This window comes from Lactuca virosa, chromosome 7, assembly GCF_052849685.1.
Source record: "Lactuca virosa cultivar CGN04683 chromosome 7, Lactuca_virosa_CGN04683_v6, whole genome shotgun sequence".
Lineage (NCBI taxonomy): Eukaryota > Viridiplantae > Streptophyta > Magnoliopsida > Asterales > Asteraceae > Lactuca > Lactuca virosa.
In genome coordinates this window covers 290,258,004-290,402,182 of record NC_136432.1, presented here as the reverse complement: position 1 = coordinate 290,402,182, position 144,179 = coordinate 290,258,004, and the positions used below count along the sequence as shown (strand labels likewise).

At 38.5% G+C, this 144,179-nt stretch overlaps 2 protein-coding genes and 1 long non-coding RNA gene across 6 annotated transcripts; all 3 read right to left on the bottom strand.

Annotated features, from left to right (window-relative positions):
- Positions 1 to 12,650: 12,650 nt before the first annotated feature.
- LOC145125110 (uncharacterized) lies at positions 12,651 to 17,264 on the bottom strand. Of its 4 annotated transcripts, none has more exons than XR_013715813.1 (8): positions 16,857 to 17,264; positions 16,720 to 16,756; positions 16,573 to 16,644; positions 15,888 to 16,096; positions 15,400 to 15,488; positions 14,704 to 14,754; positions 13,978 to 14,329; positions 12,651 to 13,545 (listed from the first exon to the last, which is right to left on the bottom strand). It is a non-coding gene; the product is annotated as an uncharacterized LOC145125110 (long non-coding RNA). The 4 variants fall into 4 exon arrangements; XR_013715814.1 differs by having other exon boundaries at positions 16,894 to 17,264; XR_013715812.1 differs by having other exon boundaries at positions 16,720 to 17,264.
- A 1,707-nt stretch (positions 17,265 to 18,971) lies between these two features.
- On the bottom strand, positions 18,972 to 20,408 carry LOC145123253 (uncharacterized). Its single transcript, XM_079058474.1, has 4 exons — positions 20,109 to 20,408; positions 19,648 to 19,776; positions 19,398 to 19,582; positions 18,972 to 19,321 (listed from the first exon to the last, which is right to left on the bottom strand). Exons 1-4 carry the CDS (start codon positions 20,325 to 20,327, stop codon positions 18,985 to 18,987), a joined length of 870 nt encoding a protein of 289 aa, XP_078914600.1. The 5' UTR covers positions 20,328 to 20,408; the 3' UTR covers positions 18,972 to 18,984.
- A 24,331-nt stretch (positions 20,409 to 44,739) lies between these two features.
- Positions 44,740 to 95,683, bottom strand: LOC145127823 (putative MO25-like protein At5g47540). The gene is made up of 11 exons (XM_079062945.1): positions 95,539 to 95,683; positions 52,480 to 52,637; positions 52,264 to 52,382; positions 51,893 to 51,967; positions 46,387 to 46,480; positions 46,123 to 46,182; positions 45,971 to 46,039; positions 45,785 to 45,883; positions 45,646 to 45,690; positions 44,901 to 45,000; positions 44,740 to 44,804 (listed from the first exon to the last, which is right to left on the bottom strand). Exons 1-11 carry the CDS (start codon positions 95,681 to 95,683, stop codon positions 44,740 to 44,742), a joined length of 1,029 nt encoding a protein of 342 aa, XP_078919071.1.
- Between the last annotated feature and the right edge of the window lie 48,496 nt (positions 95,684 to 144,179).

Genomic DNA, 144,179 nt, shown 5'->3' with positions numbered 1-144,179 from the left:
GTTTTGCGTCTGGGCCAGCTACGCCCAGCGTACCTAGGCGAGTCCGCGTCCAAAATAAGCGCATGAGTACGTGCATCGTACTCTTCAGTACGCGCAGCGTACTCAATTGCCATACGTTTTCCTTTAGGGGCTAAATTTGACAACTTGATAAAGAAAAAGGGTTTAAGAGATGCACCTGAATTTCAGACTGTTACAATTCTCCCCCACTAGAACCAGACTTCGCCCTCAAAGTCTCATGCTGCGAACAACTCCGGATGCTGCTCCCGCATCTCCAACTCCGGCTCCCAAGTCAGCTCGGACCCTCTCTGATGCTGCCACTACACCTGAACTAATGACACTTCCTTATTCCTCAGAACCTTGATCTTCTGATCCACTATTGCGATTGGTCTCTCAACATAATTCAGGCTCGCATCCACCTAAATATCCTCCAACGGTACAACTGCCGTCTCGTCGGCAATACACTTCCTCAACTGAGATACGTGGAAGGTATCATGTATCTGGCTCAACTCCGCAGGTAGCTCCAAACGGTATGCTACCCTGCCCACCCTAGCGGTCACCCTGAAAGGACCAATCTACCGGGGTCCTAGCTTGCCCCTCTTCCGGAATCGAATCACTCCTTTCCAAGGAGATACCTTCAGGAGTACGAAGTCTCCCACCTGGAACTCGAGCTCGGACCGCCGCCTATCCGCATAACTCTTCTGGCGACTCTGAGCTGTTAACAACCTTTGTCTGACCTGCTGTATCTGCTCTGTCGTCTGAAGCACTATCTCAGTGCTGCCCATCACTCGCTGCCCTACCTCTCCTCAGCAGATGGGAGTCTGACACCTCCTCCCATACAACAACTCGAAGGGAGGCATACCAATACTCGAATGGTGGCTGTTGTTATAGGAAAACTCATCCAACGGCAAATACGTGTCCCAACTTCCTCCGAAGTCCAACACACATGCTCGAAGCATGTCCTCGAGCGTCTGAATCGTCCGCTCACTCTGTCTGTCCGTCTGTGGGTGGTAAGCGGTACTGAAATGCAGCCTCGTGCCCAACTCCTCATGGAACTTCTTCCAGAACCTGGAAGTGAAACGTACATCTCGATCTGACACAATCGAGATCGGTACTCCATGCCGCGATACCACCTCCCTCACATACAACTCTGCCAGTCTCTCTGCAGAAGAGCTCTCACTGATGGCAAGGAAGTGAGCGCTCTTCATCAGCCGGTCGACGATCACCCAAATTGCATCGACACCCATCGCGGTCCTTGGCAATTTGGTGATAAAGTCCATAGAAATCTGTTCCCACTTCCACTGGGGAACCTCAACTGGCTGCAACTTGCCATGCGGACGCTGGTGCTCGGCCTTGACCCTGCGACAGGTCAAGCACCTATCAACGAATCACGCAACATCCCTCTTCATACAGGGCCACCAATAGTCTCTCTTCAGGTCCAAATACATCTTAGTGGCCCCGGGATGGATCGAGAACCTCGACCTGTGCGCCTCCTCCATCAGAATTGTACGTGCCCCGCCCGCAAACGGCACCCAAATCCGACCCTGAAAGGTCATAAGCCCTCGGCTATCAGTAACGAACTCAGATACCTGCCCGATCACCCGCTCTCTCTTGCGGTTCTCCGGTCTCACGGCCTCTGCCTGGGCCTCCCGAATGGTGTCCAACACCGGAGTCATCATTGTCAACCTCATACAAACGTCTCGTATCGGGGCACTCTCCGCCCTACGGCTCAGGGCATCGGCTACAACGTTAGCCTTGCCCGGGTGGTACAGGATCTCACAATCATAATCCTTTACCACATCCAACCATCTCCTCTGGCGCATATTCAGGTTGCGCTGATGCATCAAATACTTCAAGCTCTTGTAGTCCGTGTATATGGTACACCGAACCCCATACAAATAGTGACGCCAGATCTTGAGGGCGAACACCACTTACCCTAACTCCAGATCGTGGGTGGGATACCTCGTCTCATGAGGCTTCAGCTGCCTCGATGCGTATGCTATCACATGCCCTCTCTGCATCAGCACCGCACCCAACCCCAATATCGATGCGTCACAATACACCATAAAATCCTCCATCCCCTCCGAAAGGGCTAACACCGGGGCTTCGCATAATCTCTGGCGAAGTGTCTCGAATGAGGCCTGCTGCTCAGGACCCCAACTAAAAGCCACGCCCTTCCGGGTCAACCTGGTGAGAGGAACGGCAATCTTGGAGAAATCCTTGATAAATCTCCGATAATAGCCAGCCAACCCCAGAAAACTCCTGATCTCGGTGGGGGATCTCGGCACCTCCCATCTCATCACAGCCTCAATCTTGGCCGGATCGACCAATATCCCATTCTGGTTGACGAGATGCCCCAAGAATTGGACCTCTCGTAACCAGAAATCGCACTTGGAGAATTTGGCGTAAAGCCACTCCGATCTCAAAACTCCGAGAATTTCTCTCAAATGCTCCTCATGCTGCTCTCTGGATCTCGAATACACCAATATATCATCGATGAACACGATCACCGAACGATCCAACATCGGCCTGCACACCCTGTTCATGAGATCCATGAACGCCGCCGGTGCATTGGTGAGCCCAAAAGGCATCACCACGAACTCGTAATGCCCATAACGAGTCCTGAACGCCGTCTTCTGGATATCCTCATCCCGCACTCTCATCTGATGATATCCAGACCTTAAATCAATCTTGGAGAACCAAGATGCTCCCTGCAACTGATCGAACAGATCATCGATCCTCGGTAAGGGGTAACGGTTCTTGACCGTCAACTTGTTCAACTCCCGGTAATCAATGCACATCCGGTATGAACCATCCTTTTTCTTGACAAAAAGGATCGGCGCTCCCCACGGCGAGCTACTCGGTCGAATAAACCCCTTCCCCAGCAGCTCCTGAAGCTGAGAGGATAACTCCTGCATCTCTGGCGGCACAAGGCGATAAGGTGCCTTGGCAATAGGCGCCGCTCCCGGAACTAAATCGATACGAAACTCCACTTGCCTCTCGGGAGGCACACCCGGAAACTCCTCGGGGAAAACGTTTGGGAACTCTCGCACTATCGGTACATCATCAACCAAACTCGGCCTCTCCGCGGCCACTCGTGTGTCCGTCACATAGGCCACAAACCCACTACAGCCCTGATGTAGACTCTGCCTCGCTCTAACAGCCGAACAGAACGTTGACCCAGAACGGGTACCCTCGCCATACACCGTAAGAACTCCCCCACTAGGGTCTTGTATGGTCACCAGCTGTCGCTCGCAGTCAATAACCGCTCCAAATCTGCTCAACCAGTCCATGCCCACAATGACACATACATCCCCCATCGCAATCAGGACCAGATCAATCGGGAACTCAACACCGAATATCTCGAGTACACATCCTCGAATCACATCAGTGGCATACACCACTCGCTCGTCAGCTATGGAAACTCGTAGAGGTCGACTCAACGCCTCCCGACGGATATTGATGTGCTGACTAAAGGCTAACGACACAAAAGATCGACTTGCACCCGAGTCAAATAACAAGAACTCACAAGAAAAGTACCTACGCATATCATAATATAAGCACAATATCTCAAACTCAAAATAAATAGATGAAAGAATACATACCAGCCACAACATCAGGCGATGCGCGGACCTCCTCCGCTGTCAACTAGAAGGCTCTCCTGCGAGCCTTTGGTGCCTCGGCCTTCACTAGCCGGGTCTCGGTAGCTCTAGCAGCAGGTGTAGATCCCTGCGTTGATCCCTGCAGCAGCTGTGGGCACTCGGCCTTCCAATGGTCGGTCTAGTTGCAATGAAAGCAAACCGTAAATCCCTTGGGGCAATCCCTCGCAAAATTCCCCTCCTTCCCACACTTGTAACATACCCCAGCTTTGCACACCCCCTCATGGGTCTTGCCGCACTTCCCACAAGTGCGACCCTTCAGACCCCCAAATCTCGAATCAGCGGGCTTTGCCCGCTTGGCTGCCGGCTGAGCCTGCGCCGGTCGCCAGTCCCTCCTCTGAGACTCGGCCTCCTCCCTGACCTGAGTCTCCAACTCAATCTCCCTCTTCCGGGCATTTGCATGGAGCTCAGAAAATGTCCGGTATGACGAGTTCGCCACGAACTCACGAATATCCCTCCTCAGTATGCTCAAGTACCAGCTCATACGTGCCTGCTCAGTAGACACGTGCTCAGGGCAAAACAACGCCCTCTCATGAAACATCCTCGTAATCAATGTCACAGACTCAGTTCCCTGCTTGAGGGACAAGAACTCCTGGGCTAGACGTTGTAATGCCCGTGTTTCTAGGCTAGGCATTAATATCGACATTATAGTCTAGGTTAACCTTTGTAACTCATTTTGAAGAAATTAAAAGGAATTATGTGAATATTATGTGAATTATGTGTTTTATGCTTAATTATTAGGGCTTAATTAATTAAAAATAAAAATGAGCGTCAAAATTAAATTTTAGATAAAGCCGATATCTATTAAGAAACTTGTAGTGGGCGTGACAAGGATTACGGATATATAAAGAATGCCGAAATCCGAGTTATAACGAAGAAGTTATGACCTGTCGAAGTTTCGCGACAAACCGGCACGGGGCCGAATGTCGTAAAAAGTGAGTTTTCGATAAACTACTTCTTGGCCTTAGTGATCTAAACGAAACTCGTAGTGTTCGTTAATCGGAGAGTAGGTATAAAAAGAACGCCCAAATCTGACTTCGTATGAGGAAGTTATGATTTTTCGAAGTTTCAGCTTAGCAATAGACAGCTAAAAACTCGAATTTTAGATCGAGTGATTTTTAGCCGACACGACCTAAACGAGAATCGAAGGTCTCGTCATTAGTAGCACAACGGTAAAAAGTCTGACGAAAACGGACGTCGGATGAAGAAGTTACGAATTTTTAACGGATTTCCTGTCCCGGTCTGTTAAAAATAATAATTTAAAAAAATTAACGTCAAAATTAGCCGACGAAGTCTAAACGAAAGTTGTAGAGCGTAATTTTACCTACGCGTGCATATAAAGAACGTCAAAAACGGAGCTCGTATGCGAAAGTTATTGATTTTAGAAGTTTTTGCACAAAAATCAAGAAAATTCGCATAGTCACGTTTTTGCCACGTCACCCTCGCTGAGATCGTGCCACGTGTCCGAAATTGGTGAGTCATGCGAGCCACGTGTCCGAGCTGCTGAGTCATCGGATCTCGTGAGCTGATCCGAAGGGGTCCACTAGGAGTCCGACGCGTGTCCTATTCCTCGTGTCCGAGTCTCGCAGAAGGAGGCCACGTCCGAAGTCTCGGACTAGACCTCGGTCCAATCAGCGGCCCCCACCGAGACTTCGCACATGCGAGCCATGTGCTGCGCACCCTCGCCCTGCTGCCGCGTGTCCTCGCCTGATGACTCGCCCTCCTGAACCGACCTTCGGACCCCCTATAAATAGAAGGGTCATGCGAGCCTTCTCGGATACATTTAGAAAATCACCATTTTTCATCCCTTTCTTCATATTTTCTTCATCTTAACATCCCCCAAAGCCCCGGTATCGATTATAACCCCCGGAATACGCCACGAAGAGCCCGAGAAGCCCGAAAAATTTATCTTTTCGGTTTCGAAGGCCGACCCTCGTAGAGCCCTATTTCTGAATAAAACTCCCGGTTTTATTAGAAACGATCGTTTTAGGAAACGAATTGCTGCCCGATTTTCATCAAAACATGTGAGTGTATAGTCACTTTCAGTTTACACATAGATATGAAGTATTTACCTTATAATACGTGCTATGTGTAAATATATTAATTGTTTATTTGAGGTGACTGTTGAATTGATGTTTTATACAAGTTTTAAACTGTATAAGTATTTTTATCTACAAATATGTTGGGTAGAACATGGGTAGATAGTTGGTGTGTGATAAAATAAAGTGATGAGAGGCCTCGATGTGATTTGTGATTCAGTCATCTAGCGGAGTTTGGATGACGACCACGGACTTTCTAGACAGTCCAGTGGGAAACGCTAGCACGCCCGCAACCTGTAGGTGTTAATGAACTTGGGTGTTTATTCATTGTATTCAATCCCCATCATGGTTGCCTTTAGGACATGTATGGCTGAGGAAATGTTTAACAAGGATAAAGACCTAAATTCGCCTTATTCGGTATATAGATTGTAATGGCAAGAACTCGTAGTGGAGCTGCAAATGCAAACGGAAACAGGGATCAACAGCCTCAACCTCAAGTAGTTGAGCAAGTACCTGTTGTAGGAGCTGCACCTGAGCCAATGACGATGGCTGGGGTACAAGCAATGCAAAATGGAGGAGACGAGGCGGTTACTACAACAGAATAGGGAAGAAACTACGATACCTGTTGAACAGCCCGTATTGAATGAAGGGCAATCAGTAGGAGGGAACTATAGTGGGACTCTTGGTCAAGCCAACCCACCGATAGTTAGACAAAACAACCAGGATGGAGGAGTTGATGGACGCGGATGCAAATACAAAGATTTCATGGCATCTAAACCGCCGTGTCTATCTGGGAGTCCGACACCGGTGGAAGTCATGAATTGGATCTCCGAAATGGAGACGATGTTTGAAAGCTGTGAGTGCAGCAACAAACAGAAGACCGCACTTGCAATTCCTCTGTTGAAATCTGGTGTGTTGAGCTGGTGGAAGTTACTAGCTTATTTGATGCCCAAGGGAGAAGCTAGTAAGATGTCTTGGGAAGACTTTGTGCTACAACTGAAACTGCAATACTGCTCTGAGCAGGATCTTCTGGAAATTAATAATGAATTCCAGAATTTAAAGAAGGGAAAGATGAGCGTTACTGAATACGCTGCTAGTTTTACCGAAAAGCTGAAGCTTGTTCCTTACCTAGTTCCAACTGAACTCTCTAAGGTTAACAAGTTTGCCTTCGGATTACCAGCGGACTTTGGTCTGATGGTTAAGCAAGCAACCACTTTGAAAGCCGCCATCTGGGGCTGCTAAGAATGTTGAGGTTCAGATCAAAGAGAAGGGTCTGGAGAGGGCAGAAGTTGGTGAAAAGAGAAAATTTGAAGGAACTTCAGGTTCCAACAAGAAAAACAAATTTTCTAAGTCTAAGAAGTTTGGAGGAGGTGGAGGTGAAGTGAAATGGTGTGAGAAGTGCAAGAAGAAGCACTCTGGGAAATGTAGTGAGGAGGTGACTTGCTACAAATGTGGAAAGACTGGGCATTATGCCAACGTGTGTCCATCCGACAAAAGGGTATGTTTTGAGTGCCATGAAGAAGGGCATGTTTTTAAAGACTGTCCAAAGAGGAAGGATGCAGCAAAGCCCAATCTACCACCAAAGCCGAAGGCGAGAGCCTTTCAGATGACCCTTGAAGCTGCAAAAGAAGAAGTCGATGTCGCTTCAGGTACCTTTCTCGTAAACGAATTGCCTGCCCAAATTTTGTTTGATTCTGGAGCCAATTACTCCTTTATATCGCATGAATTTGGTAGAAAACTAGCTTTGCCTGTAGATAGACTAGTTAATGCCTTATTAGTCGAGATTGCTAGTGGCAAGTTTGTACCTGTTAGCCATCGTATGAAAAACATCATCATTGACTTGGATAGGAATAAGTTCCACGAGGAATTATTGCCTATCGAGTTAAATGGTTTCGACATAGTTTTAGGAATGGATTGGCTTAGCGCCAATGACACCAAAATATTGTGTAGAAAGAAGATAGTAAAAGTAAACCCGCCAGGGAGAGAGTCGTTTATGGTGTATGGAGACAAACGCAGAGTAAACTCTGGAATCATTTCCCTAATGAAAGCCAGAAAGTGTTTGGCCAAGGGGTGTACATCATATTTAGCGTTCGTGATCGATGCTAAGAAGGAAAAGAAGGAGGTGCAGGATATTCCGGTGGTGTGTGATCATCCGAAAGTCTTTCTCGAAGATCTTCTCGGATTGCCCCCTGATCGACAAGTTGAGTTTCGTATCGACTTGTTACCAGGAATGACGCCGATAGCAAAAGCACCGTATCGATTAGCGCCAACCGAAATGAAAGAACTTATGACACAACTTCAGGAGTTATTGGACAAAGGTTTCATTCGACCTAGTTCATCACCCTTGGGAGCCCCTGTGTTGTTTGTAAAGAAGAAAGACGGGAGCATGAGAATGTGCATCGATTACAGAGAGCTGAATAAAGCGACGATAAAGAACAAGTACCCGTTACCAAGGATCGATGACATGTTCAACCAGTTGCAAGGTTCGAGCTATTTTTCGAAGATCGATCTTAGGTCGGGATACCATCAACTAAAGGTGAGGGAGCAGGATATCGAGAAGACTGCATTCAGAACAAGATATGGACACTATGAATTTTTGGTTATGTCGTTCGGATTAACCAATGCCCCAGCAGCTTTCATGGATTTGATGAACAGGGTTTGTAAACCATACCTTGATAAATCCGTGATAGTATTCATAAACGATATCTTGATCTATTCAAAAAGCAAGCAGGAGCACGAAAAGCATCTGCGTGAGGTGCTAGAAGTCCTGAAGAAGGAGAAGCTGCATGCAAAGTTCTCCAAATGTGAATTTTGGATTCAAGAAGTCCAATTTTTAGGTCATGTGGTTAACCAAGAAGGAATAATGGTTGACCCGGCAAAGATCGAAGCTGAGATGAAGTGGGAACAACCAAAAAGTCCCATGGAGATTCGAAGCTTTTTAGGATTAGCCGGATATTATCGCCGATTTATTCAAGGCTTTTCTTCGATCGCTACTCCATTAACAGCTTTGACCCACAAAGGAGCTACTTATGCTTGGAATGAGAAGCATAAGGAAGCCATTGAGAAGTTGAAGAAGAGATTGTGTGAAGCACCGATTCTTTCGTTACCTGAAGGAGTTGATGACTTCGCAGTCTATAGTGATGCCTCTGGAGTTGGGTTAGGATGTCTTCTGACCCAAAGGGATAAAGTGATAGCGTATGCATCGAGGCAGTTAAAAGAGCATGAAAAGAACTACCCAACTCATGATCTGGAGTTGGCAGCGGTAGTATTTGCCTTAAAGATATGGATGCATTATCTTTATGGTACTAAGTGTAAACTTTTCACTGATCATAAGAGTCTTCAATATCTCTTTAATCAGAAGGAATTGAACGTGAGGTAGCGGCGCTGGCTGGAATTACTCAAGGACTACGACTGTGAGATACTTTACCACCCTGGTAAAGCAAATGTTGTTGCTGATGCTCTCAGTCGGAAGGTAAATCTTGAAAAGAGAAGGCCAAGAGCGTTGAGAATTGAAGTCGTCTCGACAATTGTGGAAAGTATAAAGAAAGCTCAGGAGGAAGCTTTAGAAAAGAATGACCGAAAGAAGGAACGTTTGGGAAAAACGTTAGTGTTTCATACAAACGGTCAGGGATTGAAGGTATTCAAAGATAGGATTTGGGTACCTAAGACGGGAGGAGTAAGAGGTCTTCTGATGGAAGAAGCTCACAAAACGATGTACTCGATTCATCCCGGCAGTACGAAAATGTATAGGGACCTAAAACCCTATTACTGGTGGCCGACGATGAAGCTCGATGTTGCTAAGTATGTGACCGAGTGTGTAACTTGTGCTAGGGTTAAGGCACAACATCAGAACCCGTATGGGAGTTTAGAACCTTTACCTGTACCCATGGGTAAATGGGAAGATATCACTATGGATTTTGTGACTAAACTGCCCAGAACAAGGAACGGTCACGACATGATTTGGGTGGTCGTTGATCGCTTCACTAAGAGTGCGCATTTCATAGCCGCTAACGAGAAATGGTCTATGGATAAACTTGCGAATTCTTACGTGAAGGAAATTGTGAGGCTACACGGTGTTCCGTTAACGATTGTATCCGATCGTGACAGCCGTTTTACCTCAAGGTTTTGGAGAAGTCTACAAGCGGAATTGGGTACCAAGCTGTGTTTGGGTACAACTTACCATCCGCAAACTAATGGTCAAAGCGAACGAACGATTCAAACATTGGAGGATATGCTGAGAGCATGTACCCTAGAATTCCAAGGTAATTGGGATGAACACTTACCTCTAGTAGAATTTTCATAAATAATAGTTTCCACTCAAGCATCAAGATGGCACCTTATCACGCTTTGTATAGGGAAAAGTGTCGAACGCTATCTTGCTGGCTGGAAGCTGGGGAAAAGCAGTTTATGGGACCTGAGATAGTCCATCAAACTGCTGAAAAGTTAAAAGTGATAAGGGAAAGGATGTTAGCTGTTCAAGACCGACAAAAGAGTTATGCTGACAAGAAAAGACAACCGATATCCTTCGAAGTTGGAGATTCGGTTTTACTTAAAGTCTCGCCGTGGAAGGGACTTATAAGATTTGGTAAGAGGGGAAAGTTAAATCCAAGGTTTATTGGACCATTTAAAGTTCTTCAGAGGATCGGGAATCAAGCTTACAAGCTAGAATTACCGGAAGAACTGGAGGGTATTCATAACACATTTCATGTGTGCTATTTGAGAAAGTTCACGGGAGATGTGCCCGACATAATTCCGATTTCTGAGTTAAGGTTGGATGAAAACAAGAGGTTGATCGAAGAACCTGAGGCAATCGTTGACCGTAAGACTAAGAAGTTGCGACGCAAGATGGTCGATTTAGTGCTTGTGCGTTGGAAACATACGAATGGGCCAAATCTCACTTGGGAAATGGAGAGTGACATGATGAGTCGCTACCCGCATTTGTTTGCTGATGTGTGATTCTGGAGACGGAATCATCCTAAGGGGGAGAGAATTGTAATGCCCGTGTTTCTAGGCTAGGCATTAATATCGACATTATAGTCTAGGTTAACCTTTGTAACTCATTTTGAAGAAATGAAAAGGAATTATGTGAATATTATGTGAATTATGTGTTTTATGCTTAATTATTAGGGCTTAATTAATTAAGAATAAAAATGAGCGTCAAAATTAAATTTTAGATAAAGCCGATATCTATTCAGAAACTTGTAGTGAGCGTGACAAGGATTACGGATATATAAAGAATGCCGAAATCCGAGTTATAACGAAGAAGTTATGACCTGTCGAAGTTTCGCGACAAACCGGCACGGGGCCGAATGTCGTAAAAAGTGAGTTTTCGATAAACTACTTTTTGGCCTTAGTGATCTAAACGAAACTCGTAGTGTTCGTTAAAACGAGAGTAGGTATAAAAAGAACGCCCAAATCTGACTTCCTATGAGGAAGTTATAATTTTTCGAAGTTTCAGCTTAGCAGTAGACAGCTAAAAACTCGAATTTTAGATCGAGTTTTTTTAGCCGACACGACCTAAACGAGAATCGAAGGTCTCATCATTAGTAGCACAACGGTAAAAAGTCTGACGAAAACGGACGTCGGATGAAGAAGTTATGAATTTTTAACGGATTTCCTGTCCCGGTCTGTTAAAAATAATAATTTAAAAAAATTAAAGTCAAAATTAGCCGACGAAGTCTAAACAAAAGTTGTAGAGCGTAATTTTACCTACGCGTGCATATAAAGAACGTCAAAAACGGAGCTCGTATGCGAAAGTTATGAATTTTAGAAGTTTTTGCACAAAAATCGAGAAAATTCGCATAGTCACGTTTTTGCCACGTCACCCTCGCTGAGATCGTGCCACATGTCCAAAATTGGTGAGTCCTGCGAGCCACGTATCCGAGCTGCTGAGTCATCCGATCTCGTGAGCTGATCCGAAGGGGTCCACTAGGAGTCCGACGCGTGTCCTATTCCTCGTGTCCGAGTCTCGCAGAAGGAGGCCTCGTCCGAAGTCTCGGACTAGACCTCGGTCCAATCAGCGGCTGCCACCGAGACTTCGCACATGCGAGCCATGTGCTGCGTACCCTCGCGCTGCTGCCGCGTGTCCTCGCCTGATGACTCCCCCTTCTGAACCGACCTTCGGACCCCCTATAAATAGAAGGGTCATGCGAGCCTTCTCGGATACATTTAGAAAATCACCATTTTTCACCCTTTCTTCATATTTTCTTCATCTTAACATCCCCCAAAGCCCCGGTATCGATTATAACCCCCGGAATACGCCACGAAGAGCCCGAGAAGCCCGGAAATTTTATCTTTTCGGTTTCGAAGCCCGACCCTCGCAGAGCTCTGTTTCTGAATAAAACTCCCGGTTTTATTAGAAACGATCGTTTTAGGAAACGAATTGCTGCCCGATTTTCATCAAAAGATGTGAGTGTATAGTCACTTTCATTTTACACATAGATATGAAGTATTTACCTTATAATACGTGCTATGTGTAAATATATTAATTGTTTATTTGAGGTGACTGTTGAATTGATGTTTTATACAAGTTTTAAACTATATAAGTATTTTTATCTACAAATATGTTGGGTAGAACGTGGGTAGATAGTTGGTGTGTGATAAAATAAAGTGATGAGAGGCCTCGATGTGATTTGTGATTCAGTCATCTAGCGGAGTTTGGATGACGACCACAGACTTTCTAGACAGTCCAGTGGGAAACGCTAGCAGGCCCGCAACCTGTAGGTGTTAATGAACTTGGGTGTTTATTCGCTGTACTCCATCCCCCTCATGGTTGCCTTTAGGACCTGTATGGCTGAGGAAACCCCTTAGCAATAGTGTCCATCCCGATGATATTCTTTAGACTAGGTCCCTTGTGAAAAGTGTTTAGGGACGTAAAGTGAGGATAACGGGAACGGGTAATCAGGGTTATTGTTGATTGGTGAACTTAATAAGTTTATTATTATTGTGGGTTGAAAACCCTATATGCTCACCAGGCTGCCAAGCCTGACCCACTCAGCTTTTTATGTTACAAGTAGTAGACCCCGAGCATAGTCGGAGGACGATGAGAGATTTTTGGGATTATAGGCCAGTAGTTGTAAATAACTGTTGAAAGGCTTATAATGTCTTGTTTATGCTTTTGATCTGTATCGGAACATGACATCCCGAGGTTTTGATAGGAAATGAAATTATATATTTCTTTAAGAAAGGTTTTGACAAACTTTTATCATATTTTGTATTGGGGACCAATTCCGCAACATCTTTTAAAAAGATTTCTCTGATTTTATTTTAAAAAGCATAAATTAAATCGGTCTTTTCTGGCCGAGAAATTAGGGGATGTCACAGACGTTCCCTCTCCACAGGGGGAACATACTCGTCTCGAAACATCACGGTGAACCTCTCCCAGGTCACCGCAGTAAGCTCTGCAGTAGTGAAGTCCGCCGTCACAAACTTCCACCAGTCCTTCGCCCCCAAGCGAAGCTGGTTCAGTGCAAACCGAACCCTCAGATGCTCCGGACACGAGCAGTGTAGAAGCATCCCTCGATATCAGAAATCCATCTCATCGCAGCAATCAGATCCTGCGTCCCATCAAACTCCGGTGGCTTCATGTTGCTGAACTCCCGGTACAGCAACGAGTCACCCCCTGAGGTCTAGCAGCAGCCACAACCGCAGTAGCTGCAACAGCCGCAGCCTCAGTAACCGCTGCGTATCTCTCGTCAAACGTCTCAATCAATGTGGTCTTGATAGACCCAAACATCTCCGGTATCTCTGCGCGGATAGCCGCAACCACCTCATCGTGGATCATCTGACGAAGCTCCTCGTCACTCACGCCGCTCGTCTCTGGTCTGTGGCGTGTCCCAACCATGATGTCTCTGAAATACAACATAAAAACATCAGAGACTCGCTCGAGTATACCCGCACTCGATAACTCAACCCTACTTGTTCCTTAGTACTCTAAGGATTCTTACTTGGACTGTGCACTGATCCGGTGTTTTCAGTAGTACGGGCCCTATACTACCTTCCACACCGCATCAGCATTCATTCCAAGTCCTCCTCCTAGGATCCTAGATCACAAGTACTCTATATCTCGCTAAGCATAGGCTACCCTCCAGCAGACCTCTCGTAAGCTCCTCGCTGCTACCTACTCACTCTCAAGCATCTCATAGCAGCAGTAATCTCCTAGGATAAGGCATCACAAATCAGGCCACTCTAGTCCTAATATGAATACCTAGCCTACTCTAGCATGAATAACATATCGTATCATATCTCATAACACATAATGTAAGGGTATTTTGGGAAATCACCGTTCGGGCGTTAGATGATCGTACACACTGCTCTGATCTGCTCGTTTCAAAACCTTTTACTCTTTTAGAAAAAAATGTTTTATTGTGAAAAATTTCTCAAATCCTCAGTTTGAGTTCAGATACGCCCGAAGGTGCATCCGAATCCCTCAAACCAAGGCTCTGATACCAACTTGTAACAACGTAAATTTTCAAAACAATTTTTTTCATTTCAAATATAATAAAAATTCATATGTAATATCAAAAGCCATGTATCAACATCATCTCGATAAACAACTCCCAAGATCTCAATGTAAATAAAACTCCATATGTGTGTACGGTCATGTCGGCGCCTTCCCGCGATCCTCACTGGTACCTGAAACACATAACACACAACACACAACACGGTAAGCATAAATGCTTAGTGAGTTCCCCAAAATACCACATACAACACATACGCCACTCGAGGCTACAGTACGACCCTCCGGTCGATGTGTCTCAACGGGACCCTCCAGTCCCGTAGCTCGTTGGACCCTCTGGTCCGGTCATAGCTCATTGGACCCTTCGGTCCGGTCTGTATCGTTGGACCCTCCGGTCCGGTCTATATCGTTGGACCATTCGGTCCGGTCTATACAACACATAGCATACATATATCACAATGCACATAATCTCATACATACACATAGCACACCAGACCCTCCGGTCTACACATAGATACCACTCTAGGTAATGTATAGTGAGAAGACTCACCTCGGGTAACTCGGATAACCTCGCACGCGAATATACTGATCTAGCCCCCGCCTAATCACATAAACAATATCCTCAATAAATAATGGCTCTCAAAGGCTAGATTAAATCCCATTCTACAATCCTACAGAAGGGTAAAAGACCATTTTACCCCTCCTTGACCCAAAAGTCCAAATGTTGACTAAAACCCTAAAAGTCACCGAAAGTCAATTGGGGGCAGTACGCGGCGCGTACCAGCTCTTGTACGCAGGGCGTACTCCGGCGATCCAAAATCGGGGTCTCAAACCCTTACGCTGCGCGTACTGAGATTTACGCCCAGCATAAGTCTCAGTTTCATGCTCTTATGGATTTTTGGTCTTAAACGGTTAAGACATAAACTCAAACTCCAGATCTGACTTTTCTAAGGTCACTTAATCCATAAAGTTGAAACCTTTAAGCCTTTGCATGGCTGTAAAGGTCACTAATCACTCTAACACCTTTCCTCTTTCCTCATAAAAGCCTTTATCTCATGCATGACTTAATATTCACGTCCAAGATTGGATTTTTATGAACCTACAACTCATATTACTCTGAAATATGGCAGATCTAAGCTTATGGAGACCATTTGCTCATAAAGTCTCCACCTTGGGACCAAAAACCCTACAAATTGGTCCATGAAGCACAAATCAAAAATAACAAGGAAAACTTTGAGCTTTATACCTCCAAGTGAAGCTCCTCCCTCTGTAAAACTCAGATCCAAGCTTGTACTCCAACTTCTAGCCTCCACAAGAACCTCCTCTTCTTCTTCACTAACACACAAAGGCACTTTCAGCTCAAGAACACACACACTAGCTTTAGAACGATAATATTGCTCTCCTAGGGTTTCTCTCTGAGGGATGGTGGCTGGGGACAAGACCATATCATTCCTTTTATAGCCCTTAAGCCACAATTAGGGTTTTGCATCTGGGCCAGCAACGCCCAGCGTAACCCTGGGTACGCCCAATGTACCTAGGCGAGTCCGCGTCCAAAATAAGCGCATGAGTACGCGCAGCGTACTCTTCAATACGCCAAGCGTACTCAATTGCCATACTTTTTCCTTTAGGGGCTAAATTTGACAACTTGATAAAGAAGAAGGGTTTAAGAGATGCACTTGAATTTCAGACTGTTACAAGAAATAGTTGTTCTAGATTCAGGATTGATAGGTATACCTCAACAGCCCCATTGTAAGTTTTAGAATCCCAACATGAATGATAACAATATTGAAAGTTATGTATATAACTTAGTAAGATGTACTCCATAGAACTCCATCGAAGATGAAAACAGATTCCCATCTGAAAATAGCAAAATTCTCTTGCTGACTGTTTTGGACAGTAATGCCCTTCACCTCTATATTTGAGCTCTCATCAATGGTTAACGCCTGTATCAAAATGTTTCCACTTTAAAACTTCATTCATAAGATATAACATTATTGAAACAATGAATAACATTGACCAGTAGTTTCTTTTTATGCAAACCTCAATTTTTAGTAATATGTATTTACAATTGAAAACAGATAACATAAAATAAGTTTTTTTTTCTTGGAAGATATAACGATACAATGTGAAAATATGTAATTATAAAGTTATAAATTAACTAAATAAATTACATATTAGAGCTTATTGTTAGCCAATTATCACTTCATGAGATCATATCGTTGATTCATTTTATGAAAACTTCAATGGACTAATAATTACCAGTTCCAGTGTGTTGATATATATCATGAGACCTAATTTCACATAATTATCACTTTATATGCATGAGCATCTTAATTTTAGTATAAAGTAACCATTATAGACCATAAAAAAATTAAAAACGATATAACTAATACATTGTATATAGAAATTAGAAGCATACCTAAATGTTGGAACCTGAAATGAAGTGGCAATGGATTGTAGGTTAAATTGTTGTTGTACGGTACGATTCAGCCTAATAAGAAAATGACCTAAAGTATAAGCAATAGGATGAAAAAATCCAAAAAGAAAAAAATTAAGAGCGACGTACCAGGGGTTTCTTATGCACAATAACAGAGCTTCAGATTCTTAAAATCGAACCCAAACAGAAATAGAAACAATCAATAAGAACCCTAATTAATCATTTAGAGGTTACAATATCCTAGTTAATCATATGTAAATTACAACCTAAAAATCCAAGATGATGGCAACAGAGAAGGCGTACTGTTGAAATGCACGTGAGTCCATATCTGCAAGGCAAACTAATCGGCCGAAAGGAAACCAAATTTCAATCAAAGATGAAGTCGATCGCGTTTGTATTGGTGATGTTCAGTGGAAAAAAATGATTGGCGGTGGAATGTGCAGTTCGTCGGCCTCGTCTCCGCTGGTGGGACGTCGAGCCCGAATTGTTGATGATCGGTTGGGTACGGAGGAGAGTCGATCTGGGTGACCGGTGATGGAAGGTAGATCGATTGGGCGGATAAAACTGAGAAAAAAAAAGTCGATGCGACTGAAATTGGAGTAAATGAGCAGTACAGTGGAGGAATTAGAAAATCTAGAGGAGAGACGGTCGGTGGATAATCCACCGTTCTGTTTTTGATTGGAGAGTAATGGCGGGGACAGACAGGTGTAATAACATGTGTCCACAAAAGAATAGATACAACGGCATAAATTGCCCAAAATGAAAATGCGCAGCAAAAAGTCCAGAAATGACAAACCATCATAAACAAAGGACCATTTCTGACCAAACAGCATGAAGTTTAGTGTTGCTTAGGACATTTTAATATATATATATATATATATATATATATATATATATATATATATATATATATATATATATATATATATATTAATTTGTAGTATAATAAAAATAAACTAATTACAAAGTTTGTACACAAAAAAACCATCTAACACAATAGGGTATGAGTAATTCGGAACACAGTCGCATATGGCTAATACTAATAGCTTCAAGTCGATCAAATAAAAAAATACTTTTCATTAACCGGTCCGGTCCGGTTTTACCCGAAAACCGATATTTTAAAAACAATAAAACCTGGAACCGGCCCAGTTATAGATAGATATGGTTTAGCCCAGGTCCAGTTCCGGGTTTTTCGGTCCGGTCCGGTTTTGCAGGTCATATGCTCATCCCTAGGATGGGAAGTTCTCTAGCTTGATGTAAAAAGTGCTTTTCCGCACGAAGAACTCAAAGATGAAGTCTATCAAACAACCATAAATATTTTTTAGGAAGATAAAGTTTATAGGCTAAGAAAGACGTTGTATGGTCTCAATCAAACAACAAGCACATAGTACAACAAGATGGAGGCCTACGTTAGAAGATAAAGTTTTGAAAGATATTCCAACATTCACCAATTTTGATAGTTAGCCTTTATGGGGTGATTTAATCTTCATTGGAAATGATAGAAGCACGTCTGCATAGAGTTCAAAAGGTCAATGATATCGAAATTTGATATGTTTGACTTGGGAAAAATAAGACATTTCCTTGGTATAGAATTCATTCAAAGTGCAGCTGGAATCTTTATCTGTCCAAGGAGATATGCTCAAGAAGTTCTAGAAAAATTTGGCATGGGTAACAACAATCCAATAAAAATCCGAATGTTCCAAGGACGAAATTATCAAAAGATGAAGATGGCGATGTTGATGTCACTATGTTCAAGCAAGTTGTAGGGAGTCTTATGTGCCTCACTGCAACACGACCGGATTTCGGATTTTTTTTTTTTTTTAGTTAGTTTCATAAGCATGTACATGTCAAGTCCAAGGATGCCACATTGGGTTTGAGCAAAAAGAATCTTGAGATACCTAAAGGGGGCTATTGAGTTGGATATATTGTACAAGAAGGGAGAAGGTAACACATGTCTTGAACTCTTGATGCTTATACTAGTCAACAATTATGTCGGGGACCTAGATGATTGTAAAAGTACTTCTGGTTTTGCATTTATGAGTTCTGGATTTGTTTCATGGTTTTCTAAAACGCAACCAGTAGTGTGCTTATAGACCACCAAAACCGAATACATTGCAATAGTTTGTGTTTGTCAATATATCTGGAGCAACTTGGAGTTGAAGAGAATGATTAAACTGTGGTGCATTGTGACGATTTAACTGTCTAAAAATCCTATTTTTCATGGAAGAAGTAAGCACGTTGGAGTAAGGTTTCACTTTCTTAGAGATTTGGTAAATTATGGAGAAACAAAAACAAAGCCACTGAAGTTGGAGGAATTTGAGAAACTTAGTGAAATGCTTGGAATGGTTGAAGCTACTAAAGTCTAAGCTAAAACAACATCGGAATTACAAGTGTTTAGCATTGATTATAAAATTGTGCAAGATATGCGAGTGCTTCAGAGTTATTATTACATACTTTCAAAAGGGAGGAAACCTCTCCTTTGGAAACAGTCCCCCAATCTTGACATACCTCCAGAAACTGTAAAAGCTTGGAATAAAAGGAGTCATAATTCATCAAAACAAAAGGAACAGGAAGTGCTGAACCTATCCTCTCTAACTGGATGAGTGCAAGAATCTCAAAAGCCTCATCCAGAGTGCCAATCCCTCCTGGTAGTACAATCACACCCGTCTTCTCCACTTTACTACTTCTAACCACTGCATCCACCAACCCATGCTTTCTTGCAGAAAAAAACCTGCATCCAGATTCAGATTCAGATTCAGTCAGTAAATAATCTAATAATTCTAACCACATCATCATCATCTATCTACCTGCATGTAAGGTAAGCATGAGAAGGAAGATATGGATGAAAATTCGTTGCTGTCCATTCCCCTGCTTCTTTAGCAATCTTGAATCCACCAACCGGCTTTCCTGCTTCAAGAGCACCCCGAGTTGCAGCATCCATCAGCCCTGGTCCAGCCCCTGACCATGAAGTACATCCCAACAGCTTTGCAACCTTTAACAAAATCAAAACTTTCATGTCTTTACAAACACAATACAAAAATATAAATATGGACTTGCCTCTCTTGCCAATTCCTGTGTTTGGATATAATGTTCATGTCCTGGCCCCATCCTTGCAGAACCCAAGTACACCACGCCTCTTCCAAGTCTTCGTATTAGCTCATAGCACATTTCAATCTCATTCTTCACCTTCATTCATTCATACACAACACATTAATTGTGTCTTCAAATTACCAATTTCAACGATTCATTAATGAATCAGACCCAAAATATGAACTCGAATGTAATTTACGGATGTTATAAAATTTATGCAACAAATAACCAATTTAATTTGATGCAACACAAAACAATCCGACTCCAAGCAACACCAGAAACAGCTCAAACGAAAACAAATTCATTATCCCCTAAGATTCAAGTCCTAACAAAAACCCATACGGAGATAATGACACATACCAACCAAAGAAACCATCAATGATCAAACGGAAGCGGTCTATGATATGGTGATACAAAATGGAGAGTACCTCAAAGGGGCTACTTCTTTCATCAAATTGAACTGCTTCGATCTGGGAAGACGAAGCCCTGAGTGCTTTATTGGGGTTTGAAAGCTCAAGTGTAATCGGACTCTGATGTGTGTCTTTAGCACTCGAACAAAGAATCTTGAAAACCCTTTGACGATGGGAGTGGAAGTTCCATGGCAAATTATGAAGACCTACACAAGTAGCAGCAGATGAAAATCCCATTTTTCAAAGAAATGCACAATAACTCGACGACCTTGCTTCGACCACTAATGCGACTACTCAAATCGGGAATAACGCCATCAAGATTTTGTCCTTGATCAGATAATATATTTTTTACGCTTGTTGACGAGTTTTATTTTTATTTTTATTTTTATTTTTTTTTTTTAAAGGGAGATGAAGGAAAATATTCATTATTCTGTGTCTCTGAGTTCGAAGGAAATGAAAAGAAAGGAAAGGAAAATTTTTAGTTTTTGTGTTCCTGAGTCAGGAGGAAAAAGAAAATAAAATTAAAATTTTTCTTCCTCTCACTTTCTTTCCAAATCCGCCCAATTTGGGAGGAAAATTTGGAAGGAAATATGACTCCAAAATCCTTCCCCTCCCCTCACTTTCCTTTCAATAATAAAACTCGAGAATACGATTTTTCTTCGACACCCCTTACTTTCTCTCCGTATCCTCTTATTTCTCTCCTTAAGTAGAACTCGGGAACAAGGCAGGATCGGGCTCGGGGTTGAGATTAGCACGGGCTTTGGCGGACATTTATTTTATCATATACACATCTTAATTCAATTTTAAAATATTTTTATTGGTTGAAATTGCATTGTTTTCGGAAAGAGATGATTATAAGTAGTTAATTATAGGTTGATTTTTTATAAAGGGGCAAATGGAATGTTAAAGGGTGTCTTATTAGCAGCACTCCACTGTAAAACATTAAAATTTCAATTTTCAACAATTTTTACAAAACAGTTGCTCAATCAGCACTTTTTCTGTGATCATTAATATTTTATTACATGATCAAAAGCTTTAAACCCCACAATAAATCTGGAGAAAATTATTTTAGGAACTTGACACATTTATCTCCGAAGAGCTAAATTTTCATGAACAAAAACGTTATAGAAGTTTCTATACAAATTATTGAACTTTTAGCTGCATTTGGAACTCATGCATTTGCTAGTGCTACATTTCATAACTTGTTGGGGTTGAATACCCCCATTTAGCTCCGAAATAATTTTGAGCCAAATTGTTTTATGTAAGTTAATGTTTTCAAAGGATGTTCTGTAAAAACCCTACGTGCTAGAACACATTCTTTATTTTTCTACAAAAATAAGGATCTAATGGCCAAAAATTCAAAATAAATACTTACAGATGAGATAAAAATATGAAAAATGTAACATCCCAAGTTCAGAAGCAAGAGTTCAGGGGTGTAAAGTGTAAATGGAAAAGTAGACTTGGCGAGTTGGAGCTTTAACTCGTCGAGTCGGAACGTGTGTTGGGCACGTGATACGTGACCTGACTCGCCGAGTCGGCGGCTGGACTCAACGAGTCAGTGCTGGGAAGAGAAAACCCTAAATCTTAGGGTTTGCACCCTATTTAAAGGACCTTATGTCCTCCCCTCAGGCTCCTTGTTACCCTTGAGAGTTAGTAAACCCTAAAATCGTGTGAGCTTCCATTATTGAAGAGATTTGAGCCTTGGAGGAGGAATATAGAGAAGGAAGCTTGTAGATCAAGAGGCTAGCATCAAGGAATTCGTGTAGATCCAGAATCTAATTCATCTTGGGCACATTCTGGAGGTAACAAGTCGTTGCTTTGAGCTCTTTCCTTCTAGATCTATTCTTAGATGATGATTTGGGGCTATTTAGCATGTTTGAGATCCATCTCGGGTTTTGGGACTAGATATGGGGTTGCAACTTCAGATCCAGACTTATCTTGGTCCATGGAGGCATAAAGTATCAGCCTTTGTGCATGTATAAGAGCATTCTTGTCTTGAACCTTCTTTCTAACTTGTGTTGAGCCTATATTGCCTTGCATGCATGTAAAGTTGGAAACTTTACGTGTGGAACTAGCCCTAGGAGTCCAGATCTATGAGTTGGAAGCACTGAGATGGTCTGAAATCGTCTGAATAGGGATGACTTAAGTAGACTCGGCGAGTCTGTTCTTGGACTCGACGAGTTGGGTCGCAAACCCTAACCCAGCTGGTTATGATGCAAATTAGTGAGTTGAGTGGTGACTCAGTGAGTTGGACAGGCTAGGACTCAGATTGAAGGACTCGACGAGTCATGGGATGACTCGGCGAGTCCAGTCGCGAATTGTGGGGTTCTGAGTTCATGAACTCGGCGAGTCACTAGGATGACTCGGCGAGTAGGGTCAACCAGGAAGGTTGACTTTGACCAGGACTGTGACTTTGACCAAGAGTTAACCAGTTTGACTTCAAAGGGGTATTTTGGTAATTTGGGCTCTGATGGTTATGGTTTCAATGAAGTTTTAGGCGGTGGTGTTTGTGGCGGTGATCGGGAGTTTTGATCTCATCTCTTCAGTTCGGCATTTGCAATGTGAGTTATCCTCACTATACTCAAGGGTCTAAGGCACCAAGGTCGGCCCTTTGATTTGTATTTGAGATAGTAACGTTTGTGACATGATAGATCAGTATCCTGTAGATTGGATGTGGTTATGCTTAGTAACCTATAGTTAGGTCTAACTGTCTGTATGCTGGTAGGAGATTACTTGTTATATGTGCACTTGGTTGATTGGTAGTGGAGGGTATTCCATCCCGATGATGATAGGGCCCTAGTAGTTGTCTCTATAAACTGTTATATGGTTATCCGATAGGTGCACATGTTTGTTAGTATGTGGGCATTCCAACCCGTTGTTTGTTGGCCAGGAGTATTCCATCCCGGTAGGATGATTAGACTCATAGTAGGTGGGCATTCCAACCCGCTGGTTGAGGGCATGGGGTATTCCATCCTGATGGATGATTGGACCCATAGTAGTTATTGTTTGTGTACGAGTGTGGGCATTCCAACCCGATGGTTGTGGGCCGAGAGTATTCCATCCCGATGATGATTGGACTCGTAGTATATTGGCATTCCAACCCGATAGTTGAGGGCCAGGGGTATTCCAACCCGATGGTTGACTGGACCCATAGTATGCTGTTCATTGCTGAATGTGTATGGTTGTATGTGTATGGATATTTGGGGGTAACTCACTAAGCTTTCGGGCTTACAGTTTTCAGTTATTGTTTCAGGTACATCAGGAGATCGTGGCGAGGCAAAGGCGTGATCGTACCGCTCCTCATTTTTATGATGTTGTTTCTGGGATACTCTGATAATATAATATTTGGGAACCTTTTTGTAATAACTAATGGAACATGGATTGTTTATGAAAAGTTTAAATTGGTTGGAAATTTTTGGATGTTACAAGTTGGTATCAGAGCCTTGGTTTGAGTGAATTGGAGGAACATTCGTGTGAATCCAATCTCAAATCAAGGGAAGTTTTCAAAATAATTTTTAAAAAGGGTTTTCAAAATAAGTAAAAGAGGATGCAGGGTGTACGATCAGCCGGAGCCAGAAAGTAGACCCCAAAATACCATACAGTTATTTGATTTTGTGATATGATAGAACAGCATGCTAGTACTAGGCTAGGGATCTTCAGGAATTGCATGATAGAATTGCCTGATTACATGATGCCTGCTAGCCTAGGGTTCTCTTTATATGGAATTGACATCATTACTGTAGTTATTTAGTGTATGCATCACGGTTATACATAACTAAGATCTTATAGTCTGAGAATGTTTGATTTGGCCTTATGTTCTGTTCTTGTCTGATTGGGAGCTTAGGGTAGGATTGGATATTCGAAAGTCTATAGGGTCCAGCGTTATGTATGACTAGCATACACTAGTGCTGCAGGGTTGGTGGAAGTTTCATGGATGGGTGGGTTGTGGGACCGATAGGTCGGTTATGAGATATTTAGCACTCCTCTAGGAGTGAGGATTGAGCGCTCGCTATGTCTGTGTATGTTGTTAGGGTGTTGTGATGATACTTGAGACAAATATGGGTAGGTGTGGAAGGTAGTATGGGCCCGTACTACTAAAAGCACAGGACCCATACGCGAATCAAGGAAGTCACAACCCCTAGGGTTTTGGTTGGGAGTTAGTTTTCGGGCTGTTATGAGGAATGTCTAATGTCCTTTTTGGATGTAATTCAGTATGGTGGTTACGAGACGCTTCGGGGCGGGATCCGGTTCGGGATCAGGATCAGGAGAGGGTGGTCAGGATGGATCAACACCACCCGAGGTCATTGGTCAGATGAGGACGGATGAGTTGGATGCCAGGATTCGTGAGATCCTGCATGATGAGGTTGCTGCTACGTTCCGGGCTCAGTTACCGGAAATGTTTGGGTCGATCAAGACCGCCATGGTTGAGTACTTTGATGAGCGCTATGCAGCTCTTGCAGAGACGGCTGTCGCGGCAGCTACAACGGCTATAGCAGCGGCAGGGGGAGGAGCCGGTAGGGGCTTTCAGTATCGGGACTTCGATAATACGAAGCCCCCTACTTTCGACGGGGTTCAGGATCCGATGGTTGCTATGAGATGGTTGTCGGATGTGGAGGGATGTTTCTTCACGTGTTCATGCCCTACTGATCAGAGGGTGAGGTGTGCTCTGAACCTGTTGAGGCTCGGGGCAAAGGATTGGTGGAGATTGACTACGGGATCATACTCCGACACGCAGCGGGCTGCGGTTACTTGGGACTAGTTCCGGGACATGTTCAGTACTCGTTATGTCCCGCGGGTTGAGCGGGAGAGGTTGGCTCAGGAGTTTTTGGAGCTGAAGCAGGATTTAGAGTCGGTGACGGAGATCACCAGGATGTTCACGGAGAGGGCGATGTTTTGCCCTGAGTTTGCTTCGGAGCAGGCTCAGATGACCCGGTATCTGAGTATGCTCAAGAGGGATATCAGGCAGCTCGTGTCTACGCAGAGATGTGATACCTTGTTGGAGCTGCAGGAGGCCGCCAGGCGGCACAAGTTAGAGATCGAGCTCCAGTTGAGGGAGCAGAGGCAGGCCCTGGTGCAGTCTCAGCCTGCGCCGAAACGGTCAAGGGCCACTGATTATCGACAGGGAAGTCAGGGGAGTCGCACTTGTGGGAAGTGCGGCAAGGTGCATGATGGAGGTTGTCGGTCTTCTTCTGGGTACCACAAGTGTGGCAAGGAGGGTCACATAGCCAAGGACTGCAGACAGCAGACTCCAGCTGCCGGAGTCCGACTTTGTTATCATTGCAATCAGGTGGGCCATATGAAGGCCCAGTGTCCTCTTTTGGCTGCCAGGCCAGTGTAGGCCCCAGCACCAGCCACTTTGAGACTTACTGACGGGGGTCAGGGCAGAGCAGAGCCTCCGAAGGCTCAAGGACGTGCTTATCAGCTTATGGCCGAGGAGACCGGGACAGCACCAGAGGTGACGGCCGGTATGTCTTTTCTCTTATCTTTTGTTCATATTTGTATTATGAGTTTCCGTTTCTTTCTGCGTAAGTTATTAGGGCATAGGAGATGCCAGGGAGGATTTATTGTTAGGGGATCATAGATGGTAGGCTCCTTTGGTGTGTTCAAGAGGAAGAGATAGGATAGAGAATCGTTAGACCAGATCGAGCAGTCGGGATTCAGGGATTCAGAAATGATCAGTAGGAACTCGGATACTTTGAAGTTCGTTGCGTGGGTTAGGGACAATCGAGTCGCGTACCAGTTTCGCCGCCAGTAATCAATAGTTAGTGTTTTAAGTGGGGGAGAATTGGAAATTCTCGGATGGGACATTCGCTTTGGAAGATGCTGCCTGATGCAGTTTGGATGACAGTTACGAGGATGGTGCATGAGGCGTCCCAGTTATGCTGAATACTTTGTATGAACGGTAGATCTATGTGCAGGTATGAAGTATACTGCTATGCTAATAGCAATCAGTGGGTCTGTCTTCAAGTGAGGGATATGTTGAGGAAGTGTGATGAGGACTTTGTATAGGTTATCAGTTGTGTGTTCAGGTGCTGAGTATATGTGTTATGGAATGGCATCGTGATCTACAAATGGATAGTGTAGAGAGAAGCTTCGATGTTGTGTCAATGACTGATACTGCAAGGTCAGGGGGTTAAGCCTCCTTGGAGTTGAAGGAGGTGAGTATCTCTAGAATGGAGTTTTGGACAGACTCGGAAGCAATCCAGACCTATGCTAAGGACCATGTGAGGGTATTCCAGTCATGGGCTGTGGGCTTAGAGATTGTGTGATTATGTCTGTTGTAGGAGTGCGTTCGGATTGGACGTATTGTTGAGATTTGGGTGAGCTGTGCTCGGTTGTGTCGAATCAGAGAAGTTTGAAGGAAATGCAAGGATAGATCCTTGGATACCAAGTATGGTTGTAGACATGGGTTATGTATGTAGTGGTATTACAATCTAGGGTATTCCATCCTGAGGATGACCGGACCCTATGATTGATTGGACCTGATGTGTTTGGTATTCCAACCCGGGGGTTGATTGGGCCAAACATGTGTAAGGATACGAGGGTATACCATCCTAGGGATGACTGGACCCGTCATAGACGTACCTGGTATTCCAGCCCGAGGCTGATTGGGCCAGGTATGAGTTTTTATGTGATTAAGCTGGTTGTTCATGAGAGTTGTTCGGAAGCTGAAGGATGCGTCATCCTGTCAGCAAGGAAAGGGATTAGATTCAGGAGGAGAACTGGATGAGTTTCCAATATTGCAAGTTAACCGAGTTGTCGTTAGTTTTGACAGGAGAAAGATAGCTTAGTGCTATGGCAAAGCCCAGTGGATTATAGTAGTATTCATCTCTCGCAATTCACACAAGTATGTGCGTGTCGGGAAGGTGACAACATCATCGGGTGGAACTTAGATCGAGGTGTGCGGGTATTAAGGAGAAGCGGCCGGTGGACGGTTTGGAGTGATAGGCAGAAATCCTGCACAGGAAGGAGTTGCCGTAGAAAAGACGCGGTAGTAGTGCCTGAAGAGAATTGGGCTGGTTTGGGAGATCGGAGGCTGCAATGTAAGAGTGTTATCCAAAATCGTGTGCTGCAGCAGGCTTCGAGGGCGAAGCCTAATTTAAGTGGGGGAGAATTGTAACATCCCAAGTTCAGAAGGAAGAGTTCATGAGTGTAAAGTGTAAATGGAAAAGTAGACTCGGTGAGTTGGAGCTTTAACTCGTCGATTCGGAACGTGTGTTGGGCACGTGATACGTGACCTGACTCGCCGAGTCGGCGGCTGGACTCGACGAGTCAGTGCTGGGAAGAGAAAACCCTAAATCTTAGGGTTTGCACCCTATTTAAAGGACCTTATGTCCTCCCCTCAGGCTCCTTGTTACCCTTGAGAGTCAGTAAACCCTAAAATCGTGTGAGCTTCCATTATTGAAGAGATTTGAGCCTTGGAGGAGGAATATAGAGAAGGAAGCTTGTAGATCAAGAGGCTAGCATCAAGGAATTCGTGTAGATCCAGAATCTAATTCATCTTGGGCACATTCTGGAGGTAACAAGTCGTTGCTTTGAGCTCTTTCCTTCTAGATCTATTCTTGGATGATGATTTGGGGCTATTTTGCATGTTTGAGATCCATCTCGGGTTTTGGGACTAGATCTGGGGTTGCAACTTCAAATCCAGACTTATCTTGGTCCATGGAGGCATAAAGTATCAGCCTTTGTGCATGTATAAGAGCATTCTTGTCTTGAACCTTCTTTCTAGCTTGTGTTGAGCCTATATTGCCTTACATGCACGTAAAGTTGGAAACTTTACGTGTGGAACTAGCCCTAGGAGTCCAGATCTATGAGTTGGAAGCAGTGAGATGGTCTGAAATCGTCTGAATAGGGATGACTTAAGTAGACTCGGCGAGTCTGTTCTTAGACTCGACGAGTTGGGTCGCAAACCCTAACCCAGCTGGTTATGATACAAATCAGTGAGTTGAGTGGTGACTCAGTGAGTTGGACAGACTAGGACTCGGATTAAAGGACTCGACGAGTCATGGGGTGACTCGGCGAGTCCACGCGAATTGTGGGGTTCTGAGTTCATGAACTCGGCGAGTCACTAGGATAACTCGGCGAGTAGGGTCAACCAGGAAGGTTGACTTTGACCAGGACTGTGACTTTGACCAAGAGTTGACCAGTTTGACTTCAAAGGGGTATTTTGGTAATTTGGGCTCTGATGGTTATGGTTTCAATGAAGTTTAGGCGGTGGTGTTCGTGGCGGTGATCGGGAGTTTTGATCTCATCTCTTCAGTTCGGCATTTGCAAGGTGAGTTATCCTCACTATACTCAAGGGTCTAAGGCACCAAGGCCGGCCCTTTGATTTGTATTTGAGATAGTAACGTTTGTGACATGATAGATCAGTATCTTGTAGATTGGATGTGGTTATGCTTAGTAACCTATAGTTAGGTCTAACTGTCTGTATGCTGGTAGGAGATTACTTGTTATATGTGCACTTGGTTGATTGGTAATGGAGGGTATTCCATCCCGAGGATGATAGGGCCCTAGTAGTTGTCTCTATAAACTGTTATATGGTTATCCGATAGGTGCACATGTTTGTTAGTATGTGGGCATTCCAACCCGATAGTTGTGGGCCAGGTGTATTCCATCGCAGTAGGATGATTGGACTCATAGTAGGTGGGCATTCCAACCCGATGGTTGTGGGCCAGGAGTATTCCATCCAGGTAGGATGATTGGACTCATAGTAGGTGGGCATTCCAACCCGATGGTTAAGGGCCTGGGGTATTCCATCCTGATGGATGATTGGACCCATAATAGTTATTGTTTGTGTAGGAGTGTGGGCATTCCAACCCGATGGTTGTGGGCCGAGAGTATTCCATCCCGAGGATGATTGGACTCGTAGTATATTGGCATTCCAACCCGATGGTTGAGGGTCAGGGGTATTCCAACCCGATGGTTGACTGGACCCATAATATGTTGTTCATTGCTGAATGTCTATGGTTGTATGTCTATGGGTATTTGGGGGTAACTCACTAAGCTTTCGGGCTTACAGTTTTCAGTTATATTTTCAGGTACATCAGGAGATCGTGGCAAGGCAAAGGCGTGATCGTACCGCTCCTCATTTTTATGATGTTGTTTTTGGGATACTCTGATAATATAATATTTGGGAACCTTTTTGTAATAACTAATGGAACATGGATTGTTTATGAAAAGTTTAAATTGGTTGGAAATTTTTGGATGTTACAAAAAATTAGAGAACTGATGTATGTACGAAATAAAGATGCTACCTAAATTTTCATACAATTTGTTATGGTTTGGTATTTTATTCAAAATTTTCATTGAATTAGAGCATGAATTTTCAAAACCAGGTCTTAGTACTCAAATGCACATACCAATATTTTTTCTAGCTTTGGGAACATTATTAGAACTTGTAAAAATTAAGTTGGGAATTTTTACAACTGTTTACTAATTATTTCTAATTTTTCATATTATTTAGGCTTAAATTACAAATAAATATCAAATGACCTTCAAAAATTACTATAAAAATTATAAACAACCATGCCCTCTGTTAGAACCTGAAAATATATTTTTGTAATTTTTGGAGTTCATATTCATCCCTTTGTGGATTTTTGAACACAAGACATCGCGAATCCAATATTTACCGATAATGAACCGAGCGAACTTTATGCACTTTGTAACATCACTAGTTGGATAAGTAGTTACTAGATTATGGCTAGTGATCAATGACTTACTAGCAACTTATTATTCCGTAGGAGGCTAGTAGGGATTGAACCCGACAACCTCAAACCGCGACACATGAACCGCAAACTTTCCCTTGTGAGTATTCACATCCCCCTTTTTACTGTTTTCATGTTTTGGAGTGGAAAGCATGTTATTATCTTATGAACTATCAGTACTGTTTTATGAACTTGTTGAACTTTGTTTTATGAACTTGCTGAGCCTTGCTTTATGAACTTATTGAACTTGGAACAATACTCTTTATGAACTTTGTGTTATGAACTTGTGCTATGAAATTTATGCTATAAACTTTTGATATGAACTCTATGTTATGAACTTTGTATGTTAAGTCCCCGAGAACCGAACTACAACCTATTAACTCGTATTCGAGTCGATGGTCTTATGGATAACGCTATTTGGGGTAGACAACCCCCACTCACCCAGAACCGTGAGTGCATATTTCTTGGAACTGACATCTTGTGAACCATGGACATGATGGAATTGGGCAAGAACGGTCGTTAGGCTTGGTTGTGAACGAAGTGCTTTGGCATTTGATGACGTGCCCCTCAAAGCGAGCCAGAAGCAAGCGAACCCCCGACGAGACGCTCACAGCGAGAAGCCGGCCCAGCGACTCGGCTGCCTCAGCGGTCGAGGACTCCTGCGAGGCGACCGCATAGGAAGTCCGCCCTCGCTAAATATTGTCCTTTAGCTACAGTCCAAGGATAACGACTCCAGGCGACAAAGAGCGCAGTCAGAGCATTATCGCCTGGACAAATCGTTGGGCCGGACACAAACGTGGAGCATGGCCCCCCAATAAGAATGGCGGATCATGTCGGAACCGCAGTCCTTGTCCCTCGTACGGACCGAGGAAGCTCCTCAGTATAAAAGGACATTCCCTTTGCCTTGGGAGGTAAGCTATTCAACCCCAACTATACACCTCCATACTCATAAATTTACCTCGCTAACTTGACCGTTGGAGCGTCTTTCCGGGACCTCCTCCCGGAGAGCGGCTGACGTCTTTTCTTTCTTTGTGGCCTTTCAGGTTCCATTCCGGCAACCATCTCTCAGCAGCCATGGTGGTTCGGAACCAGGTCGCATCATTTCGCGCCATCCGTTTGTGTGACAATAAATGCACAAACCCTTTCTTTTTCTCCTTTTCTCGTAATCACACATGGCGAAGAAGACGACGGGTGAGCCATCGGAACCACCACATAGTCTGATACACCCATAGGGTCGTGGGAAGCAACCAACACCCCGGCAGCGCCGCCTTCCGGTGGTCCGCCACCAACCCCTGAAGTAATACCGTCATCCGGTGACCCTCCATTGTCCTTCAAAGCGGAACCGACTTCCGGCGGCTCGCCACCACATCTTGTGGCAACTCCGTCGCCAGATTCACTCCCAACTTCTGTCACCATGGCTACGCAATCCGTCCTACCTCAGAACCAAACAACACCCACCATGACACACATCACCATCCCACCATTACCAAACAGCAGCGCACCCAGACGGTACGTCATACCCACTTCGCCACCCTTTTTCTCCAATACCGTCGGTCCTCATAACACCCAACTGACAACCGTAACACCCCTTACGAGTAACATACATGCGAACAGTACTATGATTGGAGCGGGTGTTGCATCGCAACCGCAGAACCACCAATTGCTGATGGCGAGCACTATACCAACGTTGCCACTCACGTTTTACCACCAAACACCCATGGCCCAGCAGCAAACACCCGTGGCCCAACCACAAATACCCATGCCATACACCTCCCCCACTCCGTTTCAGCCGCTTAACCACTACGGCCCAACAACACCAGATCTCACCGCTTACAACAACATGCTAGTACAACCACTCTTGGCGATGTAACAGCCAGGGTACCATTTCAACCAGCAAATCCCGACCCAAGACTGCTTATCGCGAAGTGTCACATCACCATTTGTCAAAGAACTTCTGGAATAAGAGATCCCCAACACCGCCAAACTACCCCACCTTAAGACGTACAATGGAACTACCAATCCAGATAGCCACATCGACACATATTAGTGGACCACGACGTCCCTCAAGCTAGATGAGTGGTTCTGGTGTACATACTTCCCCACTACCTTGGATGGCAACGTAGGAACATGGTTCAAGACGCTGCGCCCGGGTAGCATCAGCAACTTCAGTCAGCTGAAGTATCTATTCCTAACAAACTTCATGCAGCTTCGAAAGTATAAAGGTGATTGCCACTCCATCATTGGGTGCAAACAAAGGGAAGGGGAGACAGTCAAGGACTACTTTGCCAGGTTCACCAAAGCAACGTTAGACGTCCCAGGGCATGACGAAGGCCTAATCGCAGGAGCGTTCACCTGGGGACTGTTACCAGGTTCATTGTCCCAAAAACTCATGGGAAAACAACCCAAAACGAGGGTCGAGCAAAAAGAGCGGGCATAACGTTTCCTACTCCAAGAGGAAGGTGAAGCATCGAAGCAGTCATACCTCAACGCCATGACAACTTCCGCCGGGAGGCGAAGTAACCATCCTACAACCTACCCCCACCCTCGGGGGAACAACAGGTTCATGGGATGGGACAGGCGACCGCCAGGGCGTTTCAGGCCCTTCACTAGGGACGACAGACGAGGAAGACGGACAGAAGTATACACGGTTGACGAGAAGCCAACAGCGAAAGGCACCAAAGCACGGTACTGCGAGTATCACAAGAGCAGGACGCACAATACAATCAACTGTGCGGTTCTAAAAAGGGAAATCGAAGACAAACAACTAAAAGGCAACGTGATAGAAATCTCTAAAATCTTACGGGCTAAGTTCGACGCAGACAACCCGAAAGACGCCGCCGAGAAGACAGAGCGCAGATTGGAAATCCTGACGATCCACCATAAAAGGGGGAGAGTGGACCGTGTGGAAGACACACGAGGTATTACAGAGGCAATGCAGGGGCTGACATTCTCTATGCGCGACCCAAGCCCAGTCGGGTGGAATGGAAAAAACCCCTTCGTCATTCAAGGGTCCATCCGGGATGTGGTCGTCCACCTAATATACGTCGACACCGGAAGCTCAGCGGAAATCATCTACGATCACTGTTTTCGGTTGTTACCAAACACGTGGAAGGAAGGACTGAGACCAACCACGGGCCAACTCACAGAATTCACTGGACACAATCTATGGCCCCTAGGTACGATTCATTTACCATTCATGCTAGTTAGCCAAGACAAAACCAGGCGACGGATCGCTCTAATAGACTTCGTAGTCATACGACACCCATCAGAGCACAACATCATACTGGGTCGAACGGCCCTACTAAGATTCGGAGCAGTCCCATCAACAATCCACGGGATAGTCAAATTCAGCACAAGCCAAGGACCAGGAACGATTCTGGCCACACTCCCAAAGGAACTCAAATGTTACGAGATCATGCAACCAAAGGAAATCTCGACTGAAGCCAAAAGACCAAGACCAGACTCGTCGGACGGGGGAGAAGTAATCAACAGAGGATACCTACACCAGTGAGTGATTATGGGAAACACCCTTCCCAAAAAAACAAGAGGGGCGCTGGTCCAACTTTTACAGAAGTACAAACACGTATTCGCATGGACACCTACATATATGGTGGGGGTCGACCAAGGAATCATAGAACACAAGTTGATGATAAAACAAGGGACCAAGGAGATAAAGCCAAAGAAGCGGGTTCAGGGAGGGGATCGAAACAAAGCAATCAACGCAGAGGTGGAAAAGTTAACCAACGCCAGAATCCTCAGAGAAGCGATTTTCCCTACATGGATCGCTAACCCGATAATGGTAAAAAAGCATGATGGTAGTTGGTGTATGTGTATCGATTATTCGGACCTAAACAAGGCGTGCCCTAAAGACTGTTACCCGGTACCAGAAATAGATCAAAAGGTAGAATCTTTACAAGGATTTCAGTGGAAGTGCTTCATAGGCGCATGCAAGGGATACCACAAGATCCTGATGAGTACAAATGATGAAGAGAAAACAACCTTCTATACGGATCACGGTACCATCTGTTACACAAAAATGCCGTTTGGGCTGAAGAATGCAGGGGCAACTTACCAACGGCTCGTCAAATCCTTGTTCGCCAATCAAATCGGTCGAAATATTGAGGTCTATGTCGACGACATGGTTATAAAAAGCCCAAACGAGAGCAAACTGCTACAAGACGTAGAGGAAACACTACAAACCCTGGAGGGGGCTAAGATGAAATTAAACCCCGCCAAGTGCACTTTCGGGGTCGAAGAAGGCCAATTTCTGGGATATTATGCGACGAAAGAAGGAATTCAGCCGAGTCCAACCAAAATAAGTGAGCTCGAGGAAACACCTTCGCCTTGTACGCTGAGGGACGCGCAAGGCTTGAATGGAAATTGACAGCGCTCAGTCGATTCATCTCCAAGTCAGTTGAAAAAGCCATGCCGCTATTCCATACACTTAAAGGATGCATAGAAAAAAAACAATTTCCGATGGACGACAGAGGCTGAGTCGGTGTTGTAAAAGATAAAAAAATTACTCCACACGCTCCCCACTCTGGCCAGCCCAATACCCGACGAGGTGTTGCAAGTGTACTTGTCCACATCGAGAGACGCCATCTCATCGGTACTAGTAGCTGAAAGACAAGGGCGCCAGCTACCGATCTACTTTGTAAGCCGGGCCCTGCAGGGACCCGAAATGAATTACCCGACCATCGAGAAACTGGTGCTTGCCCTAGTCTACGTAGCACGAAGGCTCCGTCGGTACTTCTAGGCCCACCAAATAGAAGTATTGACCAATTGCCCGATCAAGCAAGTGCTCCTAAAGCCGGAAACATCGGGGCGACTCGCAAAATGGGCCATAGAGCTAGGAGAGCACGACATCAACTACCATCCCTGGGTAAGCATCAAGGGGCAAGCCCTAGTGAACTTCTTACTTGAAATCCCAGCGGAGCTCCAGCAAGAAGTAGCTGATGCAGACAAGAGGGGATGCTCAGCAGACAAAACCAACCAGCAGTGGACCCTCTATACAGACGGAGCCTCCAGCAAAGAAGGATCAGGTGCAGGGCTAATTTTAACCAGCCTTACGGGAGAGGAAGTCACATACGCCCTGAGTTTTGACTTCTGTACTTCTAACAACGAAGCAGAGTACGAAGCCTTGCTAGCCGACCTCAGATTGGCGGTAAAAATGGGGGCGGAAAGAGTCACGACTTTGACTGATTCGTATTTAGCAGCCAACCAAGTATCTGGGGAATTCGAAGCGAAAGACAGACGAATGGAAAAGTATGTCAAAGCAGTACAACGAATCATGAGTTCTCTAAAAAGTTTCACGATAAAACAAATCTCGAGGGGAAACAACAGGCGAGCAGACGCCCTCAGCAAGTTGGCGTCAACTTGTTTCGGGCATCTCTTGAAGGAGGTGCTGGTGGAAATACTAAAAGAAAGGAGCATTGACGAACGGCAGGTTGATTCTCTATCAGTGGCGCAACCCAGCTGGATGATGCCCATCATGGACTATCTCTAGCACGGTATACTCCTCGACGATCATGGAGAAGCTCGGAAAACAAGGGTGCGAGCCCCCCAGTATGCAGTTCTAAAGGGAACGTTGTATAGGAAAGGCCATACAGCCCCGTGGCTCAAATGCATAGATGGCACAGCAGGGAAGCTGGCTCTGAAGGAAGCGCACGCAGTGTCAGCCGGAGCCCACGAAGGAGCACGAGCGCTCACAGGCAAAGTGTTGCGCATGGGCCTTTACTGGCCAGAAATACATCAGGATGCGGTCGAGCTAACACGAACCTGTGTGGAATGCCAAACTTTCTCACCAGCGCAAGGAGTACCACCATCCAAGTTAACAAGCATAGTTAGCCCATGGCCCTTCTATCAATGGGGAATTGACATTGTCGGCTCCTTCCCAGAGACGCCAGGGAAGGTAAAATTTCTATTCATGGCGGTCGACTAATTTACAAAATGGATAGAAGCAGAACCGTTGGCATGCATCACCTGGAGATAGATAATCAAGTTCGTCTGGAAAAACATCATAACAAGATTCGGACGCCCAAGATCCTGGTCAGTGACAATGGCTTACAGTTTGCGGAGAACCCCTTCAAGGACTAGTGCAGAGAAAAAGGAATAGAACAGAGATTCACATCCGTTGCTCACCCCCAAGCCAATGGACAAACAGAGGTGTCTAACAGAACATTGGTGCAAGGGATCAAGAAATGACTAGGAAAAGAAAAAGGCAACTGGGTAGACGAGCTACCAGAAGTCCTCTGGTCATATCGAACTACACCACAGACTAGCACAAAAGAGACGCCATTCTGTTTAGCCTACGGAGCCGAAGCAATGCTACCGGCAGAAATGATGATAAGATCGATACGAACGGAGTAGTGCCAGGAACAAGAAAACAGCGAAAATCTAAGAGAAAACTTGGACCTCCTGGAAGAACGACGTGAGCGCTCAATCATGCGCCAAGCCGCCTACAAAAAGGTGGTAGAAAGATACTACAATCAGCGTGTCAAGGACAAAGCGTTTCGGGTAGGGGACTTCGTTTTGCGAAAAAATGAAGTCAGTCATGCACAACCAAGGGGGAAACTAAGCCAGACGTGGGAGGGACCATACAAAGTAGTCAAGGCACATCGCAACGGATCGTACTCCCTCGAGACTCCGGAGGGGAGGCAGATACCCAGGACATGGAATGTGAGGAACTTGAGGAAGTTCCACGTCTGAGCAGTGGCAAGACCCTATGCAGAAGGGAAGACAAAGGCATACAACTTTCAAGAAAAAGTTGTAAACCCCTAAGCAGTAGGGAGAACGAGGAAAACATCACATGGCCGGATTGATCACCCGGACCAACAAATGGACACTCAGGGTAGTCCAATAGGGAATTATAGTACAAAACAGGTATGTATCAGAATTACATAAATAAAAGAACATTCATTGTCTTTAGTACGTAATGCAATGAGCACGCCTAACATTTTAGCAAACACAACATAAAGGATACTCAGTGAATCCAAGATGCAATACATATAACGATGGAAATATAACACATAATATAAAAAAGAAAGAGAGTCTAACAGAAAATTAACCTACACAGAAGGTTCAAAACGATTAAAAGAAATCATGACAACCAAGGCAATTCAGCAAACAAAGTCATACCATTGTCCGTTTACACACAAAGGCCTTAGGGGCCATAAGCTAAAAACATCAACAAAATAAAGGCCTCAGAGGCCATAAAATGATTAAGACGCAACATAATAAAACAAAAGCTTCAACAAGATTTTTCACACCCTAGAAGGGCAGATCTGAACAACTTCATACACTACCACTAGCATCGCCGCCACCGGCATCACCACCACCAGCCCAACCTACCTCACCACCTACCCCTACACCCAATACATCCACATCCTCCTCACCCTCATCAAATGAACATAATGCTCTCACCCCGTCCACATCCAGGCGACCCAACCCAAGCAAACCAGCAAAGTCCATAGTCGCAAAAGCTAACAAATCGTCATCCAAGGCTGAAGAGTGACTAGACCGCGAGTCACTAGCTGAAGGGTCATAAGTCCCAGCGTCAACTTGAGCTTTTAAGTTCGCCCAACCTGACTCCTCGCCAGCAACAAAGGCAGCATGACGGATATGGCTAATACCACCTGTGAACTCGGGATGCTCGAGAAGCTTGTCCATCACACACACAAATCCAACCTGAAGGAGCCAACTACGATCCACTCTTAACGCCTCCAGCTCACACTCACGATCGACAAGGTCTCGCTCCAGGCTTTCATTCCGGATCATCAAACCTTCATTTTCCTGGGTCAACGATTCCACTTGACCCTCCAAAACACTACGCACATCCTCTAACACCAACTTCCCTGATACCAAAGACTTGTTCTCATTTTCCAACCGACCAACGGTAGCACTCAGGTCTGCCACTTTACTCCTCAAAACAGCCTCACTCTCAACAAGGGAAGAATGCACATGCTCCAGTTCCTCAAACCGCTGCACACGACGGGACCCAGCGGCCAGATATGTCATGGCTTGTGCAGCGACATAAGCAAGGTTATGAGCCAAGACAGCATTGCTCATCGAATCCATATCATCCACGGTGGCAAGAGGAAGAGCATGGTGGGTGAAATCCAAAGCAACAGAACGCACAGATAAACGAGAGTCAGATCGTAAGCTCCATCCCGGAACAAATACAGGTGTGCTGCGCAACGCCTCCACAGCAATGGGTTCCTGAAACAACCGCTCAGGACTACCTCTAGAAGATTGAGGACTAACGGCAGCACCTGAAGAGATTGTGACAATGGGCTGATAAGACGCCCCTCAGATACCCTCAGACTGTTGAACGTCTTCATCGGGTATCACTAACACATCCCCCGGGCTGGACGGCATAGATAATAACAGGCGCATAAGACCGCGACGCTGCACCACGTGCCGCCCGATGGGTCCCGAGCTACCCTCAGGCGCTCGACCACTCATCGCCTGCACAACTTTCCTTTTCTCTGCAACCCGATGAATGCCATCCATAACTCCAACCTTCATGTCCACTACACTATCAGCCACCGACCCAGTAGGAATGCGAGTCCAAGTTGTGGGGGTCACGACGGTATAGGAACCCGGCTGGCTTTCCGACGCAGTAGAACTCCCCACGGGTTGTGGAGGCACCGGAGCAGCAGCAGTCAGGCGACGGGGGGGGGGGGGGGGGGGGGGGAGGAAAAGTCTCATACAGGGGTACTACGCGGTGCTCCAGCTTCCCCTGGTAACGACCCTGCAGTATAGAGTCCATGGAGACAGAGCATTCAACACTTGTCGAACAAACGGAGAAGGCAACCATGAGAAGGTAGAAGCAAACAAGAACCTTTTCTAAAAAATAGAGGGGGGGGGGGGGGAGAAGAAGGGAAGCAAAGAGAAGGGTAAGAACAACTCACCATTAGAAGCAATGTAGAACACAAACATCTCCCCCCGGGAGCGCCAACTGGGGCTCATCTCGACACCAACAAGTATAACCTCTGACATCACATCAACGTCCACTTGGAGAGTGCGCAAGAGATCTACAGTCGCCTTATTGTGTGGGAACAGTTTAGGGATGGTATCAGATAGAGTAGTTGGCCAGGGATGCTCACGGCCGAGCAACTCTTGGTTGACCCACAACCACTTGTCCTGCTAGTTCTTGGGAGGCTTGCTGTTAAGGACGAGATTATGGCCCCCCGACAGGCAGAGAATGTGTACTTGTCATTAGTAGCAGCAAACCGCAAGAAGTGCTTGAAAACGAAGTAGTCGGGAACGATTCCGTTGGCCCGACATATCATCTCGAAGGCCACCATCTTATGAACAACACCAGGACTTAGCATTTGAACACTACACCCGTTATGCTGGAGTAGTTCTTCTTGAAAGTTAGTCAACGGAAGACGAAGACCGGCGTCGAAGGTCTTCAGGTAAACACCTACTTTCCCAGGAGGAGGTCGAGTGATCAAAGAACCAGGAACCGGAAACTCCACTCCATCGGCTGGAATGAGGCCGTAAGCCTCTTGAAGGGTGTCGAACTCGGAAGAACTAGGGATCAAGCTCTGAGCGGAATCCATGACAAAGAACAGAAGGAGGGAAGAGATAAAGGAATGAAGAGGCAGGATAAGAACGAGAAGAGAAAACTGCTTGGGAGCAATAAAAGGAAAAAAGCGGGATTTACGAAAATCCCTGCCAGGGCTGACGTAACCGCCGCACGCACGTCGTAATGTCACATCACCGGAAATGAAGCGTCGACTGAGTAAAACCATGACACATGCACCTACAGTTAAGGCCAGAACATCATAGCTAGATAGCATACGCTATGACTACTGGACTGGGGGACTTGATGACATGCCCCTCAGAGCTGGCCAGAAGCAAGCAAACCCCCGGCGAGACGCTCGCAGCGAGAAGCTGGCCCAACGACTCGGCTGCCTCACCGGTCGAGGACTCCCGCGAGGCGACCGCATAGGAAGTCCGCCCTCGCTAAATATTGTCCTTTAGCTACAGTCCAAGGATAACGGCTCCAGGCGACAAAGAGCGCAGTCAGAGCATTATTACCTGGACCAATCGTTGGGCCGGACACAAACGTGGAGCATGGCCCCCAATATGAATGGCGGATCCTGTCGGAACCACAGTCCTTGTCCCTCGTACGGATCGAGGAAGATCCTCAGTATAAAAGGACGATCCCTTTGCCTTGGGGGGTAAGCTATTCAACCCCAACTATACACCTCCATACTCACAGATTTATCTCGCTAACTTGACCGTCGGAGCGTCTTTCCGGGACCTCCTCCCAGAGAGCGGCTGACGTCTTTTCTTTCTTTGTGGCCTTTCAGGTTCCATTCCGGCAACCATCTCTCAGCAGCCACGGTGGTTCGGAACTAGGTCGCATCAGCATTCAACACTCACTTTGAGTTGGAATTTTTGTTGAACAAATCTATATTTTTCTTACTGAAATGATGTACATTTATAAACCTGTGAACTCACCAACTATTTTATAACTGACCCTCGTTTTTTGCATGCTTTTCAGGAAACGGTCAGTGAGCCAGTTTAAGACGCCACAATGATTTATGTTTATTACTCTTGTTATGTACTAGACTATGTAGTATGGAACTAAATGTAATATTGTTTCGAATATGATGTAAACATAAAAATGATCAATGATTATGGTTGGTAATCCAATTTACCTTGTGTTTTGAGACCTTAGCATGTCACCCTTCGTGTCTCCGCTTTAACGGGGTGTGACAAGAAGTGTTTGGGTTTTGACATCATCAGAATGGAAGAGACTGTAAGGTCGAACCTTAAAATCTGATGAAGTAAAAACCAAGCCACGCTAATCTCATCAACGCCAACATCTCACCAACGACAACATGTAGTCTAGTCTACAAAATTGTGTTATCATGATTATGTAATCTTTTGTATTTATATTATACACGTATTTAGTTAGTAGATCCGATTTCTTAGAGATATTAGATATATACTATAATTTACGTAGATTAGGTGAAATCCCTAAATTGTAGGGATTCTAACAAACTTACTATAAAACCATGTATCAAGGTTCATGTCGTTTGTCGATTCACGAACCCTAGCTTTATGCTCGTTCTCTTTATGATAACTTTCTTAGTGTAAACATTTGTGATAAACCATTGTTCTTTGTCTTTCCTATTAATAGATATCGATCAACAAACCTACAGAATGACGTCTACAAACAACAAAGCCTCACATCGGATCGGCCAGAAACATACCATCCTTGACTTTCAGAATGTATATCACAACATACGATGATCCTTCGGATAATTACCAACCAATATCTAGTAAAAACTGAATCTCAAATGGAAACCTCGGAACCTCCCACAGCCTCACCGCCACAACCTTTTCGAAGTTGACTAGGTTACCATTTGATGGACGAGGTGCCCTAAGAACCGAACCTCATGCAAACAAAACTTGCATTCGAAGAATGACTCGCAACCTCACACTCCTATGAAACTTCAAGGATCCTTTACACACATTCTAACAAGAGTTCTAACAAACCCAACATAACAATGGAATTATGTTATATGCTAACAGTTCCTGATCGTGCACTGGATCTCTCTCTTCCTTCTCTGAACTTCCAGTCCGGCCCTTGGAATCATTTTCTCGTTATAGACCGGAGACACCCAATCTTCTCAAAATGGGGTAGAAGGATCGTCACATGACATGATCTCCACTCCGGCCACTGAACCGAAGAATACTCAATCTCGAACATCCTTATACTGAAAGACAAAAATGATTTATAGCATACCTGACTTTACCCTTTATGACAAAAACCAATGTAGAGGACACCATCCCTTTCTTCTATCCATAGACTGGCACACATCTAATCTCTTCTCCCTTAAACACGGGATGCTGGAGGAATATAACCCTTTCGTAGAAAATAACATCACAGACGATCAGCTGACCATCCAACCTTGGCTGCAATCATCGAGCCGATCATCACAATCACTTCCTATTTGAGTCATGTGACTAAAAATGACACTACTTCGAACAAGGAACCCGAAGCTTTAGGAGCAAACAATTTGCACACGTCCGCACCCTTCAAACCCAATCTGTCATGGCTACTTATGCCCGAACAACTACCATACCCATCCTTAACCCGAGTAAACATAACCAAAACACTGAAAAAATGGAGATGGGCTGTAACTAACCTAATGTTATACCACATTATCTACCAACAACATGTCCCTAGCATCCTTGTGAATTTTCTTGATCCTTGTGCAGATTTTGTGCTTCCGGTAGTACAGGCCCATACTACCTTCCACACCTATACATATTTGTGTCAGGAATTATCCCAGAGTTCTAGGTCACTACACTCGACTACATCTAGGTGTACTAATACACACATACACTCTCATAATAATTACAAATAAGCTTCCTAGATTCTCATCCTAGGATTCTCCTTGACCATGCTGCAGCACCGCTAGAAGTCTTTACTAACACCATTGGTTGCCTTGTGTATGTAAGTTGTATATAATACATAATCAAATAGGCGTTCGACTAAATGATTCCACCCTAAGCCAAAAACCAAACAAGGAACAAGAAATAAGGCCAAATCAAGCATTATAGGGATATATAATCCTAATCATGCACAACTATAGAGTATACACTTAGCAACTAACAATATCAGCCTAAACTTCATGTAGTACACAACAAGCAATCTACTTGGCTATAAGGCATCACAAAACCAGGCAATTCTAACATGCAGTTCTTGAAGGGATCCTTAGCCTATCCACTAACATGGATTTCTAACAATTCCCATATCAACATATATATAACAAGTATGAATATTTTGGGAGATCACTTTCCTTTGTGCTTCAGTTGAATGTACACATAACATCTTTTTTTCTCCTTTTTAAAATCATTCTTTTAAAAAGGGTTTGTAAGAACTATGAAATACTTAGTTTGAGTTTGGAATAACACAAGTGTTGATGATCCGACAAGTACCTGGAAACATTTAATCAACAACTATAAGCCAAAGCTTAGTTAGTTCCCCAAAATATTCTATACAACAATACACATACAATACATACATGAAAGTCCTATAACATAAGGGTGGACCGTCACCTAGGCCTTCAGCATAAAGTTGGACCGCCCTCCTTGGGCACACAACATGAAGTTAGACCGCCCTCCTTGGGCCTACAACATAAAGATGGATTGATCGGGTATCTTGGCCTTCATCACACTGTTGGACCACTCAACCCACCCATAATATGTTGACATAGGTATATAAACTACAGACTACAAAAGAGGCACCACATGTAATTATAACAACCCTACCTGCCGAACAGATCACTACAGCATACCAACATCCTAACATACTTATGATCCATAGTGTAGTGCAAAGTATAGTGAGAAAACACACTTGAGCTAACACAACAGAAGCTCAATAGCAACCTCAGCCATACAAAATCTAACACAAGCTACCTAATACCAAACGAATACCAATCCTTAGTCAAAAACTCAATTCTACCTAGTTTGACTAAAAGTCAAACTGGTCAAAAAGTCATCGATCAACGGTCAACCAGGACCAGTCACCGTGTCGTGGTCTCGCTAATGAACCACTTCATCCATTAAATGTTTAATCTGCCAAGTCCAAGTCTCATACTTTCCAGAAGACCTTAATGCACCCCCATGGCTCATAAAAATCGTAACCATATGGACATGCATGTCCAATGCATGTCTCACACCAATCTACGTTAAACATTACCAAAAAAAGATTCTAACTCCAAGCATGGTACCTAAAGACCATGAAAGACTAGATCCATGGACTAAAATACTTCTGGAAGGCTCATGATCAGATAAGGAAATAGAATTTAAATAGGAATAAAATACTATTATTTTATTATTCAAATTTAGGGTTTCTAGGTTATCTGGTAGGTATAAATACGGGTGTACCCTAACCAAAACCTATCACACACCTCATATATATAGAATTTGGCTTTTCTATCTTTCCCCTCTATCCTTTTTTGTTTGGCAGGTATAAATAGGGGTGTATCCTAACCAAAACCGATCACACACCTCACATATATAAAATTTGAATTTTCTATCTTTCCCTTCTCTTCTTTTTTGATCTTAAGGTTTCCTAGGGTTTGGGCGTGACACATTAGAGGCTAGCACACTATTGGAGCTGGACTTTCTAAAGAGATTTCAAGAAGAATTGTTTAGCTTAATTCGACTTAAGAAAATGTATGATTTCTTAATTTTAAGTTTTAAATACAATAAACATATTAGTTTTGTTTCATAAAGAATGTTATTAAAATAGTGAAATTCCATAGAATGTTTTTAGGTTGCATGTACCTATAAGTGTTTATGTGAAATTCTGATTGCACGTTGTTTTTGTAACCTTTAAACCCCAATAGTATGTCCTATCTATATATGATTTATTGTTTACCTAACTTTGACAAAAAATAGTTTTACTTAGTTATTTATCATCCATATGTTAACAATTTGGGGTATGTACGATGTCTCTTTAAAAACCGGTAGCTCTTTGTTAGCTAGGAATGACTGAAAAAATTTAAATTTTATAATACGAACCAAATATATTTCTCTATTGGATCTTGGTCATATAATTTGAAAGATGGTCTAGAAAAGAGGATATATTCCATTAGATGTAATAAGCCTAAGGCAGATAAGGTGTATAGTTGGCTTCTTTTTTGGTGGGTAATATATAATCTTTATTTTACTTGAAGTATCCCTTCACATGTTTTGACAATATGTTTGCAAAATGTATGCTAAACTACCACCGATCATAGGAATTGGTACAACATCAAGTAATGTCACTTTTATGTGGATCATTTCAGTTTCTTTTAGGAGGATCCTAGGCCATTTTGGTTGTGATAATAAACAAAATGAATTTTCTTCGTTATCTACCACACTTAAAATCACAAAATGTCCAAGGAAATGATGTGTTGTCTTAGTTGGTTTTAGATCTTTAGTAAAGTGAGTTCGTTGACCACTTGATCTTTGTCTGTCTCAAACACTTGGTCGTCTATAACGCCCATAAGAAGAAGATCAATAAGATATAGTAATGACAGTAGTTTTCGTTTAGAGACAAGTTTGATTGATTGAGAACCACCCTACATACCTGTATAGACAAAGGCACCAAGTAAACGTAGAAGCTTATTTCTATTGGTAATAAGTATGATTACTATTTCAACAGGCTTCTCCTCATTAGCTACAAAAAGCTATCAAATATATAACAACAAATGTCACGAACCAAGAAAAATAGAATATATATATATATATATATATATATATATATATATATATATATATGTGTGTGTCTCTCTCTCTCTCCCTCTCTCTCTCTCTCTCTCTCTCTATATATATATATATATATATATATATATATATATATATATATATAGAGAGAGAGAGAGAGAGAGAGATTTGAGTTAGTGAGAACTAAAAAACCATAAAAACTTAGAACTTTTTTTCTACATAATATTTTTCAAAACAACAAACACCCAAATTTTTAATAAAATGTGTCTAAGAGATTTATGAAAAAAATCAAGAAAAACAAACTTTTTTTTCGTACGTGTAACAAAAAAAATTTAAGGGTGCTTCTCTTAAAGGGTTTGTAAGTGTAATATTGCTATTATGTTTTTGCAAAAGATTATGTAGAAAAATAATTTCTCATTTTTAGTGGATTTCTTATCTGGTTTTTAAGTTCTCATTTAATCTATTTCTCTCTCTCTCTATATATATATATATATATATATATATATATATATATATATATATATATATATATATATATATATATATATATATATATATATATATATATATATATATATGTGTGTGTGTATGTGTGTGTACATGGATACCTTAAACACATGAAAAGCATCTATTTGGATGCTCCTACTTGTATCCTGCATCAACAATGTTAATACTAATATCTCAACTTTTAGGTCTTTTTTTTAATACAAAGCCACCAAGTATCCAAACATTTAGATAATATATTACCCTTAGAAGATTCATTAGAATGATCAGATTGTCTTTTGAACTAACATAGCGTCTCATAAAAGCAGAATTTGTACGATCAAGCAATATGCTTCCTAATAGCTGTTAAGTTAAAATCCAAAAGTAATCATTTGAATGAACATCAATATTCCCATGTAATGTTTCTATTGTAAAACTAAAGTAACATACCTTGACAGCTTGTCTTTTAGTGATATAGTTTGAAGATTTCAATAGTTTCTCGTTAAATTCTGTAAAAAACTAACCAAAACCACATAATTTTTTCCCAGAGTAACCAATAAAAATATTTGCCATACCATCAAAAAGATAGAAGAGATTGTTACCCAAGAATAGTTTTTGGATAGTGATTCGGATACAGTGGACTTATGCCTAGTCAATAGATCCTGTGAGGAATCATAAATGACAATCAGACTACTTTAAAATCATAATAGATGCAAGATTTTGTTAAGAAGACTTGTTATCCTTGTCTAACTATTTAAAGCTTCATAATATGCATAATCCATATACTAAATATTAATGAAGTTGTGAGTGGTTTTACATACTTATATGGATTAGAACAATTCATAATTGTATCTCAAATTACCAACCTTGAATACATCGGCGACATCTGCAGAAATATCGAAACTTGGAAGTTGTATGTAACCAAAAAGTTTCTTTAGTTGAATTGGTTCTAATATATAACTGCAAAAGAAACATTATTAAATTATAGGAACAACAGAGTTGAACATGGAGAAGAAAAGATAATATAAGAAAAAGAGTTCTCTAATGGAATTCCCAACATGTTGATTTCTTCTTTCCACATGAAGTTACCCATCATATTGATATAGTTGAAAAGTATATTTGCCTTGTAAAATCCCACACGAATATGGAATGATATATATACATACAATAACAGATACAAAAAATAAACCCTATAAGTTAGGATCCTTATCTATACAATCAACTAAATATAAATGATCCTATCTAATCTTCATTCAAACGTCTCGTATTATTCTTTAGTGTACATTCCCCCTCAATCTGAACCGTAACGAGGTTAAGATTGTACTTGAATCGATCCAGAATGTTACGTGTAATTGGTTTCGTAAATCCATCAACTATTTGGTCATTGGTTGAGATAAATCGAACATCAAGTGCCCCCATTGCAACCATCTCTCTAACAAAATGGAAGTCAACTTCTATATGCTTTGTCTGTGCATGAAAGACCAGATTATCAGTTAAGTATGTAGCTCCTAGATTATCACACCATAATACAGGTGGTCTCGGTTAACAAACTCCAAGCTCTTTAAGTAAGGATTGTACCCGTGTTACTTCAGCTGTACTATTCGCCAGAGATTTGTATTCTGCTTTCATACTTGACCGTAAAACTGTGGGCTGTTTACGTGAACAACATGAGATTAGATTTGGTCGAAAAACAACACTGAAAAACCTCCAGTTGACCTGCGATAATCTAGACATCCATCACAATCTACATCTGTAAACACACTTAGCAATTTAGAATTAGACTTTCGAATGTGCAGCCCTGTGGTAATCGTGCCCTTTATATATCTAAGTATCTGTTTTACAGCCTCCTAATTCATGTCATTGGGTTTAGATAGATATTGACAAACTTTGTTTATAGCAAAGGAAATATCGGGTCGAGTTAAGGTGAGATATTGCAAACCTCCAACTATGTTTCTTCTATACTTGAGCGCTTCATCCTCAGTTAACAGTTTGCCATAGTCTTTTGTGAGCTTATCGGTGATTGACATGGGAGTTGAGACACTCTTACAATTCGCCATATTAGCCTGATGAAGAAGATCGGAGGCATATTTATGTTGCAACAGTGTAATTCCCCCCGAATTGTGAGTGACTTCAATTCCCAAAAAAATAGTTGAGTTTGCCAATATCTTTGATAGGAAAGGATTTAGAGAGGTTACACACAAGCTGATCAATAATCCCATAAAAGGAACCATCAATGACAATGTCATCCACATACACTAACATGTAGATAGTATGCTTCCCATGATGAACATAATAAGAGAGGTGTCAGCCTTGGAGGAGCAAAAACCAAGCTGATGTAATTTATCACTAAGTTGTGAGAACCACGCACAAGGTGACTGTTTTAAACCATAGATGGCATTTTGAAGTTTACACACAAAGTGAGGCTTACTAGGATCTTCAAACCCTGGAGGCTGTTTCATATAAACATCTTCATTTAATAAACCATGAAGGAAAGCATTACTAACATCAATTTATCGAAATTGCCAATTTTTTGATACAACAAGAGCAAGAATTAACCGAACTGTGGCTGGCTTCACAACAGGACTGAAAGTATCTTGGTAATCAATACCATATTATTAAGTGAACCCACTAGCGACCAGACGTTCCTTATGTTTGGCAATGGTGTCATCTAGATTTTGTTTAAGTTTAAATATCCATTTACAGCCAACGATGTTAATCCCATTGGGACGTGGAACCAAGACCAAAGTATTATTCTTTTGAAGGGCATTGAATTCTGCTTCCATTTTTAGACGATACTCAGGTTGAGACAATGTCACCAGATGAGAATTGGGTTCAGCAAAAAATGTTCGCTTAGTAGGGTCATACCGAACAGTTCCAACCTTGTATGTCTTAGGAAAATGCTTCCCTGCTTGACTCAGTGTAACAACACATTGCAGCAGATTGAGAAGTAGTACTAGCATCAGCTTCGTTACTGTGAAAGGCTGAATTATGATCATTGTTGAAGGGCATGACGATTGACATATCTGGAGAAGTCGGTGTTGTATTATTATGTTCAGTAGCAAGGTACGATGGCTGTTGAGCTGTATGAAAAGGCGTCATATGGTCCGGTCTTGTTTGGCTCTTGTTATTGTTAGGTAAAGCTGCAGCTGTATCAGGTTGGTTAACTAACAATAATGATAAGTCATACTTTCTCATGTGTTCATTCATGATACTCGGTTCGTTTTGAGGAAACGAGGCACCCATAGCAGTGGGTGATGGAGTCCCATTCATGACGGATGAAGCAAAAAGAAAATGAGGCTCATTAAATATTACATCTTGTGAAATATAAATTCGACCCATTTGCCTATCTAGATACTGATACCCCTTATGCATTGAAATGTACCAAAGGAAGACATATAAAGTGGATCGAAAAGAAAGTTTGCGATGATTGTATTTTCGAAGACCTGACCAACAAGCACATCCAAAGTTTCGGAAGAAGGTGTAATCAAGTGTGATTTTGAGATGTCGTGTGATAGGAGTAGAGTTGTTTATAGTTCGACTTAGCATACAGTTTATAAGATAGCAAGCAGATAAGAAAGCCTCATCCCAAAAACACAGTGGGAGTGAAGAGTGAGCTAACAAGGCTAGCCCGGTTTCAACAATATGTCTATGCTTTCTTTCTGCCAACCCATTTTGTTGGGAAGTATGAGGGCATGACACACAATGCAAAATACCAGTTTGTTGAAAATATTTGTGAAGTTTGTGGTATTCACCACCCCAATCGGATTGAGCACTATGAATTTTAGTATTTAAGAGTTGCTCAACATGATTTTGAAAGTCATAAAAAACTTGTTTAACATCTGATTTACGTTTAATGAAATTGATCCAAGTGTTATGACTATAATCATCCAAAAAACCAACATAATAACGAAAACCTCCATTAGACACTTGAGTTGGTTCCCAAACATAGGTGTTGATAAGCTCAAGTGGCGATGAAGTAACATGAACAAAATTATTGTAAGACATTTGATGACTCTTGGCACGTTGAAACGCATCACATACAGATGACACATTATTAAAGGAAAAATCTAATTTAGTAGACTTCAAAATTGACTTGACAACTGTCGGGGAAGGATGACCAAGACGTTGATGCCACTGTGATGAGGAAACTTTTAGTGTTGGCTCCAACATAAAGAGGGGTATGCTTGATCGGCACTGGAAACATAACCTTTTTACTTTTACCGATTAGAAGTGTTTTCTTCGTGCATATATCCTTAACAAAGAAAACATGTGGGTAAATTTCAAGGAAAACATTATTATCAGAAACAAGTTTTTCAGCTGAAAGAAGATGCTTGTTAATATGGGGAACACGCAAGACATTTTTAAGAACAAGAGAACGACCCAAACTATAGATTTGTGAATGACCAACATGAGAAATATGCAAACCTGTTCCATTTGCTACTTGGACCTAATCTTTTCCATGATAGCGCTCAGGTAGAGACAAGCGATCAAGATCACTTGTGAGATGGTCTGTTGCTCTAGTATCAATGTAACAGTTTGGATCATTGTTGTAGTTACCAAATGTGGCACTATTTCCAACACGATACTCCTCGGCTTGATAAGAGTGATTGAATCGATTTCTGCATGCCAAAGCAATGTGACCTGGAATACCACACACTTGAAACCTTGGGCCACCATAGTATCTCCCAAGTCCACGTCTATGGCCACGATTTCCATCTCGAGAATAGTTTCTTTGACTATCACCTCAATAATTGTTGGAATTTCTAGAGTACCCTTCATTACTGTGGGTTTTTCGTGGATTGGTTGGTTCTTGTTTAGTAACACTGTTGACAAATGAAGCAAACTCTGTGAGGCCTCTGGTTGCCATCGATTGAGCCTCATGGGCAATTAGATATGAATAAAACTTAGGTAGTTTCACTTCTTGCTGATTACTAAGGACTGTAATTGCTGCGAATAGATCTCTGTGGCCTGGACCTAGCTAAAATATATCCAATGACTTCTTCATTAGTCTTGACATGACCAATATTGTCCATGGTATCCGCAAGTCCTGTCATCTTCTGATAATACTCAAAAGCACTCATATCTCCCTTCTTGGTATCCGAAAGTTGTGTGCGGATTTGAATTGAATTACCGCTATGTTGCGCATCAAACATTATGTGAAGGGAGGTCTATAGTTGATTGGACATGTCTGTGCAGCGAGTGAGTTACGAGAGAACTTCTCCAGTCATGGATGATAGCAGGCCTCCAAGTATAGCCTGATCTTAAGTAATCCATGTTGCATAATCGGGGTTATCTTCCTGTTTTGTTGCATCATCGGTATCGACAATGATCTTGGTTGTTAGGGCTTTAGTTGTTCCATCTAGAAAACCATACAGTTGAACTCCGCGAAAAATAGGAACGACAGTGCCTTCCAAAGAAGAAAATTGGTGCGCATGAGTTTCCAGGTAATGGCTGTGGCGATCTTGGCTGAATTGATTACATTAGTGGAAGAAGAAGCCATGAGGAGAAGGCGACGATCTGAACTTCTAAATGCATTGGAAACCCTTAGGGATCGGGCTCTGATACCAAGTGGAAAAGTATATATGTCTTGTAAAATCCCATATATATATATATATATATATATATATATATATATATACACACACACACACACACACACACACACACACACACACACTATAATAAATGAAGATAATTTTGCCACATGTCAATCTCTAATTAGTTTTGACACTTTTTATTTTGTAATATTTTTTAAATAAATAATATCCGCATGTCAATTTATGATTTTTTTTCAAATTTTAAAATTAAAATCCCATATAATACTTATACTTATATATGTAAACTATCAAATGTAATAAATATTATATACTAAATTGGAATTAATATGTTTCTTATTTCAAAATTTCATTCTTTATTTCAAAATTTTATTTTAAAAAATACATATTATTTACATTTTAATATATATATATATATATATATATATATATATATATATATATATAATCAACACGTGAAATACACGGGTTTTACATCTAGTATATATATATATATATATATATATATATATATATATATATATATAATAACAGGGACAAAAGATAAACCCAATAAGATAAACCCAATAAGTTATTATATATATATATATATATATATATATATATATATATATATATATATATATATATATATATATATATATATATATATATATAATAACAGGGACAAAAGATAAACCCAATAAGTTAGGATCCTTATCTCTACAATCAACTAAATAGATTCTATGTAATCTTTATTCAAATGTCTCCTATTATCCTTTAGTTTACAGATATATATGCATGTATATTCAATTCTAATAATTTATGTGTTGCTTACCTGGCAACAACTTGATGACGTAGGCACTCTTTTAACATCCTTCCATAATGGAGAGCTAATAAAGGATCTGCATACCTATTAGAATACAAGTTGTAAGTTGTAAAGTAAATGTTAAAATTTTGATTACATGGAATCAACATAAGCTAAGAGAATGCATGTTATAATTCTATTCGACATGACATCATATTTACTAGGACTTGATTATAAAACAAAAAAGGTTTTTACTCAAATCCGTGCACAAAATTAGTAATAGATTTAAGCACAATTTAACATAATAATAAAGAAGCAAACAAAAGTAAATGCTCTTGAGATTTTTCAAGATTACCTTATATAATAATATAACAGGTAGCTACAAGACTTGGCAAACATACCCGGATATCAGAATATCAACAAGATCTAGATTGGATTCTAAATATTTGGAAGCTTGGAAACGTGATGGCAAGGGTTGCCTTTGCAAACTTGCAACAACTTGGGTTGCATCTTTACGGGCCTATCACATAAGAGTCTTTTTTATAAAATAAATCATATATCAAAGTGAAACTACAAAATCCATATATGCAAATGAGAGTAATGGTTAGAATATGTACCTCCAAGTTCAACTTGGGAAGAAAGATAATGAGAAGACGCATTGTGTCTTCTCTAAAGAACTCCTCAGTCAACTGTGCACATGCTTGCTCACAAGGCTCGGAGTCATCATCACCGTAGAGAATCAACTTTAACTCCTTAACTAATGAGTTCAACTCATCTTTCGTCTGAACATAATAATAAGTTAATAGATTCTCAAGTAAAAAGTCTATCATTATATATGGCAACTACCTAAAAATTCACAAAACACGATAATAATATCTAATATTCATTTATTATTATGAAAAACTAAGGCATAAACACACTTCTTCTGCTCTACCTGAAAAATACACATTTAAATGATTGCACAATTTAATAAGCTAAAGATAAATGGTAATAAAAAATTAATTAATTGAATAAAAACATTTTTTAAAGATATTATAAATTGTATTTATCAAATACGTAAAATTAAAAATATTAATTAAAATTGGGTGAGATGTTATATTTTATTCAAATAAAATATTAATTAAAATTAAAATTAAAAATTGTTATATATATATATATATATATATATATATATATATATATATATATATATAAAATCGGGTTCAAATAAGCTACTAGTATATCTTTATACTTTGTAGTGTTTGGTACAGGATGGGATGGGAAGGGATAAAACTGAAAAGTAGTAGACTGATGAGATTATTAATTTAGCGTTAATTAATAAATTAAGTTAAGACATGATTAAAACAAGATGATAAAATTACCAAATTATCTATAATATTTTTTTCATAAATTGTTACTAATAATATTTTACCACATTAATTATCAATGAAACATTATATCAAATTTAGTAAATTATAAAAAAATATATAAACATTACGAACTGATATTAAGTTACATGATTATTATTTATTGGTTTTGAAGATGATGATCACCCACCACCAATTGTCATTGTCGAATAATTTTTGATTTTCTACTTTAATATGTATATATCAACTAAATTATAAGTATTTCAATTAACTAAAGGAAAGCATAAAGTGGAAACAATAGAACAGTGGGTGGGGAGGTTTTTTTGCACCTACTTTTTTTAATAATACGAGTTATATAAAGATGAGTTGCAGGTTAGACATGACAATGTTAGGTGTACATATGATGGTATTTATATGGAAGAAGAAAAAACAAGTCTAGGGGGAGAGGTAGCAGGAACAGGAGGCAGATTGAGATGAACTATGAATGTTAGATATGAAAGAAGAATGTGATGGAAGGAATAATTAGGGTATATTAGTCTTTGAATGGGTTGTTCCACCTTCTACCCTTTTGGTGGGACTAAATTAAAGAAATTCAGTTATAGTTTGTAAGATACATATGAAGTCCAACATTTCCAGAAAAGCTATTATAAAGACAGGGGACTCGAAAACATATAGAGACACTTCTAGGACCATATTGTAGCAATATGCAATACATTAGCACTCCCCCTCCCCCTAGATGGAGGCTATATGTGGATTGATAATGATATGTTTAGCCATGAGGGTACGGGATCCCGACTCTAATACCATGTAAGATATACGTGAAGTTTATGATTCTCTCTTCAAAAAAGCCCTTACACACACACACACACACACAGAGAGAGAGAGAGAGAGAGAGAGAGAGAGAGAGAGAGAGAGAGAGAGAGAGAGAGAGAGACTTCAACATATGTAGACACTCATATGACGTCGCACCAAATTGAGATATTGTTGGAAAATTGGTTTTAACCAATTTAAAAAAAAAGTTTTTTTCCTTTGTTCATCATGAATTTCAAACCATAAATATAATCAAAATGGACAAATGATTATATGTTCATGTTCTCATCCATGATACATTTGTTTTGATATATCGCGCGTCCAAAACGGATTGAATATGAATGAGAAATTGTATGATAAATTGAGGTGTTTGAATTAACAAATGACTTTTATGTCATTCCACATGGATGGAAGTATGAAAAAAATGAGTTTATAACTACAAATGCTTCTTCAGAAAAATTCAGGTATCTTTTCGCAATTTTTTTTCTTTTCGTAATTGAAAAAAAAACATTAATTTAGAGGCAGAGCTATGAGAGAGCTAGATGGTCATGACCCCCCGATTTCCAGCATTCTAACACACACACAAACACACACACACACACACACACACACACATATATATATATATATATATATATATATATATATATATATATTATAACATCTATTTTCCAGGTATTTGCTTTTGGACCCTTGAGTTATGAATTATTAGCAAGAAGGGTCCCAAGGGAAATTTCGTGACTTTTGGGTGTTGCTTGGGTACATTGGGCATACACATTGGTACGTTGGGCGTACTGAGACCCGCGCCAGTACGTTGCACGTACTTCCGTACACTGGGTGTACGTGGTTCATACCAAAACTCTAATATTTCAGGTTTGTTCAATATTTAAGCACCATTATAGCCCCAAGACCTTTCCCTTTATCAGCCTCCATCCCAAGATTATAACGTCCGCAGATTCGAGCTAGTCAATTTAGAGATAATAAACGTTAAAAATGAATTATTGATGGAAGATTATTTAGAATAAATAATCTTAACTAAAGTTATAGTATATGTCACAAGGATTCCGTACATATAAAGAACGTTGAAATTCGACTTATAACGAAGAAGTTATGATCCGTCGAAGTTTCGCAATTAAACCGGCACGACTCCGCTTATCGTAAAAAGTAAATTTTTGATAAAATACTTTTTAGCCTTAGTAATCTAAAAAAAAGTCGTAGTAGTCGTTAAACCGAGAGCGTGCATATAGAGAACGTCCAAATCTGACTTCATTTGAGGAAGTTATGATTTTTCGAATATTCAGTGTACCGGTATACAGCTCGGAAATCGAATTTTAGATCGATCGATTATTAGTCAACACAATCTAAATGAGAATTGAAGATCTCGTTAATAGGAGCTCAACGATATAAAGACAGTCGAAAACTGACGTCGGATGACAACGTTATGAATTTTTAACGGACTTTAACTATCTAAGCCTCTTAAAATATAACTTTAAAAATAAATCAAAATTAGCCGACAGAGTCTAAACGAAAGTTGTAGATCACGTCGATAGCTACGTGTGGATATAAAGAACATCAAAAATAGAGCTCGTATGCAAACATTATATATTTTATAAGATAATTAATTTTCGGATTAACCAGAGGGCGACACGTGGTGCAATCTAGAACCACAGCTTCTTCCCCAAGGCTTGCGATCAGATGGTGACATGTGGCACATTACGGCCAGCGTAATGTTGGAGTACGTCCCGCGTACGACCCATTTCAAGCCTATAAATAGATGGTGAAAATCACTCCAGTCTTCACACCCTTCTATCCAACTCTCTCCCAACCCCTCTGCAAGTCTTAATGGTTTTATCTAGCACTTCCTAGGTGTTAGTAACGAAGCTCCAGAGTGCCACAAAGCCCCGAGAAATAGAGCTTTCGGTTTAGAAGTTATGCCCGTGCAGAGTCAGATTTCCTGCTAAACCACTTGTAAGTTGAATTATGCAGACCGTACTTTAAGTATAACTTATGTTTAAGTTCATTATCGTTATTATGAACCTATAAAACAAGATTTAGCAGTGATTCCAAGTCGTTATGCCGATTGATCTACTTACGGGGATGATGTCTAGGCTGGATTTAGTGAGGTGTTTAAAGTGGAATTTCCAAACAGTATACTTCGTAGACTAAAGAAACCCTACCTCCGATATGATCCTACCTAGTTGTTCCTTACTTGATAGATCTTGAAGTAGACTTTGATTTAATGATGAATCTAGACTGATAATTAGTCGCGATAAATATTAGACTAAGACTTAGTGATAATGATACTAGAATTTGTCAAAGGAAAATACAGTTGTTAGGAGCGAAGCGCTGTCCGAATTTCGAATCATCACTTTAACAAGTGAGTGCATAGTTACTTTCATCTTACACAGAGATATGAAGTATCTAATATTAATACATAATATATGTGCTTATTATCTGTGTTCCTGATATCTATGCTAGATGAACGATTTATATATGTTTTTACTTGATTTAAACTGTATATGTATTTTTATACCTATAAATATATTGAGTAAAGATGGATAGATGAAAGATGAAATTGATGATGAGAGGACTTGACTTTAAAAGATGACGTCATCTAGTTGAGTATAGATGACAACCACAGACTATTCTAGACAGTCTAGTGGAACGCTAGCAGGCTCGCAGCCTGTAGGTGTTTTTGAATTAAGTGTTCACCAGATGTACACTAAAAACCCATTGACATGTATTATGGGTGGACTCCCTAAAATAATATTGTCAATAAAGGAGATGATCCTTGGCAGCTATGGACTTAGTGCCCTATAGATAAACACTAGCAACTATGGACTTAGTACCTATTAAACCCTGGGAGCGTTGGACTTCGTGCCTATTCCTTAGGACAAATCCTTAGGAATAAATATTGAAGAATACCTACTATCACAACTGAGAAATTTTAGACCTAGCAAAGTCTAAAACCTAACCAAGTACTAGTGAAAACCACATTGTAATCTTTGTTGCATTGTATCCTCTATAGCCTTGAAGGCTTGTTTATAAGCTAGTAACTAAGCATAGTTTGAAACCTAAATTGATTTATGTTAGAATAAATTATTCTATGGCAAAATTTTAAACCTTAAACCATAAAACAATACCTTAAATAGAGTTTCCGGTCTTAAGCTTCTAGAAACTATGAGTTTTCGGCCTAAGGAATCAAAGTATAAAGTTATTTTCGGTTCTACACTTCTAGAACACCTAGATTTCAGTCTAAAGAAGCTAAAAGAAATGAGTTTACGGTTTTGATTTAAAGATAAAGGGGTTTTCGGTTTAAAGGTGACCGAAATCACCTCTTTGTGGACCGAAATCAATTTTTAAAACACCTCCTAAATGGCCGCAAACACCCTTCAAATATCTAGATATTTTGCCAATTTAACTTCCCAAGATGATTTAATACAGTTTCTAACGAAAATATCACCTCACCATCTATCTTTCCTTCACATTTAAGTAACTTAAATGAGTTCACTCTTCATTTACCCCCCCCCCCCCATCAAACAAAATCACCCACAGTTCTCTCTCAAAACTCCCCTTCAATTCCTTAAATCTTGAAGAGCAACACCTCCTGGAGACATACTTTCTTCAAGCCATTTCCCTTAAGAAATCATAGTAAGTCCATTTAAAGCAAGTGTTATGCAAACGTCTAATGATTATTACCATCTTATTCACACACTATTGTGTATTTAAATATGTTAGGATACATCTATAGTAACGTACTCTAAAAACGAAGGTCACCGCTTTCCTCTCGATATCTAGCCAAAAACACGCACACAAGGTGAGTTCATACCCCTATGTTTTCATGATTTTTAAATTGTTTTAGGGGGGAATACAAGTAAAACACAAGTAATTTTGTGTTTTAAAAATATAAATTTCTTATTATGTTTTCTTACCGTTAATAAGAAATTAAAAGTGAAATTTACTAAATACGCAAAATATCGTTACTATTGAATTTACAAATGATTTACAAAACATGTTAAGACACAACGGTTTTCACACCAACACGGAAACAAACTTGTAAACTATAATAGGTATAGTTTATGGAACAAAGATACTATTTTACAAAGTTCAGGTTACAATACAGAAACAAACTTATAAACTATAATAGGTATAGTTTATGGAACAAAGGAACTATTTTACAAAGATCAAATTATCATATAAACAAAAAGGGTTTTCAGTTATTACTCGTAAAAACGTTGAAGCAATTTGTGAGACATCTTTGTGTACTTATCTAAGTACGGGTAAAAGTCCTACTTTATAACCAGAATCTCTTGTAAGGAGAGCGAGATATTTGTATATAGATCTATTTGGGACTGACAATCCCATATCCCGACTGTTAGCTACAGTCAGACCGGCAGGCTTGGGGTGACAAATGTCGTTAACATTCCGACGTTTGAAAACGTCGCGATTAGGCCGACTAGGTTAGTATGGTTATAAGAACTCACAAGGAGAAAACACCGACTAATTAACGAATAATATGTTATCAAATAATTTTATTTGATTATTAACCTTACATTCGGATTTCAGGGAAAATATATTTTCAAGGGTTTTATTTAAATAATAAAACTATATTACATTATTTGTAAGTACTAAATTTCTAGATTTACACATAGTTACACGAAAAGCAAAACATTATATTATTTACTAATATGGTACGAACAGAAGTTCAGAAAACATATATCGAGTATTCTTTCTACTAAAGTCTATGATTACTTATTATATACGTTAAGATTATATATAATAAAGGTCCGATAGGCAGTGGAATGTGTGATTTCCGCCTTTCGTCCTGTTCCTTGTTTAGTTGTGGGCTTAGGGAAGAATCACCCAATCGACTGTCCGTTCGATTTTGATTATATATATTTTGTATACACTAACTAATCATAGGAGATAACAGTACGGGTCATACCAATTACATGAATCAGAACCTCGAATCACATGTTATAGATATATGAAACTTATACTTTTTAATCTCAAAGTACTAAGACTACAATTTATTTACTAAGGAAATATTGGATTTTCTGGAAGAATACATTAACGTTTTCAATAACAAAGAACGTATATTTTTCAACAAAATACTTATGAACTCACCAACTTAAATGTTGACACTTTTTCAAACCACTTGTATTCTCAGGAAAGTTAGTAGATAGGTACCCTCTCTGGCGTCTCAAAGACGGATCATAGTAGCATCTCGTGTTATCTTTTGCTATAGTATTAATGTTAAACAAGAAATATTTTGAATACAATGTAAATACTATGTTATCAATACAATGGTTGTTGTTGCTTTGATTACTATTATTCAATTATTGTGATATTGTACATGACGTCATCCACCCCCGAAAGTTTCCGCCGTTCCGGTTTGGGGGTGTGATACCTACTGACAAGTATCATGGAGGAATCCTTGAACTAGACTGTCAGCATAGATGATCCTTAGGGTAGATCCTTAAGAATAAACAAGATAATGGGGATGAGAAATTAGGTTAATTGTTTGATTATTAAACATAATAATTATATTATTTTGGGTTGAAAACCCTATGTGCTCATCAGGTTTCCCAACCTGACCTACTCAGTTTATGGTATCACAGGTAGCGATAATAAAGATATATTCTACTGAGAGATTCAAGGAGTATTAGGCCACTATTTTAATTACTGTAAGGCTTGTAATATTTCATTATGCTTATGTTTTTGTTTTAACGATGACATCCCAATGTTTTAATACATATAAAATACATTTCTTTGGAAATGCTTTGATAATATCATTATCATATTTTCTGGGAACAAATCCCGCAATATTCTTCGAAAAGGATACTCTGATTTTTAAATAAGCATAAACAAAACAGTTTTTTCTAGCCGTGAAAATGGGGATGTCACAGTGTAACATCCGAATTTTCAGGTATATCATTGTAAGAGTAATTCTGAGATTTATGGAGCGACTCGACGAGTTGTGAGTCCAACTCATCGAGTAGACTCGAGTTATCCGCGTGGGTTAAATGAACTGACTCGATGAGTCAGTGTGCCGACTCGCCGAGTTGGTGCTGTGTGAGGAAACCCTAAATTCTTGGGGTTGGGCCTATTTAAGGGGACTTATAACCTCAAATGCGCCTCACCAGCTGCCCAACTCTCCTGTTTGATACCCTTAGCGGCCATTGAAGCTAAGAGAGAGTGTTTGAGCTAATATCAAGTGTTTTTGGTGAATCTTTTGGAAGGAAAGGAGTGAGCAACGAGCAAGGAACGAGAAGAGGTAGTGAGATCTAGCATTTTTTCACGTGGAGCTTCTGTAGAAGGTATAAAGCCTACACCTTTCTCATCTTATTAGTTGGATCTCATGACTATGGAAGTTAGGGTTTTTTCTACCTTTTGTTGGGACAATAAGTGCATGGAGTCTATTAGGAAGCCTAGACTTCAAATATGGACCTTGTGAGGTCCAGAGAGTCCAAAGATTATAGCTTTATTCAACCATATAAGAGTTATTGTGGTTAAACATCTTTGTTAGAGTCGTATTGGCATTTAGAGCAACATATGCCATGCATGGACGTAAAGCTCGTGACTTTATGTGATAATCGAGCCCTGAGAACGTAGATCTAAAGTTTGGGAATGTTTTCTGCCTTGAAATCGTCTGAATGAGAAACGATTCTGAATGGACTCGCCGAGTCGATGAGCCGACTCGACGAGTCGGTTAGGGTTTGTCCCGATGAGCTTGATCATGCGATAACTCAACGAGTTAGGGGTCAAATCGATGAGCTAAGTTGGACCTTCACGAGACGTCTGAGGAAACGAGTAGACTCGACGAGTCACATAGGTGCACTCGGCGAGTCGGGTCAAACATGGACTATTGACTCGAGTTGACTTTTCTTGACTTTAGGGTTTGGTTAAACATGAGTAATGGAGACCATGGAGGGGTAAAACGGTCTTTTACCCACTTCAAGAGTTAGAAAGAGGAAGAATAACCTTTGGTTTACTTAGAGTTGAGAATCGATTATTTATTGAGATAATTACCCTATGTGTTAGGCGGTGGATAGTTCGATATTTGAGTGCGAGGATGATTGCTTGCTGTCAAGGTGAGTCTTCTCACTATACTTACCATGAGTGGTATCTTTGTGTGACGGAGATGTCTTATTTATATTGAGTACTGAGATATCATGCATTATGTCTATGCGGTTTATGCTGTGTATTATTCTGTGCTTACTGAGTTAGGACCGGAGGGTCCACCTGAGTTATGGGACCAGAGGGTCCCACTGAGACACATTGACCGAAGGGTCTTACTGTATTATAGCCTCGAGTGGCTAATGAGCTGTGTGTGGTATTTTGAGGAACTCACTAAGCTTCGTGCTTACCGTGTTATGTGTTATGTGTTTCAGGTTTTTCTCAGGATCGCGGGAAGGCACCGGCTTGATTGTACACACCAGTGAAAGAGTTATTTTTTTGAGGATCCATGATTTTAATCAAACAATTATGGAGTTGCGAGTTGTAAATTAAATAAATGATATTTTGTGAAATGTGTTATGAGAATTGTGTGATTTTAAATGAAAATTTTGTTTGAAAATTTTCGGTGTTACACACAGTTGGTATCAGGGCATTAGTTTAAGAGAACTACAAATTTGTAGGGTTTCTAGAGTTAAACTTAGAATGCTAAGCGATGATTGTGAGATGAGTGTTTGCTATATTTAGGAAATATACCTGAATAGACACGAGCACCAACTTATTTTATGAAAGAAGCCTAAATTGCTTTTATATGATAAATGATTTATGCTATAAAATGCCTTATATGATTTATGATGCTATCGTTTGATTGGATCTATAGCCTATTGCCAACTGGATCTGGAAATTTAATGAGCTCGGGTTTTTAAACTTTTAATTTCGGTATTAGAACTAGCATGTAACTTTTCGAAGTAAATACGTCTATCAAGCATTCCCTATCTTAATTCTCTTCACCGCACACCAAACGTCTGATTTGGTGTATAGATTGACATGGTGAGAACTCGAAGCGGATCTGGAAACGGTAACCAACACCTTGAGCCGTAAGTAATTGAGCATGCACTAGAGGTAGCAGCTGCACTTGAACCTATCACATTGGCAATGATACAGGCAATGTTGGATCGTCAGATGGAAGATACAAGGCATCTACTTCAACAGATTAGGCATGAACCTACTATGCCTGTTGTGAAGCCCGAACTGAATGAAGAACTGTCAGAGGAAGGAAATTATAGTCGTACTATGAGTTAAGTTGAACCTCGAGTGGTAAGGAGGAACAACATAGACATAAGAATTGACAAGGATAGGCGTATGTATAAGAACTTCTTGGGTGCCAAGCCACCAAGTCTTTCTGGAAGCCTAAAGCCAGTAGAGATTATGGACTGGATGTTGGAGATGGAAATGGTATTTGAAAGCTGCAACTGCAACAATAAGCAGAAAATCGTCTTTGCAGTTAGACAGCTAAAGATCAGAGTTTTAAGTTGGCGGAAGTTATAGGAAAATACAATGCCACAGGGAGAAGCCATAAGGATGTATTGGGAAGCATTCCTGGAGCAATTGAAAATATAATACTTGGTGCCTACTGAACTCTCCAAGATAGATATGTTTGCTAACGGATTGCCAGCAGACTTTGGTGCAACGGTAAAAATGGCAACTACTTTGAAGACAACTATTAGATCAGCCAAGAATATGGAGACCCAACTTAGGGAAAAGGGTCTGGAAAAAGATAAGATAGGAGAAAAGAGGAAGCTGGAGGGGTCCTCAATATCTGATAAAAAAGGAAGATTCTTAAAGTCTAACCTGGATGACCAAAAGTATGGGGGTAGTGGTGAAGCCAAGTGGTGTGAGAATTGCAAGAAAAAGAATTATGGATGATGCAATGGAGAAGTGACTTGTTATAAATGTGGGAGGATCGGTCACTATGTTGGATTAGGTGTCTAAGCCCATAACTATTATTGGTATGTACTTGACCCGAGAGTAGCATGGTCCATTTGGGTTGCATAGCATCGTAACAATTTGGATAGACTTTTGTGAGAAGAGGATATTTATGATTTATTAATATATTATAAGTTCTAATATATTAATATGAAATCATATTATTTAATTAGTATTGATCAAGAATTAGTTTGAAATTAATTTTTTGATCAAAAGAGACTAATTAAATAAATGAGGATTGATTTGGTAAATCATTCATTCTTATAAAGTGGGCTTATGATCTATAGTTCTTCATGTTGGGCTAAACCCATGTGGTGACCCATGGATACTCCATGGGGGTTAAAACCCATGGATCATGAGGAATATGGAAAGTCATGAGTTACATGGTGTAACCCTAATGTGCACACTATATAAGAAGCCCCATAGCTCATGAAATTGGCACTAAGGAGTGACTAATGATAGACACATGAGGGCTAGCCGATTTTTGAGTGTAATAATCTTCTCTCAAGTTATTCCAATTGTTGGTGGTGTTGTGTGAACCATTTGATGTGCAACACTTGGGGCACTAAGATTTTTAAGGTCCAAGGAATCAAGCTACAACAAAAGGTATGTCATTTAACTATATTTCATATTGTATATACTCCATAATATGCTAGTTAGGATGATACCTTGGAAAATTGATATTTGCATGTATAATAGAGAAAACATAGATCCAAGGTATATAGGGCTGCATGTACACCATAGGAGTGTTAGAATGCTCAAAACCCAACAATGGTATCAGAGCCTAGGCTTGTTTTCTTATATACTTGATGAAAACTGCTTAAAAAATCAAATTTTTTGCTGTCTGGACAGTGGACTCGCCGAGTCCACTGACAAACTCATCGAGTTGCATGCATTTTGCCTTGTACTCGTCGAGTCCAGTAATGGGCTTGACGAGTTGGCGGTCCAGAATGCAGTTTTTCGAGTTTTTTGGCTGGAATTGCACTAGGATCATTACCCTAAACTGTTTTTGAACTTATAAACCTATTTTTGATGTGGTAATGATCATACTTATCCAATTTAGAAGATAATTGTCAAAGTTTCATGTTTTGTATTAGTTTATATGTTAGGCTAATTACATGAAATTTGTTTGATTTGAATTGTCTTGCTCTTATGAGTTTAATTTAGATCATAGACAAATTGTTTGATTTTCTTGTTAGAATTGTTTGATCTAAATGATTTTGATAAATTCCATAATTGTCCTCAAGTTATGGAAAATGAAAAGTTTTATTTTAAAGAAATCACTAAAGTCATACGTTAAGAAGTTGAAGAGTCTTTTTCCCATAAATGGTTTTATGAACTCCATAACTTATCCTCAAGTTCTGGATTTTCAAGAGTCTTTTCTTTTAAACCTATATTAAAATCGTAAGTTATGGATTCCAAAAGTTTTTGAATAGTTCAAAATTTGCCCTCAAGTTTTAGAATTTGTAAAGTCACTTTAGAATACTTTAATTCTAAACCCTAGAATTTTAAAGTTTAAAATTCTACCCTTATACTATTATAATATTATAGGTTTAATATATATATATATATATATATATATATATATATATATATATATATATATATATATATATATATATATATGTATAAGAACAAAGTCAGTCTTACCGTTAGTAGGCCTCATTCACGAAGCCGGTCTATAAGGGAGGTATAAGGTTACTGCCTATAAAATGGCAGTTTAATGGGTGTCCACTCTCACCCACCGCTTCCTTGACTGGTGGAGGGTCGTTAGTCGAACGGGTAGGATAGGACTTTAATTCTCCCTTTATTAAAAGTATAATGTTAAATATAAAATAACTAAACACTTGTACATTCCCAAATCTTAGTTACTTAGGAAAATATGAATATGGTGCTGTTAGATGCATTTTATATGCATCTTTTAGCACAATTTCCAACGTATTTCATTATAAAAGGCTAACTAACTCCCGATTATTCTTATGTATTTCATGTTTCATGATTATTTTGTAGAATGCCCGTACTGCTCACATTTGTTATGACTTTTCAGGGCCATATGGAGCACATGGATGATTGCGCAAGTTCGGGATGCGTTAGTGGATGCTTTGGAGCTTCACTGGAGTCTAGACCGAGGAAGGATGCCGGGAAATGATCAAGAACTGCTTGGATGGAGGAACGACGATCAAAAGTGCCGAAAATCCAAACATGCGATCACACCTTGTCTCCCTGCGATCACAGGTATGCCTTTGCGATCGCAGGTTTGGTCGCAGCTTCGCTTTGTGGTTTTTTCGTGCCAAAAAATTCATCAGACTAGAAAAAGAGATACATGTGATCGCAGGTTGTGCCTTTGCGATCGCAGGTTGGTGAAATTGCATTAAAATGGCAACGTACTTCATTAAAAAGGCTCGTGACACGTTTTGGGTGATACATCCGATCGCAGGTATACCCTATGCGATCGCAGGTATGGTGTTTTGACAGCTAGACGTATAAATACAACCCCATACTCATCCAGTAACCCTAATTGGCGATTCCTGGCGATTCTAAGGCGATTTTCAGAGGGTTTCAAGTGAAGAACGCAGATCTAAAGGAGATGATTCAATTTCTATTCGTAGTTTAGTAAGATTTATCGTTTAGATTCGATTTCTACTGTTTGTAATCCGTTTTTAGCCATGTCAGGCTAAAAACTCATATGTCAGTTTCGCAAGACGTAACCTCTTCGTATGATTAATCATTAGGCACTATGGTTGACTATGATTATTGTTTAGTTTGATCAATTCTGTGTTAAATTGAGTGTTTGATTTTTGATTTCAATTTCTGTTGGCTACTTAAATTGTTTATGAATCATTCTAGTCACCTAATTGTTTAGATCCATAATTGTCTAGATTAATTGGTAAAAAAGTGACAAGTATTAGATTAATTCTGAGTTTAGGGTTAACTCTAATATGAAACGATCAAACAAGTTTTAACGCCTCCGAGCTCATGAGAGGTATTGAACTTTACTGGGAATTGCACTGTGTCTAATGCAACTTTTCTTTGTTAATCAAGAGCTTGTTTGATTAATTTAGTAAAAAGTTAGGTTTAATTAAAAGAACTTATTTTGATTAAATGTTTTTTGTAATAGAGGTCATTAGAGCTTGTTAATGAACTTTAGTAGCAGTTTAAACAAGTGCATAGTCAAATATTGTGTTGAAGGTTAATTATATGATTAGGGGAGTCACCGCGAAACTGGAATCGCTTTCTCTTATTTGAATTTTCACCACTTTAAATTTAGTTATTCTTTTGTCATTTTTGATATCTATTAGTTCAATTTTCAGAAATAAACCCCCATTTTTATGTTTATTGCATTCATCAAGAATTAGTTCACGCCTTACGCAAAGAGGTGTAAACATTAGGACGTGTCCCTGAGGATCCGACCTTGCTTACCTGTACTACCTGTTAGTGCAATAAAGCAGTTTATTTATTATTTTTATTTGTTTAAATTGTGTATGACAACGGTCTTAACAGGTGCTAACCCATGAAATTGCACTTTGCACCTTGTTAAGCCGATTAGTGGAGCGTGTGTGGTTAACTGGCACACTAATCTGGACTGACAGTGAGTGGCAAAGGGTAGCTTGATGTTAATCATAGATCAATGGAGCGTGTGTGGTTAACTGGCACATTGATTAGGTGGTTGTATCATTGGGTGTATCAAGCTAATTTGCATGGTTACTCACACCTTGTTTGTGATCCTCAGCATCCCAGTCACAAACTTGAAGGGCATAATCGAGATTTAAACATGCTATTGAATTGTTCAATGAATCTCAAAAGATCTAGGAGTTTCAATCCACTTAAGACCTAAAATTATTTTTCGTTTTTCGTGGTGGAAATTGGTAAATCGTCATTTACCTACCTTCAAATATTTTGCAGTTTGGATTACGGCATCCCTCTTCCAAATTGTAAAATATTGTGTTGGGTCCTAGCCTTAATATTTCATTTGGGTGTTATATTAAGGACTAAAGTCAACTAAACTTGAATTTCTCCCATTTGTAGATGTATAGTTTAGACAACTATGGTCTTCCCAAATCTTTGGAACAAGATTTCCTCTTGAAGATGATGTCCCGTGGTTGGATCGTGGAAGTCATACTTCACTTCCTCCACCTCCTCCAATAATTCTCCCTAACACACAAGTTCAAAGACTTGAAAAATTCAAGGTCACTCAAGTCCTACTTGCAATGAAACATCAAGATGGAAGGCCTGTGTGTACTCACGTCTTGGAGATGAAGTCACATATTGACAGGCTGAGAGTATTGGGTGTCGAAGTCTCAAGGATGTTGGCTGTTGAATGGGTTCTTCAGTCACTTCCTGAGTCATATAGTGAGTTCATTAAGGACAACTATGTGACAGACCACGACATGACCCTTATTGATCTTACCTATTTGCTTGTTGCTGCTGAATCAGCAATGACTTGGCGCACTGAAAAAGCAAATTTGATTGGAAGATCTACTCCCCAAACTTCCATGGACATTGACAATGGAAACCTTGGAAGTCCAGAAAAGATTTCTCTTTCTAAGGGAAAGAGAAATGCTAAGTCTGAGATTGTCTCGTGTACCATTCCCAAAGACTCCATATGTTTCTATTGCCAAAAAGGGGCATTGGTTGCGAAGCTGCCCTGACTACCTAAAAGATCTGAGAAAATGTAGAATCGAAAAGTTTGACTCTGCTACAGGTAAGTCCACTGTCTAACTCTATTAAGTTCCTACTTGTTGATTCTTAATACATGATGTGACAAGGTTGCATTTTGATGTTTTGTAGGATCATGCAAAGGGAAGGAAGCTTAAAGGAAGAGTATGTTGAATCTGATCGTGAAGATGGATTTCTATCGCATGGTTCGATGATCGGAGTTTTGAGCTGCTGCTTAGGAGTTATGATAGATTGCTACGAAATATGTAATAACATAGTTTCATTTGTAATTGCATTATAAGGAAAAGTTTTTCCGTATTTTTTTATTTATAAATAAATAAAATTTTGTTTTATTTTATTATATCTCCTTGCAATGACATCTGTGAAAAATGATGTTTGTATGTTTCTATGTTAGCAATATGAATTTGATTCTTTCGTTTGTGGTAGTATCGAGGATTTGCCAAATAAGGAAAGATTCACATCACCCAAGTTTCAGTTGGATAGAAACCTGGAATCATGCAAGTTGTATTGTATGATGAATGAGAATTTTCATCTTTGGTAAATTAAGACTAATTCCTTGTTCACATGTATATGTGAGTCAAGTGAAGGACTAGAGGATTAGGTACACTGGGTGTGCGCTGGTCAACATCCACCACAAAGATCGATAAGACTATTCGTCATGATTTACTAAAGTTTAGTAAACATGGTTATGCTTACAAGTTTAAGTATAATTCTGAAACATTGAAAAAGGTTCAATGTATGGCAGAACAAATGAGAAGAATCAAATTAGCCAGAAAGATAAAAGTTGCTCCAATCTGAAAAGATGGGAGAGTACTTTAGTATCGTGTTTTATGATCATCTTAATGGTTATGGAAAAACCATATCACAATTGATCCTCTAAAGACATATTAGTGCATTTGTATGGCTAAGAAGAGGGATCGTGAATTGTTGAAAATGGTTTAAGTCAAGAAGATGAGTCATACTTCATTCCCAAAACAAGTCTTAGAGTCATACTCCAAGATTGTAACCTTGAGTGACATAATGTTAAGAAAGGTTTAACACTTATCAAATGTAGAGTAAAAATTTTCTACTCATGTACATTTGAAATTGGTAAGTTGTGATGTTTTAGGATAAAACAAAGACCAACTAAGACCAATTGTGTGAAGTGTTTGTCTTGATAAGAATCCGCACTAACTCTTGAATAATCGATTTGTCAAGGAATTATTCATGACAAGAGAATCTTATATGTCAAGAGGGCAGTGGGAGTCTTAAAGATCTTGAAAAGTTTCAAGAACTAATCAAGAATAAATCTATTGTTTATCACTAGCACACGACTTGAGGTTTGTAATCTATCATGTTGACATATTCTTATTTCTGTGCCCATTCCAGTTAAGGTTGATGGTGCATGTGAGTTTTATGAGTTCTCAGTTGTTTGTATAACAACTTGGAAGCAATGGCAGGCCCTTGTGCTGCCAGGTGGCAAGAAATTAAGATTGAACAAGTTCAGTCCATATGAGTTTGGATTTGTCACTAACGTTGTCTTGTGATTATGGTTATGACAAATTCACATGGATAGGAACACATACACCATAAAATCTAAGTGTCATAAGGTTTCTCTCCGATTCGTGAAAATGATGGTGAGGAAACGCTTTCACTAAGTAGATTTTAAGGAGATAGCAATTGCGATATTTGTATCTTCCAATTCAATTATGATTACGACATCCCTCTTCATAATTTGAATTGTGAGAAATAGCAAAGGGTCTAAACATTTGAGACTTATTGTTATAAGTTCTAAAAATTGTTAAGACACACATGTGAGCTATCTAAGGAAAGGTGTATGAGTTTGAGAAGCCTAGATAAAGTCTTATCAAAGCATCTCATATCAGAAATCTGAACTATGGTAAGAAAGTCAACAAAGTGTTGATTTCTAGAAGTCCAACTGATTTCTGAGTACATGTCAAAGCTAGTGGGAGCATAAGTGTTATGCTAGTAAGATAATAATTATAATGCAAGTGGGAGCATAATTATTATGGTAAGTGTTGCAAGTTAGCAATGTTAATTATAGAGAACAAAAGTTTCAATTCACAAATTTGCAGGGTTTGAAAAAGTTGTTTTACTATAATTAAGGGAGAGGAATTCATACTTCATTTCATAATCTAAAAGCTTAGATTGAGATTTTAATCAATTTTAGTAAAATATATATGAATGTTATGTTCGAATGGTTCAACATAAGGAAATTCTATATATGGAAAGGTTAATTGCGTTCTCAAAATTTAGTTATGATTACGGCATACCTCTTCATAATCAAAATTTTGAGAACATGGCAAATAGAAATATTATAGCAAAAGAATGATTAAGTATCATGTATTTATGTTAAACATTATGAATCGTATCCCATATGCTTCGGGTATAAGATCGATTGCATATGCTATAATATTCTCGTGTTCTAATTTTCCAAATGCCTAGGGCATTAAGAGGGAAAAAGGAATAGAACCGGACATGACTAAAGTGGTTGAACAACTGTTAAGGACAATCTAAGGTTCGCCAAAGATTGGTCGCTTAAGGACATTTGGAAGTATAGTAATGGAAGGACCATATTGACATTATTATGAATAGACAGGAGCCTATTAATAATGAGTTGTCGTATGGAAAATATGGAATGTTTCCATATTGGGAGTTGAACAATAGATGAGAAAGTTAGAAACTTTTATGCAAGAAGGATGTTCAAAGGAATGTACTTTGAATTTGAGACTTCATTTTCATGGAATTGTCTTGTAACAATATCCAAAGGAATATTTTGTAATATCATTGGTCATGTCTCTGTGACTTTTAGCACCTAGACATTACAAAAGAATCATTGCATGATAGTTTAGAATCTAACACTTCCTAGCAATGACAAGAATTTGGAATTCTTACACTTGCAATAAGGATTTGAAATTTTGAAATGAGCATCATTGAAATGTTTTTCAATTGATCTATTTCACAATTAAGGACCATAGACAAACATAGTGTGCATGCTTGGTGCATGGCATAACTATCGTTTAGACGAACACAGTGTGCATGCTTGGAGCATGACATAACTATTGTTTTAATTCAAGTATTAAGTTGATTATTCGAAAGATTATACAATGAATGATGAGTAATCAATATGGCTCAAAAGTTTTGGGGCCATATAGGGTTAGTATTATTCTTGTGTTTCACTTTGCATGTTTTAACTTCCCGAATAACTAGGTTATTCAAACCATCCACAGTCGATCATACTTTGGAAGTAGGTATTGAGGCAAGACTATCATGAATGGGTCAGTAGTTTGTCTAGGACAAAGTGGCTACAATATTCATGAGTGCTCCTGGAATAAGATTTAAGTATTGGATTCAACCCACGCTCATTTGAACCACTTCATGGATTTTATCACGAGTGATCATGAGACGATAATATCTTATATTCTTTAAACAGAGACGTGTGAGTTGTAGTTGCGAGTCGGTTGCAAATTGACATATGTAAACGTACCAGTAACTTGGTTGTTATAAAACATATCGTTGTGTGTAATTTGATGAGTAAGTACAAGCGAACATTTGGGTCGAAGTTTATCCGTTCCTTTTACCCCATGTGGATAAAAGCGATATTTGTGGGGCCCTTGATGATTTAGTGATGACATCAGGCCTGGACTGATTTGATTTGTTTAATTAGTCGGTCGTCATAAATCGGAAATCTAGAAACAACAGATGGACAGAGAGAATGATTATAATCCATGTCTCAGTCCATATGATATCTACAATGGAGGAATATATGATCCCTTATCTAATGGACACATCATTGACTAGATCAGAGTTCGACAACAACTTTTAAGAGCTACGATTGCTAGTCGGGTTGGAGTCATGCTTGCAATAATAGTTATTAGACTTATCCAAGTGGGAGACTGTTGGATTAGGTGTCTAAGCCCATAACTATTATTGGTATGTACTTGACCCGAGAGTAGCATGGTCCATTTGGGTTGCATGGCATCGGAACAATTTGGATATACTTTTGTGAAAAGAGGATATTTATGATTTATTAATATATTATAAGTTCAAATATATTAATATGAAATCATATTATTTAATTAGTATTGATCAAGAATTAGTTTGGAATTAATTTTGTGATCAAAAGAGACTAATTAAATAAATGGGGATTGATTTGGTAAATCATTCATTCTTATAAAGTGGGCTTATGATCCATAGTTCTTCATGTTGGGCTAAACCCATGTGGTGACCCATGGATATGTTGGATTAATGTCTAAGTCCATAAATATATTTGGTATGTACTTGACCCGACCCGGCATGGTCCATTTGGGTTGCACTTCACCGGCACAATTTATATGGATAGTCTTTTGAGAATAGTATATTTATGATTTATATTAATATATTATAAGTTATAATATATTAATATGGAATCATATTATTTAATTAGTATTGATCAAGAATTAATTTAGAATTAATTAAGTGATCAAAAATAACTAATTAAATATGGACTCTTATATATATGGAATGGGCCAAGTTCATTTAGGTTGGGCTAAGCTTTCATGGATGGTCAATGGAGCTTTTAACCCATGGATCCTATGTAAATGAAAGGTCATGGGTATTAGGGTTTACATAGATGTAACCCTAATCCTCCATAATATATAAAGGGGTCCTTGGCTCACAAAATTGACACAAGTGTGTGAAAATAAGAGTGGGCCAATTTTAGTGTGCATACATATTCTCTCAAGTTCTTCCAAGGTGTTTTGGTGATTTGTGATTCCATTTGAGGCTTCCACACTATTGGGGCTAAGCTCTTAAAGCTTGAAGACATCAAGCTACATCAAAAGGTATGTCATCTAACTAGAACTTTGTAGTATAGGTACTTCATAATATGCTAGTTAGGATGAAACCTTGGAATAGTTAATATTTGCATGTATAATAGAGAAAACATAGATCCAAGGTTTATAGGGTTGCATGTACACCATAGGAGTGTTAGAATGCTCAAAACCCAACAGTGGTATCAGCGCCATGGGTTGTTTTCTGTTATATTGATGCAAATGTTTTATTTTCAAAGTTGGAAAAAAAAGAAAAAAAAACATGACGTTTGTCAAATTTTAAGATAATTACTTGTTTTTGTGAAAAACTAATTATTTGTAAAATTTGAATCATTTGCTATATGAGTTGAATTAGGTCAAATTTAGTAAAAGATAAAATGATATGATTATTTTATTAGTTTTAAAAGTTTGATCTAAAGAGTTTTTTGAAACCTCCATAAGTTATGGATATGAAAAGGTTTTAAAAAAAATTGATTCAAAGTTTTTTTATGGAGTTACAAAACTTGGTCTTAATGTTTTAAAGAATTCCATAACTTGTTCTTAAGTTATGGAACATGAAAAGTTTCATCATAAAACAAGTATTTAACTCCATAAGTTATGGAATCCAAAAGTTTTCAAGAGTTACAAAACTTGCCCTCAAGTTTTGGAATTTGGAAAAAGTTTTTTTATGATAAAAAAAAAAGAATTGAATTCTAAAACTCTTGGGTTCATAACTTAAACAATTAATTAAATGGTTTTAATTTTGAATTTAATAATTGGAATTATGATGTTTTATTGAATAATTCAATTAACTCTTATGGACTTTATTAATAGAACATGAAGGAAGGTATCTTCCATTCTGAAATTTGACACTAAAAGAATTGAGTCTAAGAATTGCATCATATGATGAGAGGTCATTAGAACATGACCCATCGGTCTATTAAAATAATCGAAGTAAAGAACTTATCTTAAGTTAAGAAGCATCAGGAGTCTCTAATAAGGATCGAGTTTGTAACTCGAAGGTTACGATTGAAAGTCCAATATAGTATGAAAAGCGAGTGCAAGATTGAGTACCGCCAGCAGTCAAGAAGTCCAAGAGTTATATACTCATTTGAAATGACATAAGAGTTACAGTTATTACCTAGGATGAAAAGATAACGTACATAGTCAATATACAAGCCCTCTTTTGTTGATGATTCTGGGATGTAATCATCCTAAAGGGGAGATAATTGTAATGTCCGCAGATTCGGGCTAGTCATTTTAGAGATAATAAGCGTTAAAAGTGACTTTTTGATGGAATATTATTTAGAATAAATAAATCTTAACCAAATGCATAGTATATGTCACAAGGATTCCGTACATATAAAGAACGCAAAAATCCGACTTATAACGAAGAAGTTATGACCCGTCGAAGTTTCACGATTAAACAGGCACGACTTTGCATATCGTAAAAAGTAAATTTTCTATAAAATACTTTTTTAGCCTTAGTAATCTAAAAAAGTTCGTAGTAGTCATTAAACCGAGATCGTGCATATAGAGAACGTCCAAATCTGACTTCATTTGAGGAAGTTATGATTTTTCGAAGATTCAACGTACCAGTATACAGCTCGAAAATCGACTTTTAGATTGATTGATTATTAGCCAACACAATCTAAACAAGAATTCAAGATCTCGATAATAGGAGCTCAATGATATAAAGACAGTCGAAAACTGATGTCGAACGACAAAGTTATGAATTTTTAACGGACTTTAACTTTATAAGCCTGTTAAAATATAACTTTAAAAATAAATTCAAAATTAGCCGATGAAGTCTAAACGAAAGTTGTAGATCACGTTGATAGCTACGCGTGGATATAAAGAACGTTAAAAACGGAGCTTGTATGCAAAAGTTATGGATTTTACAAGACAATTAATTTTTGGATTAACCAGAGGGGGACACGTGGCGCAATCTAGAACCACAACTTCTTCCCCAAGGCTTGTGATCAGACGGTGACATGTGGCACATTACAGCCAGCATAATGTTGGAGTACGCCCATCCTACGATCCATTTCCAACCTATAAATAGATGGCGAAAATCACTTCATTTTTCACACCTTTTTATCCAACTCTCTCGCAACCCCCCCCCCCCTTTCGCCCCCAACAATGTTAATGCTTTTCTCTAGCACTTCCTAGGTGTTAGTAGCAAAGCTCCGAAGTGCCAAAAGCCCCAGTAAATATAGCTTTCAGTTTAGAAGTTCTGCCCGTGCAGAGTCTAGTTTCTCGCTAAACCACCTGTAAGTTGAGTTATTCTTACCGTACTTTAAGTATAACTTATGTTTAAGTTCATTATCGTTATTATGAACCTATATAACAAGATTTCTCAGTTATTCCAAGTCGTTATGTTGATTGATCTACTTATGGGGATGATGTCTAGGCTGGATTTAGTGAGGTGTTTAAAGTGGAATTTCCAAACAGTATACTTTGTATACTAAAGAAACCCTACCTCCGATATGATCCTACCTGGTTGTTCCTTACTTGATAGATCTTGAAGTAGACTTTGATTTAATGATGAATCTAGACTAATAATTAGTTGCGATAAATATTAGACTAAGACTTAGTGATAATGATACTAGAATTCGTCAAAGGGAAAGACAGTTGCTAGGAGTGAAGCGCTGCCCCAATTTGGAATTATCACTTTAACAAGTGAGTGCATTGTTACTTTCATCTTACACAGATATATGAAGTATCTAATATTAATACATGGTATATGTGCTTATTATCTGTGTTCCTGATATCTATGCTAGATGAACGATTTATATATGTTTTTACTTGATTTAAACTGTATATGTATTTTTATACCTATAAATATATTGGGTAAAGATGGGTAGATGAAAGATGAAATAGATGATGAGAGGCCTTGACTTTAAAAGATGACGTCATCTACCAGAGTATAGATGACAACCACAGACTATTCTAGACAGTCTAGTGGAACGTTAGCATGCTCACAGCCTGTAGCTGTTTTTGAGCTAAGTGTTCACCAGATGTACTCTATAAACCCATTGATATGTATTGTGGGTGGACTCCCTAAAATAATATTGTCAATAAAGGAGATGAACCTTGGCAGCTATGGACATAGTGCCCTATAGATAAACACTGGAAGCTAGGGACTTAGTGCCTATTAAACGTTGGCAGCGATGGACTTCGTGTCTATTACTTAGGACAAATCCTAAGGAATAAATATTGAAGAATACCAACTGACAAGTATCATGGAGGAATCCCTGAACTAGTACTATCAGCATAGATGATCCTTGGGGTAGATCCTTAAGAATAAACAAGATAATGGGGATGGGAAATTGGGTTAATTGTTTGATGATTAAACATAATAATTATATTATTGTGGGTTGAAAACCCTATGTATTCACCAGGTTTCCCAACTTCACCCACTCAGTTTATTGTATCACAGGTAGCGATATTAAAGATACATTCTGCTGAGAGATTCAAGGAGTATTAGGCCACTAGTTTAATTACTGTAAGGCTTGTAATATTCCGTTATGCTTATGTTTTTGTATTGATGATAACATCCTAATGTTTTAATATAAATAAAATACATTTCTTCGGAAATGCTTTGATAATATAATTATTCTGTTTTCTGGGATCAAATTCTGCAATATTATTCTTCGAAATGGATACTCTGATTTTTAAATAAGCATAAACAAATCGGTCTTTTCTAGTCTTGAAAATGGTGATGTCACAAAGATCGACCCTCCTTGAAAACCCTAGTTCATTTTTAGCATTTTGAGATTTTGGAGTGAGTTGTGTGCTTCCTTTTTATGAAGAGGATCTTCAAGGAGTAGGCTTTGCTCTCTAGACTTTGGATTTAACATCTTCTCTTCATTGTGCACCATTTGGAGGTATAAAGCTCCAAACATGGCTTATGTCTCTTTAGATCTTAGTTAAGCCTTGATTTTCATCCTTTTTATCCCAAAACCTAGAGCTTGGTGAGTGGGAGGTACTCCAAAGCCTTTAAGGTGTCCTTTTAGATGTTTAAAGGCATTTTAAATCATAAAATGCAAGCATGGATCTTGATTTTTCCCCATGCAAGAGTTATGGTGTAGAAAAGGTTTGAGTAAGCTAGGATTATAGTGTTAGGCTTCTTGTAGCGATGCAAAGGCATAAGGTTTGCAACTTTATGGCCTTAGGGGCCTTATTAAGCTTAGATATAAAAATTGTTCGTATGGTCTTGAGTCATTAAGACCTTATTATGGGTTTTGCCTTAAGGGTGCTTATGCTGGGCGTAATTCCCAGTAGACCGCGCATACGGCACCTCAGTCGCGACCCATTCCCGCATCGGTCGAGTACGTTGCAAGTACCACTTGGTACGTCGACTGTACGGCCCAGTCCAACTTTGGTGATTTTAGGCCTTAAATCGTTAGGCTTTGCTTATTGGGCTTGGACCATATATTTTCATTTTGATGGGTCACTTCTGATTTTGGGCCCATTTTGGACTTTAGATGTTCTTTGGGGTTGGGCATAGGATTTTATTGGGCTTAAAAGAAAAGGATAAATTGGCCCTTTTTACCTTGGACATTAGGCAAGTAATATAATTTTTCAGCTATGGGTTATGTCCTAATTATTAATTGGGGATTTGTTTGTTTAGTTAGCATAGGGATATTTCCAGTCTAGCAGCATGAGCATTTATCTGGTTTTTCAGGAGTTGAGGTGATTTTCCTCACTAGATCCATGGGTCGAAGGCACCAATGCCGGCTCATTGCTTGTTGTGTAGAATGTTAGATGCCTTGTGATAATTATATATGGAAGATCAGGATCTGGCCCCTGGCATTTGCATGAAAGACCAGGGTCTGGACCCTGGCAGTTATGTGAATGACCAAGATCTGGCCCCTGGCATTTGTATGCAAGACTGAGATTTGTTCCTCGGCACTAAACGAAAAGACCATGGTTTGGCCTATGGTAGGAAATGATTACATGACTATGATTTGGCCCATAGCATTTATCTTTTTTCATGTGTGGTATGTGGTACTTGGGGGAACTTATTAAGCTTTATGCTTAGAGTTTATGTTTATAGCTTCACGTACATCCAGATCTAAAGGGAAGGGCCCAACGTGATGGCACAACATCCTCCCCTCACAATTTCCGCATTTGATATATTTGTACTATGATGTTTTGGATATTATGACTTGATTTTGATTCTGAACGATTTAATGAATGATTTGATAAGTTTTAAAAAGAAAATTTTTACTATGGTTGTAGGTCGTTACAAGTTGGTATCAGAGCCTTGGTTTGAGGGATTCGGGCATACTTTCGGGTGTGTTTGAACTCAAACTGAGGAAATGATAGTTTTCTTAATAAAAATGGAGTTAAAGTTAGAAAACAAAGATTTTCATTAAGAAGAGGGACTGCGATGCGTGTAATTAGCCGAGCTCAAGTAAGTTGTTCCCAAATTACACATACCTATGTATTATGAGTAGTATGCTAGATATGAGAAGTGCATGCTAGATTAGGGCTAAGGATACCTTCCGGAATCATATGATAGATTTTCCTGATTTGTGTGATGCCTTATATCCTAGTAGGACTTCATGCCATGTAATACATGGAATCTATTTCGGCTCAGTTATTTGCTAAGTTTATGCTTTCAAAGTTGTATACGATTAGGATTGTATAGCCCTAGAATGATCAATTTGGCCTCATTTACTTTTCCTTGTTTGGTTGTGGACTTCGGGTAGAATCATCATTTGACAGTATATATGATCCTATTTTGTGTATAACTTGCATGCATAATGCAACCAACGGTGTTGATTGAGGTTCTTGGTATTGCGAGTGGTGGGAGTTGGGAATTCCTAGGAGAGTCTAGGATATGTTGTTGTATAGCATAGGATTAGTTTATGGTTTTAGTGGGATGACCTAGAGGAATCAGGACTGACCTTGAGGAAGGTACAAGTAGGTGTGAAAGGTAGTATTGGGCCCGTACTACTAGAAGCACATGATATGTACCTATGACTAGTGCATATCACAAAACTCTAAGGAGGCCTGTGTAGAGGAGTCCCCTCGAGTCCTTGTTGATTGATTTTATGTTGTGTTTCAGTTTGGGGAAGGTGGTGACTAATCGAGGAGGTTTGGGTTCTGCTTTACGTTCGGGTTCTGGTTCAGGCTCGGGTTCAGGTGCTGAGCCAATTGATGAGAGGTTGTGCGAGTTTATTTTGGCCAAGGTTACTCGTGATATCATGGATGCTACCGTGGTGTTGTTTTGGCACCATCAAGGAGGGGATTATGAAGTTGATGGATGAGAGGCTTATGTCTTTTTGAGTCGAGATTGTTGTGGGTCAAATTGGAGCTCAAACTCCCTCATTTCGGGAGTTCAAGGCTTGTGGAGCTCCTGAGTTCTTTGGGTTAAGGACCCCATCGCTAGCTGTCGTTGGATCGCTGACATAGAGAATGCTCAACAAACGATCTTTTGCCCTGAGGGGTCAAAGGTGGGATTTGCATCTTGCCTACTGAGGGACAGAGCACCAGACTAGTGGAAGGAGGTTACCCGAGCTATAGGGTCAGCGGCAGTAGCAGTAATGACATGGGAGGATTTTGTTCAAAGATTCCAGAGGGAGTTTGCACCGGCTATCGAGGTGCAACAGTTGGGGAGGGAGTTCAAGGACCTTCGCCAGACTACCGAGACCATGGCGGAGATTACCGCCAAATTCTGGGAGAGGGCATTGTTCATCCCACAGTATGTTGTGGATGAGGAGATAAGAAAGACGAGATATCATGAAATGTTAATGGAGGATATAAGATAGTTCGTGAGCTTTTCAGTATGTAAGACCCTGAATGATATGATCTAGAAGGTCCGTGAATGGGATATTGAGTTAGAGCTTCGGTCGAAGAGGAAGCCGAAGCAGGTACAAACAGCAGTGGGCCAAACTAAGAGCCCCAAGACCTCTGATGCTCACACGAGAGGCCAGCAGGGCTGGGGCCGTTGCAGCAAGTGCGACAAGCCGCACAATGAGTGTTGCCAATTAGTAGGTTTAGGATGTTTTAGCTGTGGCCAGTCGCACCACGTGAGAAGAGATTTCCCCAAGAGGGCTCTAATTTGCTTTCATTGCAATCAGACTGACCATAAAAAGGTCGATTGTTTGAGATTGTGATGGGGAGCAGTGGCGGCGCCTACGCCAGCCACCTTGAGGATTATTGATGGCTGCCAGGGCAAGGCGGAGGCTCCAACGAAGAGCAGGGCTTTTCAACTGACCACCGACGAGGCTCGTGCAGCACCAGATGTGGTTACTCGTATGTGTTTTATCTCTATCTTCTATTGCTTTCCTTGTTTATGATTATACTTATTTTGATCTTGTATAGGGACCTTTTTGGTCAATGGTTTGACCGCTCATGTTCTGTTTGATTCTGGGGCTACCCAATCGTTTGTATCTCTTGCACTCAGCAAGAAGTTTTGCGATGCTCCACGGACTTTGACTTCCCCACTAGAGGTTGATATTGCGGATGACCGTACTATGAGTGCTTCGAGGGTTTTCCATGGGTGTGTCCTAAATCTGTTTAGTTAGAGATTATCTATTGATATGGTGTCGATCCCCTTGAGAGTATCGAAGGTTATCATCGGGATGGATTGGTTGGGCCCCAATGGGGCCATGATTGATTGTGAGCGGCAGTCGGTGAGAGTTCGAACCCTAAGTGGGGGAGAACTAGTTATTCTTGTCTAGAGAGCTTCACATGGACCAAATCTTTGTTTAGCTGCGAGGGCCAAGAGATATCTACAGCTAGTTTGTTCTAGGTTCTTAGTGTATGTTGCAGACACTCGAGTTGATGTCATGACATGATTGAGTGGGGTGCCCATTGTTCAGGATTTCCCTGATGTGTTTCCTCAGGATTTGCCAGGAGTGCCTCCTGAGAGGCAGGTTGAGTTTCAGATTGATCTGGTACCTGGTGCGGCTCCGATAGCCAAGACGTCGTATATGCTGGCCCCACCCGAGATGCAGGAGTTGTCTATGCAGCTTCAGGATCTACTAGAAAAGGGTTTCACTCATATGAGCAGTTCTTTGTGGGGAGTGCCGATTCTGTTTGTGAAAAAAGAAGGATGGTTCACACAAAATGTGCATTGATTACCTAGAGTTGAATAAGTTAACGGTGAAGAACTGTCACCCACTCCCAAGGATTGACGATTTGTTTGACTAGCTTTAGGGTGCAACTTAGTTCTCCAGAATTGATTTGCGATCAGGGTACCACAAGATGAGGGTCAGGGAGAATGATGTGCAGAAGACAACCTTCAGGAATCGTTATGGTTATTACGAGTTTGTGGTGATGCCATTCGGGCTCACCAATGCATCAGCAACGTTCATGGATCTCATGAGCCGGGTCTGCAGGCCGATGCTAGATTGGTTCGTAATTGTATTCATCGATGACATTCTAGTCTACTCTTAGACCAAGGAGCAGCTTGAGGAGCATTTGCGAGAGGGACTGGAGACCCTGAAGAGGGAGAGGCTTTATGCCAAGTTCTCGAAGTGTGAGTTCTGGTTGCACGAATTGTAATTTTTGGGGTGCATCGTCAACCAGAAGGTTATATTGGTCGACCTGGCCAAGATCGAGGCTGTGATGTGATGGGAAGTTTCGAGGACCACATCTGAGGTTCGAAGTTTCTTAGGTCTCGAAGGATACTACCGGATATTTATCTAGATTTCTCCAAGATCGCAGTGCCTTTGATTCATTTGACAAAGAAGAATGTGACTTTTCAGTGGGCGCCTAATCAGCAATTGTGAGACTCTAAGGCAGAAATTGTGTGAGGCCCCGATTCTAGGGCTCCCTGAGGGTTTGGATGATTTTGTAGTTTATTGTGATGCCTCTATTTTGTGTTTGGGAGTGGTTCTTATGCAGAGAGGTCACGTGATTGCTGACGCTTCGAAGCAGCTTAAGCCGCATGAGGCTAACTACCCTACCCATGATTTGGAGTTGGGGGCCGTGGTTTTTTCCCTCAAGATCTAGAGGCACTATCTGTATAGGGTCCGGTGTACTATCTACACCAATCACAAGAGTTTGAGGTATTTGATGGACCGGCTAAATCTTAGTATGTGGCAGCGAAGATGGGTGGATGTGGAAAAGGATTATGATTGCGAGATCTTATACCACCCTGGGAGGGCCACTGTTGTGGCCGATACTTTGAGCCGCAAGGCGGTGAGTTCTTCTATCAGAGATATTTTCTTGAGGATGGTTATCACATCGCCTTTATTAGATTTAATCAAGGAAGCTTAGGTAGAGGGTTTGAAAAAAGAGAATTGGAAGGCCGAGCGAATCACGGGACATATTCCCTTATTTGTTAGGGACAACCGAGGGTTGTTGACTCAGTGCGGTAGAGTTTGGGTTCCAGCATCAGGGGGTGAGGTAGACGGTTCTAGAGGAGGCGCATAAGTCAAAGTTTTCTATCCATCGAGGGGCCATGAAGATGTACAAGGATCTGAGGATGAGTTATTGGTGGCCATGTATGAAGAGGGAGATAGCTCGGTTTGTTGATCGATGCTTGACTTGCAGGAAAATCAAGGCCGAACATCAGTGACCCCATGACAATATGCAACCCTTACCCATTCCCATGTGGAAATGGGAGGAGATCACCATGGATTTCATCAAAAAAATGCCAAGGACGACACGTGGTGTTGATTCTATCTGGGTCATTATGGACAGACTGACCAAGAGTGTGCATTTCATATAGGTTATCGAGAGCATGTCCGCATAAAAGTTAGCTAACATTTATGTCTGCGAAGTGGTAGTTCGACATGGGGTGCCAGTCTCGGTGGTTTCAAACCAAGATGTTCGTTTCACCTCCAGGTTTTGGAGGAAGTTTGACGAGGAGTTGAGTACTCATTTGCATTTTATTACATCATACCACTCTCAGACCGATGGCCAGAGCGAGAGGACGATTCAGACGCTTGAGGATATGCTCCGGGCTTGTGTTTTGGATTTTGGATGGAGTTGGGATACTTACCTTCCACTGACTAAGTTCTCCTACAACAACAGTTATCATGCCAGTATTGACCGACCACCATATGAGATGTTGTATGGAAGGAGGTGCATGACCCCATTTTGCTGGGGGGAGGTCGGGCATTGAGTCATGGGAAGTATAGAGGTGGTACTCAAGACTACTGAGTTGATCCGATAGGTGCACGACAGGTTGTGAGTCGCGCAAAGCCGACAGAAGATTTATGCCGATCGGCAACATTCGGACCTCGAGTTTCAGGAAGGAGACTTGGTGCTTCTGAAGGTGTCACCTTGGAAAGGTTTCATCCGATTTCGGAAGCGGGGCAAGTTGGGCCCCAGATTTATCGGACCTTTTAGGATTTCGGCCCGAGTGGGCAAGGTTACATACCGGATGGATTTGCCTGATGAGCTCAGCCAAATCCATAACACTTTCCATGTGTCTCAGCTCTGGAAATGTGTGGCCGATGGGTCCGCAGGTGTTCCTCTGGATGATATTCAGGTTGATGACCACCTGAATTATATGGAAAGACCAGTGGTGATCTTAGATCAGAATACGAAGGCTCTGTGTAGCAAGGAAGTGTCACTGGTCAAGGTCCAGTGGCAACATCAGAAGGGTTCCGAATGGACATGGGAACCCGAGGCGGAGATGCGAAAGCACTACCCTGATTTGTCTGCGGCAGCAGACTTTGATGGCGAAGTCTAATTTAAGTGGGGAAGAGTTGTAACATCTATTTTTCCAGGTATTTGCTTTTGGAACCTTGAGTTACAAATTGTTTGCAAGAAGGGTCTCCAATGGAAATTCTGTGACTTTTGGGAGCTGCTTGTGTACATTGGGCGTACTGAGACCCACGCCAGTATGTTGCACGTACTCAGTACGCTGGGCATACGTGGTTCAGACCAAAACCCTAATATTTAGGGTTTGTAAACTATTTAAGCACCATTATAGCCACAATACCTTTGTTGGATTAATGTCTAAGTCCATAACTATAATTGGTAAGACTTGACCCGACCCGAATTTGGGTTGCATGGCATCATGCATTTGGATAGACTATAATGAGAGAAATAACACTTAAGGTTGGTTAATATATTATAAGTTCTAATATATTAATAAGGTTATTTAATTAGTATTGATCAAGAATTAATTTGGAATTAATTAAGTGATCAAAAGGAGACTAATTAAATATATGGGTTGATTGTGTAAATCATTTATTCTTATATATGTGGGCTTGTGATCCAAGATTCCTTATGTTGGACTAAGTCCATGGGGTGACCCATGGATACTCCATGGAGGTTAAAATCCATGGAGCATAAGGAATGGGTAAAGTTATGAGTTACATGGTGTAACCCTAATAGCCACCATATAAAAGAATCCCATGGCTCAAGAAATCGTGCACTAATGTGTGAATATGAGGGCTAGACGATTTCAAGGAGTGTTCCATTTCTCTCAAGTCATTCCATGTGCATTTGGTGTTGTGTGAACCATTTGAGGTGTCACACTTGGGGCACTAGGCACTCAAGCTTCATGGAGACAAGCTACATCAAACAAAGGTATGTATTCTATCCATTTGATTACCCAAGTATCAATTATTGTATGCTAGATAGTGTAATACCTTGGAAAGTTCATAATTGCATGTATAATAGAGAAAACATAGATCCAAGGTATTTAGGGTTGCATGTACACTTAGGAGTGTTAGAATGCGCAAAACCCATCAGTGGTATCAAAGCCAAGGCTTGTTTTCTTGTTATACTTGCAAAATTAGCTGAAAAATCGAATTGTATTAGTTTAAAAGTTATGCTAATTACTTGAAAAAAATTTGATGTGAATTATCTTTGTTCATATGAGTTTATTAGATTAATAGAAAAGTTAATTGATTATGTGTTTTCAATCCATTTTAATCTAAGAGTTGATTCTAAAATGTGTTTTTGTAACTTGTCCTCAAGTTATATGAAAAGTCACATTTAAGTTTCATAAAACTCATAAAAAGTTGGCAATGGTTACAAAAAAGAAGAGTCTTGTCCTCATTAAATGGTTTTATGACTCCATAACTTGTCCTCAAGTTATGGAGGTTCAAGAGTCACTTCATTAAATGATAAAATGTGTAACCTTAATTAGTTCCATAAGTTACAAAAATAAAGAAAAGTTACATTCTTTTATTAATTTAAAGTCTTCCATAACTTGTCCTCAAGTTATGGAACTTGAAGAGTTTTTTTTTAATTAAAACTACTTTAAACACATAAGTTATGGAATTAATTAGTTTTGAATATTTTCAAAACTTGCCCTCAAGTTTTGGAATTTGTAAAGTTTTCCCCATGAATACTTTAATTCCAAGTTAGCCCTTAGAATTTTAAAAGTTAAAATTCAACCCTTATACTTTATAGTATTATAAGTTAATAATAAATATATGTATAAGAGCAAGTCAGTCTTACCGTTAGTAGGCCTCATTCACGAAGCCGGTCTATAAGGGGGTATAAGGTTACTGCCTATAAAATGGCAGTTTAATGGGTGTCCACTCTCACCCACCGCTTCCTTGACTGGTGGAGGGTCGTTAGCCGAACGGGTAGGACAAGGACTATAATTCTCCCTTAATTATAAGTATTAATGATAAATACTAAGTAACTAAACACTTATAAATTCTCAATCTTAGTTACTTAGGAAAATGTGAATAAGGTGCTAATCCATGAAAGTACACTTTGCACTTTGTTTAAGTCGGTTAGTGGAGCGTGTGTGGTTAACCAGCACACTAACTCGTATTTAACAAGGTAGGCAAAGGGTAACTTAATGTTTATCATAGTATCGATGGAGCGTGTGTGGTTAATCGGCACATCGATTGAGGGGTAAACACTTAAGGGTACCAAGTAATTTGCATGGTTACTTCACACCTTGTTTTGTGATCCTCGGCATCCCAGTCACAAAACCTGAAGGGCACACTCGAGATTGAAACATGCCTTTGAAAAGTTCAATGAATCTCAAAAGAATCTAGGAGTTTCAAAACCAATTAAAACCTAATAATACATTTCGTTTATCTTGGTGGAAATTGGTGAATCGTCATTCACCTACCTTCAAATATTCTATAGCTTGGATTACGACATCCCTCTTCCAAGTTATAAAATATTGTGTTGGGTCCTAGCCTTAATATTTCATATTGGGTGTTATATTAAGGACTTTAAATCAACTATCTTGAATTTCTCCCAAAAGATGTCTAGTTCAGACATCTATGATCATCCCAAATCTCTTGGAACTTCACTTCCTCCACCTCCTCCAATTATTCTCCCTAACCCACAAGTTCTTGAAAAGTTTAAGGTCACTCAAGCCCTATTGGCAAGCAAAGATCTATGTGTGATCACATCTTGGAGATGTAGTCACATATTGACAAGCCGGGAGAATTGGGTGTCAAAGTCTTGAGAAAGTTGGTGGCTCAACTACTTTCTAAGTCACATAGTGAGTTCCTTTGGGACTCCTATGAAACAGACTATGACAAGACCCTTAATGATCTTATCAAAGAAAAGTGAAGAAACTTAAAGAAAGAATATGCTGAATCTGATCGCGTAGATGGATTTCTATCGCATAGTTTGAAGATCGGATTCTTGAGCTACTTCTTAGGAGTTATGATATATTGCTTAGGAATAGATAACAACAAAGTTTTCATGTGCTTTTGCACTGTAAGGATAGTTTTTTCCGCAAAGTTTTTAAAATAAAAGGAAAATTTTTGATTTTATTTATTTTAAAATATCCTTACAATGACATTTGTGAAAATCTTTGTTGCTTATAAGATTCCATTAAGAGCAAGATTGAAAATATGAATTTGATTCTTTCATTTGTGGTAGTGTCCAAATTTACCAAATAAGGAAAGATTCTCATCACCCAAGTTTCAGTTGGATAGAAACTTGGAATCATCCAAGTTGTATAGTATGATGAATGAGAATTTTCAACTTTGGAAAATTAAGACTAGTTCCTTGTTCACATGTATATGTGAGTCAAGTGAAGGACTAAGGGATCGAGTACACATTCTTGTGCACTGATCAAGTCCACCATAAAAGATCGATAAGACTATTCGTCATGATTTACTAAGGCTTAGTAAATATGATTATACTTACAAGCTTAAGTATAATTCTGAGACATTGGAAAAGTTTCAATGTATGACAGAACGAATGAGAAGAATCAAATTAGGCAGAAGGATAAAAGTTTCTCAAATCTGAAAAGATGGGAGAGTACTTTAGTATCATGTTTTAAGATCATCTTAATGATTTTGAGACCTTATCACAATTCATCCTCTAAGTGCATTCTGATAGTTAAGAAGAGGAGTTATGAATTGTTGAAGTGGTTAAATCAAGAAGATGATTCATACATCGTTCCAAAACAATTCTTAGAGTCATACTCCAAGATTGTAACTTGAGTGACATATCTTAAAGAAAGGTTTAAAACACTTGTCAAATGTAAGAGTAAAAGTGTGCTACTCTTGTACATTTCAAATTGGTAAGTTGTGATGTTTTGGATAAAACAAAGACCAACTAAGGCCAATTGTGTGAAGTGTTTGTCTTGATAAAGAATCCGCACTTTCTCTTGAATATTTGGCAAGATAGTCTTATATGTCAAGAGGATAGTGGGAGTCTTAAAGATCCTAAAAAGAATTTCAAGAACTAATCAAGAATAAAACCTGAGGTTCTTCACTAGCACACGACTTGAGGTTTATAACCTATCGTGTTGACATATTCTGTGCCCATTCCAGTTAAAGTTGGCTTTGCATAGGAGTTCTGAAAGTTCTCAATTGGTTGCATAACAACTTGGAAGCAATGGCAGGCCCTGTACTGCCAGGTGGCAAGAAGTTAAGATTGCATAAGTTCAGTCCATATGAGTTTGGATTTGTCATTATCCTTGTCTTGTGACTATGGTTTTGACGATTCACATGGATAAGAACACATACACCATAAAATCTAAGGGTCATAAGGTTTCTCTCTGATTCATGAAAATGATGGTGAGGAAACACTTCCACCAAGTAGATTTGAAGCAGATGGAAAAAGGTCTAAACAATTGAGACTATGATTACAACATCCCTTTTCATAGTTCTGAAATTGTTTAGACACACATGCATGCTATCTAAGGAAAGGTGTATGATTTTGATAAAGTTTTATCAAAGCATCTCGTATCAGAAATCTGAACTTTGGTAAGAAAGTCAATAAAGTATTGATTTCTAGAAGTCCAGCTGATTTCTGAGTACATGTCAAAGCTAGTGGGAGCATAAGTGTTATGCTAATAATCATCATGTTAGTGGGAGCATGATAATTATTGTTAGTGTTGCAAGTTAGCAATGTTAATTATAGAAAACAAAAGTTTCAATTCGTGAGGCTGCAGGGATTGAAAAAGTTGTTTTGCTATAATTAAGGGAGAGGATATACTTCATTTCAGTTCTAAAGGCTTAGATTGAGACCTTAATCATCTTTAGTCAAGAATATATATATGAATTTCATGTTGGATTGTTCAACTTAAGGAAATTCTATATATTGCGTTCTCAAAATTCGATTATGATTACGGCATCCCTCTTCATAGTCAAATTTTGAAAACATGGCAAATAAAAATATTGTAGCAAAATACTGGTCTAGAATCATGTCTTTATGTGAGACATCAGGAATCATGTACCATTTGCTTTGGGTACAGGATCGATTGCATGTGCTATAATATTTGTCATTTCTAAATTTTTCCAAATGCCCAGAGGCATTAATAAGGGAAAAGGTCTAGAATTGGATATGAATAAAATGATTAAGCAATTGTTGAGGACAATCTGAGGTTTACCAAAGATTGGTTGCTCAGGGACAGTTGGAAGTATAGTGCTAATTTTGGAAGGACCATATTGACATATTCTGAAAAGAGACATCTCTTATTCAGAAGTGATAGTCAAAATGAGAATATGGAGTTGTCTCCATAGGTGGAAGTTATCCGTGTAAGATTAGAAAACTTAATGCAAGAAGCATGTCCAAAGCAATGTACTTTGAATATGAGACTTAGTTTCCATGGAGTTGATCTCCATTGGAATACCTTATAATGACTGTTGACAAGTCTTTGTGACTTTGTACATATTCATTACAGGAGGGTCAGTGCATATAAGTTTAAAATCTAAACAGATTTCGATAAATGATAGGAATTTGAAATTCTCACATTTTTCGATAAGGATTTGGGAGTGTGAAATTAGAATCATTGAAATTATGTTCAATTGGTTTATTTCACAAAGTAAGGATCATAGACAAACATAGAGTGCATACTTGGTGTATGGCAAAGCTATTGTTTAAGAAAAACATAGTGTACATGCTTGGAGAATGGGACAACTAGTGTTTTTAATTCAAGTATAAAGTTGATAAAACCGAAACAATGAATAATGAGTAATCAGTATGGTGATAAATAAAAGTGTTTATTTATATTCATAGGGTTTGATACCATATTTGATTCATTTATTCTTGTGTTTCACTTTGCATGTTTTGACTTCCAGAATAACTAAGTCGCTCTAATGATTAAGTTATTCAAACCATCCACAGTCGGTCATATGTTGGAAGTAGATATGAATCAAGACTGTCATGGGTTGGTTTGTAGAGGTTCAAGTTGGTGGACAAAGTGGTGCTACAACACTCATGAGTGCTCATAAGTTCTGAGTATTGGATTCAACCCGCGCTCATTTGAATCACTTCATGGATTTTATCACGAGTGATCATGAGACGATAATATCTTATATTCTTCAAACCTAGAGATATGAGTTGTTACTATGAGTTGGTTGTACATTGATTGCACGAAAACGCATTCGGTAACTCGATGTTATAAAACGTGCCTTTGTGTATGATTCAACAAGTAGTAGAACAAGCCATATGAGTCGAAGTTTATCGATTCCTTTTACCTTCGAGATAAAAGCGATATATGTGGGCCCCTCGATGATTTAAAGATGATACATGTGAGTGCTTGGCCAAGCCAGGACTGATTTGATTTGTTCAATCAGTCAGTCATCATGAATCGGAAATCGGGAAACAACAAATGGACAGAGAGAATGATTGATAATCCATGTCTCAGTCCATATGATATCTAGAATGGAGGAATATATGATCCCTTATCTAATGGACAAGTCATTGAAAAAGGTCAGAGTTCATCGACAAGGTCAGAGTTCGACAGAAGCTTTTGAGAGCTACGATTGCTGATCGGTTCCTAAAGTCATACGCAATAATAGTTTTAGACTTATCCAAGTGGGAGACTGTTGGATTAATGTCTAAGTCCATAACTATAATTGGTAAGACTTGACCCGACCCGGCATGGTCCATTTGGGTTGCATGGCATCATGCATTTGGATAGACTATAATGAGAGAAATAACACTTAAGGTTGGTTAATATATTATAAGTGCTAATATATTAATAAGGTTATTTAATTAGTATTGATCAAGAATTAATTTGGAATTAATTAAGTGATCAAAAGGAGACTAATTAAATATATGGGTTGATTGTGTAAATCATTCATTCTTATATATGTGGGCTTGTGATCCAAGATTCCTTATGTTGGACTAAGTCCATGGGGTGACCCATGGATACTCCATGGAGGTTAAAATCCATGGAGCATAAGGAATGGGTAAAGTTATGAGTTACATGGTGTAACCCTAATAGCCACCATATAAAAGAATCTCATGGCTCAAGAAATCGGACACTAATGTGTGAATATGAGGGCTAGACGATTTCAAGGAGTGTTCCATTTCTCTCAAGTCATTCCATGTGCATTTGGTGTTGTGTGAACCATTTGAGGTGTCATACTTGGGGCACTAGGCACTCAAGCTTCATGGAGACAAGCTACATCAAACAAAGGTATGTATTCTATCCATTTGATTACCCAAGTATCAAGTATTGTATGCTAGATAGGGTAATACCTTGGAAAGTTCATAATTGCATGTATAATAGAGAAAACATAGATCCAAGGTATTTAGGGTTGCATGTACACTTAGGAGTGTTAGAATGCGCAAAACCCATCAACCTTTCCCTTTATCATCCTCCATCCCAAGATCGACCCTCCTTGCAAACCCTAGTTCATTTTGAGCATTTTGACCTTTTGGAGTGAGTTGTGTGCTTCCTAGTTTGTGAAGAATGACCTTTAAGGAGTAGGCTTTGCTCTCAAGACTTTGGATCCAACATATTCTCTTCATTATGCACCATTTAGAAGTATAAAGCTCCAATATTGGCTTATGTTTCTTTAGATATTAGTTAAGCCTTGATTTTCATCCTTTTTGTCCCAAACCCAAGAGCATGGCGAGTAGGAGGTACTCCAAATCCTTTAAGGTGTCCTTTCATACGTTGTAAGGCATTTTAAGTCATAAAAATGCAAGTTTGGATCTTGATTAGTCCCAATGCAAGAGTTATGGTGTAGAAAAGGTTTGAGTATGCTAAGATTTTAGTGTTGGGATTCTTGTAGCCATGCAAATGCATAAAGTTTGGAACTATATGGCCTTAGGGGTCTTATTAATCTTAGATCTAAACATTGGCCATAGGGTCTTAAGGCCCTAAGACCTTATTATGGGTTTTGCCTTAGGGGTGCGTACGCTTGGCGTAATTCCCAGTACGTCACGCGTACTGCGCCTCAATCGCGACCCATTCATGCATTGGTCGAGTACACTGCACGTACCAGTTGGTAAGTCAGGCGTATGGCCCAGTCCGGCTTTGGTGATTTTAGGCCTTAAATCGGTGGGTTTTTCTTGTTGGGCTTGGACAATAGATTTTCATGGTGAGGGTTCACTTCTGATTTTGGGCCCATTTTGGACTTTGGATGATCTTTGGGATGGGGCCTAGGATTTTATTGGGCTTAAAAGAAAAGGATAAATTGGCCCTTTTTACCTTCGACATTAGGCAAGTAATATAAGTTTTCAACTATGGGTTATGTCCCAATTATTAACTAGGTCTTTATTTGTTAAGTTAGCACGCATATTTTTCTAGTCCAGCAGCCCGAACATTTATCTGGTTTTTCAGCAGTTGAGGTGAGTTTCCTTACTAGATCCATGGGTCGAAGGCACCAATGTCAGCCCATTGCTTGTTGTGTAGATGTTAGATGCCTCGTGATAATTATATATAGAAGACTAGGATCTAGCCCCTGACATTTGCATGAAAGTCCAGGGTCTGGCCCCTAGCAGTTATATGAAAGACCAGGATCTGGCCTTCGACATTTGTATGCAAGACCGAGATTTGGCCCTCGACACTGAACAGAAAGACCATGGTTTGGCCCATGGCTGGAAATGATTACATGACTATGATTTGGCCCATAACATTTATCTTTTTTCATGTGTGGTATGTGGTAATTGGGGGAACTCACTATGTTTTATGCTTACAGTTTATGTTTATGGTTTTAGGTACATCCAGTTCCAAATGGAAGGGTTCGACGTAATGGCATAGCATCCTCCCCTTACGATTTGCGCATTTCATATATTTGTACTTTGATGTTTTGGATATTATGACTTGATGTTGATTCTTAATGATTTAATGAATGATTTCATATATATATATATATATATATATATATATATATATATATATATATATATATATATATATATATATATATATATAACTGGAAAAAAATATTTAAATAACTAATTCACTCTAAATAATTAGAAAATAAGTTTTATTTGATTAATTATTTCATTAGAAGATTCACAAATTATTCAAGTAAATCACTATCAAACAAATACCAAAAATTTACTGAAAAATCGATAACAGGTCTAAGTCTATAAAAACTAATCCAAACAAGTAATCTATGACTATAAGCTTCTTGTTTGTATAGTACAGTTCAGACCTACAACTTCGCTGGTGCGACTCTCCAAACTCTTATATCCTCCGGATCTATAAGCTTCTTGTTTCTTTCTTCTTCTCTCTGTCTTTCTCTATCTACTTAATAATGGTTTGAAACTTAAAAGAAAAATATATGTATATAGCTGTCAAATTAAAGGCTACAACTTTAACTTATACAATATAATTTTTTATTTGTTGATCTAGTAAATAGAAGAGTATGAATAGGTTTTATGTCTACACATAAATCTAATGTATAAGTACAAAAGAATAATATTATATGGGTTAATTGTTGTTTTTTTTTTTGTGTTTATTAAGTTTTAGTTGATATTATTAATTGTTTATGGTAAAATCTAAAATTTAATAAAATAAATTGTGGTGAACTAAATAGTTGTGTGTCAAACTGAAATTGTAATTGTTATTGGTTTGCTATTAGTTAATTATGTTATATAGCTTGAATCAAAATGAAAAAAAAAAACAATCAACATTTGTTGGATTTCATGAAAAAACATGCAAGTTTTTGAACGAGTCATTAATTTTGTATTTCAAAATAAAGCTTGTGGAAAAGATTATTTTTAGAGAAATAAAATACCCTTCTATTTTTTTTCCTGCTATCTTCTTACACATTTAAGATTGTGATACTTGTCATAGTTAATAAAATTAATAAATTTTTATTATATTTGTCATTATCTAAAAGTGATAGAAGGATGGATAAGGAGAAAAAGTAGGATGATATTTAATTTCTCTTATTTTAAAAACAATTGTCCAATACTTTAAAGTCCACAAGTTCCACTTTAACGAGAGATGTTAGAATATTTCATATTAATTTTTTTGTTTAATTTTTTATAAGATATAACTTAGAATTGAATATAGCTTGTCCATATGGTTTGTTGTAAAGTTTTGGTTTCAGTTTTCTATTGCAACTGCATGTGTTTCGTCCCTACATTAATTATCGAATTAATCATAAAATGTCCCTGAAAAGAACTTTTCCAGTCTACCGATGGTGCAATCCTATCTGCAGGATGTGCATGCTTGCACACATGTTCAGTAAACTCAAACCAATTTGGTTCGCATTTGCAACCCCTTAGGCGCGAAAAAAGAACTTTTATGTAATAAGTCTTACAAGGATAAGAAGCCTTTGTAGTTATAAATATTTTTTTCATACTCCCACCATATGGGATGAAATAAAAGTCACTTAATTCATTTGTTAATTTCTTCCAAGCACCTTATTTTACCATACAATTTCTCATCCATCTTCAATAATTTTTGGACGTCTGATATCGTGTTCTGTCCCTACATTAGTTATCGAATTAATCATAAAATGTCCCTCAAAAGAACTTTTTTGGTCGACTCGCATTCCTATCCGCAGGATGCACGTGCTCGCACACAAGTTCAGGGAACTCAAACCAATTTGGTTAGCATTTGCAACCCCTTTGCGCACGAAAAAAGAACTTTTGTGCCATAAGACTTACAAGGATAAGAAGCCTTTGTAGTTATAATCATATTTTTTACGTACTCCCTTCCATATGGGATGAAATAAAAGTCACCTAATTCATTTGTTAATTTCTTTCAAGCACGTTATTTTGCCATACAATTTTTCATCTTTCTTCAATCAGTTTTGGACGTCTGATATATCAAAACGAAGATATCACGGAGAAGAACACGAATATATAATCATTTATCGATTTTGATTATATTTAGGCTTCGAAATTCATGCTAAAAATGTAAAAAAAAACTTTTTTAATTGGGTTAAAACCAATTTTCTAACAAATAAACTAACATAAGAAGTCTTGCTTTTTGTTTTGTTTTAGGAGTGACACGTATCAAACACTGCCTCAGTTTGAGAAATTGAGATAACTCGAGACTTACGTAGCTAGGTCATGGAATTACTGAAGCACCAAATTTACAATGAAGTGAATGGACGGCTTCGCTAAACTTTAACATAAGGCCCACTAGGTTTATCCCACAAGCATCACGCATGACCTATGCTATCAATAGCGTGTTAAAGTGACACTATAGTGTTTATCGGAGGTACAAAACCGCTATTTCAAAATAGTGTTTACGATTAGCGGTGCTATTCAGCGCTATTTACCGCGATAAACATTGCTGCTATAGCGACGCTACAACCGATTTTTCGCTTTCGTTCACATTTTGGCCATTGGCTACTCCACAGTATCATGTATGTGTTGTTTCCTTTATTCCTTTCCTTTCTACACACACACACACTATGACATACAATGCTTCACTAAAACACTTATAAACTCGTGACTGTCAAATGCTTCAATCACTCACTCTGAATCTATGTTAGATGTTAAATGTGATGTTTTCTTTAATCTTTTAATGTTAAATGTTTCTCTTTCAATGCTTCACACTTATGAATTTGTTAATTTATGAAGCAATCAATACAATTTGTGACTTTATGAAGCATTGAAGCAATCAATCACTCACTGTGAATATGAGATTTAGCCTTTAGGAACATAAATATACGTAACTTAATATATAATAAAAACTGCTATAAATATATAATAAAAAGTTATAAATTATACGTTAATATTAAAAAACTGCTATATTACCACTATACCACCGCGATAACCGCGATTTCAATAACGATATGTGACCGCTATTGAAATTTTCATCGCGATAACCACATAGGTCATGAATTGGAGTGCTTTAACCTAATTGTTAAAGATACGTAACTTAATATATATATAAGATGAATTACGATATTAACAAATCTTGTCATTACATTAAAATAACAGCAATAGCAAAAAATGTTGATATAACTTTTTTAGTTTTTAAGAAAAAATTAAATGTTTTTGAGAATATTCCTCTTAATTAGTACTATAAGAAAATGGTCGATGAAGAGATAGACAGTAACACTTTGATATTTAAATATGTTTTATTTTCTTTATAATTATAAAAGATGTATGTCAAATAAATTAATATGTGACACTATTGATAGTTTTATAAAATGATTATGGATAGTAAGCAACTAAGCACATGTTAAGGTTTATGAGTCGTAAGTGATATGGAATAACGTGACACAATGTTGCACGGTTACGGACCAATAAATGAACTCCACTAACCGATTGTGCAATCATCTGTACGTGGTAACGACGGCCATGGTCGATTTTTTCTAACAACCCGAAACAGATTACAAAATCCTAAAGTCAACAACGAGTATTTGGTTGGCATATTATATAAAATCAAAGTATAGCTTGTGTGGTTTGCATATTATATGTACAACCTTTCATCCGTAAAGGAGTACTCCTCTATGAGACTATGATCAAGATCATTTAATTAAGCAACAAAAAGAAAGAATATATTTGGAATGGAAACAGCAAAAGCAAAGAAAAAAACTTGCATTGGAAGAAACCTGGGAGGCTGCATTGGGATAGTTTTTGGAATAGAGGAGAAGAGATCGAGTCTTGTGAACCACCTCTGTGGGGGTCTGAAGCTTCTTGGTGTTGATGAGGGTTTTTCCCAGCGTGGAAAGACATAACATCTTGTTTCTTTTGTTGTTCGTATTCATGCATGAAGGTTTCAAGGAATAAGTAACTAGTTGTTGTTGTTGTTGTGGGAACAAAGTAATGATACAAAAGAGAGAGACGTTGTGATGTACGCTACCAAGTACCACCTTTTCTGTTTGTTTTAAATATTCACAATTTGTTTGTTGTTTTTAACTTCATGCTGATCAATCTCGGCAAGTCGAATATATTTTGTGTTGCGCTGAATACACTTATGACGATAATATATATTATGTTACTAAGTTATATCCCGTGGAACTCACGGTTGACAAAATAAAATAACATATAAAACATAAATCAGAAATCAGAAAACTATTGCTTATAGTTATTCAACAGAAATCAGAAAACTATTGTTACTTATATGTCTAGATTATACCTTTCCCCTAGATTTATAATCAAGTTCCATATATTTTATTTTTTCCAACCATTTCATGCATCAAAATCAAAGAAAACAAAAATAACACAGAAACTTCAATATTGATCACTAATATCTAAGTTTTAACTTTATGGCTATTAAACCACTTGATCAACTTAAAATCAGTTTTTAATAAAAGCTACAAAAAAAACTAACAAAAAAATGCATTGACAATGATCATATTCAACTTTGTTTATTATATAGTAAAAAACCGAGAAATTCCTAATGAAAAAACCATGAGACATGTGGAAAGAGAGTGATGTTGAATAATACAGAGTGAAATAATGCTCTCCTTCTCTTTGAATATTAAGAGTATATTTATACAAAAACAAAGGGATCAATGCCTAAAATAGAATACAATCAACACTAAAATAATATCGGCTAATAGCCCCCCTCAGTTGGAGCAGGAGGAGGACGTATGCTTAAACTGGATCTGAAGTCCAAGAAAAGAGGACGAGGCAATCCTTTGGTGAAAATATCTGCATACTGATAGGCGGAAGGGATATGTAGAACACGAACGTGACCAAGGGCAACTTTTTCCCGGACGAAGTGAATGTCCATTTCAATATGTTTCGTGCGTTGGTGTTGTACTGGATTACCGGATAAGTAGACAGCAGAGACGTTATCACAATAAACCAAAGTAGCAGTCTTGAGAGGAGTTTGAAGCTCAAGAAGAAGATTACACAACCAACAAGCCTCGGCAACAACATTAGCCACCCCACGATATTCAGCTTCAGCACTTGAGCGGGACAGAGTCGGTTGTCGTTTAGCGGACCATGAAATCAAATTATCGCCTAGGAACACACAATATCCTGATGTCGAACGACGTGTGTCGGGACAACCACCCCAATCAGCATCAGTATATGCAATAAGCTGAGATGGCTTGCTAGAATATAGATGCAAGCCGAGGTGAAGAGTACCTTTTAAATAACGGAGAATGTGTTTTAAAGCATTTAAGTGGGGTTCCCGTGGTGCATGCATGAAGAGACATATTTGTTGAACAGCATAGGCGATGTCGGGTCTGGTAAAAGTTAGATACTGTAGAGCACCGGCTAACTGGCGATATGCACTAGGATCAGCGACAAGATCACCAACCGAGGAACTGAGCTTAGAGTTAGTGTCTGTGGGTGTAGCTACCGGTTTACAGTTTTCCATGGTAGCTCTCTTGAAAATTTCACCTGCGTATTTTTGTTGTGAAAGAAACATACCATCTTTAGAGTAGCTAACCGAAATACCCAAGAAGTAAGTGAGTTTACCGAGGTCATTCATGTGAAACTCAGATTTTAGGGAAGATATGATCTGCGCCTTGAGCTGATTTGAAGAGGCTGTAAGAACTATGTCATCGACATACACAAGTAGATAAGCATATTCATTATTTTTCCGAAAGATAAACAAAGAGTTGTCACTCTTACTACAAACAAAACCAATACTAAGCAAGTAGTGAGCAAATCGTTGATACCAAGCTCGTGGTGCTTGCTTCAGCCCATATAAAGACTTGCGTAACTTACAAACATATCCGAGAAAACTTGGATCCGCAAAACCTGGAGGTTGGTGCATGTAGACTGTTTCCTTGAGATTCCCATGGAGAAAAGCGTTTTTGACGTCAAGTTGGTGAATAGGCCAGTGACGACTCAACGCAAGACTAAGAACAGTCCGGATTGTTGCAGGTTTGACAACGGGACTAAACGTTTCGTCATAGTCCACACCAACTTCTTGTGATTTACCATTAACAACCAAACGAGCTTTGTATCGCTCAAGAGACCCATCAGAATTAAATTTATGTCGAAAAATCCAATGGCAACCAATTACATTGTTATCCTGTGGACGAGGAACCAAATCCCATGTATTTTGTTTAAGTAAAGCATTAAATTCATTGGTCATAGCACAATTCCAATTTTGGTCAAGTAGGGCTGCCTTTGGAGAAATAGGAATACGAGAAATAGAACTAGAGTGAAGGGCATATTTGGGATTTGGTTTACGTATCCCACTTTGAGATCGTGTATGCATAGGAGGGACACGAGTTGGTGGTGGTGGTGATGGTGGTGGTGGTGGTGGTGGTGTTGGAGGTGGAGGTGGTGGTGGTGGAAGAGATGGAGGTCCACGAGGGATGGTTGGTAAGGATTGAGAGGGAGGAACAGTGACACTAGTATTGTGGTTGGTACTAGTGGTAGGAGGCTGTTGAGAATGATAGGATAAATAAGGAGAAGGTGGTATATCATTTAGAAAGTCATACGAAGAAGGAGGATAAGGAGATCGATTTTGATAAGGGAAGGTTTGTTCATTGAAGGTGACATGGCGTGAAATTATAGGTTTGTTATCGGAGAGAGTATGACATAGGTAACCACGGTGATTAGGTGGATACCCAAGGAAGATAGAGGGTATCGATCTTGGGGTTAATTTGTTTGGTGTAGTAGAGGAAATATTAGGATAACAAAGACACCCAAAAGTATGAAGATGAGAGTATGTGGGCTTGCGTAAGTAAAGAATTTCTGTAGGTGTTTTGTTTTTGATGGCAGTAGAAGGTAAGATGTTCATTAGGTATGTGGCAACAGAGAGAGCATGGTGCCAAAAGGAAGGAGGTAGAGAAGCTTGAAGAAGATTTGTTCGAATCATGTTATTAATTGTGCGAATGATTCGTTCAGCTTTGCCATTTTGAGGCGAGGTATAAGGACAAGTGAACCGAAATTGAGTACCAGTTTTAATGAAAAACTGAGTAAATATATAGTTATTGAATTCTCTACCATTGTCACATTGAAGGTTTTTGATGGTTTTATGAAACTGGGTTTGAATAAACGTGTGAAACTGTTGATAAATTGAGAAGACTTGAGATTTTGATTGTAAGGGATACGTCCATGTAAAATGAGAGAAATCATCAAGCAACACTAAATAATATTTATGACCAAGTTTAGAAGCAACAGGAGATGTCCATAAATCAGCATGTATTATATCAAACGGAGCAAAAGTAAAAGTTTGAGATGGAGAGAAAGGTAAACGACAATGTTTTCCTAAAGAACAAGCATTACAAGAGTAATCAAATTTAATACCAGAATTTGAAAAACTAGTCCTAAGCAAATTGAAAACAGAATTCCCGGGATGACCAAAGCGGTTGTGCCAAGTTGAAGAAGAAACAGCATGAAGAGATAAAGAAGAAGGCTCGTTGTTGACATTGGCGAGAGTGAAGGGATAAAGATCACTGGTACTATTGTGCCTCGTAAGAACCTTCTTCGTGATAAAATCCTTCACAAAAAAACCGAAAGGGTCAAATTCTATGGAAACCCAATTATCCCGAGTAAATTTTCTTACGGAAACCAAATTTTTAATAATTTGGGGAACATGGAAAACATTATGGAGAGAGTAAGAACGATTAGGAAAAGAGAGGATGGTGGAACCTTGACCAGTGCTAGGAATATTTGTGCCATTACCAACTAAAATAGAATGCAGATTACTCAAAGAGATATAATGGGAAATATTACCTGAGTTGTTGGTGAGATGAGAAGTCGACCCGGTGTCCATATACCAGAGTTATCTGGTTGGCGAAGATGCATGGTGTTGAAAGCGGTTTCAAGTTGAGTTGGGGTCATTGGTGTACCATGCTCAGCTGTGTAATGGGCTTGGGGGGTAGTAGGATGCTGGGGACGAATTTGAGATGTAGGTGCTGGGCCAAGAAGACCCAATTGAGAAGGGTGTTGGGCCGCAGTAGGATAAGGGCAAGGTGGGATGGCTCATGAAGAAGTAGGGTAAGTCCATGTGTTATACCAAGGGTAAGAGTTGGACCCGTAATTGTGAGATGGAGACCCATTGAATCGTCCACGCCCCCTTCCTCTTCCTCCTCGCTGACTTCTACTTCCTCGCTGACTACCGCCACGATTGCCTCCCCTGCCACCACCACGAGTTGGGTTGCTGCCATTATTGAAGTTAAAAGGCTGGTGGTTAGTATCAGAGGAGGAAGCTGACACTTTTGGAGCGGCAGAGCTGGTGATTAGGGCTTGCGGTGTGTGAGAAGACTGATTGTTGCGGCGAGTTTCTTCAAGAATTAACTGAGAGCAGGCTTTGTTGAAGCTTGGTAGAGGTTCGGTTTGTTGAATGAGGGTTGCTATAGTATCATAATCACCTTTAGTCAAACCTGCGATAAGTTGTAACACCATTTTAGTTTCAGAGATAGGGTTACCCACATTGGCGAGTTGATCAGCGAGATTCTTGAGGCGAGAGGAATAATCAGTAAGATTGGAGAAAGAGTCAGAACGTGTGGTGTTGAACTGCTCTTCTAAATACACTGCTCGAGTGGCTTTATTGTCTTGAAAAATTTCTTCAAGACGATTCCAGAGTTCAACGGCAGAAGCACCCGGTTTCAGGATCGTTTGTCTAAGATCAGGTGAGATTGTGGCGAAAATCCATTGTTTGACAATGGCATCTAGTCGCAGCCATGTAGAATCGTCAACGTCAGCGGGTCGTTTGGCTTGTGGATTGATGTGATCGAGAACATTATATGCACAGGCATGGATATTGAACAACTCCATCCATGATGGATAATGTCCATCAGTTCGATCGAGGATAATAGGTATGGAATTTTTGATGTTATTAACACCAAAAGCAGGGTAGAAAGATGGAGATGATTTTGAAGAGGAAGAATCTTCAGATCCTGGCATTGACTGATGTTGAAAAAGAGGAAGGCAACGATTAAGGAAGATGCGCCGTAGGTAAGAAAAGAATAGGGTTTAAGATGTATTAGGGCTCTGATACGATAATACAGAGTGAAATAATGCTCTCCTTCTCTTTGAATATTAAGAGTATATTTATACAAAAACAAAGGGATCAATGCCTAAAATAGAATACAATCAACACTAAAATAATATCGGCTAATATTGAAGAAACGTATCAGAGAACCTCTCATAGAAATTTGAAGTCCTCGAATCTTTTCCAAAATTAGAAAAAAAAAACATACAATATGCGGTTCAAATATTACATCGACGAAGTGGAAAAAAAGACCACTATAATGAAATTGGGAAAAGAAGAAGCCATCTAAATTCAACATCAGACCTGGTAACCTGTGGTTAGAGGAAGAAAACAACACAAACTCTATAAAATGTGAAATCGAGGACATGAACTCTTGTACCTTATACCAATTATATATAGCCATGAGTGAGTGCCTTGAGGGTTTTGACGAAGGAGTCAATAAATAGAAACAAAAATAAAAGTGAAAATTGAGGAAAAAAAATTAATTCATTTCTCCTAAGCAAACGTTATTAAGAATCAGAGCTTACGTAAATTGTAAAATTGAATAGATTAAAAGGTCAAATAACATTTGAGGGATTATCGATTATAGATTAGTAGTTGCGGTATTAGAGAGAAACCTTATCAACGACTTTCTTCGTTGAAAATAGCAATCACATCCATAAAAACCGGTGATGATAATAGCAGTAGCTGTGTATATGAAGAGTAAATAGTGGAAATTACATCTTACTTGGTACGCTCTACAAAAAAATGAGGATGGTCCTAAATAAACAAATATGAGCAATTTACAGTCATCAAGAATAAAAAACATAAAACAAAAGCTTCATAATCGTCTTTGGTCTTCTTCCCTAACACTCTGCATGTTCAATTACTTCTCCAAATCAACATCAAAACCCTAAATATATAGAAAGAAGTGAGATTTGGGGAGCCAAGAATTAGGGAAGATGAGAATTAGGTATTTCAAGATTGAATCTCATCAACAGAAGTAGATACCATTTTGAGAGGAGAGGAAGATCGGAGAATGTAGTTACATATATAAATCGATTGATATAAAATTGAAGAAGATTAATTTCTCATGGAATACATTAAATTGAAAAAGTTGTTACCTATAATAATCGGGTGCAATTGATAATAATCCCAAAAAATTAGGAAATTTGTTACCAATGATAGATTAATAGTAGTTGGAAGCGGGAATAAGATCTTAAAAGTAATTTGCTGTGATTAATAGGAGATATGAGTTTTGACTTCGTGGGTGGGAAAAGCAGGCTAAACACAACTGTGGTAATGAAGGTGGTGTAAAAAGATTACATGTGGCGGTTTAGGATTCTTTTTTTAAGAATATAGATAGAGAAGAGATAGAGATTAAAATTAAATATTTTATTCTTCTTAACTATAAAATGACAATTGTCTACTACATTGATTTCAAACAATGCAATATCGGTCGGTTAATTTACATCCAAACATTTATCAAATTATAATATTTCATGGATATCTATGCCGGTTACATTCATACTTCGGCTAAAGGTACCGGCCCGCCGTCTTCGTCTTCCAATCGACCATTGCGGAGATGCCTCATCTTCCCGCTTGCATGTCCAATTACCAAGGGCGGAAAAGACATGTCCCATAACTAGGTGCCGAAAACAAAACTTCAAAAAACCATATACGAAACTCTTTAATGGATTTTGTTGATATTAACTTAGTACATTGCAAAATTAGATAACAAATAATCAATAAATTTTAACAAACAGATGTTTATGACAATTTGTCGATTTGTTTAAATATAAAAATTATAGTTTTTCAAAAAAAAAATTTAAAAAGAAATAATGATTTGTATATCATCTATAATATTTATGTATGATTTGTACTAAAAACTAGTTATTTTTTTAGCAAATATTAAAAAAAAGTTTTATCGGTAAAAACAAATTATTAAAAAGTAAAAATAATAATAAAGAGAAATTATTTCCGTTGGCATATAGGGAAAAAAAGCCTTTTGATATGTCTTAATGTGTCAAATTATAAAAACAATAAGACACTTTTATCTTACTTGTGTTTTTGGTTGGCAGAATTTCGTATATACCCTTTCTAAACATCTAAATATCGTATTTGCCCGACCTAAACTTAAAATATCGTATTTGCCCTTCTTAATGTTTTTTAATATCATATATACCCAAATCTATTTTTTAAACAATTTTTATTGATTTATAATCTTTTTTTATCATTTTAAAATCATTAAAACTAGAAAACATTTGAAATGGACAATTTTGCCCATGCTTCTAAATTCCAATACAACATCAGGTCACATGAATAATTAACTCACATCCTGCTTCATCAATTTTAATCTCTTGCTTCTTCGATCGTATCCTATTGACTTCTTCCCTATCGCACACGAGCAACCTCCTATTCCATCCGGTTGTTTCACACACGTATTACACATCAGGTAATTAAACACAAATGAGTTTTAGACCAATTTGTCACCTGCTGCTACCGCCACCAACCTGGGTATAAAAATAATTCAAGCGAATCAAACCATAAACAACCCCAATAGACTTGAGAGCAGAAAATAAATGAGTTGTAGACCAACTTGTTTAACTCTACAGGGATTATAATCGAGACTCATACTGATAAAGTAACAAGCTATTCTAATCGTTCTATGTAACTCTTCTTGTCAACAGCATGTTGACAAGAGTTTTATTCACCCTTGTTAATCCTTAGGACTTAGGATATGACTTTTACATTGGCAATAGAGAATCAGATACATATTTCACTTCAAGCATTGTTATTAGGAAAGCTAAATCTGTTGATTTGCCATTTCTTGGATCTCTCTGGCTTTTTATTAATTTGACTCGGTGACTAATGAAGGAATACAGGGGAAAACCAAAAAACCTTGACCAAATGACTGATAATTGGGAAGAGATGTTTAGATTGAACTCTTTAAATGTAATATCCACCTTTTGTCACCGATAAGGAAGGGAATATAAGGAATATGGTATAAATACTTGTTGCTACTAGCGATTGCAAGAAGAAAGAGACGACAAGAAAAAAACGGCGAGACGACGGCGGTCACCGACGATCGTGAGGAAAACGAACCAGAAGCCTCATCCTCTGAAAGTATGCATGCTCGTGTGTGACAGGGAAGAAGCCACCAGTTGCGATTGAAGAAGCGAAGGATTACAATCGATGAAACATGTTGCGATTTAAGTATTCACGTGATTTGATATTGGAATTTAGAAGCAAGGCTAAAATTGTCCATTTCAAATGTTTTTTAGTTTTAACGACTTTAAAATCATAAAAAAGATTATAAATCAATAAAAATTGTTTAAAAAATAGATTTGGGTATATATGATATTAAAAACCATTAAGAAGGACAAATACGATATTTATAGTTTAAGTCGGGCAAATACGATATTTAGATGTTTATGAAGAGTATATAAGAAATTCTGCCTTTTTGGTTTAGCAGCTTTTAGACCGCCACATTTTTAGGTCATGTTTATTTACCTCTTAATTGCAAAATTAAGAGGCAATGTCTTAAAAATTCAGATTCAGATCGTTTGTTTGCATCTTATTTTTTACCTTTTAAAATTTTAAATGCTTCTTATTTTTTCAGATACTGAACAAAGACTGTAAAATTAAAAAAGGGGCGTATTTCTTATTTGCCCTAAACCACGATCGAACAAAACACCTCCTCTTCTCTTCTTCCCTTCATATCTACTTCTCTTCATCACTATATCTCCGACGCCGCCGCCTGAAACGACGCCGCCCACCCAACGTCGATGCCGCTGCACCCTTGCAACGCCGACGCCGCCGCACCCGCTCCGTCTCCAACTCGTTTTTTTTCGGATTGTGCCCTAAAGCAGGTTTGTTTCTCTTCTTCTGAATATCGAAAATCAAAATTAGAATGTGTTCGTTGCTCTTCTTCTGTTTCTCCTTCTTTTCCCCCAAACTTGAAAATCAAAAATCGAAATCAAGTCTTGATGTTATGCTATCAGTTTTTGATTTGTTCAATCGAAATCAATATTTGATGTTATGCTCGATTTTGATGTTATGTGCTCAATTTTGATGTTATATGCTCAATTTTGATGTTATACGATCGAATCCGAATGTGTTCAATGGATATGATGAAATGTTGATGTTGAATTTTTGATGTTATGCTTGATTTTTTATACTCAATTTTTTATGTTCAGTGTTTCTATGTTCGATTATTATGTTGAAATATTGTTGCTGAAATCATATTTGTGTTTGATGTTATAGTGAAATCATATATGTTCTTGCTGTTATCATGAAATATTCATTAGTTTTTGCTAAATTGTGCATTTATTTTGTTGAAGTAATTGGTGAAAATGTGCCTTTGTATTGCTTAAATTGTTGCTGAAAATGTGTATTTGCAATGCTTAACCTGTTGCTAAAATATGCATTTGTTTGTTGAATTGATCAAAGAAATGGGAGAAAATAAGGATAGGATTAGTTGGAAGGTTGAAGTGTATGTACTTTTATGAAATCATTTTAGATGAAACAATTGGAAGGGCAATTGATAACGGTTCGGAAATGAGCGGTCATTAACATACACAAGAATTGTTACATGGAACTTCTACACAATGTCATGAGCTGATGCGTCTTTCACGTGAAGCGTATGTACTTTTATGCAATCATTTTAGACGAAACAGTTGGCTGCAAAGTAGTAGGCATATAAGCATTGAAGAAAAGATGGTTATGTTCTTGACAACTATAGCACATAATAAACGGTTCAGGTTTATCAAACGAAGGTTTCAACACTCCACATAAACTGTTCATAGATGCTTTCATGAGGTGCTAAATGCAATGATGATTTTTGCAAAAGAAGTTATAGTGCTAACGAATTCTAATGCAACCGTGAATTCCTCAGAGATACATCGTAGGCTAAAAGAAATATTTCCTGGAGCAATAGGTGCGTTAGATGAAACTCTTGTACATGCAGTCGTGCTTGCTGATCAACAAACTCGCTTCAGGGAAAGAGGAAAAGGTGAATGCTTTCAAAATATTTTAGCAATTTGTGATTTTGATGTGATATTCACATCCGTATGGGCCGGTTGGCAGGACATAACACATGATTCGCGATTTTTGAAAGAAATTGCATTTAACCCGACTTCAGGCTTTCCGTTCCCTCCTCTAGGTTTGTAGTTCTTTTTAAATTTATTCTAAAATACGATTTTAAATCTCTATATATAATACTTCCTTCACTCATATGTATAGACAAATATTACCTTTGCGATGCTGCATACACCAACACTCGTGGATTTATGACTCCTTACCTTACCACAACACGAAGTATTGGTTATCCAATTATCGACGACGATGTGCGTTAACTAAGGAACAAAAATTCAATCATGCACATGCGCAACTCAGAAATGTTATTGAACATGTTTACGGTGTTTTGAAGGCGAGATTCCCAATCCTAAAGAAAATGACTCTTTTTCCTTTACAGTGCAAAGAGATATAGTCGTTGCTTGTTTTACGGTCCATAAGTTCATAAGGAAATGCAATATTCATGATGAGTTGTTTATGGCGTTCGAGGAGAACAATGGTCAAGCACAAGGGGGAGAGAATGATGACGATATGGAATGGGGTTCACAAGGCAATGAATACATGGATAATTTGCGTGACCATATTGCGAATCAATTAGGGTCAAATTAAATTTGTAGGATTTTATTTGGATTTTAGTATGATTTTGTAGATTTAAAAATATTTATGTTTGATTTTCATTTGTGTTTAATTTTGATTCTGCTAAATTTGGATTTTATATCGTGTTTATATTTTTTTTATACTTATTTAAGAAATTTATTAGGTTTTTTTTTCTAAACAAACACTTGAATTAAATAAAAAAATAAAACAGAAGGGTAAAATGGTCATTTTAATAATTCAACACAACAATTCAGAGGTCCCAACCAAACAGCATGTTAAACATTCAGTTCTTAAAATTTCAGACCCTCTTAGAAATTCAGATCTCTTAAAAATTCATATCCTGCCAAACAACCCCCTAACTTTGGTTATACATTAATACAAATAATAGTGCAAGTGAGAATTTGAATGAAAAAGGGAGAGAATACTAACAAGTAACACTAGTTGCTCCGGCAGAGAGGAGATGAGAGAGCAGGAGCAGTCCGACGGTGAGAAAGTCAAGAAAGTGTCGGTTCAGAGAAGAGGAAATCAAGAAGGCAGCATCAAATCTTATTTACGGTGAGATTTCATGTTGCGACCTCTTTGATACTTCTGTTTGGATTAAAACCGGCAAATGCGGAACGACGAAATGCCGATTGTTTTAGGGTTTTTCTAGTTTTTTTCTAAGAACTAAATTAATAAATTGTATATAAGGTTGGTTATTTTCGTTTTTTTTATAGACATAATAGTTTTCTAATGAGATTAACTACATAATGGTATTTTGAATATTTTTAGGGATTAGATTGAGGTATTTTCAAAGGGATATATACACTAAAGTCCTAATATTTTCATCAATTTGAAAAGAAAGTCCTACATTTTATTTTTTTGACAATAAAGTCTTACCGACAGTTTTTGACACATTTATTATTTTTTTTCCCGGTTAACCGATAATTAGGATTTTATTGTAAAAAAAAAAAGTTTAGGATTTTTTTGTCAAACCGTGAATTATGACTTTACTGTCAAAAAATAAAGTTTTGGACTTTCTTGTCAAATCATTGAAAATATTGGGACTTTAGTGTGTATATCCCTTTTTTGGTTAGAAAATTAATGGTATGATAGTTTTTAAGCATAAGAGTTATTAAAACCTGTTTTGGTCAGTTAGATCCAATTGAAATTCTTAACGTTTGTTTCTAGTTAAATAGCGGTTTTTTAATTTCAACAAGCCGGCATTGAAAAAACAGAGATAATCAAGAAAAAAAAGAACCAATGTTGTGTTGGTTTTTGCAGTCCTAAAAATGGAGAACTAAGAAACTGAAAAAAACAAAACTGCTCTTCTTACCCCTTCTACACATTTACACCCTTTTGATTAGGCGTATGTTGTTTGTGTTTGTACAATCTGTCCTCACTTTTTAGCTCACGATTTGGCGGCAAACCAAGAAGAAAGTGTTATAAGTCTTCTCACCCTCTATCGCTCTCTTTTGCATCTGTTTCCCTTAATCGTGGTTGTATTAGGGTAAAGATGATGATGGTAAGAAAAACAGTGGCGCTACGACGAAAATCACAATTAAAAGTTCTTGGGCTACGAAAATGCACTAAAGGCCCAATATTTTCAACGATTTAACAAGAAAGTTTTAAACTTTATTTTTTTTACAATAAGGTCCTAATTCACGATTTGACAAAAAAGTCGTAAACTTTATTTTTTTGACAGTAAAATCCTAATTGCCGGCTAACCGGAAAAAGGGTAAAAGTGTCAAAAACTGCCGGTAGTTAGCACTTTATTGTAAAAAAAAAAGTTTAGGATTTTTTTTGTCAAATCGATGAAAATATTGGGACTTTAATATATATATATATATATATATATATATATATATATATATATATATATATATATATATATATATATATATATATATATATCCCATTTTCAAATGCACTCAAAGATTGTTTATAGTTTTTTCAAATCTCCTTATTTTAATAAAACAATATATTTATTTTTCTTTATTAGTCTCTTAATTAATGTCATGCCACTTGTCAACCTATTGATTCTCCATTTTAAATTTCAAATTTCAATTTTCCCATGTAATTAAATTAAATTAATAACATTAGAATAAAAATTAAAATAAAGTTGATACAGATAATAAGGTCATGTATTTATTTAAATCAACAATTATAATTTTATATAACTAAAAAATATCTCTTAATTAATAATTTATTTAAAATAATTGATTAATAATTTTGAGTTTTTACTATAAAACTTTAATTGTAATCGTGGTTCACACAGGTTATAAATTAGTATTGAAGTATATATCATTGGTATTATGATGCTAAAAAAACAGGGAGGCCATGGCCGCCCAAGGCATCAATGAGGTTCCAAAACTGCCAATTACCACACCTATTACCCCCCCCCTCCCTTCACAATCCCAGAGGCAAAATGTGACAACCGGCAATTCTGGGTCAACAAAAGTCAAACAAGTCAGGACATAAAGCATGAATTATGCCTTGCTTTTAGGGTTTTCGGTTTTGGGACCCAAAAACCTTGAGATTTCGGTTGTGATGGACCGAAATCACATTTAGGCCAAAATCATACCAAGACCGAAATCATACTTGATCAAAATCATGCCTAGGACCGAAATCACATGTGATTTCAGTGGTTTAAAAGTGATTTCGGTGGAGCTTAGGCCGAAATCACCAATTTGATTAGGTGGTGCTTTTCCTAATGTGATAAAATACACAAACCACTGCAAACATCACATCACCCTTACCCATACATATATCAGGCCGAAATCATCCTTCCCAATTCTCATTTCCATCTTCAAACATCTTCAAATCCCTTACATTTTCTCTCAAGATCAGTACGAACATCTTCAAAACATCATACACTTTCCCAGAAACATCTTCAAACATTCCTAGGAAACCATTTCCTCAAGGTTGATTCTTAGGAATTATTGTAAGTCTCCTGTTAAATCTAGTGTTTATACAATACTTCCATGTTAGTCATCTAATTTACACACATTATTATGTGTTAAAAACTATTAGGATACGACTACCTTCAACGTATTCTAACTTGAAGATCATCATCTTCACCTCGTTATCCAGCCAAGAACACAACTCAAGGTGAGTTCATACCCCTACATTTTCCGAGATTTTCTATGTTTTCAGGGGGGGGGGGGGGAATACAAGTAAAACACAAAAAAGCTTGTGTTAAAAATACGAAATGGTTAAATACATTTTCCTACCGTTTATACAAAAATGCTAAATTCACAAATAGTTTTGCGTCAAAATTCGTGAACTTTTCATACAACGTTTTGCTAAAAACACAAAGCCACGAAAAATGATCACATATACAATAGTTTATTCTTATATATATATATATATATATATATATATATATATATATATATATATATATAATGGTACATACAAATGATTCATCATTTCACGGAAACAATTTTTATAAACTATAATAGGTATAGTTTATGGGGCATTCACATTATTTTACCCTTTCGGGACGAATAAATAATGATTTAAAAGTATAATTATTTTTACGCTATGTAAAAACTATGGAAGTGTAATACATACATTTATAAGAAAAAAGGTTTTCACTACACTAGACGTAAACCAGTTAATACAATTTTGTGAGACATTTGGCTTCACCGTACCTGCCAGAGTACACACTAAAGTCCTGTATTATAACAAGAGTCTCTTGTAGGGAGAGCGTGAGACTTTTGTATAGATCTATACGGGATTGACAATCTAGCGCCTAAATTGTTAGCTACAGTTAGACCGACAGGTCTGGGGTGACAAATGTCGTACCATTTCGATGCCTGAAGAACGTCGTAACAGGCCATCTAGGTCGCTAACATGGTTATAATAACTCACAGAGGGGTATTAACAATACATTTGGTTTACGGGGCTAACTTACACTATTTTCAATCAGTTTTATTTAAATAACAAAACTACACTATACAACTTGCATTTCTGGAAACATACATTTAAAGGGTTTTAATTAAATTAAAACTACATATTACTACCTTAAGTATGGAAATACTTGTACATTTCGGTCTTAGGATTTTAAGACTACATTTCATTTAAAAGAAAATATTGGATTTTCTGGACGTACACTCTATCACTTTACAAAGAAAAAGGGCAGATTTTTCTCATACAAAACACTTATGAACTCACCAACTTAATTGTTGACACTTTTTCAAAACTACTTGTATTCTAAGGAAATCAGTAAACATGTACCCATAAAGGGTTTTAAAGATGGGGCGTAGCAGCGTCACGTCTTGTATTTTTTTTTTTCATATGTATTTCGCATCAAACAAACAGGAATTCGAATACAATGTAAAGACTTATAATTTATCAATATGATGGTTGTAATGCTTTGATCTCTATTATTCAATTGTTATGATATTGTACATGAAGTCATCCACCCCGAGACGTTTCTGCCGTTCTCTGTTTGGGGGTGTGACAAATTGGTATCAGAGCATTGTTTATGGTGAACTAAGTATATCAAACCACGTAAGATATACAACTATAAATACAATGGGCTAAAACACTCTGACTAAGAAATATACTTTTAAAAATATAATAATATTTTTACAAAAGTATACATACATGCATACACACTAGAACAGTATCATACCAAGAACAATATAAAAGTAAAAAGATAAGTTGAACACTACGATTAAGCCTAGATAGTTATGTAATCATATCTGGGGTAAATATAGTTCGATCAACTATATTTATGCGAGATATGACTAACATGTGTTTGGGATTGGTCGTGGTGAACAACGAGTATAAAACTTACCAACACCCCATACACGGAAACTCTATAACCGAACATAAAGTTTAAAATACTATATGAGTATTTTATGATACTATATAACCATACAACTAGATTCCTTATGTGACAACCGTCAATTTCTGGTCAAGTCAAAGTCAAATAAAGTCAACAAGTCAAACCGGTCAACGCATTTAACCCTTGTATATTAGGGTTTACATTATGCTTACTATTGCACAACTCACTATCATAATGCAAAGTATCACTTAGGGTTCTCACGTATTTCGAAAAATCTAAACCCTAATCGGGGTAAAGGATGTAACTACTGGATAAAATACTATTACATACCCTACATGGGCGTATAACACTCATAACAAGGTTTAACGGGGCTTACGAACCTTGCATTTTGAGGCTAAACATCACAAAGGTCACAAACAAAGTCTCTCTAAATCTCTCTCACTCTATCTCTCTCTCTCTCTCTCCCAAATCTCTCCCAAATCTCTCTCAAAATCTCTTTCAACTTTTTATAGTCACTCGGGGCATCCCGACCCTTAATTTAGTCAAAAACCCGCTCGAAACGAGAAGATTTCTCGAAAAACAGCCATGTAGGGCCGAAACCACTCTTAGAACCGAAGCCTCCCTATAAGGACCGAAACCTGCTATAAGGACCGAAACCTACCATTAGCACCGAACCTGCCTTGGACCGAACCCGCTCTTAAGAACCGAACTCACTCTCGGTCCGGATCAACCTTCGGCTCTGAATCACCCTTCGGTCCGAAACCACTTTCGGTTCCTTCCACTTTCGGCCCACCTACCTTCGGGTCTCAAGGTTCTTGGACCAAACCCTCGATTTTGACCCTCAAAACTTCACAGGTTCGCCTCTTGACCCCGGTTTTCGAGTAATTTCTCGTTTTAAGCTCGTTGTTCATGATTTTAACGTGGGATTTTCACCCAAACATATATTTTGACATATAAGACCTTATATATTCATATTTTAATCACATTTTGGGGGGAACCTTTATCTAAGAATAATATCTTTTGTGCAAGATATTGGTTTTGAGTGTTGACTTCCCCATAAAGTAATGACACAAGCTACCTCCCATACCACCCTATGACAACCTCCAGTCACTATTCATCTCTATCTAATCAACTATTTGTCCTCTTACACTTTTCTCCAACATATTACCTTATCAAAGGCTGGAAAATCCTTATCTCTCCTCCCAAAATATTCATCATTCTCACCAAAATCAAACCCATTTTCTCTCTCACTTTCCCTCTCTAAACTCGAGATTTCAAGGCTGTTCTTGGGCATTATCCTCTAGTTTAGGTAAGTATCTTCATCCTACACTTGAATACTCTACACTCCTTCACTCAAAATCATGAATCTCTTACACAAATATCGTCATATTTGTGCCTAGGATCTTCAAATCTTCAAGCACCTCCCAAGTGTTCTTGACTTGGAAACCTCTCTTCTTCCACATTCATCTAAGAAAATCACTCAAAGTGAGTTCATACCCCTACATTTTCATGTTTTCTTCAAGTTTTAGGGGGGGGGGATACAAGTTAAATCACCTTAATATCACTCAAACTCATTGATATCGCAATAATTATACATATATTTCGAGCGATATTTATGTATTTTTATCTATATTTTGGTATGATTTAAGATAAAAGGTACTTATAAAGTTTGAAATTCCATTTTACAGCTAAAAATCATTTCTGAAGAAAAAGGAGAAGAAAATGTGCAAAAATCCGCAAAAATCCGCAAAAAGAAGTGAAAGAAATTACACGAAGAAAAACGAGATCAAAAAAAGTCAAAGAATTCAAAAAAATAGCCGCGTTGGAAAGACGAGAAAACAAAATAAAAATATAAAAAAAAAGAATTTAAATTAATTAATGAGGTTTAATTAAAATAAATTATTGGGAATTAATTATTTAATTTCGAAATAATTTATATTAATTAAATTAATTTAATTTAATTTAAATTGGAAAAAGAAAAAAAAATAGAAAAGAAACAAAATTCGGAGCCCAAAACCCGGAGCCCAAACCAGGAGCCCAAACCCGGAGCCCAAGTCTCGAATCGCGACCCAGATCCGGAAGATCCGAGCCCGATCCGGAGTCCGCCCCGCGTCCAGATCCCCTCACAGACTAACCCGATGATTACCGACCCGACCCGGGTTGGATCCGCGCTTTTTTCCACTGGTGACGTCATTGACGACGTCACTCGGATCCGATCCATGAACAGATTTCGACCCGCTCCGACCCGCGACTCCGATTCGTTTTCCCTCACAGAAGATCCGCACCTCGACCCGATGTCGACCCGATTCCGACCCAAAATCCGATTCGGAACTATTCAGCTTAAAACGACGTCGTTTTATGCTCCAGATTTGCCAATTCCGATTCCATTCCATTTTTAACCATTTTTTCTCCACTTTTTCCTATTCTAAACCCATTCCTTTCCAACCAATACTCAATAATTCACCACCTTTAAACTTTCCAACTATTTATTCCCATCTTTTTAATTCTTTTGAATTCTTTTTCATTAGATCCAATCTCAATTTATTTCTTTTTGGTATTTAATTCTTCCAATTTTTACTATAAATACCACCATTTTTCACCACAAAAAAGAGAAGAAATTGAATCATACACTTTGATACACAAATTTCTCCATACAATTTCTTACCATATCACCACTATACCAAATTCCACCCAACCTTTGAACCACAATTGGGGATTCAAGAGTCAAAAAGCTAAGGAATTGAAGATTGCAGTGGCATTAGGGACTACATCGGGTTTGTTTTATCGACATGTTTAACATTCTCAATATGTTTTCTATGTATGTTGTAACCTTAATTATGAGCTAAATTCTCTTTGCTTTCACTTGGATAATGAAACCTTGAAAATATGATTTGATTTATATTATTCGGATATTAATTGTTATTTATTTTATCATGCATATTTGATCATTTATTTGTATATGTTAAGTTTTTGTAATTAATTTTCCCATAACTAAGTTAATATTTTTAAAAGATCACTTTAATTATATTATCTTGAATCATAAATTTTTCATAACCATTGATATTTATGACTAGTGATGGACAAAATCCTAGGATTAGGCAAAATAAAATACTAAAAATTTAACATGTATATTTTGTATCGTATGACCAACTTACGGTTCCTATTAGTTTTACGACCACTAAAATTAATAGTTTGATCAAATGTTTGCATGATACGAATTAAATATTGTTAATAAAATTGTTAATTGCATGACAATTGTTTTTAATTATTTTTATTATCAAAACGGTAAAAATTAGATCATGATTTTTAACCAATTTTAGAAATCGGTAAATAACTAATAATATCCATTGCACTTAATATAAATCATTCATTACTAAAAGGTGGAATTAAATCTAAGTGAAAACATCCTTATAATTCTTGATTCTTAAAAACCAATTCTTGTTCTATATTTGTTTTTACACTTTAATCGTTAAAATTCTCATTATTTGTCTCGTTACTAAAAATTCCCCCAAGTTTCTTATCTTTTAAGTTAATTAGCGACAAATAGTCTAAACGTAAATCATACTCGTTTCCCCAAGTGTTCGACATCCGTTCTTACCATTGCTATATTACAATTACAATTAGGTACACTTGCCTAAGTCGTGTAGTAAATTCTAGCATCGGTAATTTCGACCTTATAAATTTAAGACTAGAGTGAATTTTTACCACATCAAGTTTTTGGCGCCGTTGCCGGGGAAACGGTTTTATTTGGCTTAGTCTTATTGTTTGTTAGTTAACGAAAAAAAAAAAAAAAAATTTAATTTAAGAAAAAAAATATATATATTAAAAACAAATTAAAAAAAAAAAAGACGAAATTTATTTAAAATACTAAAGCTTACTTACTAAAAAAAAAAAAAATTTAAAAAAAAAAAAAAAAAAAAATTTATATTTTTTTTTTATCTTTTAATTTAGTATTGCATAAATTTCCTTAGTTAATTATAGATTGTTAAATTTACTAATAAAAAAAAATTTAAAAATATATAAAAAAAATTATATTTAAAAAAAAAAATTAAAAAAAAAAAAAAATGGTATCAGAGCCATGTTTATATTGCATGAATAACCTTATTTAATTCGCGTGTAATACGAGTAATTCTACTTACCAGAACGGAGTTTGGAATTGGTACGTTGGTTTTGGTTGTTGGATTTCAGAAAAGTTATATTTATAATATACACCGAAATGATCCTGCCTCCCGGCTGCCTCTCTCTGTCTGTTCTCTATTTGATAGTCAAAGTATTACACAAAAATTAAATAAATAATTTATGCAGTATAATCAATTCACTTTAAGATAGAATTTCCCTAATATATGACCCGAAGTTCAAATTTCACTTTCGTTCCACCTTTAGAAGAGCCCGAACGCACGTTTCACCAACTAATCCGAGAAAACCAAACAATGACCGATCTAGCCCTCCTTTCATTAGAGGAATATACAAGCCGTACTAGAGACGGAGATGATCATGGAGTCATTCGTCCAGCGATACCAGCCCAAACAAATTTCGAATTAAAAGGACAATTTCTTCACCTTCTACGAGAAACTCCTTTTGCCGGAAGAGAAGATGAAGATGCGAACCAACATGTCGAAGCTGTACTCGAAATAGCTGACTACTTCAACATTGTTGGAGTAAGCAAAGATGCAGTCATGCTTAGAGTGTTTCCAATAACACTACAAGGAGCTGCAAAACGTTGGATAAAATCTGAACCTACGATTACCACATGGGAAGGTTTAAGATCAAAATTTACAAAACAATTTAGCCCACCATGCAAAATTGCGAAGATGAAAATGAAAATTCAAAATTTTCAGCAGCTTGAAGATGAGACACTGTATGATGCTTGGGACCGTTATAAAGAAATGCTGCAAAATTGTCCACAACATGATCTAAATCCACATCAGGTCGTGCAGACTTTCTATAACGGGATCGATGTTTGTACCCGTCAGTTAGTTGACTCTCAAGGACCCATTCCTAAGAAAAATCCAGCTGACGGGAAAGCAATAATCGAGGAACTCGCCCAACACTCACATCAGTGGCATTCTTCACGAGATTCATCTTTTCGAAAAAGATCAACAGGAGAGAGCTCAGATGGCTTGGCAGCATTAAATGCAAAATTGGATGCATTAGGAAGAGACATGAAAAAGGTCAATCAGACAATTCATGCTATCCAAGTCGGCTGTGACAACTGTAGTGGACCACATCTTGAAAGAGATTGTTCATTAGATCAAGATGGGAATCAAAAGGTTGATGTATGCTACTCATCTGGAGATAGATACGATGAAAGGAAGCCTCGGAACAACTGGAAACCATTCGATGAATACAAGAAGGAAATGGAGATGCAAGGGAAATGGAGACAAAGCGGTCAAGGTTTCTACCAAAAAAACCCACCATTGGAGCAAATTGTGCAAGAAAAGAAGCCAACTTTCGAAGAAATGATGGCCAGATTTGCAGAAGCATCTGATAAAAGACATCGAGATACAGAAGAGTTGGTGAAAAGAATCGGATCAACAACTGAAACTGCTCTAAGAAATCAGCAAGCTTCGATGTTGAACATCGAAAACCAAATCGGGCAAATTTCGAGAGTACTACAAGAGCGATTTCCTGGAACATTACCAAGTAACACTGAGACAAATCCGACTGTTCATGTCAAAGCAATAACAACTCGAACTGGAAAAAATCTTGAGCCGTTAGTTCCAGTTCATACTAACGAACCTTCTACTATTTCACAATCACAAGAGAAGGAAAAAGAACCAGTTCCGGTTGAGACAACTACATCCACTCCAGTTGTCAAACCATATAGGCCACCAATTTCTTTCCCTCAACGCTTGAGGAAGGAAAAAGAGGAGGAAGACTATCGTAAATTCATCGATCATATTAAATCCTTGCATATCAACATCCCATTCATTGAAGCTATGGCTCAAATGCCCAAATATGCAAAATTTCTGAAAGATTTGCTTGTTAACCGAAAGAAAATGGAGGAAGCTTCAAGTGTAGTATTAAACGAACAATGTTCAGCAGCCATGTTAAACAAACTTCCTCAGAAAATGAGAGATCCAGGAAGTCTGACTTTACCGTGCCAATTTGGTAATTTGGGTCTCAGCCATGCTCTGGCTGATTCAGGAGCAAGTATAAATCTTATGCCATATTCGTTTTACAAGAAACTTGATTTACCTGAACCAAAACCAATTCGAATGGCAATCCATCTGGCAAACAAATCAGTGACGTATCCAAAAGGGATAGTGGAGGACTTACTGGTGAAAGTTGACAAGTTCGTATTTCCTGCAGATTTTGTAGTGCTTGATATGGAAGAAGACAATGAAGTTCCTATTATTTTAGGAAGACCATTCTTAAGCACTGCAAGAGCATTAGTTGACATTCATGGATCAAAGTTGACACTAAGAGTCGGAACTGATGCTATCACCTTCGGTCTTGATAGAGCAATGAAGCACTCCAAGGTGAGTGGTGATGAAGTTTTCTTTGCTGATGTTTTTGATAACTTATTGGAAAATGAGATATTGGAAGTAAAAGATAAAGACATTGAAAGCATGATGCAACTTGGAGAAGATACGTTTGATGCTGAAAAAGATCTGGAAGAACTGGAAAAGCTGCTGGAGGAGATTAATCAAAAAGAAGACTACACGGATAGTAAATCAGAAAAAGAGGAAGCACACCACAAAGAAACACCTTTTGACTCCGATGTCAAAAGTGAGTTGAAAGTTTTACCTGATCATTTGGAGTACGCATACCTAGGAAATAATGAGCAATTCCCTGTGATCATCGCTGCAAATCTCTCACCGCATGAAAAAGAGAGGTTGATTGAAGTTTTGAAAAAGAGAAAGCAAGCTATAGCATGGAATATTTCTGATATCAAAGGAATAAATCCATCCTATTGTTCTCACAAAATTTTGATGGAAGAAGGATCAAAACCAGCAGTCCAACCACAAAGGCGATTGAACCCGAAAATGCAAGAAGTTGTGAGAAAAGAGATCGTAAAACTCTTAGATTCGGGAATGATCTACCCTATTTCAGACAGTCCATGGGTAAGCCCCATTCACATTGTCCCAAAGAAGGGAGGAATGACCATCATAATCAATGAAAAGAATGAGCTGATACCAACAAGAACAGTTACAGGGTGGCGAGTGTGCATCGATTATCGAAAGTTAAATGATGCATCCCGCAAAGACCATTTCCCCCTTCCTTTTATCGATCAGATGCTAGAGCGTCTTTCTGGAAATGCTTACTATTGTTTCCTAGATGGTTTCTCAGGATACTTTCAAATTCCTATCGTTCCTGAAGATCAAGAAAAGACAACATTCACTTGCCCATACGGAACTTTTGCATACAGACGAATGCCATTCGGACTTTGCAATGCTCCTGCAACCTTCCAAAGATGCATGACAGCCATTTTCCACGACATGGTGGAAAACTTCATGGAAGTGTTTATGGATGATTTTTCAGTGTTTGGAGATTCCTTTGATGCATGTTTAGCTAATCTAGACAAAATGCTTGCTAGATGCGAAGAATCAAATCTGGTTTTGAACTGGGAGAAATGTCATTTCATGGTGCAAGAAGGCATTGTACTAGGGCATAAAATCTCCAAGGAGGGGATTGAGGTGGACAAAGCGAAAATAGAGACAATATCAAAATTGCCACCTCCAACCAACGTCAAAGGGGTCAGAAGTTTTCTAGGTCATGCAGGATTTTACAGAAGGTTCATAAAAGATTTTTCAAAAATCACGCGCCCTTTGACTCAACTTCTGTTAAAGGAAGCAAAGTTTAATTTTTCTTCAGATTGTTTAAATGCTTTCAACAATTTAAAAGAAAAATTAACAACAGCCCCGATAATGGTCGCTCCAAATTGGAATTTGCCATTTGAATTAATGTGTGATGCTAGTGATTTTGCAGTGGGAGCAGTTATGGGACAAAGAATTGAGAAACATTTTCAGCCAATCTACTATGCCAGCAAGACGTTAAACCCCGCTCAAGCAAATTACACCACAACTGAAAAAGAATTGCTTGCTATGGTTTATGCTTTTGAGAAATTTCGCTCTTACTTGATATTGTCAAAAACTATTGTCTTTACTGATCATGCTGCCTTGAAGTATTTATTCAGGAAAGAAGACTCTAAGCAACGATTAATTCGTTGGATCATGTTACTCCAAGAATTTGACATCGAGATTAAAGACAAGAAAGGCATGGAAAATGTGGCTGCTGATCATTTGTCCAGATTAGAGAATCCAAACATCGAAGAACTCAAGGAGTCTGAAATAAATGACAAATTTCCAGATGAATCCTTGATGATGATAGGTGAAGAGGTACCTTGGTATGCAGACATTGTAAACTACTTGGCTGCAGGATTTCTTTTTAAAGGAATGACACATCAACAGAAGAAGAAATTTTTTTCGGACCTCAGGCACTATTATTGGGATGACCCTTACTTATTCCGAAGTTGCGCGGATAATGTAGTAAGGAGATGCGTATTCGGAAAAGAAAGTCGTGAGATCATGAAAGGATGTCACGCTGGACCGACTGGGGGGCATCATGGTGCTAATTACACAGCAAGAAAAATCTTTGATGCTGGATTTTACTGGCCTACGGTTTTCAAAGATGCTCACATCTTCGTGAAAGAATGTGATGCATGTCAAAGGGCCGGTAACATCTCTTCCCGAAATGAGATGCCCCAAAACAACATCTAAGTATGTCAAATTTTTGACGTTTGGGGAATCGATTTTATGGGACCATTTCCTTCCTCACGAGGAAACAAATATATTTTGGTAGCTGTTGACTACATATCAAAGTGGGCTGAAGCGAAAGCTTTACCCACTAACGATGCTCGTGTAGTAGTCAAGTTTTTAAAGAATATGTTTTCACGTTTTGGTTTCCCTAAAGCTCTGATCAGTGATAGGGGTACACACTTCTGCAATACCCAACTGGAAAAGGTTTTGCAAAAATATGGTGTTCACCATAGAATCGCAACGGCCTATCATCCACAAACCAGTGGGGAAACTGAAGTCACAAATCGAGCTTTAAAAAGAATTCTAGAACGATCAGTGGGAAGTAACAAGAAGGAATGGGCAGATAAACTTAATGATGCGCTGTGGGCATTTCGAACTGCATGCAAAACACCTATTGGTAGTACACCATATAGGATGGTCTTTGGAAAAGCATGTCATTTGCCAGTCGAAATCGAACATAAAGCATTTTGGGCATTGAAATCATGCAACTTTGATCCTGTGGAAATTAAAACTAACCGTCTTATGCAGATGAATGCTCTGGAAGAATTAAGGGATGAAGCTTATGGAAACTCTCAAATCTACAACGAGAAATCAAAGAAATGGCATGATAAAAGATTAAACAGAGACAAAAAATTTACCCCTGGAGAAAAAGTATTGCTATTCAATTCCAGGTTGAAACTTTTTCCAGGTAAACTGAAGACGCGTTGGTACGGTCCATTCACAATAAAAGAAGTCTTTTCACATGGTGCAATCGAACTAATTGGAAAAGATGGAGAAAGCTTTAAGGTAAATGGACATCGAGTGAATCATTACCAGGAAGGAATGTTAGAAGAAGAAGAGAAAGAGGATATACCCCTCCAACTCACTGAAAACAATTAAGTGAGGGGTAGAGTCTGGCTCATGACTCAGTTAAAAAGAAGCGCTTGCGGGAGGCAACCCGATGTTTGTTTTGATTTTTGAATTTGGTGTGTTTATTTTCAGTATGTTTGGTGTGAATTTTCTTTTTAGTTTGTGTTTTTGTTTTCAATAAAAGTGCTTTTTAATGGTTTTATTTTTCTGTGAAAGTTACTTTTCAGTTTAGAAACAGGTGATGGTCAGAATGGTGTAAAGTAAATTTATGAAGTGCAAATTACAATTGGAGCAATGGCATCACATAAGTGTGGGGTGATTCCCCACAAAGAGCAGGATGGAGAACTGAAGCTAACACTGACCAACGGGAGAGCATTATTCGAAGGATGAAGCAAGTGTTCGGCCGACACAAGTCAAATCTAATTCACTCAGCGAAAAGGAGTAATTGATCTAATAACGTAATGTGTACTTGGCCAGTATACAAAGCGTTAAATTCAAGAATCGCGAAGAGAATCCCAATAATTGCATTACGCGACGTGTCCAAATCTTATACGGGACACGTAAATGCACCTGTTCAGAGAAATTGTGCGGAAAAAGATTCAGATGCCACACTTGCCTAAATCTCCAACTGGTTCAAAAAGAAAAGATTTACATGCACTTCAACATCACAAACAGAAAAATGCACTCAACACTTGTCCCACGCAATTCAGGATTTCGACCTCGCCACTACAATACCCCAGGGGAGTCTGTTCCTTTTTCTCCCTTTTTACTTTTATGTGCTTTAATTTTACATACAATGGGGACATTGTATGATTTAAGTGTGGGGTAGGGGGTCGAATAAGGAAACCAAGCATTTTTGATAAAAATTAAAAAGTTTTATTGTGTTGAAACTTAAGTTGTTAACGTTGTGTGGGATGATTCAATGCGAACTCAAATGTTTAATTGAACCAATAGTATGTTATAGTACATTTGTGGCTTCCCTATCCTAGTGAAATCATGGAACAAAAACACAACCTTGCTTAGTTTGAGGGCCATAATACGTTTAGCATCGTGTACCAGAAATATATCCAGGAGAGCTTATGTAGTCATTGCACTCTAGACTAATATCTCTAACTAATAAGAGTTGAAGTTAAGTTCCCTTGCTTAAGCATATGTTTTTATTTTTAGGATTTTTAGATTGAAAAAAAAAAAAAAAAAAGAGGAAAAAGAAAAGAAAAGTCTACAAAGCTATGAAGATCAAGAAATATCATGAAGAAAAATTCCAAAAATCAATGAAGACTCTAGAATAAAGGCAATTTGCCAAGTTATTAGTTATTGTAATTTTTATTTCTAGGTTATTTTTCCATATGTATGCTTGGGGACTTAGTAAAAATACTTTGAGGTTAAGAAAGATTTCTGAGGATATATTCGAAGGGATGCATAAAATGAATGTTGTTCAAAAGAAGTAGGCAAGTGTTTATGAAGATTGTGAGTATTTAGGATTGGGGAAGTTTTAAGAATCATTAGACACAAATGTATGCATTGAGGTTTCGATGTAATGGCTGGGTTCAAGTTGGATTGTCTTAAACAATGTTGGTGATGAAGGTTTTGATATGATGACATGCTAAAGTTAGTTTTGCTTGAGGACAAGCAAAGTTCAAGTGTGGGGTATTTTGATATCGCAATAATTATACATATATTTCGAGCGATATTTATGTATTTTTAGCTATATTTTGGTATGATTTAAGATAAAAGGTACTTATAAAGTTTGAAATTCCATTTTACAGCTAAAAATCATTTCTGAAGAAAAAGGAGAAGAAAATGTGCAAAAATCCGCAAAAAGAAGTGAAAGAAATTACACGAAGAAAAACGAGATCAAAAAAAGTCAAAGAATTCAAAAAAATAGCCGCGTTGGAAAGACGAAAAAACAAAATAAAAATATAAAAAAAAAGAATTTAAATTAATTAATGAGGTTTAATTAAAATAAATTATTGGGAATTAATTATTTAATTTCTAAATAATTTATATTAATTAAATTAATTTAATTTAATTTAAATTGGAAAAAGAAAAAAAATAGAAAAGAAACAAAATTCGGAGCCCAAAACCCGGAGCCCAAACCAGGAGCCCAAACCCGGAGCCCAAGTCTCGAATCGCGACCCAGATCCGGAAGATCCGAGCCCGATCCGGAGTCCGCCCCGCGTCCAGATCCCCTCACAGACTAACCCGATGATTACCGACCCGACCCGGGTTGGATCCGCGCTTTTTTCCACTGGTGACGTCATTGACGACGTCACTCGGATCCGATCCATGAACAGATTTCGACCCGCTCCGACCCGCGACTCCGATTCGTTTTCCCTCACAGAAGATCCGCACCTCGACCCGATGTCGACCCGATTCCGACCCAAAATCCGATTCGGAACTATTCAGCTTAAAACGACGTCGTTTTATGCTCCAGATTTGCCAATTCCGATTCCATTCCATTTTTAACCATTTTTTCTCCACTTTTTCCTATTCTAAACCCATTCCTTTCCAACCAATACTCAATAATTCACCACCTTTAAACTTTCCAACTATTTATTCCCATCTTTTTAATTCTTTTGAATTCTTTTTCATTAGATCCAATCTCAATTTATTTCTTTTTGGTATTTAATTCTTCCAATTTTTACTATAAATACCACCATTTTTCACCACAAAAAAGAGAAGAAATTGAATCATACACTTTGATACACAAATTTCTCCATACAATTTCTTACCATATCACCACTATACCAAATTCCACCCAACCTTTGAACCACAATTGGGGATTCAAGAGTCAAAAAGCTAAGGAGTTGAAGATTGCAGTGGCATTAGGGACTACATCGGGTTTGTTTTATCGACATGTTTAACATTCTCAATATGTTTTCTATGTATGTTGTAACCTTAATTATGAGCTAAATTCTCTTTGCTTTCACTTGGATAATGAAACCTTGAAAATATGATTTGATTTATATTATTCGGATATTAATTGTTATTTATTTTATCATGCATATTTGATCATTTATTTGTATATGTTAAGTTTTTGTAATTAATTTTCCCATAACTAAGTTAATATTTTTAAAAGATCACTTTAATTATATTATCTTGAATCATAAATTTTTCATAACCATTGATATTTATGACTAGTGATGGACAAAATCCTAGGATTAGGCAAAATAAAATACTAAAAATTTAACATGTATATTTTGTATCGTATGACCAACTTACGGTTCCTATTAGTTTTACGACCACTAAAATTAATAGTTTGATCAAATGTTTGCATGATACGAATTAAATATTGTTAATAAAATTGTTAATTGCATGACAATTGTTTTTAATTATTTTTATTATCAAAACGGTAAAAATTAGATCATGATTTTTAACCAATTTTAGAAATCGGTAAATAACTAATAATATCCATTGCACTTAATATAAATCATTCATTACTAAAAGGTGGAATTAAATCTAAGTGAAAACATCCTTATAATTCTTGATTCTTAAAAACCAATTCTTGTTCTATATTTGTTTTTACACTTTAATCGTTAAAATTCTCATTATTTGTCTCGTTACTAAAAATTCCCCCAAGTTTCTTATCTTTTAAGTTAATTAGCGACAAATAGTCTAAACGTAAATCATACTCGTTTCCCCAAGTGTTCGACATCCGTTCTTACCATTGCTATATTACAATTACAATTAGGTACACTTGCCTAAGTCGTGTAGTAAATTCTAGCATCGGTAATTTCGACCTTATAAATTTAAGACTAGAGTGAATTTTTACCACATCACTCATACTTTAGCTTTTCACATAAAAGTTGAGTCCTATTCACAGACTGTTTTGACCATCTTAAACTTAATATCCTTCAAAACTGTTTAATATGCGACTAGTTCAGGTTTATACCTTTATAATGACTACTTGCACATGTCCATATGATTTTTCTGCAATTTATGCCAATTTTTACAAATCATCCTATCATTTCAGAAACAAATTCGGACCAGTCTGTGAATATGAGCATTTTCATGCACGTTAGAGACTTCAAAAAAACATAATAAAAATTATGAACAAACTAGATAAATTTTCTAAACTCTCAGAGTTTACGGATTCAATTTTCGACTTCGTATGATTTTTCTGTGAATTTACTAAAACAGTGCAAAAAAGTTAAAAGTTAATTAAACAGCTTACAATATTAACCTCCACCTTGTAACATGTTGAGCCAGGTGCATAGCAATAAGTTTCTAAATGTTGAATGTATTTCTTGTTAGTTTAACATCATAAATAGAAATTAGTCATTCATGATAAAGGTTTTCATTAAATACGAACACGTGCAATAAACTATAATAGGTATAGTTTATGGATTCTACATTACAAACATACTACATAAAAGGGGGATTTAGTCCCACCACCGAAAAAGGCTTTACACTCAAACCACACGTAAACTTGTTAACATAAATTGTGAAACAATTCTTCAATTGTACTCTTTAATTACGGGTTAAAATTCCTATAAGTTATAACCAGAGTCTCTTCTAGGGAGAGCGTGATAATTGTATATTGATCTATATTAGGTTTGACACCCCACACCTTGCTGCTAGCTACAGTGGGACCTGCAGGTCTACGGGTGACAAATGTCATAACATCTCTAATGTCTGAAAAATGTTGTATCAAGTCATCCAGTTGTAGTATGGTTATAGCGACTCACATAGGCAGTTAACAACACTTAAAGTTCACGGAAGATTCAATTTTAAAAAGGAGTTTTATCTATTGCAAACCTCATACTTCGTTACAATTACGAAAGACACTCATACACTCGGTCTTGGGATTTAAGACTACATAACATTTTATAAAGAAAATATCGGATTTTTCTTGAGTATACGTTACGTTTACAAACAAAGATTTTCAAACACTACATCCAAAAGCTTATGAACTCACCAACTTAATTGTTGACACTCTTTCAAAACTACTTGTATTCTCAGGAAACCAGTGAAACAGGTAACCAAATGCTTTTGAGGATGGGATGCAAAGACAACAATTAATACATTTTGACATCATAATGTAATTGATTTTGAAACATGTAATTCATAATATGGTGTAACTTTTTCAGTTATATTTATGATGGTTGTGGTTGCTTTGGTCAATATTATACTTGTTGTTATGATACTGTACATGAAGTCATTCCCACCCCCGAATGTTTATGCCATCCTTGGTTTGGGGGTGTGACAGATTGGTATCAGAGCATTGTTTATAGTGAACATAATATATCAAACCATATGAGATATACAAACTATAAACACAAAGGGACTAAGACTCTCTGACTAAATGTTTTACCTACAATTATACTTTTAAAAAAATAAAACGTTATTCTTATGAAAAGTATAAGTACATACATGCATGCCGATATAGTGTCACGTCTAAGGAAAACGCAAAAGATAAAAATAGAGGAGTTGTGCACTGTGATTATGCCTTGCGACATGCAATCAAGTCTAGGAGGAATATCAACTATATCCGTCCGAGAAGTGACTAGTATATGCCAGGGTATGGTCATAGTGGACAACAAGTCTATCTACCTACCAACTCCCATACAAGAATTGCTCTAAGAATTGAACAAAACATTTAAAATACTATAGAAGCATTTTATGCACTAAAGCACAATATTTCTAGATTCATTATGTGCCTCTTACACCCCTATTATCGTACAGACGTCATGGAAGGATTTCATTTACCAGGAGACCCCTACTTTCCGAACCAACGAAATGGTGGTTGGATAGAAGCAGAACCGGAAGAGCAACCCGAGGAAGACCCCGAAGAGGCCGAAGAAGAAGAAGAAGAACCCGAAGAGGAAGAAGAAATTGACGAAGAAGAACTCGAAGAAGAATTGGAGGACGAAGAAGAAGAGGAGGAGCCGAAGGAGGAAGTCATCAACCCTCCTTACATTGCTAGGGTTCCTGCAAACCGTTTTGGCTACAACAAGTCTGAGCCTCGTTGGGCAACAGTGATCGAAAGGTGGAGCCGTAAACAATGACAACGATCACCATTTGGCAATCAACGGGGTTACTACGACCTCAGTCATGGGGGACCGGCTGACAGAGCCCTCCCCGTCGTGGTCCAGCAAATCACGAACCTGGGGGACCAGAATAGGGAAATGGCAGATCGAGTTCGGGATCTCAACGCTGTTGCAGAAGCCACCGATGCACGTACTAGGGATTTGGAAAGAGACTTCTATCCCAGGGACCAACTCATCGAGGACCTTACCGTCGCTCGGGCGGAGGTAATGGAGTACCAGGAAAGGCACACGGCTCTCGAGGAGAGAGTGATCACGGCCGAACGCCGGATTGCGAAGCTTCTGGTAGCCTCGACCTCGTCTCAAGGACTGTAAGGGACCTGCTGATACCACCCGCCTCGAGTAGTTCTTGCATTACTCATATTTTGTTATAAACTAGGTTTACGAGTATGTATTGGGGCTACTCTTTCCTGCAAGTAGGTTTGACCCTGCGTCTAGGTGGCTACACTAGTCAAAGGGTCTATGTTGGGCGTACTGAGACCCACGCCAGTATGTTGCACGTACTCAGTACGCTGGGCGTACGTGGTTCACACCAAAACCCTAATATTTAGGGTTTGTGAACTATTTAAGCACCATTATAGCCACAATACCTTTCCCTTTATCATCCTCCATCCCAAGATCGACCCTCCTTGCAAACCCTAGTTCATTTTGAGCATTTGGACCTTTTGGAGTGAGTTGTGTGCTTCCTAGTTTGTGAAGAATGACCTTTAAGGAGTAGGCTTTGCTCTCAAGACTTTCGATCCAACATCTTCTCTTCATTATGCACCATTTAGAAGTATAAAGCTCCAATATTGGCTTATGTTTCTTTAGATGTTAGTTAAGCCTTGATTTTCATCCTTTTTGTCCCAAACCCAAGAGCATGGCGAGTAGGAGGTACTCCAAATCCTTTAAGGTGTCCTTTCATACGTTTTAAGGCATTTTAAGTCATAAAAATGCAAGCTTGGATCTTGATTAGTCCCAATGCAAGAGTCATGGTGTAGAAAAGGTTTAAGTATGCTAAGATTTTAGTGTTGGAATTCTTGTAGCCATGCAAATGCATAAAGTTTGGAACTGTATAGCCTTAGGGGTCTTATTAATCTTAGATCTAAACATTGGCCGTAGGGTCTTAAGGCCCTAAGACCTTATTATGGGTTTTGCCTTAGGGGTGCGTACGCTTGGCGTAATTCCCAGTACGTCACGCGTACTGCGCCTCAGTCGCGACCCATTCATGCATTGGTCGAGTACACTGCACGTACCAATTGGTAAGTCAGGCGTATGGCCCAGTCCGACTTTGGTGATTTTGGGCCTTAAATCGGTGGGTTTTTCTTTTTGGGCTTGGACAATAGATTTTCATGGTGAGGGTTCACTTCTGATTTTGGGCCCATTTTGGACTTTGGATGATCTTTGGGATGGGGCCTAGGATTTTATTGGGCTTAAAAGAAAAGGATAAATTGGCCCTTTTTACCTTCGACATTAGGCAAGTAATATAAGTTTTCAACTATGGGTTATGTCCCAATTATTAATTAGGTCTTAGATATTAAAAAAAAAGTTTTCAACTATGGGTTATATCTAAAAAACTAATTATTTTTTTAGCAAATATTAAAAAAAAGTTTTATCGGTAAAAACAAATTATTAAAAAGTAAAAATAATAATAAAGAGAAATTATTTCCGTTGGCACATAGGGAAAAAAGCCTTTTGATATGTCTTAATGTGTCAAATTTTAAAAACAATAAGACACTTTTATCTTACTTGTGTTTTTGGTTGGCAGAATTTCGTATATACCCTTTCTAAACGTCTAAATATCGTATTTGCCCGACCTAAACTTAAAATATCGTATTTGCCCTTCTTAATGTTTTTTAATATCATATATACCAAAATCTATTTTTTAAACAATTTTTATTGATTTATAATCTTTTTTTTATCATTTTAAAATCATTAAAACTAGAAAACATTTGAAATGGACAATTTTGCCCATGCTTCTAAATTCCAATACAACATCAGGTCACATGAATAATTAACTCACATCCTGCTTCATCAATTGTAATCCCTTGCTTCTTCGATCGTATCCTATTGACTTCTTCCCTATCGCACACGAGCAACCTCCTATTCCATCCGGTTGTTTCACACACGTATTACACATCAGGTAATTAAACACAAATGAGTTGTAGACCAATTTTTCCCCTGCTGCTACCGCCACCAACTTGGGTATAAAAATAATTCAAGCGAATCAAACCATAAACAACCCCAATAGACTTAAGAGCAGAAAATAAATGAGTTGTAGACCAACTTGTTTAACTCTAAAGGGATTATAATCGAGACTCATACTGATAAAGTAACAAGCTATTCTAATCGTTCTATGTAACTCTTCCTGTCAACAGCATGTTGACAAGAGTTTTATTCACCCTTGTTAATCCTTAGGACTTAGGATATGACTTTTACATTGGCAATAGAGAATCAGATACATATTTCACTTCAAGCATTGTTATTAGGAAAGCTAAATCTGTTGATTTGCCATTTCTTGGATCTCTCTGGCTTTTTATTAATTTGACTCGGTGACTAATGAAGGAATACAGGGGAAAACCAAAAACCCTTGACCAAATGACTGATAATTGGGAAGAGATGTTTAGATTGAACTCTTTAAATGTAATATCCACCTTTTGTCACCGATAAGGAAGGGAATATAAGGAATATGGTATAAATACTTGTTGCTACTAGCGATTGCAAGAAGAAAGAGACGACAAGAAAAAAACGGCGAGACGACGACGGTCACCGACGATCGTGAGGAAAACGAACCAGAAGCCTCATCCTCTGAAAGTATTCATGCTCGTGTGTGACAGGGAAGAAGCCACCAGTTGCGATTGAAGAAGCGAAGGATTACAATCGATGAAACATGTTGCGATTTAAGTATTCACGTGATTTGATATTGGAATTTAGAAGCAAGGCTAAAATTGTCCATTTCAAATGTTTTTTAGTTTTAACGACTTTAAAATCATAAAAAAGATTATAAATCAATAAAAATTGTTTAAAAAATAGATTTGGGTATATATGATATTAAAAACCATTAAGAAGGACAAATACGATATTTATAGTTTAAGTCGGGCAAATACGATATTTAGATGTTTATGAAGAGTATATACGAAATTCTGCCTTTTTGGTTTAGCAGCTTTTAGACCGCCACATTTTTAGGTCATGTTTGTTTACCTCTTAATTGCAAAATTAAGAGGCAATGTCTTAAAAATTCAGATTCAGATCGTTTGTTTGCATCTTATTTTTTACCTTTTAAAATTTTAAATGCTTCTTATTTTTTCAGATATTGAACAAAGACTGTAAAATTAAAAAAGGGGCGCGTTTCTTATTTGCCCTAAACCACGATCGAACCAAACACCTCCTCTTCTCTTCTTCCCTTCATATCTACTTCTCTTCATCACTATATCTCCGACGACGCCGCCCACCCAACGTCGATGCCGCTGCACCCTTGCAACGCCGACGCCGCCGCACCCGCTCCGTCTCCAACTCGTTTTTTTTCGGATTGTGCCCTAAAGCAGGTTTGTTTCTCTTCTTCTGAATATCGAAAATCAAAATTAGAATGTGTTCGTTGCTCTTCTTCTGTTTCTCCTTCTTTTCCCCCAAACTTGAAAATCAAAAATCGAAATCAAGTCTTGATGTTATGCTATCAGTTTTTGATTTGTTCAATCGAAATCAATATTTGATGTTATGCTCGATTTTGATGTTATGTGCTCAATTTTGATGTTATATGCTCAATTTTGATGTTATACGATCAAATCCGAATGTGCTCAATGGATATGATGAAATATTGATGTTGAATTTTTGATGTTATGCTTGATTTTTTATACTCAATTTTTTATGTTCAGTGTTTCTATGTTCGATTATTATGTTGAAATATTGTTGCTGAAATCATATTTGTATTTGATGTTATAGTGAAATCATATATGTTCTTGCTGTTATCATGAAATATTCATTAGTTTTTGCTAAATTGTGCATTTATTTTGTTGAAGTAATTGTTGAAAATGTGCCTTTGTATTGCTTAAATTGTTGCTGAAAATGTGTATTTGCAATGCTTAACCTGTTGCTAAAATATGCATTTGTTTGTTGAATTGATCAAAGAAATGGGAGAAAATAAGGATAGGATTAGTTGGAAGGTTGAAGTGTATGTACTTTTATGAAATCATTTTAGATGAAACAATTGGAAGGGCAATTGATAACGGTTCGGAAATGAGCGGTCATTAACATACACAAGAATTGTTACATGGAACTTCTACACAATGTCATGAGCTGATGCATCTTTCACGTGAAGCGTATGTACTTTTATGCAATCATTTTAGACGAAACAGTTGGCTGCAAAGTAGTAGGCATATAAGCATTGAAGAAAAGATGGCTATGTTCTTGACAACTATAGCACATAATAAACGGTTCAGGTTTATCAAACGAAGGTTTCAACACTCCACATAAACTGTTCATAGATGCTTTCATGAGGTGCTAAATGCAATGATGATTTTTGCAAAAGAAGTTATAGTGCTAACGAATTCTAATGCAACCGTGAATTCCTCAGAGATACATCGTAGGCTAAAAGAAATATTTCCTGGAGCAATAGGTGCGTTAGATGAAACTCTTGTACATGCAGTCGTGCTTGCTGATCAACAAACTCGCTTCAGGGAAAGAGGAAAAGGTGAATGCTTTCAAAATATTTTAGCAATTTGTGATTTTGATGTGATATTCACATCCGTATGGGCCGGTTGGCAGGGCATAACACATGATTCGCGATTTTTGAAAGAAATTGCATTTAACCCGACTTCAGGCTTTCCGTTCCCTCCTCTAGGTTTGTAGTTCTTTTTAAATTTATTCTAAAATACGATTTTAAATCTCTATATATAATACTTCCATCACTCATATGTATAGACAAATATTACATTTGCGATGCTGCATACACCAACACTCGTGGATTTATGACTCCTTACCACAACACGAAGTATTGGTTATCCAATTATCGACGACGATGTGCGTTAACTAAGGAAGAAAAATTCAATCATGCACATGCGCAACTCAGAAATGTTATTGAACATGCTTACGGTGTTTTGAAGGCGAGATTCCCAATCCTAAAGAAAATGACTCTTTTTCCTTTACAGTGCAAAGAGATATAGTCGTTGCTTGTTTTACAGTCCATAAGTTCATAAGAAAATGCAATATTCATGATGAGTTATTTATGGCGTTCGAGGAGAACAATGGTCAAGTACAAGGGGGAGAGAATGATGACGATATGGAATGGGGTTCACAAGGCAATGAATACATGGATAATTTGCGTGACCAGATTGCGAATCAATTAGGGTTAAATTAAATTTGTAGGATTTTATTTGGATTTTAGTATGATTTTGTAGATTTAAAAATATTTATGTTTGATTTTCATTTGTGTTTAATTTTGATTATGCTAAATTTGGATTTTATATCGTGTTTATATTTTTTTATACTTATTTAAGAAATTTATTAGGGTTTTTTTTTTCTAAACAAACACTTGAATTAAATAAAAAAATAAAACAGAAGGGTAAAATGGTCATTTTAATAATTCAACACATCAATTCAGAGGTCCCAACCAAACAGCATGTTAAACATTCAGTTCTTAAAATTTCAGACCCTCTTAGAAATTCAGATCTCTTAAAAATTCAGATCCTGCCAAACAACCCCCTAACTTTGGTTATACATTAATACAAATAATAGATGCAAGTGAGAATTTGAATGAAAAAGGGAGAGAATACTAACAAGTAACACTAGTTGCTCCCGCAGAGAGGAGATGAGAGAGCAGGAGCAGTCCGACGGTGAGAAAGTCAAGAAAGTGTCGGTTCAGAGAAGAGGAAATCAAGAAGGCAGCATCAAATCTTATTTACGGTGAGATTTCATGTTGCGACCTCTTTGATACTTCTGTTGGGATTAAAACCGGCAAATGCGGAACAACGAAATGCCGATTGTTTTAGGATTTTTCTAGTTTTTTTTCTAAGAACTAAATTAATAAATTGTATCTAAGGTTGGTTATTTTCGTTTTTTATAGACATAATAGTTTTCTAATGAGATTAACTACATAATGGTATTTTGAATATTTTTAGGGATTAGATTGAGGTATTTTCAAAGGGATATATACACTAAAGTCTTAATATTTTCATCAATTTGAAAAGAAAGTCCTACATTTTATTTTTTTGACAGTAAAGTCTTACCGTCAGTTTTTGACACGTTTATTATTTTTTTCCCGGTTAGCCGATAATTAGGATTTTATTGTAAAAAAAAAGGTTTAAGATTTTTTTGTCAAACCGTGAATGATGACTTTCCTGTCAAAAAATAAAGTTTTGGACTTTCTTGTCAAATCATTGAAAATATTGGGACTTTAGTGTGTATATCCCTTTTTTGGTTAGAAAATTAATGGTATGATAGTTTTTAAGCATAAGAGTTATTAAAACCTGTTTCGGTCAGTTAGATCCAATTGAAATTCTTAACGTTTGTTTCTAGTTAAATAGCGGTTTTTTAATTTCAACAAGCTGACATTGAAAAAACAGAGATAATAAAGAAAAAAAGAACCAATGTTGTGTTGGTTTTTGCAGTCCTAAAAATGGAGAACTAAGAAACTGGAAAAAACAAAACTGCTCTTCTTACCCCTTCTACACATTTACACCCTTTTGATTAGGCGTATGTTGTTTGTATTTGTACAATCTGTCCCCACTTTTTAGCTCACGATTTGGCGGCAAACCAAGAAGAAAGTGTTATAAGTCTTCTCACCCTCTCTCGCTCTCTCTTTTGCATCTGTTTCCCTTAATCGTGATTGTATTAGGGTAAAGATGATGATGGTAAGAAAAACAGTGGCGCTACGACGAAAATCACAATTAAAAGTTCTTGGTTCTCCAAAGGTCACAAACAAAGTCTCTCTAAATCTCTCTCACTCTATCTCTCTCTCTCTCTCTCTCTCCCAAATCTCTCTCAAAATCTCTTTCAACTTTTTATAATCACTCGGGGCATCCCGACCCTTAATTTAGTCAAAAACCCGCTCGAAACGGGAAGATTTCTCGAAAAACAGCCATGTAGGGCCGAAACCACTCTTAGAACCGAAGCCTCCCTATAAGGACCGAAACCTGTTATAAGGACCGAAACCTACCATTAGGACCGAACCTGCCTTGGACCGAACCCGCTCTTAAGAACCGAACTCACTCTCGGTCCGGATCAACCTTCGGCCTTGAATCACCCTTCGGTCCGAAACCACTTTCGGTTCCTTCCACTTTCGGCCCACCTACCTTCGGGTCTCAAGGTTCTTGGACCGAATCCTCGGTTTTGACCCTCAAAACTTCACAGGTTCGCCTCTTGACCCCGATTTTCGAGTAGTTTCGCATTTTAAGCTCGTTTTTCATGATTTTAACGTGGGATTTTCACCCAAACATATATTTTGACATATAAGACCTTATATATTCATATTTTAATCACATTTTGGGGGGAACCTTTATCTAAGAATAATATCTTTTGTGCAAGATATTGGTTTCGAGTGTTGACTTCCCCATAAAGTAATGACACAAGCTACCTCCCATACCACCCTATGACAACCTCCAGTCACTATTCATCTCTATCTAATCAACTATTTGTCCTCTCACACTTTTCTCCAACATATTACCTTATCAAAGGCTGGAAAATCCTTATCTCTCCTCCCAAAATATTCATCATTCTCACCAAAATCAAACCCCTTTTCTCTCTCACTTTCCCTCTCTAAACTCGAGATTTCAAGGCTGTTCTTGGGCATTATCCTCTAGTTTAGGTAAGTATCTTCATCCTACACTTGAATACTCTACACTCCTTCACTCAAAATCATGAATCTCTTACACAAATATCGTCATATTTGTGCCTAGGATCTTCAAATCTTCAAGCACCTCCTAAGTGTTCTTGACTTGGAAACCTCTCTTCTTCCACATTCATCTCAGAAAATCACTCAAGGTGAGTTCATACCCCTACATTTTCATGTTTTCTTCAAGTTTTAGGGGGGGGGGGGGGAAATACAAGTTAAATCACCTTAATATCACTCAAACTCATACTTTAGCTTTTCACAGAAAAGTTGAGTCCTATTCACAGACTTTTTTGACCATCTTAAACTTAATATCTTTCAAAAATGTTTAATATGCGACTAGTTCAGGTTTATACCTTTATAATGACTACTTGCACATGTCCATATGATTTTTCTGCAATATATGGAAATTTTTACAAATCATCCTATCATTTCAGAAACAAATTCGGACCAGTCTGTGAATATGAGCATTTTCATGCACGTTAGAGACTTCTAAAAAACCAAATAAAAATTATGAACAAACTAGATAAATTTTCTAAACTCTCAGAGTTTACGGATTCAATTTTCGACTTCGTATGATTTTTCTGTGAATTTACTAAAACAGTGCAAAAAAGTTAAAAGTTAATTAAACAGCTTACAATATTAACCTCCACCTTGTAACATGTTGAGCTAGGTGCATAGCAATAAGTTTCTAAATGTTGAATGTATTTCTTGTTAGTTTAACATCATAAACAGAAATTAGTCATTCATGATAAAGGTTTTCATTAAATACGAACACGTGCAATAAACTATAATAGGTATAGTTTATGGATTCTACATTACAAACATACTACATAAAAGGGGGATTTAGTCCCACCACCGAAAAAGGCTTTACACTCAAACCACACGTAAACTTGTTAACGTAAATTGTGAAACAATTCTTCAATTGTACTCTTTGATTACGGGTTAAAATTCCTGTAAGTTATAACCAGAGTCTCTTGTAGGGAGAGCGTGATAATTGTATATTGATCTATATTAGGTTTGACACCCCACACCTTGCTGCTAGCTACAGTGGGACCTGCAGGTCTACGGGTGACAAATGTTATAACATCTCTAATGTCTGAAAAATGTTGTATCAAGTCATCCAGTTGTAGTATGGTTATAGCGACTCACATAGGGAGTTAACAACACTTAAAGTTCACGGAAGATTCAATTTTAAAAAGGAGTTTTATCTATTGCAAACCTCATACTTCGTTACAATTACGAAACACACTCATACACTCGGTCTTGGGATTTACGACTACATAACATTTTATAAAGAAAATATCGGATTTTTCTTGAGTATACGTTACGTTTACAAACAAAGATTTTCAAACACTACATCCAAAAGCTTATGAACTCACCAACTTAATTGTTGACACTCTTTCAAAACTACTTGTATTCTCAGGAAACCAGTGAAACAGGTAACCAAATGCTTTTGAGGATGGGATGCAAAGACAACAATTAATACATTTTGACATCATAATGTAATTGATTTTGAAACATGTAATTCATACAATGGTGTAACTTTTTCAGTTATATTTATGATGGTTGTGGTTGCTTTGGTCAATATTATACTTGTTGTTATGATACTGTACATGAAGTCATTCCCACCCCCGAATGTTTATGCCATCCTTGGTTTGGGGGTGTGACAGATTGGTATCAGAGCATTGTTTATAGTGAACATAATATATCAAACCATATGAGATATACAAACTATAAACACAAAGGGACTAAGACTCTCTGACTAAATGCTTTACCTACAATTATACTTTAAAAAAAATAAAATGTTATTCTTATGAAAAGTATAAGTACATACATGCATGCCGATATAGTGTCATGTCTAAGGAAAACGCAAATGATAAAAATAGAGGAGTTGTGCACTGTGATTATGCCTTGGGACATGCAATCAAGTCTAGGAGGAATATCAACTATATCCGTCCGAGAAGTGACTAGTATATGCCAGGGTATAGTCATAGTGGACAACAAGTCTATCTACCTACCAACTCCCATACAAGAATTGCTCTAAGAATTGAACAAAACATTTACAATACTATAGATGCATTTTATGCACTAAAGCACAATATTTCTAGATTCATTATGTGCCTCTTACACCCCTATTCTCGTACAGACGTCATGGAAGGATTTCATTTACCAGGAGACCCCTACTTTCCGAACCAAGGAAACGGTGGTTGGATAGAAGCAGAACCGGAAGAGGAACCCGAGGAAGACCCCGAAGAGGCCGAAGAAGAAGAAGAACCCGAAGAGGAAGAAGAAATTGACGAAGAAGAACTCGAGGATGAATTGGAGGACGAAGAAGAAGAGGAGGAGCCGAAGGAGGAAGTCATCAACCCTCCTTACATTGCCAGGGTGCCTGCAAACCGTTTTGGCTACAACAGGCCTGAGCCTCTTTGGGTAACAGTGATCGAAAGGTGGAGCCGTCAACAACGACAACGATCACCATTTGGCAATCAACGGGGTTACTACGACCTCAGTCATGGGGCACCGACTGACAGAGCCCTCCCTGTCGTGGTCCAGCAAATCACGAACCTGGGGGACCAGAATAGGGAAATGGCAGATCGAGTTCAGGATCTCAACGCTGTTGCAGAAGCCACCGATGCACGTACTAGGGATTTGGAAAGAGACTTCTATCCCAGGGACCAACTCATCGAGGACCTTACCGCCGCTCGGGCGGAGGTAATGGAGTACCAGGAAAGGCACACGGCTCTCGAGGAGAGAGTGATCACGGCCGAACGCCGGATTGCGAAGCTTCTGGTAGCCTCGACCTCGTCTCAAGGACTGTAAGGGACCTGCTGATACCACCTGCCTCGAGTAGTTCTTGTATTACTCACATTTTGTTATAAACTAGGTTTACTAGTATATATTGGGGCTACTCTTTCCCGCAAGTAGGTTTGACCCTGCGTCTAGGTGGCTACACTAGTCAAAGGGTCTATGTGCTGCCAAAAGTTTCCGTCACATTGATATAATTTAGACCTTCTATAAGGTCAAATTTTCCTAAGAACATGTACTAAGTTGTATCAATGAAAATTGGCATGCATTTTATTTCATTGGGAGTTTACCTCCGAATTCATAACATAGCATTACAAACGATTTGCTTATGGTAGACTCTGAGATTATTTAATATATACCCCGAGGTTATATGTAATTAAGAGGCGATCGACTTAGAAATGGTGAGTCTGCCTTGGGTCCTGTTCCTTGTTTGGTTGTGGACTTAGGGCAGACTCATTAAGTTCGACGGTCTATTGAACCTTAGTTACACACAACTAGTATACATCGAGTGGTCATATGAGTGGATCAGGCATGGAACAAAGATTTCAATATTACATTTGAGTCATTACTATTAAATTCGTAAGTTTATTTATATAGACTCTTATTATGAATTGTTTACAAACATTGGAAAGTCGCGAAATACTATACTTGAAAACTAACAACCTAGTTCTAAGACACCCGACTTATAACCATTACTAAAAGACTTACATACATTTCGTCTTTAAATTCTATGGCAGAAAGATGCCACCTCAAAGGTATGCTAGACGCATCGGCAGAACACAAACAAATCCACCACCGCCGCCTCCCCGGTATGATCCTGCTATTTTCCAGGCTGCGGTTACGGCCACAGTGGCAGCTACTATGTCCCAAATCAGCACTGACGGTGCTAGGAGGACGGGGAGCAGTACTAATAACTCCACCCAAGGAAATAGCCAAGGGAGTTCGAGAGAATGTTCATATAAGGACCTCACAAATGGCAAACCCGATCCTTTCAATGGAAGTGGAGGGGTCATCACTTTGATGCAATGGTTCGAGAAGACCGAATCCGTCTTCGAGATCTGTGCATGTCCCGAACAAGCAAAGTCAAATTTTGTGACAACCCGGAATTTCTATCTTGTACAACATTCAATTCAATCAAGGTCAGACTCGTTTATGCTATCTTTTGGCGTTGTTGAGGGTCTGTTTGAGTGTTATAAGCCTAGTACAATCAAGGTTAGGGTTTAGGGATGAATTATCTAAGTCATAAATGTTACATTCGGGCCAAACACTCCTTCAAGAGGAGTGTACGGCCGTACACATGGGTGTACGGCCGTACACCCATCATGGCCGTGAACCTCCCACATATATAGATGATACCCTTCATTTTCCTTCATTTCTTCCATCTCCATGTCAAGAAACAGTTTCTCTCTCAACTATCATCAAGCATTTCATCTTGATCTTCAAAAATGTAAGTATATCTTCCATTTATAAGTTGATATCCTTCCTAGTCCTGTAAACATCTCATGATTCATCCATGAAAACATCTCTTTTATGAAAGATCTTCAAATCTTCATCCATTTCACCAAGAACACACACTTGTTCTTTGGCCGTGAACTCCTTAAAGGCTTCCAAAGTGTGCGTATTTCCTCTATCTTCTAGTTAGACATGTTAAACACTGGATTCATAGCCTTGAAACATCGTCAAACTCATGAACATCATGAGTGTATGGACGTACACTCTATCTACGACCGTACACCCTTGTTTGGTTCTTAATCTTGAGCCTTAAACACTTCTAGATACTTGCTGTCCATTAGAACTCATAAACCCTTGAATCCCTATGAATCAAGACCCAAAAATGCATCATAGTGGAGTGTGTACGGCCGTACACACTTGGTGTGGTCGTGAACACCCTTCCCTTTGGCCGTACACACTTGGTGTGGTCGTGAACACCCTTCCCTTTGGCCGTACACACCTTTGATGCAATCACATGTGATTGTAGCACTTCCTTTCAAGTGTTTCCTAGTCCAAGGGTTTTCTATTCTAGCATGTTAGTTGTTATATACACTAATATCATGCATATATGTATCATTATATGATGTTTAGGACCCGTTTGTGCTTCGGGACTTCATTCGTGTGTATAGCACTCTTATTCAAGTCTTCAAACAAATCATCCACCAAAGGTGAGTTCATACCCGTATAATATACCTTTTAAATGATTTTAAATGCTTTTAAGGGGGGGAATACAAGTTGAACACAATCAAACTGTGTTAAATAATCTATTTGCGATACAAATCACACCGAAAAGACTTTATTTATGTTTTAAAGATTATGATAATAACAATAGATTTCCAAACGTCTCCAAATGACCTTAAGTCATGTAAACTCTTTTAGAGTCACGTTAAACCCTTTTAAAAAGATTAGATACATCGTTGAGCTGTCTTTTAATTTCTCAAAACTTTAGTTGATTAAATCACGCTCATATAGTTATTTATGTGTAAATAAGTTTTAACAGACTTAGGATCATTGATATCGCCTTAACTCCTGTTCCTTGTTTGGTTGTGGGCTTAGGGTAGGATCAATCATCCGACTGTCAGTTAAACCTTAGTTGTACATGTTAGATAAATATATGAACGTTACCCATATAACAGTCAGAAATCATGTTTATATATATACATATATATAAATAAGACTTAAAGGATTTAGGACTGATGGGTTGCCTTACCTCCTTTTCCTTGTTTGGATGTGGATTTATGGCGAAGTTATCTGTCCGAAGGTCGTTTCCTTCTTAATTATATTTAGTGTGTATATAGGAACGGAAAAGTTACCTCAATCCAATATAGTCACCTTTGCTCCATGTTAAGTAGAGGTATACTTTCATGAATTATCATTCTAATCAGATAAAACATATAAATTATTGTAGTTATAATTTATGACACAAATGAAATACCTATTTTACTAGATAAGTTCACCAGGTTTAAAGTCACTTTATTAAGAAAAGGGATAACATTCAATCCTTACTTAAAACAAATAAACCAAAAATGTGAAATCCTACTTCAGGATACAACCGTTCATTTATTGTATCCCGTTTTGTAACCAGAGTCTCCTGGAGGGAGAACAGGCATCGTGTGTATAGATCTATACGAGACAGACAATCCCACACCCCGACTACTAGTTATAGTCCTAGCCGGCAAGGCCAAGGGGTGACAAATGTCACATCTACAGTTTTGACGCCAGAAGGTCATCGTGTTTTCAGCTGTCAATCAGCATGGTTACAACCTTATCATATTTTAACCCTAATTAATAATCATAATTACAGGGTTGTCATTACACCAGTAGTGTAGATTCATGGTTTATAAACTTATCACGCGGTAACCCAAATTAATAATCTTATTATTAGGGGCGTGATGGCATCGATAGTGCATGCTTAATAAATACTACTGCATTAATCATTTTTCACAAACAAAGAAATGGTTTTATGGGGATTTAAAACTACTTTTAAAACTAAACGGGGATTTTACACCCTATAATTTTATGAAAGATTTAAAATTATGTTCAAATAGGTTATAAGTACAATAACGCTTAATCAAAACGGTTTTATGGAGTAAAACTACTTTTCAGTTGTAAAAGCAGGAAGTATAGGACTTTCTGGAGTAAACTCAGTCATTTTGTTAAAACTAAGCAACCATAACTAAATACTTATGAACTCACCAGCATTAAATGCTGATTCTCTCTTTCAAAATAACTTGTATTCTCAGGAATCCAGTAGACAGGTACACTCCAGGAGCTTTTGCGAAGACAACCTAGTACCGAGCTGCATCCTTTGTCTCTTTCTTTATCTACTGTTGATGTTAAATACTTAATGTTTGAACTTATGTAAAAACTTATACATTATTAATGCAATGATTGTTGTACTTTGCTTATTATACTGCATGTGTTGTGATACTTGACTTGACGTCCTACACCCCCGAATGTTTCCGCCAATTCGGTTTGGGGGTGTGACAAATTTGCAGCATGCACTTTCACCGGCAGGGCCCTTACTTGGTGGAACGACTACGTAAAATCACTAACACTCGCCGTGGCTAATTCGATAAGTTGGGAAGACTTGAAAACTATGATGTTGAAGGAGTATTGCCCAAGGGGTGAAGTACAAAAATTAGAGCAAGAATTGTGGAGTCTCAAGATGACGGGTTCTGACCTTGCAGCTTACACTGCTCGATTCAATGATCTAGCACTCCTCTATCCAGCGATGGTCACTACGAAAGGTAAGAAGGTGAAGCGATACCTCTAGGGATCTTCTCCCCATATTCAAAATAGCGTGTTGGCCTCAAGACCAACTACCTTTGACAGTGCCAAGGAGTTGGCACAACAACTCATTGATCATTGGGCCAACCATGGCACTGTGACAACCGCCTCCGATCAAGCAAGAGGAGGGAACAACAAGAGGAAGTTCTCGAACAATAAAAAGAAGCAACCGACGCAGGACCCCGCCAAGAGGCAACAAACTATTACCATCCATGCTGCCTCTACTCCTTCCAATCCGGCACCACTAAGACAATATGCTGGAACCCTTCCCAAGTGCAACAAGTGCAACTTTCACCACAACGGTTATTGTCGAGAAATACACTGCAACAGCTGTAACAAAAAAGGGCATACCGCCCGTTTCTGCAGGGCGTCTGCCCAACAAGCCAACCCGGCCGCCAACGCCGGAGCAAGTCGAGCCTGTTACGGCTGCGGGGAAATCGGGCACTACAAGAGGGACTGCCCAAAAGCTAAAAACGCAAACACCGGCGGTGTCGGAAGGATCTTGGCCATAGGGCAGGGAGAAGCAAGGGAAGATCCCACGGTGGTTACCGGTACGTTTCTCCTCAATAACTCATTTGCATGCATATTATTCGATAGTGGAGCAGAGAGGAGTTTCGTTAGCCACAAATTCAAACAATTGTTAAAACAAAATCCCCAATCACTAAAAGATACATACGTCGTAGAAATGGCAAATGGAAAAACAAAAAGCACTAATGACATATACTCAGGGTGTACCCTCACTCTAGACAATCACTCATTCAAAATCGATCTATTGCCGGTTTCAATAAAAAACTTTGAGATCATCATTGGCATGGATTGGTTAAGCTCAAATTGTGTTGACATTCTGTGTTATGAAAGGGTCGTTCACCTTAATCTGCCGAGTGGCGAAACCCTCGTCGTCTACGGCGACAAACCTAGTACAAACCTACAAATCATCTCTTGCACCAAAGCCCAAAAGTATATCCGCAAGGAATACCACGCCTTCTTAGCCCACGTAGTGGATAAGAAACAAGAGATGAAGAACGTCAAGGACATCCCGGAGGTCTGTAATTTCCCTGACGTATTCCCAGAAGACCATCCCGGAGTTCCACCCGCACGACAAGTCGAATTCCGAATCGACCTAATTTCCGGAGCTAACCCCGTAGCCAAAGCGCCTTACCGCCTAGCGCCAGCCGAGATGCAAGAACTATCCAGCCAACTAAATGAACTGCTGAGCAAGGGGTTCATCCGACCCAACTTCTCGCCTTGGGGAGCACCAGTTCTATTTGTGAGAAAGAAGGATGGATCGTTCCGCATGTGCATCGACTATCACGAGCTAAATAAGCTTACCATCAAAAACAGATACCCTCTACCACGAATCGATGACCTATTTGACCAACTCCAAGGAGCATCTTACTTCTCAAAGATCGATTTGAGGTCGGGATACCATCAACTACGGGTCTAGGATGAGCATGTTCCCAAAACGACGTTCAGGACTCGGTACGGTCGCTACGAGTTTGTAGTGATGCCCTTCGGGTTAACGAACGCACCCGCAGTGTTCATGGATCTAATGAACGGGGTGTGTCGGCCTTACCTAGAAAAGTTTGTGATTGTATTCATAGACGACATTCTGGTCTATTCAGAGAGTGAGGAAGAGCATAGACAACATCTACGACAGGTATTAGAGACACTAAGGGCGGAGAAATTATATGCAAAATTTTCGAAGTGCGAATTTTGGATCCGAGAAGTGGACTTCCTTGGTCATGTGGTTAGCGAGAAAGGGATACACGTGGATCCATCGAAAATCAAGGCAATCGAGAACTGGTCAGCACCAAGGACACCTACAAAAATCCGTCAATTCTTAGGCCTCGCTGGCTACTACCGGAGGTTCATCCAAAACTTCTCCAAGATTGCCAAACCACTTACCACCCTGACCCAAAAAGGTGTGACTTTTAACTGGGGAGAGAAGCAAGAAACCGCTTTCTAAACACTAAAGCAAGCCATATGCAGCGCCCTGATTTTATCTCTACCAGAAGGAACCGAAGACTTTGTGGTCTACTGCGACGCATCAAACCAGGGTCTTGGATGTGTGTTGATGCAACGAGAAAAGGTCATTGCCTACGCATCGAGGCAATTAAAAACGCACGAAGTCAACTACGCCACACATGACCTCGAATTGGGAGCAGTAGTGTTCGCCCTAAAGATCTGGAGGCACTACCTTTACGGAACGAAGTGTACTGTCTTTACCGATCACAAAAGCCTTCAACACATTCTCAATCAAAAAGAGCTCAACATGAGGCAGAGAGGATAGGTAGAACTACTGAATGATTACGAGTGTGAGATTCGTTATCACCTAGGCAAGGCCAACT

Excerpts from the sequence above, each read along its gene's own strand:
- LOC145123253 (XM_079058474.1), bottom strand. The coding sequence starts at position 20,327 with ATGGGATTTTCATCTGCTGCTACTTGTGTAGGTCTTCATAATTTGCCA. Across the intron at positions 19,583-19,647 it reads CACAGGAATTGGCAAGAGAG|GTTGCAAAGCTGTTGGGATG; the intron begins GCAAGTCCATAT and ends ATTTTGTTAAAG. Across the intron at positions 19,322-19,397 it reads CATGCTTACCTTACATGCAG|GTTTTTTTCTGCAAGAAAGC; the intron begins GTAGATAGATGA and ends ATCTGGATGCAG.
- LOC145127823 (XM_079062945.1), bottom strand. The coding sequence starts at position 95,683 with ATGTTATGTCTTTCCACGCTGGGAAAAACCCTCATCAACACCAAGAAG. Across the intron at positions 45,884-45,970 it reads CTAAAAGACAAGCTGTCAAG|CTATTAGGAAGCATATTGCT; the intron begins GTATGTTACTTT and ends TTAACTTAACAG. Across the intron at positions 45,001-45,645 it reads ATGCTTTTCATGTGTTTAAG|CTTTTTGTAGCTAATGAGGA; the intron begins GTATCCATGTAC and ends TATATTTGATAG.